Below are 144179 nucleotides of genomic sequence, written 5' to 3'. Positions count from 1 at the left end.
AAGGAAATAGGTGCAATTAAATTAGCTTAAAGGAAAATATCATTACAATGAAAATTATAGTATCACACAAGGCTTTTACGGCTTAGCCGGTGGCAGATTTCAACCAGTACTGGTTTTAACAATGTCCCAGTAAAAAAGAGAATGCGGGCAGCCTCTGAGTGACCATTCTATGGACAACTCATACTTTTTTTTCTAAATCCCAGGGGAATTGGGGGGGGGTGGGAGTTGCCCAATAGCTACCTGTAATAAACAGCAAATACGTATTTTTTGTTCTTCTATAAGTGACTTCAACTCTGATGTTTACAAGAAAAAGAATATTAAAATCACTTGTATTTCACTTTACATACCCAAGTAGACTAATGACAAATGACTTTTCTTACAAGAGATGTGCCTTCCCGTCAATCTAGCCCTTGGAAATAGCAACATCCTGACTCTTCAGGTTAAGAACAAACACAAGTCGAAATAAAATGACCATTAGTGTGAATGACTGGTCTCTCTCATGCCCTCTGGGATAAATCTCTTTTTCCTCTTTTCATTGTTGACCAGGAGAAGAAGTACCGCTTCCAAAACCAAGTAGACAAGATGAAGGAAAAGGTCAAGAATGTAGAGGAAAGATCAAAGGAATTTGTCAACAGAGTGGAAGAAAAGAGTCATGATCTAATTCAGAAGTGGGAAGAGAAGTCAAGGGAATTCATTGGCAACTTCCTAGAGCTGTTTGGGCCTGACGGCGCATGGGTATGTAATTACTTCACTTGGCCCTGCGGTGACGGGCATTTTTGGTTTATCTTCATCTTCAGGGATCTACTCAAGGGTGTCCCTTATCTCAGTCCAATATGCGCATCTGCTCGAGTAGCTTCAAGTGTGTGTCATTTATTTAGTTTTGGCTTTATCCCTCAATGTGGCACCACTAGCACCCAAAGCCAGTTCTGGTCTCTGTTTCTATTTCTTGTCCAGACCTTGAAGCCATTCGGTAATTGTTGAAGGTCTGTTACTACAGAGGTTGGTTCTGTAGCTCACTGTAGTCTTTCAGCTGGACATGAGGCAAATCTGGGGGATGAGATTCAAGTGGGTCAGTGGTGTCATGGCATTTGTGTTGTGAGATAAGCTAATGGGCTCTTGGATCCACGAAGGGAGAAGGGGGCAAAAGAAACCCAGCTGTGTTGGTCAGCTTTTTTTGTCAGGAAACAACTTCTTCCATTGCATGTGAGAGAGAGAGAAGAGGCATGATTTTGCCCTGCATCTATGCCTGTCATGCCCTCAATTACCTGTTTTCCATGGCATAAATGTGTTGGGATAAAGTATACAAGTCTTAGGGGACTGAGACCATGATCTAAGTCTTAGAGAAAGTACAGAGGGTCTCATCTAAATTCTACAAACAATTCTGAGTGGAAGCTATGGAAAGAGAAAATTCTGGAAACCACCCTGTACTCCACTGGTATTTCTACTGTGCATGTACTTAAAGAGTAAAGAACCAGTATTGTCAGCAGCACTGAGGGTCTATGAAAGAGATCTTTTAAAGCTAGCCTTCCTTTTTAAAACCAAACGAAATGATGCCATTTGATTTCCTTGTTTTTAAGTAGCCTAGACTTCCTATTATGACATGAGAAGTCTCTAACAAAATCCACTTTGGCTTAATTATTTTATTGATGGGTTGTCACTGCTGCCTCTGCTCATTTGAGCTGGTTCATTATAGGATTATCTAAAAGTAAAACACTCAATTAGTAATAGAAAAAGAACAATGTTTGAGAAGTTGGAAGAGATGCTTTGCTTCAAGTCTAGTGGCCTCTAAATGATTATAGAGGTGGATGTTATAGGCTAATCAGGTCCTATTGCCTGAGTCTGAGAGGTGTAGAGGGTTTGCAAGCTGCTGCTCGAGCTTTCAATGACTTCTAGAAAGAGCTAGTGATACTGGAGGAGCCAAGGGCTGGGTTCCTTTTCACTCTCCATGGGCCTGTTCAAGTTCTTGGCTCAAATCAGTTTAATTCATGGGCCATTTAGTCATGTGCTTATATATGCACGGTGCTAGCAAGAACATGCAGACAAGGTGCAGAACCTAGTCTCTGGGATTCCATGACATCTATAACAAAGTGTAGAATTTCCCGTTAGTTTAAGGTGTACTTTAATAGTTCACATTTTCACAACCTATGTTCAGGGGATGGACAAACAGCTAGTGGTTTTTTAAATGGAACCATGTGGGTATTCACTTCCTTATAGGAATTCAGAAATGTGTCTCTGCGGAGAAATATGTCTCTGGTGTTGTAACTAGAGAGGATGGATGCTTTCTCCACTTGGAGCGAGCATAGGCAGGGAAGGAATAGAATTTCATAGTAACGTTATAGATTTTAGTTGTTTCAGGCTCCCAGTGAAGGTGAAATAGTAGCTGGAATTGTTCTAGAGGAGTCTGGTGACAGCTAGCTGCAGTGATTTTTAAGAAATGAAACCCAGCTTCGAGTCTGGAGGTTTTTCTTTTTAAAACTTGCTATTAGTGTCAAAACTGTTATTAACATTAATTTACCATATCAGCCAGACTTAGACATTGCTTTTTTTCTGTTGACATTAAAAGTACAGGAATAGTTACAAGGATGTTAAACGCCAAGATAAGTAATTTGCTTTTCATGAATATGCTATTATTATAATAATTCTTTATTTGTGGATTTGGGACTAGAACTCATTTCTTAAAATAGAGGATCTGCATTACCTGCAAATACAGTACTGTTACAAATAACCCCAACTTGGAGAAGTACAAAATAGAAGGATTTAAAGTACAGAACTTGGTATGACAGAACTGGTATGCGGCTCTGTACATAGCTTTTTATAGTAGGTATTCCATAAATGTGTCTGGATTGAATAGATGCATGGGTGCTTGACAGAGACCTATTCCCAGAACCTTCTGGCATCTGCAATGATGAGATTTAATCCTCTGTATTTAGATCTATACAGAGATCACTCTCATATATACGGGTTGCTAGAGATATATACCCTTAGCCTTTTATTGTTTTGGTGCTTGGTACAGGAGTTGGTACAACGTGGGGTTTAGATCAAATTCAGTTGGCGGAAGGGGTTTGCTGGGCCTTCATTTCCTTCCGGAAAAGCATGACCTCTAGTTAGCCATGTGCACACCACTACCCACTGTTGCTCCCTGCCACCTCCTCCAACCTGACCTTTCTGCTGCCCACCTGGATGTGGCAGTATTTGTGTTTGCTCCGTTCAGGAGAGTCTTAGCTTCTCCCTGAGGGACCTGATGCTTGATATGAAGAACTATGATCAAAAATCCACATCCTTCCATTCCAGCAGAGTGTGAAGTGGTGGTGAGGACCATGTTGTTACAGTTTAGAAGTTGTATAGCAGCTTAAACCTTTTTTAAGGCCTTTTAATATCTACTCTACCCATTTTAACCACACAATAGAAGGAGTGTTGTAGCTTTGTTCTAGATAAAGTAACAAAGGCCTAGGAAAACTGATGCTTTTCTATGGTCTCCCAGGTGTTTGGAGGTACTGGGATGGAGCCTGGGGCCAAGCCTCTTTTTCCTGACCAGCACTGTATCATCCCCCATAGAACTGTCCCCCAGAGGCAGTCACTTTCCTTCCCCCTCCCGCCTTGGGTTAGGGTATGGCATCTGGAGAAACACATGTGCCAAAAGTGCTCTAAGGCTCTGTGACAAAGCCCGTTGCCACAATGCCACTTCGGGCCAGCTCGGCTAGATTCAGGAGAGGTAGTGTCAGCCTTCCTCTTAAGCAAGCAGAAATCTTGGTGTCCCTGGTGATATTATCTCTTGGTAACAAATTACCCCCAAATTAGTGACTTAAAAACAACAAATATTATTTCACCCAGTTTCTGCAAGTCAGGGAGCAGCTTAGCTGGGTGGTTATCATTCAGGGTCTGCCATGATGTTGCAGTCGAGAGGCCAGCTGGGGCTGGAAGATCCTCTTCCGCATCTTGTGACCCGGAACAAGGTACCTCAGTTTCTCCCCATGTGGACCTTTGCACAGGCTGTTCAAGTGTCTTCATGACAGAGAAGCTGGCTTCCCCTTGAATGAGTGATAGAGTATTCAAGAGAAAACCTAGTCTTTTAAGACTAATCTCTGAAGTGACAATCACTTTATGCCATATTGCAGTGGTCACACAGACAATCGGGGTACATTATGGGAGGATACCACACAAGGATGTGGGACCTTGGGGGGCCATCATTGCTATGATAGAGGATGTATTCCCATTTATTCAGTCCGATGGGAGGATTATCAGAGCTCAAAAGGTTGTTTTTCAATCTTCCCATGTACAGCTCTTTAACTACTTGATCCATTTTTTCTTTGCTTGATTCTTATAACTAGTCTTGACTCACACTCAGAAGACAGTGGCCAAGGGACCCCTTCCCCACAGAGACTTGGTATTACCTCTGTCTCTCAGAGACATACCCTCCAGACTATCCTCAAAGGAGCTGAATTCTGAAGCTTTGTTGCCATGTTGGAGGCAATGCTATTCTTTTCCAAGGGATTCAGGTTCATGGAGCCAGGATCAGCGGATGCTGAATCAGCTTTTGGGGTAGGGCCTTTCTAGTGAAACTTGATTTTTTTTTTTAAAGTGTCAGACACATTCCATTTAAACACTGTGCCTTAGCTACATAGGCTACATTTTAAAAACATTTAGTATCATTTTGAATGATCTGCCACCATAGTCCTTAATTGACTTTGAACCATGGACTCACTTCCTGTTTGAAATGAAAATGCATCTATTCTGTTTTATAACATGAACATAGACCTTTTCCTGGAGCACCAAGAGAGAATAACCTTAGGTCAGGTCCAAGTTTTTAGTTCATCCTGGACCACAAACACCCTTGGCCCCAATGCAATCAGTCAGGTGGATCCATATATGAACCAAACAGGCATTTGCATCTAATATAAGAGATATTTTTTTAAAAACCTTGATGATGTGTTAGTTTTTCAGAAAGAACAAATTTACATGATGTGCACTCCTGATTTTTTCAAACTGTGATAAAATGTACCTAACAAAATTAGCATTTTAACCATTTTTACCATTCAGTGGCGTTAAACATTCATAGCTGTGCAACCAACACCATTTCCAGAACTTTTGCATCCTCCCGTATTGCAACTCTGTACTTATCATATAATCTGTCTTCACCCCACCCAATCCCTGGGAATCCCCCCTCTTAATGTCTCTATGAGCTTGACTAGTCTAGTGGGGTCATACAGTGTTTGTCCTTGTATCTGGCTAATTTCATTTAACATAATGTCTTCAAGGTTGAACCAATGTTGAGCATGTGTCAGAATTTCCTTCCTCTTGAAAGCTAAATAATTTCCCTTTGTGAAAGAACTTTATTTGCTTATGTTAAATCATTGGCCTGAGAGGCAGGAATCTAAATTAACACACAGCTTAGGAGCCTGCTTGGGTTAGTCTCGAGGGACAGGGGCTGGTAGATGCCATCTTTGAGTTTCCCTTTACCTCACTCCAGCTTACTGGCATGTCCCAGAAAGGACCTTGTATCCTCCTTTGGTACCCCCATCTTGTAGCCACCGAGGGGACACCTCGAGAACTCTTGGATCTGGTGGCCAGTGCAACTTGCACTCCAGAGTCCCAGAATACTAACTGAGCAACCATCTACCACCCCCAGGGCCATAGCAAGAGGTTAGAGACCCCTGCTTCTGTTAAATAAACCTTTTAGCTTATCTTCATAGCTGTGGCCAGAGTGGCAGGCTTCTAATTAAACATCCATCTAAGGGCTGACCATAATCCTCTCCAGAGACCTTGGAGGCCAGGTGCTAACTTCACATTCTTTCTTCCACCCTCCGGAGCACCAGTAGCTCCTGGAGAGGAGATTGTACATGTGCCTGGGTCCTGGTCTTTGGGGGCTGCCACCCCAGGGATGCTCCTTGATCTCTACCTCTGGTGGCTAGCCAACCCCAGGGCACTGCCCAGACAGTAGGCTGAAATAAACCCCTAGTCTTTCTATCAAAGAGGTTATTCATTTACCCGGGAGCTGGGGCCTAAGCAAGGTGTTTGGTTTGGCACAGTTCTAGGGACATAATGAGGTGCATGCTAAGGACCGGGGCCATTGGACATCAACTTTGTATTCACCCTCTGTGTTGTATCTCCTAGAAAGGAACTTGCACACTGGTCAAGTGTCCTGAGTTTTAATAACTGCCATGGACAAGCACCTCTAGATGACCAACCTCTGGTGCTCAACAAGACTTAGCTCGCAGTCCTACAGGAGGGTATACAGAGGGGTGCCTCATACTATGGTGCTTTACTTTGTATTATTTGCAGATATACTGTTTTCTACAAACTGAAGGATTGTGGTAACCATGCACTGAATTCGTTTACTGGCACCCATTTTCCAACACCATTTGCTTATTTTGGGTCTGTGTCATTTGTTGGTAATTCATGCAATATTTCAAACATGTTCATTATTCTTATATTTGTTACAGTGACCAGTGGTCTTTGATGTTACTATTGTAAATGTGTTGGGACACCATGAATCATGCCCGGATAATATGGTGAACTTAAATGTCTGTGTTCTGACTGCTTCAGTGACCAATTTTTTCCTCATCTCTCTCCCCTTCCTTGGGCTACTTATTCTCTGAGACAACAACAATACTAAAATGAGGCCAGCTGATATAACCTTACAGTGGCCTCTAAGTTTTCTAGTGAAAGGAAGAGTCAGAGGTCTCTCACTTTAAATCTAAGGCTAGAAATGCTTAAGTTTAGTGAGGAAGGTGTGTTGAAATCTCAGGCTCTTGTACCAGTTTTCCAACTTGTGAATACAAAAATTCTTGAAGGAAATTTAAAGTGCTACTCAAGTGAACACAGAAACAATAAGGAAGCAGAACAGCTTTCTTGTGGACACGGAGAAAGTTTAGCCATCTGAATAGGAGATCAGACCAGCCACCACATCCCCTTAAGCCAAAGCTTAATCCAGAGCCAGGTCCTAACTGTCTTCACTTCTGTGAGGGCTGAGAGAGGTGAGGAGCTGCATAAGAGAAAACTGAGGCCGTCACAGTTTGGTTCATGAGGCTTAAGGAAAGAAACGATCATAAAAGTCTAAGGCGAGGAACCAAGTGCTGAGGTAGAAGCTGCAGCCTGTTCTCTTAAAGCTCTAGCTATGGAAACGCATGAGGGCAGCTGCACTCAGCAGATACTCAGGCGAAACAGCCAGCTATTATTATTAACTAAAGTCTCTGGGGACTTTAAGTTAAAACCACTGCTCATTTTCTATTTCAAAAATCCTAGAACCCTTAAGAATTATGCTACATCGACTCTGCCTATGCTCTATAAAGGGAACAAAGCATGGATGACAGCCCATCTGTTTACTACATAGTTTACTGAATATTGTAAGCCCACACAAAAAAAGATCACTTAAAATACCACTGCACATTGACACTGTACCTGGTCACCCAAGGGCTCTGGTGGAGATATGGAATAAGATTAATGTTCCTGTCATGCCTTCTCACACAACATCCCTTCTTCAGCCCATGGATCAAGAAATTACTTTGACTTTTGAGCCTTAGGATTTAAGAAACACTTTCTGTAAGGCTATAGCTGCCAGAGCTAGTGATTCTCCTGCTGGAGCCAGGAAAAGTCAAACGAAAACCTTCTGGAAAGGATTTACCATCTCAGTTGCCATTAGGGACATTTGTGATTCATTAGAAGAAGTAAAAATATCAATGGTCCCAGGAGTTTGGAAAAAGTGGATTCTAACCATCACAGATGATATTGAAGGGTGGAAGGGGAGGAAGAGACTGCAGATGTGGTGGGAAGAAGAAGAGGAGAATTAGAAATAGAGCCTAGAGATGGGAATGAACTGCTACAATCTCCTGACAAAACTTTAAGAAGCAGCTCCTCATCTTTTATGGATGAACAAAGCAGTTTCTTGAGATGGAATCTACTCCTGGTGAAAATGCTGTGAAGACTGTTGCAGTGATGACAAACCATTGAGAATATTACATAAACTTAGTCAAGACAACAGTAGCGGGGTTTGAGAGGATTGGCTCCAATTTGGGAAGAAATTCTACTGTGGATAAAATGCTGTCAGACAGCACTGCGTGCTATAGAAAAATGGTTGCTGAAAGGACAGTCAAGAGATGGGACATCATTGTTGTCTTAAGAAATCACCCCAGCCCTCCACCACCACCCTGATCCGTCAGCAGCCATCCACACTGAGGCAAGACCCTCCACCAAGAAGATGACTCCCTGAAAGCTGAGAAAATGAATAGCCTGTTTTTACAACAAAGTATTTTTAAATTAAGATTTCTATAGTTTTTTTTAGACAGCATGTAATTTTAAATTTAATAAACTACAGTATAGTGTAAACATAACTTTTTTATATGTACAAGGAAACCAAAAAATTATTTTGGCTTGCTTCATTGTTCACTTTAGTATGGTGATCTGGAACCAAACCCACAGTATTTCTGAAATACGCCTATATTTGCATATTTTAAATGCTGTGCCTGAGGGTCTGGCTTCCAATCAGCTGAATCTAGGCGCTCACTGAGATCCTCCCTTTGGGGACACTGATAGGCCTTGCTACACCCTCCAGTACTGGGATCCACTAAAAATAGCATACACTGCTTGGACAATCACAAAGGTTTGAGAGACAACCCAAGAGCTGTGAGAGGGTTGAATGGTAAGTTTCATCTCTGCCGTGAGGTTATTCCTTCTGCACGGGAGGAGGTGGCTGTTGTATCTAATACACAGAAAGCAACACAGTATCAAGGAAAATCGGCAAATATGCTCAAAACTGGAAAAGAAAAGAAAACTTTAGAGAAAGTCCTTAATGAGATAGATATAACTGATTTACTTAATAAAGATACTCACTGAACTTGGGAGAAGAATGGATGAACACAGTAAGAACTTGAACAAAGAGAAAATATAATCTAGTATCCAATGTCCTGGACAAACTGGACAGCGACATGCAAAAGAATGAAATGGGAGCACCTTGTAATACATCATACATAAAAATGAACGCAAAATGGATGAAAGACTTCAGTGTGAGACTTGAAACCATACAAATCCTTGAAGAGAACATAAGCTGTCACTTCTTTGACATCAGCCATAACATCATGAGACAATATCAAAATTAAAAGCTTTTGCATGGAAAAGGAGACCATCAACAAAACAAAAGGGCAACTTACTGAATTAGATATTTGGAAAGGATATGTAAAAAATGTATACAACTTACTACCAAAACAACCCAATCTAATAAAAAAAAAATGAGCAGAGGACCTGAACATTTTTCCAAAGAAAAATGCACGTGGCCAACAGACACGTGAAAAAATATTCAACCTCACTCATCATCAAGAAACTGCAAATCAGAGCTACAATGACCTATCATCACCTCACAGCCAGAATGGCAGTTATCAAAACCACAAAAAATAACAAATGTTGACTAGGATGTGGAGAAAAGGAAACACTCGTACATTGTTGCTGGGAATGTAAATGGTAGAGCTACTATGGAAAACAGTGTAGAGGTTCCTCAAAAAATTAAAAACAGCAGTACTACTATACAACCCAATAACTGCACATCTGAGTATTTAACCAAAGAAAACAAATACATTCATGTAATATGTTATGCACTCCTATGTTTATTGCAGCATTATTTATAGTCAAGAAATGGATCCAACCTAAGTGCCCATTGATACACGAATGGATAACTATATGGTGTGTGTAAAGTACACACACACAATGGAATATTACTCAGCCATAAAGAATGGAATCTTGCCTTTTACATCAACATGGATGGGCCTAGAGGGTATTACATTAAGTGAAATAAGTCAGACAAATAAAAAAAGACAAATACCATATGATTTCCCTTTTATATGGAATCAAAAAATCAAAATTAAAAAAAAAACTTGTAAATACAGAGAAGAAACTGGTGGTTCCTGGGAGTGGAGTGGATGAATTATGTGAAGGAGATAAAGAGGTACAAACTTCCAGTTATGAATTAGGTGACAGGGATAAAAAGTACAGTATAGAGAATATAGTCAATAATATTGGAATAACTTTGCATGGTGACAGATGGTGACTATACTTATGATGGTGAGCATTTCCTAATGTATGTAACTGGTGAATCACTGGGTTGTCATGTCAACTAAAGATATTAAGTATAAATATTGTATGTCAACTATATTTAAGAAACTGAAGACAAATAAATGGAAATACTTCTTGCTCACGGATCAGAGGAATATTGCTAAAATATCCATACTTCCCAAAGCAATCTATAGATTCAGTACTATCCTTATCAAAATTCAATGGCATTTATTTTTACAGAAAGAGAACCAATAATGCTAAAACTTGTTTTGAACCACAAAAGAACCCAAATGACCAAAACTATCTTGAGAAAGAAGAACAAGGCAGAAGGCATCATTCTCCCTGACTTCAACTGTATTACGAAGCTATAGTAACCAAAAGAGTATGGCATTGTTATTTAATACAGAAAAAAATCAACGGAACAGAGTAGAGTCCAGAAATAAACCCACACATACATGGTTAATTCAATTACTACAAAGGAGCCGAGAATATACAATGGGCAATGGGGAAAGTACAGTCTGTTTAATAAATGGTGCTGGGAAAACTGGGTAGCCACATGCAGAAGGAATGAAACTGGACCACTACCTTACTTGAATATAAGACTCAAAACCATAAAACTCCTAGGAGAAAACAAAACTCCAAGGAGCTCCTAGAAGTTCCTTGACATCTCTTACAGGTTGGGTTTTTTAGTTTGACACCTAAAGAAAAGCATCAAATGCAAAATAAGTGGGACCACATCAAACTACAAAGCTTCCACACATAGGAAACCATTAACAAAATGAAAAGATATGCTACTGAATGGGAGCAAATATTTGCAAAGCATATGTGATAAGGGGTTAATAAATCAAAATAAGATGTCATACAAAAAAAAAAAGATGTCATACAACTCAATAGTACAAAAAATACCAATCTGATTTAAAAATGGGCACAGGATCTGAATAAACATATTTCCAAAGACGACATATAGATGGCTAGCAGGACCTGAAAATCTGTTCAACATCACTAATTATAGGGAAATGCTAATTAAGACCATAAGCAGCTAGCACCTCACACCTGTTAGAATGGCTATCATCAAAGCAACAAATTAGCAAGTGTTGATCAGGATATGGAGAAAAGGGAACACTTGTACATTGCTGGTGGGAATGTAAATTGGTACAGCCACTATGGAGACTCCTCTGAAAGTTAAAAATAGAACTACCATATGGTCCAGCAATTCTACTTCTGGATATTTATCTGAAGGATATGAAAATAATAGTTTGAAAAGATCTATATACCACCATATTTACTGCAGCATTATTTACAATATCCGAACCATGGAGGCAACCTAACTATCCATCAATGTATAAATGTACATATACACCATGGAATATTATTCAGAAAAGAAGGAAAGCTTGCCATTTGCAACAAATTTTTGGACCATGAGGGCATTATGCTAATTAGTTACAGAAAGACAAATACTGTGTGATCTCATTTATTTGTGGAATCTAAAACAAGCAAAAAAAAAATCTGTGCTTGTCAGTACAGAGAACAGATTGGTGGTTGTCAGAGGCAGGGGTTGGGTGCAGGCAAAATAGGTGAAGAGGGTCAAAAGGTACAAACTTGGGTAACCATCTTGGGTCCCCTCTCTGTTTGGGAGCTTTGTATTACCACTCAACAAACCTTTCTTTGCTGTCCGCCAAAAAAAAAAAAAAGGTACAAACTTATAATTACACAATACAGCATGGGGATGTAATGTGCAGCATGGTGACTATGGTTAATAATCCTCTATTGAGTACTGGAAAGTTGCTAAGGGAGTAGCTCTTAAAAGTTCTCATCACAAGAAAAAAAATGTAACTCTATATGGTGATGGATGCTAACTAGACAAATTGTGGTGATCATCTCACAATATGTACAAATAGTGAATAATCCTGTTGTACCCCTGAAACTAATGTTATATGTCTGTTATACCTCAATAAAAAAATAACTATGAGCATAGACACTCCCTCCCCACTTATTTACTGCTATATCCTCAGGGCTTAGATTTATGCCTGAACCATAAATAGTGTGCGGTCAGTAAATGTTGAAGGAATGAGTGGTTAACTTTCAGATTCTTCATGCCAAGAAAACCCTCCATAATATTTTATGATATACAAAATGGGTTTTTTTTAAACATCCATCTTGGAAATACTCTACTCCATCCAAGTTGAAAAAAATCTACATATTGTGTGTATACATAAACATATACATATATACATGTATACACACATATGTGTGTATATATAATGGGATATTTATATATACCACATTTTATTGATTCATGCATTAATGAACATTTGGATTGTTCCCATCTTTTGGCTGTTATGAGTAATGCTGCTATGAACACCACTATACAAATATGCTTAATTTCCTGCTTTCATTTCTTTTGGTTATATACCCAGAAGTAGAATTTCTAAATAATATGGTAATTCTTTATTTTTATTAATATAGAATGTATTATTTGCCCCAGGGGTACACGTCTGTGAATCATCAGTCTTACACATTTCATAGCACTCACCATAGCACATAGCCTCCCCAGTGTCCATAACCCAGCACCCCCCATCCCTCCCCCCTTCCTCCCCCCCAGCAACCCTCAGTTTGCTTCCTGAGATTAAGAGTCTCTTATGGTTTGTCTCCCTCCCGGTCCCATCTTGTTTCATTCCCCCTCCCCAACCCCCGTGACCCCCGCCCTGCCTCTCAAATTTTTCATATCAGAGAGATCATATGATAATTGCCTTTCTCTGATTGACTTATTTCACTCAGCATAATATTTTAAATGTTTTTAGAGACTTGCATACTGTTTTCCACACTGACTACACCATTTTATATTCCAGCGCAGTGCACAAGGCTCAAGACTTCTCTATATCCTCCCCAGCGCTTATTACACCATGCATATGTGTGTGTGTAAAGAGAATATTTATATATTATATATATAATATATATAATCATTCTAATAGCATGCTGATGTTTAAGATTGTTTTGATTTTATAAAACATAAAATTCAGTTTGTGGATCTGAATTTCCTACTTGCAGCTTTTTAACAGTTGGTTCCAAAAATTTGTTTTCCAACAAATGCACAAGTAAATGGGTCAACAGAAAAGCTTCTTACTCTTAAAGCAGCTAATTACAGAGAGATGGTCAGGAACAGGGCTCACCTCCTAGCTGGGTGTCTTGGCCAAGTTCCTCTGCCTCAGCTAGCTTGTAGGGTTGTTGGATGAAATTGTCACACTCTAAAGCCCTTTAACAGTACCTGGGCATATGTCGGGCATTGTTTGTTAAGGGTTAGTTTTTGTTGTTTATTGATTTGGCTGAACCACATGCTCTCTTTGAATTCCACAGTGCTTACCAGAAGTCCAAACCAGATATAACTAGGATATTTTTCATTTCTTTTTGTGGCAGTTGAGCTGGAATCTCTCTGAAATCCTGAAGCCTTGGAAAGCATTTGTCAGGACATTTACTGTCTCAGTAGATGTGAAGAACTTCTTAAAAAGGAGAAGTTTGTAGGAAGAGAAATAGAAAATTAGTTTTACTGGGACAAGAGAAATGGGATTATTTTCTTGGGAGAAAACGTTATAAATGGAAGTATCTTAATACAGTTACAGGTATAATTTAAATACCTTTTCTATATGAAAATGCCATGCCATGGTCTTATTTTTGTATTCCTAAAGTGCTTTTCTTACCAGGAAGCTCATTACAAACTGTCTGCTGACCTGATCCAATTTAACTCCTTTGCAGAAGAATCATGCTTCATAATGCAGCAGAAACAGATCACAGAGCTTCCAAGCTGAGACCTAGAGTTGTTTTGCAGGGATATCACACTGTATGAAGTGTGACACCATTGTTTATCATTAAGGATTCAAGTTATTGCATTATGTTAGGCATAATATTCTCAGTTATGAGCTTGAGTCAAACTATGGGAGACAAGCTATAGATTACTTGCAAAATGAGCTTCTAATGGAAATGCTGACAATCCATTAACAGCAAGAGAACTAGTGGCTGCTACTATAAATATACTTAAAGATTATAGTAATAAAAATACTTATTTTCAAATGACTTCTAGAAGTTCAAGGATTCTTTTAATGTTGCTATTAATAATAGGCTACCCTATCCTTTTGGCATTTGATTTTGTCTCGTAAATGGGCTTCCTCTAAGGTAATGATGTTGTACTACTGCACTTTTTTTTCCGTTTGATTTTGAGGGGGTTGGATGTCTTTTGGCAGAATTATCAATGCCTTTAATGGAAGGTGAATAATTGGTAGGTTCTTAGAATTATGGAGTTTTAAGTCTACAAATGTTCTTAGTGATCAGCAAGTCATCTCAATTATATTTGCTAGAGAAAACTTGAGATCCTAAAAAGTACTGGGCTAGGGCTTATAAAAGTGGGGGGAGGGACTGATGAAGTGCCTGAGGCTCTACCATTTTGTGTTATTAACTCACCGCCCCATGGCCTCCTCTCCTTGCCTCAGTCATTGGTCTTCCTTATGGTGATAAAAGTAACGTGTGTTCATTACAGAATTGTTCGGAAGTAAGGAAAACAGGATGCCTGGGTGGCTCCATCGGTTAAGCATCTGCCTTTGGCTCAAGTCATGATCCCGGGGTCCTGGGACTGAGCCCCATATCAGGCTCCTTGCTCTGCGGGGAGCCTGCTTCTCCCTCTGCCTGCCATTCCCCCCTGCTTGTGCATGCGCTCTCCCTTTCTCTGACAAATAAATAAATCTTTTTTTTAAAGATTTTATTTATTTATCTGACAGAGATTACAAGTAGGCAGAGAGGCAGGCAGAGAGAGGAGGAAGCAGGCTCCCTGCTGAGCAGAGAGCCCGATGTGGGGCTCGATCCCAGGATCCTGGGATCATGACCTGAGCTGAAGGCAGAGGCCCCAACCCACTGAGCCACCCAGGCGCCCCAATAAATAAATCTTTTAAGGAAAGAAAGAAAAGAAAAAACGAGAAGAGACTAAAAATCACCTGCAGTCCAGCTGCGTAGACAGCTGGGATCTGGCCCCATCTTTTCTCCATCTGCATGTGTATGTTTCCTTTTACAAAATGGGATCATGCAGAACATATGGCTCCCAAATCATTTTTACTATGCAGTAGCTCATGAACATTCTCACGCTATTAAGTATTCTTTAAGGACTGGATTTTCATCAGCCACCTTTCACTTCAGAGTTGTGCAACATTTCTCTCCCCTATTTCAGGGGTTTGCAGTTTTGTCTGTGATGACCCTGCAATGACCATCCATTTACCCAATAAGTATTTAATTGCAGCTCAGGTTATCTCCTCAGGAAACAAAAGTTTTTACACCTATTGCCCAGTTACTCCTCAGAAAGATACCAGCAGTAACAGGAGTGTGGTCTTTTTCCTGAGCCCTCACCAGCACTGGCCATTACAAATAAAAAAAAGTCTTGGGAGATTAAGCTTATAAAGATGGTGACGTAAGTCATTGCTGACTTTGCTCCCTCTCACAAGAAGGAACAACTATTAATAGACAAGACACCGCTGAGAGAATCCTAGAACATGGGGGTGAGGCTGTGTGCCACCCATATTGCCTCTAACCCAGGCCAGCCTAGTGTTACACAAAGTGATCTCCGCTGAGCCTCCAGTGTTTATCGTGGGAAAAGAGAGTCCAGTGTGGACATCCAGTTCCTCCAGATCACTGCTTGAGAGCCCCCATTCTGGTCTCATCCTATACGTATTGCAAGGCAATCTGTGGGCATCGGCCACTGAGAATCTGAGGGGCGGGGGCTTCCAACAACCAGTGTGGATACTGGCAGACTGAGTTCCTACCTGCAGCGACCTAAGTGGTGGTCGTCTGGGCTAGTGGTTTTGTCTATCTGCAGAGCCAAGACAGTAGCACAATTGGCCCAGGGAACTCAGCAGGGCACAAGTGTACCCGATTCTGGCGCTCAGAGAGTCTTCTGACCCTGGAGCCCGGTCTGCCTCTGGAAGGGGGAAGGGGCGCCGAGTCGTAGCCCTCCGTCCCCTGGTGCCGAGTGAAGCTGCCAACGCTGCCTGACCGGAGAGGCCGGCAAGAACACGTGGGAAGTGGCATAGTCCAGCAGCACTTGAGCCAAAAGTATGGCAGCAAGAGCTGACTGCCTCAAAGCCACGGCTAGGCTGTGAGGGTTCACTGACTACCCAGACCCTGGAACTAATTGACAGCCTACCCACTACTGAGTGCAGCTTCTGACCACCACCACCCCCAACCCGACCGGAAGGCCTGATCTGGAAAAACTGGGAGCCTATTTGGAGCTGGCCCTCCTGTCCCACCCAGGCAAGGGAGCTGAGTCACAGCCCCATCCACTGCTGAGTGAAGCTCCCAGCACCACCCAGACAGAAAGCTTGCCTGTAAGACCGGGAAAGCTGCAAAGCCCAGCAACAGTCAAGCACAGAGTCCAACAGAGAGTCCGCAGAGCAAAGCCAGTGGCTCCATTTGCGCAGGGAACTTATGACATAGGTCAGCTTGAGTCAACACCATAAAATGAAAGCCTTTCTGGCCTTGGAGCTACTTCTCTTGCTATGCCTGGATACATAAACTAATTCATAGCCCTGCCTACTGAATATAATTTTCAGCCTGCCTGACCAAGGAACCTAACTAGAACACACAGGAAACTATGTATCCCAACCAACAGACATACTTATAGTGTCCCTTGGACAGAGATCACTGCCCATGATGCTCTTTATCTGCAGAACAAAATAAGTTGACCCATTCTAGCCAGGGAATTTAGTACAAGCTTCTCCTGATTTAGGTCCTGAAATGATGAGCCTTGTAGGCTCATTGTCCTGCCCCAAGAAGGCAGAGAAGCTAATTCATAGCTCTACCTGCTGCTTAGTATAGAGTCCCGCCAGTCCAGTAAGCCTGAACAGAAAACCCAGGCAACTTGTACAATCTCGCTTGTTCAGGAACCAAACCAGGAGTCTTACCCAACCATTCTTAGAAAGTGACAACCTTAACCCCAACCTCAGAGTTCAATGAGGGGTCTCACCCAGAAATTGACCCTGATAGCAAAACTTCACCTGCCCAAGGGCATTACCAACTGAAACATCCAGAAACCCTCACTGAGAGGACCAGCAAAGAGCTATCTCTGCCAAAGCAAACCCATAAATTCTGGAAGAGGAGAATGCTTACTCAAATGTACAGAGACCAATGTAAAGAATCAAGGATCATGAAAAAAAAATCTAGTAAACATGACACCAAAAAAGGAAACTACCAAAGCTTTAATAACTGACCTTAAAGAAATGGCTATCTATGAACAGATTTCAGAATAAACCTTTAAAATTTAGAGAACTGCAATAACACATAGAAAACTAAAAATTAGGAAAATGATGTATAAACAAAACAAGAAGTTCAACAAAGATATATAGAAACCATCAAAAAAATTATAGAGCTGAAAAATACAATAATTGAACTAAAAAATTCTACCGAGCTTCAAAATGAGACTCAAGGCTCCTGGCTGGCTTGTCAGTAGAGGGTGCAACTCTTGATCATGGGGTTGTGAGTCTGAGCCCCATGTTGGGTATAGAGATTACTTAGAAATATCTTAAAAGACTCAGCTATGCAGAAAAAAACAGTGACCTAGACAAGAGGACATTTGAAATAATCCAGTTAGAGGAACAAAAAAAAAGAATTAAAAAAGTGAACAAAACATACAAGATGTAAAGACACAATAAAGACAAACAATATTTGCATTAAGGAAATTCCAGAAGGAAAAGAGAAGGAGAAGAGAATGGGTACAGAAAGTAAATTTAAAGCAGTAAGGGCCTAAAACATCCCAATCCATGAGGTACAAAGGATCTGAAATAAGATGAACCCCAAAACGGCTACACTGATACAGACTATAATTAAATTGTCAAAAGTCAAAGAAAAAAAATCTGGAAAACAACAAGAGAGGTAAATTACATATGAGGGAAAAATCATGAGACTATCAGTGAATTTCTCAACAAATCTGGTTTGGGCCAAGAGAGAATGGGATGGCATGTCCAAAATATTTAAAGGAAAAAAATGTCAACCAAGAATTCTGTACCTGGAAAAGCTGTCTTTCAGAAATGTAGAAGTAAAGACTTCCCCAAAAAACAAAGCTGAATTCACCACCACCAGACCTGCCTTCTAAGAAATGCTAAAGGGAGGTCTTTGAGTAAAAGGACACTAATGAACATCATAAAACATAAGGTACCAGTGAAACTTACTGGTAATGTTAAATATATAGTCAAAATTAGAATCTGTAATGTGGTAATGGTGGTGGGTAATTCACTTACAACTCTATTTTAGAAGTTAGAAAACATTGGGGCACTGGGGTGGCTGTCAGTTGAGTGTCTGCCTTCAGCTTAGGTCATGATCCCAGGGTCCTGGGATCAAGCCCCATGTCGGGTTCCCTGTTCTGTGGGGAGACTACTTCTCCCTCTCCCTCTGCAGTTCCCCCTGCTTGTGCTCTGTAAAATAAAATCTTTTAAAAATGTTAGAAAATATTGTAGAAATAACTACAACAACAATAATCTGTTACTGGTTATGCAATATAAAAAGTATGTTAACTGGGGGCACCTGGGTGGCTCAGTGGGTTGAGCCTCTGCCTTAGGCTCAGGTCATGATCTCAGGGTCCTGGGATCGAGCACTTCATCAGGCTCTCTGCTCAGCAGGGAGCCTGCTCCCCCCTCCCCACCTGCCTACTTATGATCTGTCTCTCTCTCTGTCAAATAAATAAATAAAATCTTTTTAAAAAATATGTTAACTAGGGGCGCCTGGGTGGCTCAGTGGGTTAAAGCCTCTGCCTTCAGCTCAGGTCATGACCCCAGGGTCCTGGGATCAAGTTCCACATCGGGCTCTCTGCTCAGCAGGGAGCCTGCTTTCTCCTCTCTCTGCCTGCTTCTCTGCCTACTTGTGATCTCTGTCAAATAAATAAATAAAATCTTAAAAAATATATGTTAACTATAATATCAATAAATGTGAATGGGGAGGGGGAGATGAAAGCATAAAGTTTAGAAGTTCTGTTGAAGTTGTTACCAGTTTAAAATAAGGCATTATAATTTTAAAATATTTTATGTAAACCTTGTAACCACAAGGATAAAACCTGTAGTAATTACACAAAAGTACATGATAAAGAAGTCAAACTATATAGATATCGGAAGACATTGAAACACAAAAAAAGAAAGCAGGACACAGAACAAAGAATAATGGTTCTATTAAAATAGTAATAAAAACAGTTAATAAAATTACTAAGTTCTTACCTATTAATGATTACTTTAAATCATATTTAATTGGATTAAATTCTCCAATCAATACACCTAGAATGGCTGAGTGGATAACATTTGAAAAACATCTAATGATATGTGCCCATAAGAGACTCACTTTAGTCTTAAAGACACACACAGACTGACAGTGAAAGGATTGAAAAAGTTGTTGTAAGCAAATGTATTCCAAAAACCAAACAACCCAAAAAGTGGGGGTAGCTATACTTGTATCATACTACAGAGACTTAAATATAAAAACGGTAAAATGAGACAAAGAAGGTCTTTTATGATTATGATTATGTTGCAGTGGTAAAGAGTTCAACCCACAGAACAAGTCTTAGCAAATTCAAGGAGACTGGAATCATACCAAGTACCTTGTCTGGCCATGATGGTCTCAAAGTAGAAATCATTAAAAGAAGGAAAACTGAAAAATTCATGAATACATGGAAACTAAACAATAGTCTGAGGGCGCCTGGGTGGCTCAGTTGGTTAAGCATCTGCCTTTGTCTCAGGTCATGATCACAGGGTCGTGGGATGGAGGCCTGCATCAGGGTCTCTGCTCAGTGGGGAGCCTGCTTCTCCTCCCTCTGCCTACCACTCCCCATTTGTGCTCTCTATTAAAATAAATAAGTAAAATCTTTAAAAAAAAATAGTCTCAATAGCCAAGAGTCAAAGAAGAAATTAAAGGGGAAATAAAAATGTATCTTGACACAAACAAAAATAGAAACACAATGTACCAAAACTTACGGTATGCCGACAGAACAGTTCTAAAAGGGAAGTTCATAGCAATAAATGCCTGTCTCGGGTAACAAGAAAGATCTCAGACAACTTAATGCTATGCTTTAGGAACTTAAAAAAAAGTGAACCCAAAGTTAGCAGAAGAAAGGAAATAATAGAAATTGGGGCAGAAACAAAAAGAATGGAGACGAAGAATACAATAGAAAAGACTAGCTAAACTAAGAGATGGTTTTTTGAAAAGATAAAATTGACAGATGTTTAGCTAAACCAAGAAAAAAAAATAGAGAGGACCCAAATCAACAAAATCACAAATGAAAATGCAGAAGTAAATATTACAACTGATAGCACAGAGAATCTTAAGAAGCTACTGTGAACAACTATATGCCAACAAACTGGAGAACCTAAAAGAAATGGGAAATTCATACTCAAGAATGAATCAGAGTAAAGTAGAAAATGTGGCAGACCAGTTATTAGTAAGGAGATTGAATTAGTGATCAAAAATATCCAAAAGAAGAAAGGCCCAGGAACAGATGGTTTCACTGGTGAATTTTACTAAACATTTAAAGAAGAATTAATGTAAATCCTTCTCAGACTCCTCAATGTTTGGGAGAAGGGAACACTCCCAAATGTATTTTGTAAGGCCAGCATTACCAAAGCCAGAAAAGAACACTAAAAGAAAACTACAGGCCACTATCTCTGATGAATATAGAGGCAAAAATTCTCAATAAAATACTAGTAAACAGGCGGTGTCTGGGTGGCTTAGTCTGCTGAGTGTCCAACTCTTGGTTTTGGCTGGGGTCATGATCTCAGGGCTGTGGGATCAAGCCCCACGCAGCAGAATCTGCTTCCCTTCTTCCTCTACCCCTCCCCCGTCTCTAGAATAAATAAATCTTTTTTTAAAATGCTAGTAAACAGAATTCAGCAGCACATTAAAAAGATCTTTCACTATATCAAATGGTATTTATTTTTGAGATACAAGCATGGTTAAACAGATGTAAATCTATCACTATAATACATCACATTGATAGAAGAAAAAAATCTTCTGATCATCTCAGTGGACACAGAAAAGTCATTGGGCAAAATACAATAACCATTCATGATAAAACCTTTTAACAAATTAGGTATAGAACAAACATACCTCACCATAATAAAAGCTGTAGATGACAAACCCACAGCTAACACGGTACTTAATGACAAAAGGTCGAAAGCCTTTCCTTTAAAATCGGGAATAAGACAAGGGTGCCCATTCTCACTCCTCCCATTTAAGATATTACTGAAATCCTAGCCAGAGCAATCAGATAAGAAAATATGAAAGCGCATCAGAATTGGAAAGAAGAAGTGAGATCGTCTATTTACCGATAACATGATTTTATATACAGGAAATCTGACAGACTCCCACCAAAGACCTGTTATATCTAATCTACAAATTCAGAGAAGTTTCAGGATACAAAATTAATATACCAAATAAGTAGCATCTTTATATACTAACAATGAATTATCTGAAGGAGAAATAAACTGATCCCATGTAGAATAGGATTGAAAGCAATAAAATACTTATGAATAAATTTAACCAAGGAGGTGAGAAATCTGTACACTGAAAAATATAAAATAGTGATGAAAAAAATTTTAGACAGAAATAAATGGAAATAAAAAATCCTAAAATTTATATGGAACCTTAAAAGACCACAAATACCCAAAGCAATCCTGAGAAAGAACAAAGCAGGAGGCATCACACTTCTGATTTCAAGCTATATTAGAAAAGTATAGTAATCCAAACAGTATAGTACTGGCATTAAAAAAGACATATAGACCAATGGGACAGAACTGAGAGCTCAGAAATAAACCCATGCAAGGGAGCCAGGAATACTCAGTGGAGTAAGGACTGTCTCTTCAACTCATGGTGCTGGGAAAAACTGTATATCCACACATGAAAGAATAAAACTAGATCCCTACATTACACCATTCACCAAAGTTACCTTGAAAAGGATTAAAGATGTCCATGTAAGACCATAAACCATAAAAATCCCAGAAGAAAACATAAGAAAAAAGCTCCTTTACGTGGGTCGTGGCAGAGATTTTTTTGGGTAGGACACCGAAAGCACAAGTCACAAAATCAAAAACAAGTGGGACTACATTAAACTAAAAACGTCTGCACAGCCAAAGGAACCATCAGCAAAAGACAGTCTACAGAATGGGAAATACATGTGCTAACCGTGTATCAGAGTTAAGTGTATATTCAAAATATATAAAGAACTCCCACAACTCAGTAGCAAAAACCTCAAAATAACCCAATCAAAAAATGGGTGATTACCTGAACAGACATTTTTCCATGGAAGATATACAAAGGACCAACAGGTATATGAGAAGATGCTCAACATCACTAATCAGGAGAAAAATGCAAATCAAAACCACAAGGACTCTCAACTCTATGGTCAACTAATCTTCGACAAAGCAGGAAAGAATGTCCAATGAAAAAAAGACAGCCTCTTCAACAAATGGTGTTGGGAAAATTGGACAGCCACATGCAGAAAAATGAAATTGGACCATTTCCTTACACATGAAAATAGACTCAAAATGGATGAAGGACCTCAATGTGAGAAAGGAACACAGGCAGCCACCTCTTCGACTTCAGCTGCAGCAGCTTCTTCCTAGGAACATCGCCAAAGGCAAGGGAAGCAAGGGCAGAAATGAATTATTGGGATTTCATCAAGATCAAAAGCTTTTGCACAGCAAAGGAAACAGTTAACAAAACCAAAAGACAACTGACAGAATGGGAGAAGATATTTGCAAACGACATATCAGATAAAGGGCTAGTATCCAAAATCTATAAAGAGCTTAGCAAACTCAACACCCAAAGAACAAATAATACAATCAAGAGACGGGCAGAGGACATGAACAGACTTTTCTGCAAAGAAGACATCCAGATGGCCAACAGGCACATGAAAAAATGCTCCACATCACTCGGCATCAGGGAAATACAAATCAAAACCACAATGAGATACCACCTCACACCAGTCAGAATGGCTAAAATTAACAAGTCAGGAAATGACAGATGCTGGCGAGGATGTGGAGAAAGGGGAACCCTCCTACACTGTTGGTGGGAATGCAAGGTGGTGCAGCCACTCTGGAAAACAGCATGGAGGTTACTCAAAAAGTTGAAAATAGAGCTACCCTATGACCCAGCAATTGCACTACTGGCTATTTACTCTAAAGATAAAAACATAGTGATCCGAAGGGGCACGTGCACCTGATTGTTTAGAGCAGCAATGTCCACAATAGCCAAACTATGGAAAGAACCTAGATGTCCATCAACAGATGAATGGATAAAGAAGATGTGGTGTATATATACAATGGAATACTATGCAGCCATCAAAAGAAATGAAATCCTGCCATTTGTGACGACGTGGATGGAACTAGAGGGTATTATGCTTAGCAAAATAAGTCAATCGGAGAAAGACAACTATCATATGATCTCCCTGATATGAGGAAGTGGAGATGCAACGTGGGGGGTTTGGGGGTAGGTAAAGAATAAATGAAACAAGACAGGATCAGGAGGGAGACAAAGCATAAGAGACTCTTAATCTCACAAAACAAACTGAGGGCTGCTGGGGGGAGGGGGGGAGGGAGAGGGTGGTGGGGTTATAGACATTGGGGAGGGTATGTGCTATGGTGAGTGCTGTGAAGTGTGTAAACCTGGCGATTCACAGACCTGTACCCCTGGGGCTAATACATTATATGTTTATAAAAAAATAAAAAATTTAAAAAAAACCACAAGGACTTTTCATCTCACGCCAATTAGACTGGCTGCCATCAAAAAGACCAGAAATAACAAATCCTGATGAGGGCATGGATTAAAAGGAACACTTGTGTGTTGGTGGTGGAATTTTAAATTGGTGTGGCCAAGGTGGAAAACAGTATGGAGGTTCCTCAAAAAAATTTGAAACTGAAACCACCGTATATATGATCCAGCAATTTCACTTCAGGGAATACATCCAAAGGAAACAAAAACACTAGGTCAAAATGCTATCTGCATCTCCACATTCACAGCAGCATTATTTGCAATGGTGAAGACATGGAAGCAACCTAAGTGTCTATCAGAGGATGAATGGATGTGTCAACAATGGAATATTAGTCAACCATTAAAAGGAGGAAATCCTGTCATTTGTGATAACATTGTTGGACCTTGAGGACATTATGCTAAGTGAAACAAGTAAGAGAAAAACAAATACATGAACTCACAGGTCGTTGGGGGCGGGGGGGTCAACAACTCAGGGAAAAAGCAATCAGATTTGTGGTTACCAGGGCAGAGAAAGGAGTGAAAGAGGGAAAATCAGATGCAGGTGGTCAAAAAGTACAAACTTCCATTTATAATATAAATAAGTACCAGGGATATAATGCACAGCATGAAGACATTGTTAACAATGTTAACATTGCTATGTGGTATACATGAAAGTTAAGAGAGTAGATCGCAAGAGTTCTCATCACAAGGGAAAATATAAATTTCTTTTATTTATGACAGATGTTAATTTACTGTGGTTAATGTCTAAGTAACATCATTACGCTCTACACCTTAAACTCTGCTGTGTGTCGATTACATCTCAATAAAACTGGAAATCTTTTTTTTTAACATGCTGGGAAGATCAAACAAACAAACACAGCCTGTAACAATCTGATATATCAAAAAGGTGTCTCACTTCAGTCATTTTGCATTTGTTTACTAGTGATGCTGAACATTTTTATAGGTCCTTTGTCAGTCTTTTGTGCTTTGTCTTAACAAGTCATATGCTCATTTTTCTAGAACATTTTTACATTCTTCTTAATTTGTAGGCTCCGTTTATATACTAAGATCCATTATTTATAGTTAAATATTGCAAGAACTTCCCCCTTGTGTTTCCTTTGCCTTTTACCTTATCTCATGGTGGGTTTTTTGGCGGGGGGATACATAAGTTTTACACTTTTGTATAGTTGAACACCAAACTTCTCCTTTATGGTTTCTCTCTTTGCTTTTATGCTCCTACCCAAAGGTAGTTCTAAAACACAAATCTGATCATAGCCCTCCCTTAATTAAAATCTTCCAGGGGCTCTTGGGGAAAAAACAATCCAGCTCCTCCTGGTGCTCCAGCCCCAGCCTATGGGCAGCCCCATAGGCACTCAGCTTACAGTCATGCCAAGAATTGTACGCAGAACTCTCTCCTTAGCGCCCTCTGCTTGGAAAGTCACCCCTCCACTAGCTGCACATGCTCCTTCCCTCCTCATCCCCTCTTCCTGATGCATCACTGAAGCCCCAGCTGGAGTATGAGCATTTCCTGTGTAGCACCTGGTCTTCAGGGGGCTCTGTGTTGCTTTGTAAAGTGAGTAACTCAAATGACGCGAAGTCTAAAATGGCCAACAAATGGAGAAGTGGCCCCCAGGGCCAGTTTAGGATCCCAAGATTGGACTGAGGTGCTGGGGGCGGAGGTTCTGTGACAAGCAAGGGAGAGAACTGAGGGCACAGAGCCCAGGCAGCAGGGGCAGGGTAGGGGAGTAGAACGGGACATGGGCACAGGTAGGAGCTGAGCTGCCACAGAGAGCAGAAGGGCAGATCAGCGGGCACCACTGCTAGGCCAGGATGGATGTCCCCATAAAGCTGAAGGACAGTGCCAAGGAAGAGCTCAGTTCTGAAAACACAGGGCAGGAGTCACTGGAGATCTCCAGTGGGAAAGCATGTCTGACAACTGTAATCCCTTTTACCCCCCCGAGTCTCCCACCCCAGCACATGACACTGCGGTCTTTCCAGCTTCATAGGCCAGAAACTGGAGTCACTTGTCTCCTCTTCCCCCCACACCCCACATCCCATCTGTCAGCTGTTCCTGTGGGCTCCACCTTCCACATGTAGCGGGACCATGACATTGCACGATTCCATTTAGAGGACATTCTGGAAAAGGCAAAACTGGAGGGACAGAAAAAGATCTGTTCCCAGAGGCTAGGGGAGGGAGTGACAAAAGATCTCGTGGAGACTGGGTGGCTGATGGAACTCTCCTAATACTCTGACCATGGTGGCAGTCACACAGCTGCAGGCATTTGTCAAAACTCATGGAACCGAGACTAAAAAGGCTGACTTTCACTTTAAGACCATCACACCTTACTAAAACTATGGGAAAAAACATTGACCAGGCCTCCAGCCATTTCTTTTTTTTTTTTAATATTTTATTTATTTATTTGACAGAGAGAGATCACAAGTAGATGGAGAGGCAGGCAGAGAGAGAGAGAGAGAGAGAGAGAGAGAAGCAGGCTCCCTGCCAAGCAGAGAGCCCAATGGGGGACTCGATCCCAGGACCCTGAGATCATGACCTGAGCCGAAGGCAGCAGCTTAACCCACTGAGCCAGCCAGGCGCCCCCTCCAGCCATTTGTCACCTCATCTCATCCGCATGACAACGGGTGTGGTCCAGACCAGCACGATTCTAATTACTTGGCTTCTCACTACAGTGGGCTCTTCACCATTACCCCAGCTCCTGCTCTGGCTTCCCTGCGGCCGGGGTGGGTCCTTTTAAAACCAAAGTCAGAATTCCTCAGTCTGGGACCCAGAACTTCAGAGGTAAAGGAACTCTCCCAAGGTTTCTCTTCTCACAGTAAAGCCTAAAGTTCTCACATGGCCACCAAGACCCTATGTGACAGTTTTCTGTCAACCCTCTGGTGACTTCCTCTTAACCCCTTCCCCCATCTCACCCCCCCCCCGCCTGTGACTCCACTCCTGCCACCATGGATGGCCTTCTTGCTCCTCCTCCGACATGCACTGCCTGCTCTCTTTTTGAGGTGCTCTGTCTGGAATGTGTTTGCCCCCGATTTCCATTCACACGGGCCCCTCCCTCATCTTTCAGGTCTTCTTGAGGCCTTCCCTGAGCAGCCACGTTACAACCGCTGTCCAGGTGCCCAGCCACCTCACAGCCCCATTTGCTATTGTTTTGTGTTTATTTTTGCTCACAGATTGTACTTCCCTCTGACATCCACTTATTTTGTTCATTTTGTTTATTGTGTGACTCGTCCTCATGTCGAGGAGGACAGGGATTTCTGTTTTATCTCCCACTGCCCTTCTGTACCTTGCACATGACTGTTTGCCTGAGAGAGAATGGACACTCAAATTTTGTAGCTGTGGGAAAGGCAGGCAAGAAGGCAAGCGTCCTAAGAACCAGCAGAGATGGTCCTCTCCATGGCCACATCTCACTGCCCCCGAATTTCCCTCAGCTGCTCCCCATATATAGTCCTGGACGACATCAGCTGTAGGACCAGTCTGTGGGGACCGGTGTTGTGGGGTGGTGGCTCTCCTTCCTGCTTTTCCTTTTTGTTCCCCTGCCACATCAGGTGACTAACTTAACAGATGCCTTCTCTCAAATTTCCCTCTAGAAGCAGATGTTCCAGGAGAGGAGTAGCCGGATGCTGCAGGCCTTGTCCCCGAAGCAGAGCCCTGTGAGCAGCCCCACCAGGAGCCGGTCCCCCTCCCGCTCCCCGTCGCCCACCTTCTCGTGGCTCCCAAACAAAACATCACCCCCCTCCTCACCCAAAGCAGCCTCAGCCTCCATCAGCAGCATGAGCGAGGGGGATGAGGATGAGAAGTAAAGGCTTCCGGCAGACAGCAAGGGCCGCACCGCACAGGCTGGGGCGAGGTGGGGTCACCGGGTGTGCCTGGGTGGGGTTGGAAGGGTGACGGTTGCAGGAGCTGCAGCTCAGCTAAGCAAAGGCCTGGGGACCAGCTTTCCCTCAGTCTCCACTCAGCATAAGACTTGGGCTCTGCATGGAGGTTTCAAGCCGGACGACCTTTACAAACCTTCTTAGCAGCATCTAGAATCACTACTTCAACCTTGCTAAAGAAAGATGCCGAGCACCCCCAGGAGACTTGCACTGAGTCGGGTGTCTTCTGCTTTGGTCCTTACATCCACCCCTAACAAGTCCACCACCCATGGAAGCGGCTGTTCCCTCAATCTGCTACTTCCAGCTCATAAGGGCCCTGCACGTTGCCTCCTACCACCCAAGCTCTGCCAGAATAAAGTTGTTTCCGATAGAGGTGGCAAAGTGCTTCTGAAATAGTCAAGTGAAAGACCAATTCCAATCTTCTCAGATTAGCTACTGAGACCTAATATTGCAACACATCGATTCTTTGCAGTTCTGGGAATGTGGTGCATAGACAAAGACATGCTTTAGATCAGATATATAGAAGGTCATCTAGCATGAACCTTAACTTCTTATTCAAGGACAGTTCTGTTGAGGAGAACGCCACAGAAGGCCTAATATGGTCCTGGTTCTACTTTTCATCCTTGGTTTGACTTCATGGTTTCCAGAAATTACCTTAACCTGTGGAAAATGCAACAAAGAAAAACACTGTGTGTGTGTGTGTGTGTGTGTGTGTGTGTGTGTGTATGAATGAAGAGGAGCTGCTTTGCTTTGGCTCCAAGTTTAGCAGATGGTTAATGTCTCCTGGAGCTTCTCCTTAAAGGATGCTAACTCTGGAATGGCTTTTCCCATTTCTGACCAGTTAACAATTTCATAGGCCTCAAGTAACAGTTTGATGTACCAAACCACATAGTATACCAATAGGGGGTGCTACCTGCACGTATCTGTTCTCCGTATGCTCCACATATGCTATCCGGGGTGTATACCATATGCAATAGGAATGTATGGTGGTAGCCTTCTACAATATATGCTCCTGCTCTCACCCGAATCCCCCGCTGAAATCCTTGGTCTAAAGGACTACCTAGTTCCCTTGTGACTTGGGCACTTTGTCAAAAAATCATCCTGGATTCCTGTAGAAATGTCTTGTCCCAACCAGGAAACGAGTATGTTGTTCTCATGGCCTCCCATTGTGTTTTTGGCTGGAGGGAGGCTCTGAAGAGCTTCCCAGAGCACTACGGGAACCTCAGTGTGATCTCAGCATTGAAACGGACTACGTGGTTATATGGTTATTCCCAGCCCTATGTTTGCCAAATGGGACGAAGAGCGTAAGCATTGCTGAGTCGTTTGAAGTTACTGTCTGCTAATGACAGGGAGGAAAGGAGCCGGCAGAGTCAGGGGGAAGAATCGCGCCCCTAGGTAGACGAAACATTGCCTGTCTGTGCTAGCAAAGCCAAAGGGAGAGCTGGGGCCTAACTGAGCAGAGGCCCAAACCAGCAACTTGTGGGCAGAGCTCAGCATCTCCTGTGACAGAAACTTCCCTTTTCAGAGGCCTTGGGAACCAGCCTTTCTGGGTGACACATGGGGAAACCAATGAAGGAAGGTGGCATGTCTTTCCCCTTTTCTCGGGGTTGAACTACCTCCCTGCCCACCTGGAGATAAGTAGTGTTTGCTGGGAAGCAAAACCATGCAGCTGAGCTGGCTTGGAACCCCCTTGTCCTGGCTCGCTCCCCAGGGTTCTGTTGAGCACTTACATGGGACAAAAAGCTGGCGGGAACGTGGCATGTGAGAAGGAAGCTCTCTGTAGCCAGGCCCTAGAGCACTGATCTGCAGAAGGAGCGAGGCCCCAGTTTTCCACCGTGCCTCTCTGCTCATTCCAGCTGGTTGACACTTGGGATAGTGCAAGGATGAGCACAGCCAGGCAGGGCGAGGTGGGGAGAACAAGGGCAGAAAAAGGGAGCAAAGAGGGACCTGGAGAGAGGGAAGGCCATTATAGAAAATCTGTGCTCTCAACCCATTTCTGGACCTCACTATGTGGGGGCAACTATTTTGGGAAGGCCTTTTATGTGCTTATTCCATCACCCAGGACAGACAGACCCACTCTTACTTGAATTGTGCTCTGAAGCAAATCATGTGGGGCTCCACCAGGCCGATGCTGCGTTTGCAGGCCTTCCACACCATGCTGACAGGTGCCCCTTATGTGACTCAGACTCAGTGCCATCACAGCTGCCAACGATGGGACATCAGCAACACCTGGCTTATTCCAGAGATGGGCTGAAACCACCCACAGACAGTTCTAAATCTCGCCTCATGTCTCCATGCTGTCCTCTAGTAATCCCTCCCCGCTGTCCTCAGGCCATGAGGCTCAGAAGGAATGGGGGCGGGGATTCTACAACCCAACCTGTAACACTCCTGGCCGTTCTTCCCAGGAGAAGATGTGGGTGCCCTTCTTTTGGGTCAACGGTCATGGCCGAAAGTGAGTCAGGGCTGGAGTGAGAGATGTACAAACCATGTGCAGGCTTGAAGAGGCAAGCAGAAATGACAGAAAGCAAGGAAATGTCCCTTCTGCCCTAGAAAGGGAAGGAAGCTTTAGACTGAGGACTGCAGAACTGTACAGAGTGTTGTAGGAGGGAGCAGGTTAGAAGAAGGGTGGGCAAAATCCGGCTGGAAGCGGGGGAGTGGAGGAGCAGGGACTTTCTGCTCCCTTTCAAAGTGTCACTCACGCCTCAACAGGTGAAGAAGGGAGGCTTCCTTTCACAGACACCCAAGGTTAGTGACTATCCATGCAGGGTGGGGTGCCATGTCCCCGAGCTCCCCCGTCCCACTACTTCTTCATTTGCTGCCACATCCTCTTCCCAGGGCCCTGAAATCAAACGTTCACCCTTCTACCAGCTAAAACACACAGGGGAAACTCTAATAGCCTAGCCACACTGAATGGCCCATTTCTGGCAAGCCAGCTCCCGTGTGCCAGGACCTCAGAAAAGTAAAGGAAACCAACCTCAAGAGGAGCGACCCTGAGACCCAAGACTGCCTTCTGACCTGCTCTGTGGGCTTGCAGTCTTGCTCCAGGCCTCGGGCTGTAGTCACTGTGAGTCCATCCCTTGAGGGGGGACAGGAAGACTGTGCATTTGTTTTCTCTCCATCTTCAGGACTTATTTTAGCACCCAAGCATACCCCAGAGAGAGAGACGGGATGGCGTAACAGACGCAGGTGAATCAGATGAGCCGGTTTTGGAGCAGAGATGTTCCTGCTCCTCAGGCATCCATTCGGCACTAGTCTAGGCCACCAGACCTCCCCCCACCCCCTTTTTAAAGAATCAGCTCATGTGGCATTTGCAGACTTTTTTGTTTTGTCACTGCGATGTGTCCTGGGACAAAGCCATAAGAAGAGCATACCTACTTAAGACTCTGCTGTACATACAAGAAGACGAAGACTCGTCTGGGTTCAAGTACGACCTTATGCCCAAGCATTTGCTCTGGTGCTGAATTACGCCAACTACTGGAATCAGGCCTCCACCCCCAGCCCCTCGTCCCTCCCCCACCGCTCCCGCTCCCCAACAGAACACAGCATTCCCACCTTGTTTATAAATAAAGGGACGCATCATTGCACTTGGGCTTGGCGTGCTTCTTAAAAGCGTGCTACGGTGTTCCCGTTCCCGTACTGTAGCTCGCTGGGAACAGACCCACCGGCAAGGGAGGTCACACTGGGGAGCCCAGGCGGGACCTGGAGCTGGAGGTTCCACGGCTGACTGGCTCCCTGACCCCGGCCAAACCACTTCACTTCCGTGGCCTCGGGCTCGGCTTTTGTCAAGTGAGGGGGTTCATGGAAATGACCGCCGAGGTCTTTGCCTGGAAAGGCCTCTGAACTTCGGACGCAGCCTGCGCCGTCCCTACACTTCTCCCGCTAGACCGCGCCGCTACGCGACCGTGAGAACGGGCTTACCTCTCACCTCTCACGCGGCGGAAAATTGGGGACGCAGCCCGCCAGGCGCCTGGGACCTCCCCGGCCGCCGGCATCCGCGTCCCCGCCTCAGCCTCCGCGGGCGCGCGGGCTCCGCCCCCTCCCTGATGGGTCCACCTGCGGGCAGCTTCGCACCTGTACCTGAGTGGTGGGGCGGGGCCGTTTCCACCACGTGCCGGTCTTCAAAAGCGCCTTTGATTAGAGGGAAGCAGAGAGATGGGGGTAGAGGTGCTTAATCAGGATCCCAAATGCGGGCAATGAGGGCCCATGTTACGGTGCCGGGAACTGGGAGCGGCCCTCCGCCGGCCGGACTGGGGGGGATTTCTATGAACTCCAGCTGGTGAGCTCGAGCCGTGACGCGGCAACAGTTCTAACAGCTGGGACCCTAGAAGAAACAGCCAGGCCTGTATCCAGCTAGGGAAACCATTTAAAAAACAGAATACCTATTATTCATAGACCATATTACTCGGCTTTGCCACCCAGATCAGACACGTTCTTGACAGGTCGTAAATACAGTAACAGCCACAGGTTTCTTCTTTACTTCGTGATACCTCAGAAAGGTTCTCAAGGGAAAAATCCGTTCTAAAGCATAATAAAATTCATATTGAAGAACTCTAACAAGTGCCCAGAAAAGAATTAGCTTTTGTTAATAAACAGAACCCCTGGGATAAAAAGGTACACTACCAAAAATGTTTACATACAAACCACACACACACACACACACACACACACACACACACACAATCCTCTGGTACGGAGCCTCATTGGTTATTGGTGGTGAATGTTTAAGTAACTTCCTCAGGTATTCAGCAGGAGCAGTTAGACTCCCACGGAGGTGCCATTCGGATAAACCGTGACAGGTCATCAGCCCCGAAATACATACCCAGTGACGGAATCCTTTAAGAAATCCTCAAGTAAAAACCGATACACCACCAGTAAAATCTGAAAAAACCATTAAGAGCATAAATACGTGTCAGCACTAATTATCTTTGTTAGGCCCAGCTGCACTGCCGTGACTTATATTTAAAAAAATACCTTATTAGCTGAATCTCAGCAGCTGCTGACCAAATGTGGGAAACTTGAGAGAGCTTTAGTGCAGGGTCAGCTTGTCTCCTACAAGCAATTCTTGCTCTCCTTACCTTCATGTCTCTCTTGGGGGGCAGGGAAAGGAACTGATGTGCCAGGTTACTGTACTGTATTCACAAAAGCGGAGTTCTGATGGAGGGATTAGACATAACTAAAATATTTGATATGTAACCTTCCATTTTAAAAGAATTAATGAATCTATACCTGAAAGAGTTGGGATACTTTACCCTTTCCACAGGGACCTTTTCAGCTAATTATACTTGCAAAGGAACTTGTCACTCGAAAATTTCCAAGTTCGAAGAAAACCTGTCATCTTCTGCCATGTACGTGGCAGGACATGACTGATTACATAGCTTGAGGAGGGAACCTGTCTTTCTCGCCTGGTTGTCACGTTCCACTGGACAGATGTTGATAAGATGCCATTCACTAGTCTGTCCACAAATCAACACAAACACACCTGAGTCAGTGATTCTTTTTTTTTTTTTCATAACTGGTACCCAGGAATTAACATGAGTAGAAAGAAGTTGGAGAGGCGTATATTAATTTCCTACTTCTGTCACCAACTCGGTGGCTTAAAACAACACAGGTTTACTATTTTTCAGCTCTGGAGGTCAGAAGTCCAAAGTGGGTCTTACCAAGTTAAATTAAGGTGTCGGCAGGGCTGGATGCTCTAGGGAAGAATGTTTCTTACATTTTCCAGCTTCTAGAAGCTGCCTGCTTTCCTCGGCTCATGGCCCCCTTCCATCTTCAAAGCCAACAATGGCCAGTGCCGTCTTGCTCACAAAACACAACTTCAACATGACTTCCGCCTTTCTCTTCTACTTAGAAGGGCTCTTGTGTTTATATTTGTCCAATGGGGATAACGCAAGAAAATCTCTCTACCTTAAGTTCATCAACAACTTTAATTCTTCTTGCCATGTAATATAACATATTCCCAAATTCTGGGGATTATGACGTGGACAGCTTTGGGGAGCCATTATGCTCTCTACCACAAGGTGACTGAAGATAATCATCAGAAACCCTTGAACGTTTTCCCAGTTCCTGAGTTGAGAAACTGTAACCCTCATGCAGATATTCTTTTTAACATTCCTGTGTCTACTCATGATGAACCTGCTTAAAATATTTCTCCCAAGTCTTGACGTCTATAAGAGAAGCACAGAATAAGTATAATGGAAGATGTCTGACTCAAACGCACATGCTAATTGGTCCACGAGGAGAGAAGTGTTGGATCCTCAACTCACAAACACAGAGCCATGGCTGGTAGAGAAGGAAGTTTAAGAGTCCCCCTGCTCTGTTCTCTGTACCCATCCTCCAATTTCTACTTGGCTATCTCAAGAAGACAAGAAGCAAAAGGGCAGCTAACCAAAGCCTCTGATCATCAGATACATTCCTGCTGAAACAAGCCCAGGAATACAGTTTTTGACTATCAGGCAGAATCTGTTTCCTGCCTATGCTCTGCCTGGTTTTTGGTTGTTCTGGTCCTTGGACGTTGACCTCAGCCCCTTGAATCTAGAGCTCACTTCCAGCCATCCAGTATCACAGTACCCCATGCTCCTTTCTAGAGTCACTTGTTTTCCTCTTGTAGCCTTTTGACTTAAAGCCTACCCTACATTCCTGTCTGGAGCATTCAGTACACGGTCCCGGGAATGCAGGGATTTAAGAGGGCACAATCCTGTCCCCCACCGCAATTTCAGCACAGTAGCTTGATTCTCAACCCTGGCCTCTCCTGACTGGCCCTACTTCTGACTTTTCCGAGCTCTTGATAAACAGTCCAAGTTTCGGATTCTGCCAAATAGAGTTCTATAATGATTTTACTAACAAGTGATTTCGCATTATTTTACTCATCTCTTTGGGTGCGGATGCTCAAACTTTCACCAAGAGCAAGGACTACCAACTCTTACTCAGAGTAGGGGAAAATAAGATTTTAAGTAGATTTTCAGCTTCTTAGAAACCAGTCTTGGAGGATGCTGAATGAAGGAGGCTGATGATGTCCATCCCTTAGCTAGACCCATCAACAGTAAGGCTCTAGGTGAGCTGCCAAAGTCCCAAGGCATCAGCACGCACTTTCCTTCAAGGCCTTCACAACATGTGTGGAGCCTGGGCCAGAACTCTATGTGGGCAGAGTTGTTTGATGAATGACACGACCATCCGCGGTCTCACCCTAAATTCCTTGATTGCTGCGTGATTGACGGGCCTCTCTCACCTGGATAATGGGGCAATATCTGTCCTCATAAACTTGCTATTTTGTTACCAGTCGAAGACCTAGGAAAAGAGCAGCTTTCATATAGGAAGTTCTGTTCCAATTACTGTGCAAGGTGACAATAATTATCTCTAACTTTAGAAATAATTACACTATTATATGAAGCTGTTACTAAGAAACTGTGGAAGCTTCTGCATCCATCACTGTTATTAAAAATCATTAACATGTTTATTTTGTTTGAGGACTGACAAATTCTGTTTGGACAAGAATATCAGAGGACAGTAAGAGTACCATTAGCTTAGAGTTTCTTGTACAGTAAAAAAAACAGCAAGGCTGCTCAGCTGCCCCAAATTCAAATCAACAAGGCTGATCTCTTCTAAGTATTTTTCAGTTACCTGTGAAACAGGACATCAGTAAAGCTGCAAGGACCCTGGGCCCCACTCTGTGTGAGGGAGACAGGATTTGCTGCTGCCAGCATTCTACTATCTCAAAGGTGGCTCTGTAGTTAGGACCTCATTGGTGGTTTTCAACCCGATCACATGTTGGAATCTCCTAGGGACTCCCGAGGGAACTCTTAAAAAAGTATTTCCCAGAGACCATCTGATGGAATGGCTCTGAAGTAGGGTCCAGAACTTACAGATTCCAGTAAGACCAAGTTGAGATCCTCTGGGCTGTACTTAATACTTCAACTCGGGGAACAAAGGGAGTCTCAGAGAGTAACTGGATTTAGAGGTTGGCTTGTACGACAAAGACGGGAACTGATCCACCATACAGAAATGACAGGAAAAGGTCTAAGTATCATTTGCTTATCCGAAGAGAGACTACTAAGGTGATAAAAGTGTCAGAAATGGGCAATGGGCAAAGGATTCATTTTAAGACCAACATTTAGAAATGCCAAAGGTACTGTTAAGCACCCAGCCCAATGACTGGTGAAAATGGGTGCCCAATGTTAACCCCCAAATTCAACAGCATGTAATGGCTATTTATAGCTGCACTGTCCAACACAGTAGCCACTAGCTAGCTACATGTGGCTTTTTAAATTTAGGTTAATACAGGGTGCCTGGGTGGCTCAGTCGGTTGAGCATCTAACACTTGATTTCAGCTCAGGTTCTGATCTCAGGATCCTGGGATCCAGCCCTACCTCGGGCTCTGCGCTCAATGCTGAGTCGGTTATTTATTCTCTCTCTCCCTCTTCCTCTGCCCCTCCCCCCACTCACACACATGCTCTCTCTGAATAAGTAAAATCTTAAAAAAAATAAAAATTTAGAACACAATTTAACTTGAAAATTCAGTTCCTCAGTGGAACCAACCACATTTTTAGTGCTCAGGTGGCTAGTGGCAACCGTATCGAACAGCACAGATAAAGAACAGTCCCATTATCGCAGCGTTCTCATGGTGTACAGTGGTCTACAGGAAACCTTCCCAGAGGCAACCCCTCCTACATGATGCCTTATGATTTATTCATGTTATCAAGAGTCCATTGATGTGTTAGCATGAAGGGAACATCTGAAAATAGCAGATAATCATTTGCAAACATGCATTAAGTCATTGGAAAACCTCGAAGAGAGAGAGAGAAGGAAGTCAAAACATCCACTGGGGGCAGTGCACTGTAGTGGCTTCCCAGAACCACAGCTATTTCAGTTGGAGAGTCTCTTGGTAAGTCTAATCCATACGGGCCGTATGATTTCAAAACAGGGCCAGAGTGGCTATGACAAGAACGCTATTTCCTAGTTGTGAAGGATGTGTTAGTACAGTGGCTGACTTTTGGTAAAATTCAGAGAGATTCTTGAAAAATACAAAAGCTATGGTTACTTTCAAGAGCCACTGCTGTTGTGTGCTTTGGGCAAAATAGATCACAACATGAAAGCCGGTGATCAGTACCTGCTTCCTATTTTAGGTTTTAAAGAGTGCCATAAAACAGCAGACCTGGAAGGAACTTTGGAACCATAGGGTCCAACTCCCTAATTTTATAGACACGGAAACCAAGCCACAGCAGAGTCAGGGCCGATGTGCTGATTTCCTGAAATTGGCATGCCCCAGGAACCATTCACACCCAAGCTTCTTGCATCGAATTTTCTAGGTCTGTTTTTTAGCAATAAATACACAAGATAGCAGGTATGTTGCTCTCAAATTTTAAAAAGACCATTCACCATTGAATGTTGCTTAAGGGAATGACGCACTGGTAAGTAACACAAACACCACACCTCTTAGTTCTTCAGCAAGTCCAGAAGTGCAGTCACGTGTCTTTGTGGAGGCCCTGGGTCCTGGTGTCTGTGCTCCCCCAGTTCCTCAAAAGACACCATGGAACCAACAGCCCTTTAGTTCCAAATTTCAAGTTGTTTATCTTCTGTGTATTCCATATGGCAACCGTTCCCAACTTAGACTTCTTGAAGAATTCTCCCATGGCATTTGTTAAAATATAGATTCTGAAGCCCCCAGCCCAGAGGATCTGAATGGAGTGGAGGGAGAGCCCAGGAATCTGCATTTAACCAGCACCGGTCATTCTGGTGTAGGCAGTCAATGGCTAGTGAGGCCCCATTTGCCCAGCACAGCCCTGGTTTACACCTGTTTCCATGCTTCGCAGTATAACTAGTAACAATCCTCTTTTCATGTCAAAACTTCCCGGCGTGGACAATATATGGTCCCCTTCCTCTGATCCATGGATCATATTTTGAAAAATATCATTAAAACTATTTACTGTTAAACAGCGCCTTTGTTTTGCCAACTGCATGTTCCCCGCTACCGAGAATCCAAATAACCTACAACTCCAATGGATCGTAAGATCTTAGTATCCTTGTCCATGCCCAGCAACTTAGAAAGGTGCCTGGTGCTGCTCACTTAATAAATTTCAGGAAGTGAGTAGAAGACGAGGCTCAGAGCGCAGGAAAGGACCACGAGGACACACAGTGAATCGCAACTACCGTTTTATTGTTCGATGATGTTGGTACAGAATTGTCCACGTGCTCCGGAACTAGCGTGGCTATGACACACACCATGCACGGCTCTGCAATTCACGGGGAACATCTGCCGAGCCATACGCTTCTCTGGCTGTGTTTTTCCAACAAGCGCAACAGAACACGTTTCTCCCCAGAATGTGAGGCTGCAAATGACCTCAAACCAAAGGCATCCCTCATTCACGGCAGGGTGTACTAGCCAGGCCACAAAACAGCACAGAACACGAGGGGGCTGGATTTCACTCTATGAATCACAAGGCAGCTCGTGAACACTGGACACACGTGTACATTTACCACTGTGATGAAGGGGGACAGATGCACAAAGTGAACCAGGTCAGGTTTGGACTTACAAGTACAAAAACTGTAATGAACTTTTATTTCATTTAATATTCTTCTTTTGTCACATCAGCTATGATTCCCAGCGTAGACACCACTTTTGTGCGTCAGAGTTATGATGAAAAACCGGCCAAGCGAGTAACTTTACATTTAAATGCAGCATTAGGTATATTCATGATGCTATACTGGACCCTGCAATGACTTCTTTTATTTGGTTCAAGCGTATCTTAAGTAGTTGCAACTTGGGTGCTAAATCTGGAAATATTTAGGTTACAAGCACCTGTGTACTTCTGTGCGGACGTGAACTTAGAGCGACAGATGAAGCAGCCGTTACCACCTCAAATGACTTGACCTCCAGAGAACCCGGCAGAGACACCGATGTCGGTTGGCCAGAATGCTCAAGCCGGGGGCTCCGCTCTGTTAAGCGCAGGTCGCGCTGCCAGGGACAGGCTGAAGCGCAAGGCCGGGTCTGGGTCCGAGGGTGGCTTTCGCCTCTAGCGCACGGCAGTATAACAGTATAAGAGACTGATCGCTCTAACGAGGAGCATCACGGAAGCCGAGGGGGCACTAGAAAGCGATGCCCCCAACCCTGAAGTCCACTTCAATTTTTAAAATACTCGCTACTTTCTATTTTCTAGGTCGACCTTGCCCTGGCTGTCTACTCAGAGTCAAGACACATTTAGGTTTGGTTTAGGAATCATCTGAAGCATATGCACAATTACTGGGTCACAGTCACATGGTAGCACTAGAAGGAACTTTGAAAAGTGAAAGGCAAGATACCAAGGGACTTGAGGCGCTGCTCTCCCCGATAACAGTTCTAGAGGTGGCGAGGTAAAAGGGAGCAGATACGCGATCCTGGCCCAGCCCCTTCTATTTTCCGTTGTGTCGTGGCTATGCCAGCCGGGCCAACTCTGGGTCCTGACAGTGCTCAGCGAGCAAGGCGGTGAGGCCCCTCCTTCAGCCCGATGCCTCTTCAGCAGCAGGCCGTCTCCAGCGTTTTCAGATCCCCACGGTTACAGGCTTTAGCTGTAATTATTCTCAAGCATTTCTTCTAATGAAACACATCGGAGAGTAACCTCAACAATTTTTGAGATAAAGGCATATACACCAGTTCTTCATATAAATATAGTGCCCTTTAAAATACTGATTGAGGTTTCCCATGGTTTTAACAGTTCAAAGGACAGTAATAAAATGGAATTTAGAAGAAAGGGGGTACCAGGATGTTACTATAAACAATAGTATGAAATCTACTCATCCTACTTGTTTTCACAAACGCTTCTGGGGACACTACGTTAGCACAGCTAAATGGTGAATGCCTTTGACTTCCAATCAGGCTGAACGTTCGTAATTGTCTTTTTAACGTCTGGCATATAGGAAGAGCCAAAAGAGAGTCAGAATTGAATGCTAGGATTCTTTTTCCTTTCTCTCCAAAAGAAACTCAAGGTAACAGTATCTTAAAACATTAAGTAGTTCTGTCAGTAATAGGCATTCCATGCTCAGCTTGCTATTTTTGACCTGATTGGAAGGCAAAGAGGAACTGGAGAGCTCGGGAAACAGCCCCAAGCAGGAGCTGGATGTTCCTTAATACTTTGCTAACCGTGGGGCAACACACTGCTTGCAGTATATATGCTCCATGACATTTGTGCGATTTTGGCCCATTCGGAAAAGGTATGCACAGAATTCACATTGGCAGGCCACTTTTAAGCTGGCGAAAGTTAGAAATATTTAATGGAATGTTCTTTTAAATAATACTTTATTATCTCCAAAGGATTTGATGCCGATAGAAAACAGAATCCAGTAGAAAACTGGAAAGTCAAGAAGCAAACTTAGCAAGCAAAATCAAACTGCAGGGGTTTTCTATGAACACCTCAGATAAGCAGAATGGACACCTCCGTATAGCCACGAACCAAAGGACATTTAGGTGTCATTTACTCTGAAAAGGCCTAAAGCACATAGAATCTGAGAGGTGATAAGGGTGAGGTTCCAGTTTCTAGGGTAATCTTGTGTTCCTGAGATGACAATACTTTTGAAATTCTATTTCTAGAAATTTAGACGAGAACAATCAAATCAGAATACATCGTGATACAGTTTCAGAGATTTGCATGGGGATTCTTATGAAAGGCTATTCCCTGAGACATGCAAGCATAGTGAAAATGTAATTCTCAGAGTACAAAAACATATAACATTTAAAGTCATTTTGGTTTCTCTACTTCTTCCCTTTAAAGAAATTATTAAAATAAAAAGATTTATCTTAATAGTCTAAGCTCTTTATGTTTTACCTTTCTAAAAAAATTCCTTTTCACTTATTGAAAGGCCAGACACAGCAGGGTGCTTTCACCACCATTCTGTCCCCTCAGACTTCCCTTCAAAAGATCACTTCTTTAAAGGTACAGAAATAAAAACACCTTCTTGCGGCTGAAACAAACTTCGTGGAATACTGAAATCATTAACTGCATTTTAAAGAATGTGGCTCCAATTCTTCCCTTTTGGAAACCCTAACACGAAAAAGTTAGGCAAACATAATGGAAACCTAAAGTGATTAGAACTTTTAAATAATGCAACTGCAATTCTGTACTTTTGGAAAGTATGAAAAACACATCCAAAATACCTCTCTATGTAAATTAAAGCTCAAGCCACGGTATTCAAAATCAAAATGATTTACATAAACTACTATACTTTCTGTTTTTGTAGTAATTAACCTTCCTGAGACTGATTTTGTTCTCCTTAGTGTTTGCTTAACTAAAGTGCTTAATAAAATTTCTACAGAATATATTACCCTCTCCATAGATGAGTATTATTTTGAACTACAATCTGACAAAAATCTAACTACATTTAATTATGCTTGATTAACCCAAATGTCACTGAGAGATTTATAGAACAGAGAAATATTTTGCAGGTTAAGCTCACACTCTTCTCACTGTGAGCTTCCTGGACCCAGTGTCACCGCCAGGGTACTCCTCGGTTCTCTAACATTTCCCAACACCCCCCAAAAACCATGCCCAAGAGGCTAAACTGGGCTACGGGACTCCAGGCACGAAGCTCCGGTGCTCTGGAGAGCTACGCAGGCTCCAGCAAGGGCGGGTGTCACTTGCAGCTGGGAGGCGGGAGGCATACTGCCCCTCAGAGGTGACAGGAGAGCCAGGGAGTCGCCGCGTGGCATGGGCTTCTGGCTTACAGAGCTGCGAGGACACCCATGCTGCCGTGCAGGCCAGAAACCACAGCAGACATTCGTTGGGTGCTTTTGGCAGTGAGGCCCTAAGCTGCTTTTATTTACATGTAAATAAGACAGTTTAGAGGGTGACAAATTGGCCAGGCCCAGGGGAACAATGAAGTGCACCTCAGTTCCTGCTCCTGTCCCAGTCCCTCGGCTCTACACTCCCTCCACTGTGGGGCTACGGGCCACAGTGGATACCAACAACTGAAAGTACCCGGTGCGGCTCTGCTGTTCCCTCTCAAACCGCAGAAGGCCACTGTGTCATGACACAAAGAGCAGCCCTTGTCCGGGCCACATGGACGCCACATGGACCCCATCATCGGCATCGGGCAACGCGGGTCCCTGTTTTAGAGACCAACGAGAAACTGGAATAGGTTTCTAAGGTGTCCGTGACCACGATACTGCTGTCATTTTTCTTCTCTGCATTTTTGGGGGTGACCACGGCTAATGCTAACCTGAGGGCTTGAGAGGGAAGCCTTCATGGGCAATCCCTTCCTCCTCCTCTAAAACCAGTGTCCAAGTGCTAAAGAGGGTCTCTCCTCTTGACAAGTTGCTATTTTAACTCCAGCAGCCTCATCCCTCTGTTGTAAGTGTATCTAAGTAATTATTTCTTAGGTCCTAAAAAGACCCCTGGAACCTGCTGTCCCTGCACTTTGGTTATGAGGCACAGCAGCGCCCACCATTACATGAAAGTGGACAGTGAGAGCGGGCTCCTTTCACCTGACCAGGGTCCCCCCCATGAGAGGCAACAGGCCTTGGGGGTCCGCGTACCTAGAGGCACGCTGGCCCCCCCCCACCCCCCGGCAGGGTCCCCTGCAGAGCCGCGCACAGAGCCAAGCGCAAGAGAGGGACTCTCCCGATGCCCAGGGGTAAATACAAAAATGGAAAGAACTCCGGAATCGCCAACACTTCCTCATCTAAGAAACACATCTATCCACAATGAAAACAACATTTATGGCCTGGGGCCCCCCAGCTCGCCCCAGGTATCCCCTTCCTGGCTTTATTTTCTCCATTGTACTGATCTGCTTCACTTTACTTCTCTCTCCACTGCACCGGAAACATTCGTCGTTTCGTGTCTTGTCAGTTTCCCCTACAAGAACGGGTCGCGAGGCAGGGATTTCCGTTTGCTTGATCCCTGCCACACGCCCAGCATTCCACACAGTTGCTAGTGCACCAGAGACACTCGTTATTTAAATGGAGGAACGAGCACAGCTTCCTATTCCATGACTCCTCCGTCTACCGCTTTCATTTCATTCATCCCTGACACGTGGACGCGCACGCAGTTCTCCATTTCACACCCTGACTTCTGGGGAAGGAAGGCGCTGCGAGGTGGAGTGTGGTACCTAGAGTGAGGCTGTCACTCATGCTCCCTGACCGTTACGCTGGCCTCTGAAGGTGAGGAAAGTCTGCCTGGTGGAATATGCTGGCTGCTGAGGAAAGGACACTTCAGCCCTACAAACGGCCCCACAAAACCCCCACCCCAACGTCCACCTGTAAATGCACTTCGGGAATATTAATTCGTGTGCCTCTAGAGTAGGCCCCAGACCTATGCACCATCTCACAGTATATTCGGGAATAACGAAAATAATCCTGATGAGGACTGCATTCCTCTCTTTCTCAATGAACCAAATTTTCAAATGGGCTGAAATGAAAAGACTGGTAAGAAAACCTGCGTCACAACCAAGCTCTCACCAGGGTCAATGCCCTCCGTAAGACAGCTGGACTAGCAACCTGTTAATTGAAAATAGCTTCTACTTCTGTTGATAACTCTGATTAGGTACTAGTTTGAAATACTCTATCATATTTAATTAACTAATTAATAATTGTCAGTGGCTGATAACTTCTTAAGTTCATTACGACGTCCTCTATTTTCAAAGCAGAAGGTACTGATACCGCTAATCAATGGAACAGGAACCTGAGTTAAAAGTTATCTTTCCACACAGAACAACAAACAAAAATCCTGTATTGATTAAGTTATTAATGGTTCTTTCCTGCTAGCGACACTGGTTTCTTCTGTTTACTTTCATACAGATTATGACCATGAAGGACATTATCTTCAAAGTCAATGTTTATGCACCTGGACCCCTGGGAAAGATGGCAGAATAAATGCATGTTTATATAAGTGCTCCTGCCCCTCAACACACACATCCAAAAACTGAAAAAGAAGCTGTCCATTATGAAACTAACAAAAGCCACCACCCCATACCAAGGACTCCAGGGGGAGTGTCTGACAGATACAACGAAGTGGGAGACTAATCAGAGGAGCATTCTCGCATTTGACCACAGTTGCTGGGCAGTTCAGGAGAGGTTGCCAAAGAACTGGACCAATCATCTGTTAACCTGGAGAAACAAGGACCAGCGGCAGTCCGGAGAAGCCCCGCGCACGCTGTGCGGGCTCATTTCCACAACCACACCTGGGAGGGGAGGGTGAGACATTGGGTGCTGCATCTGTGCGTGCAGGAGATAAAGAGAACCTGGGGGTGGGGTGGGGGGCAACCACACAAATCCAGATACAAAGCCTCCAGACTCCTGCTAGGGCGACACCTAGTGGAAGTGGGGAAAGTCAAGCAGGATCCCCCCCCCTCCGCCCCCGCAATGAGACCCGGCCTGCCGCCCCAGGGCAGAGAACCCGGCAGCACCCACGGAAGGCACTCGGAAGACAAAATACCCCAAGGAAGCTTTGTTTCACTCCTCATGCCCCTATACCCAGGTACCCAACTGAAACACAACAGCCTTCACCCTTACAATCCAGCAGTACCGCTTAAGTGCTAAGGCGACCATTCAAATGCTTCTCGCTTGAGAAAAGAGGAGTCGAGGAGTTTCCCCGCACTCTTCTTGGGCAGCTAGGACTGGTTCCATGCAAAGACAAATGATAAGCAGAAAAACCCATCATGATACTTGTACAACAATAGAAGAGCAAAACCACCAAGAGGAAAGGAAGGAAGGAAGCCTAAGACAAACTAAGTAAGCCCTAGAAACAATGATTTCAGAAACCGGAAAAATTGTAGACAACACAGTTCAGCCTTCCAAGAAATGAAACAAAGAGTCAGACAGGACAACATAATGAAAGAAAAAAGCTGGCAGAGCTAAGAAAAGAAAGAGATCAAAAATAAAACTGTAACAGAAGTGAAACTCACACTATGAACAGCTAGGCCTACCATCCACACTTCGGAGCACTGAGTTAGTGACAAGGGAGTGTCAGACCCGATGGAAAAAAATTCACAGCAACAAGAAAGACAAGGGGATGAAAGCAACCAAAGGGAAGAGACTGTGAAGGCCAGCTGACACAGAACCAAGACAGGGACAAAGTTCTGAAGAAGAGAACAAACTGATAGGACCCGCAGTGAGGCCCGAACGCAATACGCACCACTCATCGTGGACCAGAAAAAGCCAACAGACAACTGTCAGTCCTGACACAGACTTGAACAAAGTCATGAACTTTGAGGGTAAACAAGAGGCCCCAAGTATGCAGTACGAATAAGCAGGTCATCTATAAATGGTGAAGAACAATCTGTCCGGACTGAGGCTTCTCAGGACCACCAGACGCTAGAAGATAATAAAGCGAGGGGTCCACGGGATCGAGGGGAAAAGGATGTGAGACAAGAACCTTGAGAAGCAGCCCAGTTGCTGTTCATAAGGAATGGCAAGAGTAGCGTGTTTGTAAATATGGAAGAAAGTCCAACCAGAGCTGTAATCCAGGCCACTGAAGGATAAAAGCAAAGACTGAAAGTGGAGTCTTTGTAGGAAAGGGCTGGCAGTGAACATGGAGTTAAATGAAACGTAGAATTAAGTCTAAATAACTCTAGTAATTACCTGCAGCTATACCCTCTAAGTTGCCTGTCTGTCTAGGTAAAAGCTGCCCAATCCATTTGATTATCTCCTCTAACTAACTATGCCAAAATGAAAACACACGAAAGAAAACCTCTCCTGAATGCAATTCTCTTGCCCTATAGACACATTTTGGCTTATGTCTTACTCTTGAGGGTTAATATACCCAAGAAATTCCTCAAAAGCAATGATGCTGGTTGCCCGCTGCACCACTGAGAGCACAGGTCTAGGAACAAGACGACCCAACTAGTCCCTTGGGTCCTTCCATTCACCCCAGCAAAGCGAAGAACTGCTCTGGAACGCGTGTGAGCGTCGGAGGCCACACTCGCATGGCCCACCTCACAGCACACGGAGGATCAGACGGGAGGCTTTCTGTGAACGCTCTTTGGAACTTCTAAGCGAGGCTGTAAAATCATCTCACTTGATTGGATGGAAAGAACCCAGTGTACTCAAGAACCAAAATCAGATACTCAGAGACCCAAAAAACAAAAACAAAAAACAAAAAAACCAGACGGTTCCTGTGGGTCCATCCTTACTTCTTTCCTTTCCCTTCTCTGCATCTTGAAGTCATTTTTCAGCCCTGTTAACAGGAGATTCAGTATTTCCACAGCTCCTGACTTGAAATGTTTCTACTTTGGAAAGAAAAATACTTGAAGAACGTGAAAACATGGCCCCCCCCGCCCCGCCCAAGGTAAATGTCAGTTTTCATTTCTTGATTCAACTACTATTTATTAAGCCTCTACTATGTGCCAGGAACTAGTTCAAACAGTTGCCGCAGTCCCCTAATACTAAAAATTGAGTAAATGAGAGGGAAACACAGAGGAAATGGGAGAACTGACTGAATTTAGCTGAAAAAGGGTCGATGTCTATTTACTTTACCAACTCTACGTAGTAATTTGACCATTTGTTTCCACAACCCGAGTAAACAGCCAGAGGGATGCACCTGGGTTCGGAGAAGCACATACAGGCAACAAGAGAAGAAACAAATGCGTGGGCCACTAAGTTGTGAGAACACAACATGTTCCCGCAACTCTTCTTACGGTTGCTCTGGGAGCAGAGTTCAACTCTTAATGCAGAAAGCAGACAGGAACGCCAAGACTACTGGGGCCAGCTGGGTAGGAGTGAGCCGCAGAGTCCATTAGTGAAAGGACTACTAATGTAGTCCTGAAAACACGGAAAGAAGCCTTTACTTTTGAAAAAGACCTGTGAAGGGAAGAATGTGATAGGATTTTTCCACCCCTTCCTTCCTTTCTTCAAGCCTTACACGGAGCTTGGGGGGCGGGGGGCGGCTAACAATCTCCTCAACCACATGGCAAAACATTGCCAGAACAAGGCAGGAGGGAGCAGGCCTGAATTTGTGGCCTCCCTCTCGCTACGCTGTTTCCTACTGAAAGTATAAAGGTGTGTGCTTAGGAATGGAAGCCTAGTAAGATAATGACATACTATCCAACGTTGGTAAGAAAGCCAGCGACTTCAAATGGAAAGGGTCATTACTTTCACATCTTTTACACAAGGAATCAATCCTATGAGACAGCCCCATCCCCAAGACACTGACTCAGTCCTCCAGCCCGCAGGCTTCCATGTGGACATCCCGTCCCCTCTCTCTCAGAGTCCATCTGTCTTTCTCTTCTTTGATGGATTAGATGAGTTCTATTACTGGATCCTTCTGAGGATGGAAGAGATGGGACCCTTCTAAAGATGAAGGCAATGACCATGAGCTCAGGTAACATAATGAAATGAAACAAAATCAGACTCAGGGGAATGAGGAGAAAGAGCTGCCACTGGCCCACGTGCAGCTGGTCAGAGCACAACTTCTCCCGGGAAGGCCCCCCGCGGGGACCCCAGGTGGGGCGACTGCCCCGACCCGCCAGGCACTGAAGGAGGGGAGTACTTTACAAAGCACAACTTTCCCAACAGCGTGCTCCACACTTAAAAAATTGGATGGATGCATTTATATGGGCGTCAAGAGAAGGCAGAAACCAAAGTCGATGATATGAAAAATGACAGTGAAGGGAAACACATCCTGTGGAGCAGTATAAATTGTGCCTTTAATCCAGAGTCTTGGATGGCTTCTGTTGCTGAGGGGTCAACACAACTTCGCTTCTCTTTCCTCACCCCAAGGCCTCTGCCCAGCCTGACTTTCAGCAAAAAAGCAAAGGAGTATGAAAATCAGATCGACCGTTCTAAAACTGGCCAAGAACTCACACAAATGAAAATTATCTTTCAAAATCGACAAGGAAGACCTTTTCCCTTCAATAGCCGATTTTACGATGACTAACGTGCATCACACAGAGACTTGCAATTCCTCAGAAAACGACAAAGGAACAGAATGAAATAAGTAGACTGGCAACATTTTTACATAGCATAAAAACTCCACGTCCCACTTTCACAAACTCAATAATGACTGGAAGGTAGTTTTTCACTTAAGATCTCTGAAACCAAGTGGTTAAGTGAAAAATCCCAAGACAACTTTTGGAACGCTTTAATTGACAGAATGGAAGTACACAAATGAATTTTAAAATAAAATCAATGCATCAGAGAGTAAGAGCTATGGTGAAAGGAGCCGCACCTCACTCAGATCGGATGGAAGAAGGCAAAAGCTGAAATCACAGAGTGAGAAAGGACGCATATGGGAGAGGAAGGGCCCCAGGACGGAATTACCAAGACACACTCCGCTGGCGTCTTCAGCTTCCAGATCACCCAGGCCTTAGTTGGTGGTTTGGAAAACCATGGTGTTTGGTCACAAAGAGCAACAGCAGAAACTGGCTGTATCTGGAATGAGGAAGAAGCTTAGAATCCTGGGGAGAATGTAGACATTCGACTCTATGACAAGGAGGAGGAAGGTATGAGGGCACCAGAGCGCTAACGAGGCCCTGAGCTCTCTTACGACAGGCGCCAGCCAAACCACAACAATGTACTAGGAAAAATTGTTCAGGTTACTACTTTAGTGCGGATCTGGAGCAGCTACAGGAAGGTTTTTGTGGAAAAGGTCCAGATCATATAGAGAAATTACACATTCAAGCACTGGAGTAACTATAGTGCCTTGCTCAGAGTTGGTGGAGGAAAGGAGTTCTCTCTGGTTGACTTGCAGAAGGTAATCTTTCTTCTCAGAGAGGATATGAGCATTCAGTTCTCTAGAAAGTTCTATTAGTCTTGATCTTGTCCCTAAAAAGAAAATAACAGGAATAGCCAGTGAGTTGGAGTACAACCTTCTCTATTTAACCAAGATTTACTCAGAGCATTTAGTTATAGTGATAGTTCAAAAAGCTTTGCCTTGGGCGCCTGGGTGGTTCAGTGGGTTGAGTCTCTGCCTTTGGCTCAGGTCATGATCCCAGGGTCCTGGGATTGAGCTCCGCATTGGGCTCTCTGCTCAGCGGGGAGCCTGCTTTCCCCTCTCTCTACCTACTTGTGATCTCTCTCTCTGTCAAATAAATAAATAAAATCTTAAAAAAAAAGCTTTGTCTTCTCAGAATTATTCTCTGTGGTTATTACAGAAAAAGAAATACCATTTATTACTTATATGTACTTTTTAAAAAATTTTTATTTATTTAAGAGAGAGAGACAGCAAGAGAGAGCACAAGTAAGGGGGAGGAGCAGGGGGAGAGGGATGCGGGGCTCGATCCCAGGACCCTGGGATCATGATCTGAGCCGGAGGCAGACACTTCACGCTTCACTGACTGAGCCACCCAGGCGCCCCCCCATACATACCTCAAAACAGTTCTTTACTCTCAGTTAAAAACCTGATTAGAAATGAGGAATGAGGGACGCCTGGGTGGCTCAGTTGGTTAAGCAGCTGCCTTCGGCTCAGGTCATGATCCCAGCGTCCTGGGATCGAGTCCCGCATCGGGCTCCTTGCTTGGCGGGGAGCCTGCTTCTCCCTCTGCCTCTGCCTGCCATTCTGTCTGCCTGTGCTCGCTCTCTCTCTCTCTCTGACAAATAAATAAATAAAATCTTTAAAAAAAAAAAAAGAAATGAGGAATGAGTGCTAATGGGTATAAGATTTCTTTCTGAGATGGTACAAACGTTCTAAAATTAGATAGTGGTGAGGGTCCCACACTCTGTGAAGACACTAAAAGTGTACATTTTAAGGGGGTGAATTTATGGGGTATGTGAATTATATCTCAATAAAGCTGTTATTAAAAATATCATTAGATTATGATGAGCACCAGGCGATGTGTGGAAGTGCTGAATCACTATGTTGTACTCTTGAAACTAATATCACACAGCACATTAACTAAATGGAATTAAAATAAAAAGAAAAAAGAAAAAAGAAAAATCTGATTAGAAAATACATTTTTGTAGCATTTCTCATTCACCTCGTGAGTTTACCATAGCTAAATATTTGCCCAAGATCACCACCAGTTACCCTATTTGTATAATTTAACAATTTTAATCATCAGGCTAACCGTTTTCCAATTTTAAATATTGCTTTCTGCTAAAACTTGTTTACCTAATACTATATTAGAAATCGACTCGTAATTAGTATACAACCCGCTAAACTATTTAGAGTTTTAAAATGGCATTTAAAACAAGACTCAAGGGCACCTGGGTGGCTCAGTGGGTTAAGCCTCTGCCTTCGGCTCAGGTCATGATCTCAGGGTCCTGGGATCGAGTCCCGCATCGGGCTCTCTGCTTGGCAGGGAGCCTGCTTCCCCCTCTCTCTCTCGCTCTCTCTGCCTGCCTCTCTGCCTACTTGTGATCTCTCTCTGTCAAATGAATAAATAAATTCTTAAACAAAATTTTTTTTAAATAAAAATAAAACAAGACTCAATTAAAGCCAGCTTTTTACAGTCCAAATGAACCATATTATTTATAAAGACTGCTTCTGTACTACCCAAACTCCCTGTAGCAGAGCAATAGCTTGCATTCGTCGGTCACAGTGATGCCCAATGTGTCACCTGCCGGACACAGAGACTGAAAATGAAATCAAGGGAAATGGATCTAATTGTTTCAAGCTGGTTTAGCTCAATCTTGGCCAGAGATGGTGTGTGTATGTCTGCATGCACAGCCACGTGTCCGCCTGCACTCACGTGCACAAACCAAACTCCTCTATGTTTCACGTTTGAGATGAATGACTGCTCCAGCAATACTGTACAGAGGTCCACCCCAATACTTCCATAGAGACAAAAATCAGTAGGGATACCCTTTATGGCATTCATCAGAAAAGACCAATGCTACCATAATGGGGCAAAATCGAAAGCTATATCAAATGCATTTGCATACAAAACCTTTCTGTTGCGTTATGTTAAGAATCAAGATTAAGAAGAGGTGTGCTCAATTACAGTACATTGGGCTGGGATATTGCAATGTTAAAGTCAAATTGAAAATATCAACACAAACTTATGGTTTAAAAATATGCATTGTACAGTTCTGTCCAGAAAAGCAGACTAGACAAGGTATAATGTTCACCGCCAACTTCCAGATTAAGGTCTCTAACACCTGTTAGAGGCAAACAGGACTCCTTGAGGGAAATGGTGGATTCTAGGATGGAGGCAGGGAAGGTAGAAGATGAGATTGTAGTATCATCTTGGGCCAGAAAAAGCTTTCAAAGTTTTAGCAAAGGAACACCGAGGATCTGACTCAAAATAGTCACCAGTGGCCAAAGGTGTGCCAATTTAATCATCAGAAAGATAGCGGCTACATGCAGTAGCACGGATGGACCTCACAGAGATCTGGACACAAAAACAAGTACATGCCACATGTTCCTTTTAAGTTTAACAAGTGATAGAGTCAGTTATAAGAATGGGTGACCGAGTCAGAATAATGGCTACATGGTGGGGATGGTAAAGGGGGAAGTGTCTGATTACAAAGGTGCTAGAAATATAGATGTAAAAATGTGTCAGGCTATAAACTTAAGACTTGAGCACTTTATGTGTGTGTGTGTGTGTGTGTGTGTGTAGTTCTAACTGAAACGTATTGAAGGAAATTCTACACTATCCATAATAATGCTCGAAAAAGTGAAAGCCAAAAACTCATTTGTTACCATTTAAGATGGATTTTACCTCTACTTCTTACCTTCAAAATTGCTAGTTAAAGGGAAAGATTTAAACTCTTATCCTGCTTTGTCAGGAGGAGCTGTACTTCAAAAGGGACCTAAATGGGGGTGCCTGGGTGGCTCAGTCAGTTGAGCATCCAACTCCTGGTTTTGGCTCAGGTCACAATCTCAGGGTCCTGGGATTCAGCCCTACATCGGGCTCCCCACTCAGTGTGGAGTCAGCCTGGGATTCTGTCTCTCCCTCTGCCCCTCCCTCTGCTTGCACTCTCTCTCTCTCTCTCTCTAAAACAAATAAATAAAATCTAAAAAAAAAAAAAAGTACTTAAATGGCCTGTGTTGATGAGGAAGAACTTCACGGGAGAATGTCAGCTAATAAACATCAAAGGAATGGTATTAAAAGTAACTCACAAAAATAACTCATAAACATTAATAAAATTGTTGATTCAGGCCATAATTACATTTTCCTTTTTTAAAAAAGATTTATTTATTTGAAAGGGAGAGTGTATATGCATGAGCTGGGGGGAGGGGTAGAGGGAGTGGGGAATCCTCAAGCAGACTGTCCACTGAGTAGGGAGCCCACCGTGGGGTTCAATCCCAGAACCCTGAGACCATGACCTGAACCAAAATCAAGAGTTGGCCACTTAACCGAATGAGCCACCCAGGAGTCCCCAGATGACTTTCTAGTTGAGAAAGGAAAAAACAACTATACTATGGAGGGATCAATCAGATATCATGGGTCTCACAGTGTAATTGTGAAATAGTGCTTATGAGGTACTCTGAACAACAACAACAAAAAATGCTCCCTTGAATCTTTAGATGAACTTGCAGTTTATAGGAAATACAAAAAATAGGGGAAAGGCTAAATGACACGTCGAAGAAGAAGCCAAAAATATCCAGGTTGGATACTTTTGCAGGACAACTATGATGGTCTCTCGTCACCAACAAAAATATTGTTCTAGATTTAAAACAACTTGAAATCTACTCAGATTGTTATACAATCTAAGAACTGATCCAGGTTTGGGCAATTCAGGGAAATTCTCAAGATGAAAATTTACTGACCTGGAAAGGTGAAAATGGTTAAATGAAATAAAGCCAGGTTGTAGAAGATTATAAATAATTAGATCTCATTTGGGAGAAAAAAATATATATATATGGCAAAGTATCTGTGTACATAGCAAATACAGAAAGTCATAAGAGTGGTAATCTCTGGGTTGTGGGAATACGGTGCTTTCTCTTTCCTTTTTTTGCTTACATTTTCTAATTTTTTACAACGCACGTATAGCGCTGTTCTGTTAACAAAAGGTTATTTTAAATAAACAGAGCCGTTACTGTTGCCAGCAGAGCTGGAGCCTAATAACAGTCAGGAGAAAAAATAATTGGAAACCGAAGGTGGGATTGTTGCCCTTACTACCATAAAGCAGTGAAACCTGTTGTTCTGTGATTAGTTTTCTTTTTTCTGTTTTCCTTTATTTACTGTGGGAAACCACACATAACATTTGCTATCTGGTAAGAAGGTAAGGAATGGCTGTTTTTAAGTGAACAGTTCAGTAGCATTAAGTACATTCAGAGTGTTGGGCAACCCCCGCCCCCCACCTCCAGAACCTTGTCATCTTCCCAACGGAAACTCTGCACCCATTAAACACTAACGCCTCATTCTCCCTGCTCTTGGCAACCATTCTACCTTCTGTCCCTACACATATAACTTTGCCAGGTACCTCACGTAAGTGGAATCATAGAGTACGTGTCCTTTTCCGTTGCATGGATAAACCACACCTTGTTTATCTGGACTGATCATTTTAACTTCTTTATTTTCAGATTCAACCCACCCACAGACCTTCCCTAAATGCCCTCCTGTCAAATGTCCTTCTGTCATCATAGGTGATGACAAATCCCAAAACTTACTTTGAAAATCCAATCCACGGCAGGATAAACCTTGCTCCCTGCTGTTCATACCTCCAGTGGAAGGGCTACTCTGGCTACCCGGTTCTCGCCGTCCTTCCTTCCTTTAGAGATCACTTTTCTCTTCCAGTGAAAAAGCCACAGAGAAGATCTGGCTAAAGGGATCATCTGGCTGGTACATTCTAGGGAATCATCAGATACTTTATAATAGAAAGCAAAGTGGGAAATTACTGTTTCGCCTTGTATTTCGAGGCGTCCCTTGGTTCTCTGCTGGGATTGCTCCAGTCATCAGCTTCGGGAGTGGTCTTGTAATGACGCCACGCGGACTTATTGAAAACCGGAAGTCTCTCAAATGATTCACTGGAAAGTGCCTAAGAGACAAACAAAAACATACACCAGAGGACCACGTGTCACTTTTCTCACGTGAAACACTAACCCAAATTTTACTATTAAAACACGAGAAACCTTAATGTAGACTTTTGGAATTATATTGAAATTACATTTTCATAGTTTACTTAGACTGGCTGGGATGAAATTAAAGCTCCTTTAAAGGAATAAAAGCCTTCACTCATTCAAAACCAGTAGTAAAGTACACAAAGCAACCAGAAGAAAAAGCATCTTAATTCAGTTAATAATGCTTTGAGATACTCAAGCACCTTGACTCTATGGTCTTAGGCCAAGCACTAGTCACTGACCAATCGCTTTCCCAGGGGGCCCATACGGAAGGCCCCTACGTATATAAAGTTTCATACATATGAAGTTTATAAACATACGCCCATAGGTGGTATCAAATAGCACATCATTTAGATGTACTAAGTAATGGTATAACACGTCACATACAACATGTATCACACTACACGGCTGTTGAAGAGAATGAGCAGCTCTGTATGAATGGATATAACAAGATTTCCAAGCTACACAGGAAAGCTAAAAAAAAAAAAGGAAAAATGCTGAAATAATCATTATACGGGAAAAAAATTATTTTCCCCCATCTGTGTATCAATGCAGAATCAACTCCAAGACGCTCCATGAGAAACTGGTACTGTGGTAGCCTCAGGGAAAGAGAAGCAAGTGGCTTAGAGACAGAGGCGGGAAAGCCTTAAGTTCTCCCCTTTGTAGCTTCTCAATTCTGTACTACGTGCCTGTATTAACTACTTAAAAAATCTTCCAAATATTCCAGAGTTTAGAAATAAATAAAAGTCTGATGCCACCAATGCACGAGAAAACTTGTGTTACAGAAGCTTTCTTATTACATCAGCCTGTTTATATCACCATACTATGATTACTGAATTCTAGGAAAGCCAGTGAGTTCTAAAGTAAAAGACTAAAACACTTCAGTTTATGAAAATCTGTCTCTTTTTAGATTAGCCCTTTCAATGCTTATGCAATTTAAAAGAAATCGCAAGTAAGAATCATGGCTTTAAAAATCAGTATTTTAGCTTTTCCTTCTCTATGTTCCATATTTTACTATATCTGAGCATAAAATCAAGGGCAGGACACACCCCGGTTTTCCCATAAAACTGAAGTATATCTGAAATGAATGTAAGAGATGATGTAGTGTTATTTTCCATTGGATATTAGAACCTAAAGCTTTCAAAAGTAAAGATGCCTTCATATTACTAATAAAGTGCAGTACCTTTAAATAAATGACAGCGTCAGTGCCAACTCCTTCCATTGAATAGAGTTTTAGATCTCCTTGGAAATATCTAGCATATAGACGAGAAATTGGCAAGCCATAACCAAATCCAGCCTATAGAGAAAAGAAAAATAATACAGTGAGACGTGCACAAATGCTAACATACTTGGTATGAGGACTACTCAGAAGAGTAAAAGAAATTCTCTTTAAAGAATTTATTTATTGGGGCGCCTGGGTGGCTCAGTGGGTTAACGCCTCTGCCTTCGGCTCAGGTCATGATCCCAGGGTCCTGGGATCGAGCCCCACATCGGGCTCTCTGCTCAGCAGGGAGCCTACTTCCTCCTCTCTCTCTCTGCCTGCCTCTGCCTACTTGTGACCTCTGTCTGTCAAATAAATAAATAAAATCTTAAAAAAATATATTTAAAAAAATTATTTATTTAGGGAATGAGAGCAAGAGAGAGCATGAACAGGAGAGGGGGACAGAGAATCCTTCAGCAGACTCTCCTGGGTGGGGAGCCTGATACAGGGCCTGATCCCAGGACCCTGAGATCATGACCTGAGCCAAAAATCAAGAGTTGGATGCCCAACTGCCTAAGCCACCCAGGCGCCCCGATTAAAAGGAATTCTTAAGTCAGGTTTAAAGCAAGGAAATTACTGATCCAACCTTTACAATGATGCGTATACTCATTTTATGGCAAACAGTCATTTTCAACCTGCAAAAACACTTCTCTTATGTTTGGAAAATATTAGAAATACTCCAAGTTTTGACTAATTTTTTTTTAGCATTTTTAAGTAAACTGTTAGCATTTTGAAAGCAAATTCCAAATCAAGTGGAATTTGAACCGTTAACAAAACTAAACCACATCATCGCAAAGTTCCATTATCAGATCTTCTTGCTCTCTGAAGTGAAAATTAAATGAGTAGCACAAGAGTTCCAATCTACTGGTACCCAGGCTAATACACTGAAAAGAAAATTTCCTGAGACTCTACTTCCTAAAGTTCTGGGAATGCTGAAATATTTTGCCATACGTTAGGACATAGGTATCTCGTTTTGAGAAAACAATTCCAGTGCCCTCTTCCATTTTCATGTCATAGAACCCTGAATGTAACAGGTTGTTGCAAACAGAAAAGTCTCAGACACTGACAAGAACAATAAGAACAAAGGATACTATCTCAGCAAGTCTAGACTGGAGGGGCAGGTTCAACACCACAAGCTTTGGCCCCTCTGATGAAATCCCCCGACAAGGAGGCAGTGGGGTAATGCGCTTGTTAGAGCAGAGGTTACATGGGCTTTAGGCTCGGAGAGACATAAGGAGAAATCCACTCTGAGCAGTTTACCTAACCTCTCTGAGATTGCTCTGTCATCTGAAAATGTAATGAAAAGCTTCCCTCGGAGCTGCTCTGAGGATTACATAACCTAACAAGTGTCAAGTCTTGACACAGTGCCTGAGACCTAGTAAAAGTAAATAAACGGAAGCTGCCATTATGGCTACCGCAGAGCCACGATTTTACCAGCTTACATGGATTTCTACTGTTTGCGAACATCTTTCCTACATTCCTCCCTCAGGGCAGGGCCTAACTCAAAGGGTCGGGTATGACGGTGCGCACTGTCATTCCAGGGCTTCTGCACTGACAGGATATGGCTGGTGGTGAGGACAAGATATCCATGACGATGAATGTGGTCACCACAGCAAAGAAACCAGAACATTCCAGGAAGAGGCCAAGGAAATCTGTCTCCTACATGGCAGCAAGGCCCAGAACCTGCCCTCAGGTCTACCAGGGAACAGCCGAGAATGCCTGAGCCCAATCCTGTCGTGGGTGTGAGGAGCCAGGTAAGCCATGAGAACACAGAAGAGGGGTCTCTAACCTAGACTGAGTGAGGTTCATCCAGGTTCTCCCTGGGTGTCAAAGAATCTGACAGGATTTGGGGAGGTATACAGTTGATAACTGGGACAGAAGCTAGTGGAAACCTTTCTTCAAAAGGAGAGGCTGTATGGGACACGGGAAAGAATGCTGACACAGCCAGTGCCAGCTGTGCCCTCATGAGTACAACGACCTTGGGCAAGGCACTGGCCTTATTTTCTCGTCTATAAGATGGGAGGTTGGATACATAATATTTTAAGGTCTCTTACGTCAATTCAGTTCCATTTTTTAAAAAAGATGACAGAACAGCTGTCCTCAAGCTGCTCTCTTGAGACCTGGAATAGAGGATCCATATTCCTTCTAAACAATTGGGGATTTGCTTATAGTGCTTTTTCTTTTGACATTTACTTAAGTAGGTACCAGAGCCTGGTAAAGGCAACCCCTTTCAAAATTGATCTTTCGAGAATTTTCTTGACTCCTGTAAGCAGGACTTCCTCTCTGTTTTCAACATGCCAAGTTAACAAACTCTGTCTCGAATAAATGATGCAAAGTGCTGGATTTTATTCATACAATAAAATATAACCTCACATGCTTATCAGTCAGGTAGAACTTGAAAAATGAAACTTAATTTGTACCCTCAACTGTTCTGCAGACTGATAGCTATGTTGCTGTGTTTAATGACAAAGGGTTCAATTGTTGTTTGTCAATTAGAAACACTCAGCAGGGGAACAAAGTGTGGCCCTAGCAGGATCTAAATGCTGCCATGGTAACCTGAGGCTTTTCTCACTGCCTCATAAAGCCTAGACAGAAAGGGCTCCGAAAATGCATACGCCACCTATATGTTTCCTACTTATGCTGTTTACTATACAAAATTTATTGTATTCATACTTGAACATTCTAATTATATAAACAGATTTGGTGAGGGAAGTTAAAGGCCCCGGGTGATTTGGGGCTCCCACAGCACGCAGTGCCCATGGGCCCAGGACCACGCGGCAGCCCTGTGAGGCTCCTTTGCTCCGGGCGGGCGGCTCATAACCTTCCATTCCCTCCGATAGAGCACCCGGCGGGGAGTGGTGCCCCCGCAGCAGTCCTTAACCAAAGGGAGGTGCCTTTTCTCTACAATAGGAAGTGAGGTACTCAGCTCTGAGTGTTTCTTAGACAAAATTAGAAAAGAAATCTAAGTCCAAAGGATTGACAAAGAAAGTAGCAGTGGGATAAAATCTCCCTTCCTCCAAATCATGCCGGAAACATTCAGATTCAGAGAGGCTAGGGTAAGGAGCCAGGAGAAAGGCCGCTCTGCTGGAGTCCCTTCTCAGGTTAATGGTCTTCCCCTAAGCAGCACTTTAAGATGCTTACCAGAGGGGCAGCTCTCGTAGGCTCCAGGCTGGGTCTAGGAGCAGTTGAATACATGTAGTTAAAAAGGCGGTCTATTTTTCGAAGTGGGACACCACCACCTAGGTCACTTATCTGTAATGTACAAAATGGTTTTTTAAAAACAGTCAATCTATACTTAGTACGAGGAAGAAGTTCATTACAGTACATACCAGGTAACTAACTCTAAAAGATACGAGGGCTTTGAATCCCCAGGGAAATACAGCTCCACTACGAACAAACTAGAACAAAGGAGGCAGGGACGGCCGCTAGGATCCCATAGACTTGGGCCGGGGTCTGGTCCAGCTCCCTGAAAAATGGGCTTCTGCTAAGTTTAAATGAGGCAACAAGCTAAAGATCTAACGTGGTACATAAAAATAAGACATTCAGGGTCCATCTTCTTCTCTTCCCTCAGATTCCTCAGGGTCTGGGTACTATTAAATCAACCGATAACATGTGCAAACAAAGCAGGTAGTTACCTTAATGGACAAGTCTTCTTTACCCAGAGTAACGAGGGTTTTAACAGAGGGGTAGGCTTCTTTTCTGTCTTCATATAGTTCAACTGTCGCTCTCATTGAGTTCTGAAATAATAAGGCTTTTTTTGTAGCATACCGCTGACTCACAAACCACAATTTAAAAAAAGAAACTAGCACAGGATTACTTATTACACAATAACGCTTTTGTGGAGCAAATATTAGTTGGGTTTATACACCCTTTATTTCCCCCTCTAAAGAACTTAACTAAATGTGTGTTTGGAGCAAGGAAAAATTGCCCGATGCTTTATTTTGATTTCATCGAGTTTTATTTCCATCCATCATACTAAGTATTTTTTTTTCTTTCTTTTCTCTTTTTGTTTTTGCCTTAGCGTATTTAAGTCATTCAACTCTTAACCAAGAGGAATGTTTTTTTCCACACGTAACGAGGCTGCATTTACTTATCAGTCTGCATTTACAGAGCACCTTTCCTCTAAAGAAGGCGGAAAACCTGAGAGTATTCATGCTTCCCACAAAAATTAATCATTTGGCTGAAAAAAAAAAGTAGAAGCAACGTCAGTTAAAAAGAAATTCTCAAAAAGCCACAGCTGTTGAAGAGAAAGTTCACAATTGAATGCCCATCTCAACCTTAAAGTGTTACATCAGTAACATTATAATTTTGGGAAGCAAATCAGCATAACTGATTTTTCAGGTGTTCAATTTAGGGTTTTACACATCGGAAGAAATGAAATTTTAGCTTAAATGCCTTGTGCCTATAATACTGCTCTTATAGATGCCATGAGCTGGTGATTAACAAAAGCAACGTAAGCTGTGGAGTCTAAAGAGATTTTATTCTTTTTCTTCATGGGGCGGCTAAGGGAGGGCGGCTCCTCTTTTTGGTCCAGCCCCTCCCTATCTTTCCTCTCGGCTTCCGTCAGATCTTCTCAATGGACTCAAATACATCAAAGAGTTACGGGATCTCTCAGAACTAAAATAACTGCTGAGGCACCAAAGTGCTTAACGTTCAGAAACCTAAACACGCAAAAACATGTATTTATTTTGATCTGGCTACCACCAGTAAAGCCTTCGCCAGGTTGGGAAAGTAAAAAGCATCTCTAATCTCAAAACTGAAGAAAAAACAGTATGGATTTTTACATAAAATCACTGAAGTACAATTAAGCTCCCAAATCAATATGTACTAATATTCATGAAAACTGTACCGTACACAGCAATTTTTCATCTCACAGTGTACAAATTATAAAACCCACAGGGTATCAGAAATAGAATTTTTAAAATGGTTATGCAAAACCTTTTTCTTATGCTAATCTAATGAATCCATTATGCTCTGAATCAAAGTAATTTAAAATGAAGACTTCTTTCCGTGTTTTTAAATTCCACTTACCTTGAACAACTCAAATAGCATGTGAAACAGGTGTGAGGGCACATAAACTACCTGAATAGGTTTGTCTGGAGCTTTGGCTGAAAAAAGACACAAAAACCATCAATGAATAAGGACAAAAACTATAAGAAAGTCAAGAATGTGGCTGGCGTTCTATCTCCCAAGTACATAAAAAAGAACTCTACACGAATGGCTAATTTAGGTTTCCACCTTTAAAGTCAGGGCTGAGCAAAAGCATGTGCTTGGAAGTCCAACAAACCCGGGGAGAAATCCCGCTCCTTCACTTACAAGCCATGTGACCTTGGGCGGGTTACTCAATCTCTGTGAACCTTAGCTGAGCAAAACTGGAATATTATTATGTATATCATAATATTCTAAGCATTACATAAGTCATCTAAATATCGCTCAGTGTTTTTCAAATTCTGGGACACCACCCCCAGTGGTGACCCCAGAGGTCATCATGGGGAATGTGAAGCCACAGAGGAAAAGCGGCACATCTTCTTGCAGATTAGACTAAGGAGCAATGTTAATCTCTGTTCAATTTCCACAAACAAGGCATATTAGAGTAGAATTTAAGGTTCACATAACTTTTCTACTAGTAGCAGGCAGACAACCCCTCCCCCACCCCCAGAGACCCATAGTCCTTTCTCCTTGTATCAGGGATCTCCGGAGGAAAACACAAGAAACACTGAATCCCATGTCAGGAACTAAGAACAACGTGGGCTATAGAGAGTAGATGGTGGAAAACTTGGTCCTTCCTCCTCGTGGCCCATAATCATGTAAAAGACTGAAAATACCTGAACATTCTCAAGTAGAACACAGACATAGTCACCCATGTTATAATTTCGACTTAACTACTTCCTCTAATATAAGTAACAGGGATATAAAGTAGAGAAAACATTTGTTAGGTTCTTAGAAGGTGATGAGAAGCTTGAGCATGCACAATCCAAGTGAGCCCTCATGACACTACAGTGGGGTTCACAGGGACAGTGGCATTATTATGGGCGAGGACACGGGCTCTGTGGAGGCTATGTGACTCGCCTACTGAAACAGAAGAAGCCTGAATTTGGACAAATGAACCAAGAGCTTCTGAGTCTGAATCCCGAACTCTCTGATGATCAGTTACTTTTGAAATTATTCAATAAAATAAAATAAATGAAATTTCTAAAAACAAAAAGAAGAAAAGCAAAAATCCTTCTACCGTTCCCCCCCCCCCCGTCTGCACCCAGAGGTAGCCACTTGCTACTACTTCTGCTTTAGTCTTTCGGTTGATAGTATTTCCATTCTGGTCTGTAATCCTAATGAACTCTTCTGTACTTTATCTATAGGTTCTTTTTTTTAAAAAGCTGAAAATTGGGGCGCCTGGGTGGCTCGTGGGTTAAAGCCTCTGCCTTCGGCTCTGGTCCTGGGATCCAGTCCCACATCCGGCTCTCTGCTCAGCGGGGAGCCTGCTTCCCCCCCCACCTCTTTGCCTGCCTCTCTGCCCAATTGTGATCTCTCTCTCTCTCTCTCTCTCTGTCAAATAAATAAATAAATAAATAATCTTTTAAAAAAAACAATAAAAGCTGAAAATTGAGGGGCGCCTGGATGGCTCAGTCGGTTAAGTGTCTGCCTTTGGCTCAGATCCTGATCTCAGGGTCCTGGGATTGAGTATCAGGCTCTGTGCTTAGTGGGGAGTTGGCTTCTCCCTCTGCCATCTCTTCCCCCACTCAAGCTCTTTCTCTCTCAAATAAATATATAAAATCTTTTTTAAAAAAGCTGAAAATTGACAGTGTTGGGAACATCAAACTAGGTAAATACGGATCACTGCAGAGCGGCCACGAGAGTGTAGAAGAACAATATTTCCTTTTCCGTGATTCCAATGACATGTTTCACTGGTCACATGAAGAAGAATGTTCTCAGCCTTAAGGTGAAATGATTGCCTTAATCCTCCACCAATTCCTTAAATTCCCGCTACCCTTTTTTTAGATTACTGAGTATTTGGACTGTGTCCTTCTTACACAGTTTTGTTTCCTGGAGCTTCTGATTACCCTTCTTCTTGGGTAACTGGACAAGGAAACATGCTTTCCTCACCACATCACCAAGATCCTCTAGCTTCCTATTCTAGTGCATGGTATCCATTTCATTCTTTAAGATTTTTCAAATTAGAATTGATTGCCTTCCGGGGCGCCTGGGTGGCTCAGTGGGTTGGGCCTCTGCCTTCGGCTCGGGTCGTGATCTCAGGGTCCTGGGATCGAGTCCCACATCGGGCTCTCTGCTCAGCGGAGAGCCTGCTTCCTCCTCTATCTCTCTCTCTGCCTGCCTCTCTGCCTACTTGTGATCTCTCTCCGTGAAATAAATAGATAAAATCTTTAAAAAAAAAAAAAAGAATTGATTGCCTTCCAAACATGCCATATAACCATCACCTTCAAAATGTTTTTGATTAAAGTTCTAGTATGTTCTTCACTATTTATGTCCATATGACATAAACCATCAAGTCAGTCAAGTAGCCTACCTCAGAAAGGTGCCCTTAGGAAATACATTTCTCAATCTTTACACCTCTGACTCACTTGAAGGTCTGGCTTAGTACAAAATTCTGCATTCAAAATCATTTTCTCTCAGAATTTAGAAGGAGGGGGTAGTCTCCTGGCCATGGTAGTGCAGCTGGTAAGTTTAATGCTAGTCAGATTTTCCTCACGCTCCTGGGTGTCGCCTGAGGTGTGATAAACCTTGGCAGTAATATTCTTGTTGAATGAGGAATTGGACAAATCATTTGAGGGAGCTGGTCTTCATTTCCCCTCAACTAAACAAGAAGGCTGACTTGGGGCCCCACGGATCTGGTCAAGACTTCTCAAGTGACTTTAGGGTATGCAGACAGTAAGCTGACTTCTGACCAGAGGGTGCCCCAAATTCTCAGTGAAGAGAGCTTTATTTTGGGCCAACAACAGGTAGGTGAACAGCCCCACTTTTTCCAAGGTTATTCTTGAAAAAAGTACTCTGATTTTAATTTCTGCCCTAGGAAGAATGCTTGTGACTGACTGTAGGCAGAGCACAGCCCAAGACCAGTGTTCCCTATCACCCCTCCGTGCTCTTCCTTAGACCAGCTTTCAACTGACCCCTCCTTTTGGCTTCACTTTCCCATGCTTTGCCCCTACTGGCTCTGCTCCCAGGGTCCCTCCATCTTTGCTGTAACCTCTTCTTTGTGGCTTCTTCTGCTTGGTCTGTAATCAGCAGACCTCCACCAGTTTACCCTCTGGCAGGAGGTGGGACCAGTGGTCCACTGATGACAGCCCCCTGATTTCTTTGCTGTTTTTCTTTGTATTCCTTTATTGTCGTTTTAATGGATCCCCAGGAACAAGCTGAACACTTAGGCTATCTTGTACCAAAAGGCATGATTAGTCATATAAACAGCCTTCTGAATTCAACCTTTTCACTCCAGATCTTTTTCCAAATCTAATCTCTGATATATTTTTTTCTTTTCACTTGAACCAACATTCTCTAGGAGTCATCTGTAGGCTTGCTCAATTTACTTGTATTTTCTTGCAGAACATTATAGGTTAGATGTCTTTCCTTCCCTTTAAAATCAAGTCCAATGCTTTCGTCCATAACTTTTAACCTAATCCTGGGTCCAATGGCTTTTATGTAGTGGACCCTTAATAGACATTTATTAACTTTCTAAAATAGAACATAAATGCAATATGAATTTTCCATCTAAAGTATATTTTTTAAAGTAAATGGGAAAAAATGGCCCAGGTTTCTCATGCTCAAGACTCAAGAAATAATCAAGTCTCTCTTACAGAGTCATTGCTCCAAAAACCATTAGTTGAAACAACATGTAATAAATACCAACAGAACTCCACATGGGATACAGAGAATTTTATTTTCAGACAGCTCTCCTATAAGAATGAAAAAAGTAGAGGCTAAGCAGAAAAGAAATGCATTTAAGAGAAAAGGTAGCTGGGCACTTAGAGATGATTGTTTAAGTCCCAAAGTCAATGGACGAGACTATGAGAAACAGTGTAGTTCAAAGTTATCCTGGGATTAAGTCCTGATTCTGGCATTTAACAGTCACATTAATAGGTATTTAAAACATCTGGGCCTCAGTGTGCCATATCTGAAATGGGCACAGTACGTACCTCACTGGGTTACTATAAGGATTAAACGGGTTAACAGGGATAAACTAGCTTACAAAGAGCCTGCCGCTATGTAAGGAGTCAATAAATGCTGGCTAGTATCACTACTAAAAAGTTAACTTTATGGTCTTAACAGGGCTATCAGCAATGGCTTTTCAACTACTGTATAGAACCCCCTGACCGAAAAAAAACACAAAAGTGTCCAATATAGGGAAGCTGGAAATCAAAGATCCCAGGATAGATACACACCTTTTTCCTGGGAACCTTCTTTTTCAAAAAAGATTTTATATATTTATTTATTTGAGAGAGAGAGACAGAGAGTGCAAGTGGGGGCGAGAGTAGACGGAGGGAGACAAGCAGACTCTTCGCTGAGCACGGACCTGGACACAGGGCTCGATCGCAGGACCCTGAGATCATGACCTGAGCTGAAATCCGGTGTCAGCCACTTAACTGACTCAGCCATCCCGGCACCCCCTGGGAACCCTCTTATAACAACGTATATATAATGTGACTTGAAATTTTCTTTTTAACTTTTAAAGATTTTATTTACTCATTTGACACAGAGAGAGAGAGAGAGAGAGCACGAGCAAGGGGAATGGCAGGCAGAGGGAGAGAGAGAAGCAGCCTCCTGCTGAGCAGGGAACCCAATGTGGGGCTTGATCCCAGGACCCCAGGATGATAACCTGAGCTGAAGGCAGACACTTAACCGACTGAGCCACTCAGGCGCCCCTGACTTGAAGTTTTCATGTTGCCCATGAAACGCAGAGGTATGAATGAACCTCTCGACAGGAAAGACTACTCTAGAAATGGTGAAGAAATGCAAGTAGTAACCATAAGTTTTATCTTTCCCAAGTCAACTCTGACTTCCAGTAGCCACCCTTTTATTAAAAAAATAAAATAAATAACCCAGTTTGTGTCTGGTGCTGTATTTAAGGCCCTAGAAACAGTATCCTTTTATCACCAGGCAAGGTGATCTTACAGACAAGGAAGTTGTTCCATGTGTCCCCTCCCACCACCTGGAGAACTACAAAGCTCACGTCATTCCTCTGAGCCGTGCTGCCTCACCACAAGGATCCAAAACAGGTAAGAAAAGAGGTGTGTTTGCTTAACGTTTTGGCAAGTGATTTCTCAGGAGAATAAAAAGCTAAAATGAGAACAAGTGTGACAAAATGGATGCTTGTCTGGAGAAACCAACATGGGTTGCCACCGGGGGCAAGTCAGAAAAATCTGAAACCTGATAGAAGATAAACATCTGTTATTTTTTTGAAGATTTTATTTATTTATTCGACAGAGACAGAGAGAGCACAAGCAAGGGGAGCAGCAGGCTTGCCCGGAGCAGAGAGCCCCATGTAGGGCTGGATCCCAGGACCCGGGGATCATGACCTGAGCCAAAGGCAGACACTTAACGACTGAGCCACCCAGACGCTCCAACACATCTGTTATTTTTAATGCTCCTGTTAAGTGTTATCAGATGGAGAAAAAAGAAAGTTTATTTTAGCTGGCTCCCAATATCCCGAATTCTAGGGATGACTGGTAAATAGTGACAGTGTTCACAAAGTATGCTCTCCGTAGTCCTATTCACTACTTTCTCAGGGGTCTACAATGGCAAAGAAAAAAAGCCCAGAGGTTCAGAACGAAAGATGATATGTCAACTAATGGAACGATTCTCGGGAAGCAACAGCGGTTCCTTCGGGTCAGCGGCGGCCACACTGCTGTCAAGCACACAGCGGAGGGCAGTGCTATTCCTCACTACTGTTCGAGGCGCCTGTGGGGGTAATGGAAGCAATGAGAAAGAAGCAGACTCTGAAACTGAATCTGTGGGAATCTGGATCTGATGGATTTTTCCTTTCAGGAAAACTGAGATAGGCAACATGCTGTGGGAAACATCCACTCTTTACAAAGTGACGCCTACTTAAGGTGTTCAGAACTGACCTCTGACCTGCATCTCTACCACAGAACTTGTTAGCGCGAAGGCACCGCCCTTAGCCATATCCACAAAGAGCTCTGACATTCAGAAAATCGTAAAGACAAATCATAAACACATTACCCAGAGCCACAGGGAACTAGAGGTCGCCTATAACCAGCAGCATTCATTTATCTTAGTGATGGGAAAGGGGACTTGAAAAATCATGCACAAGACAGTGCCAAATATAGTTGTTAATCTCTTCTCCTAGTGAGGCGCGCTGCCCAGCGTGACAGTTTCACTGAGAAGAAATGTGTGACACAGCTGGCTCCTGGGACTCAGCAAGAGCGGGCTAGCTGCTCTGGCCTTTACAGTGAGTCAGACTGCCATTCATGCGAAAGAGCAATCGGTTATCACCTGCGATTCTAAGTTCTGCGTTTGACAAAGAGAAACGTGCACAGTGAGGTCAGGCCTCACCTCGCCGGTATGAAAAAGTAGAGAGAAGACTTAGATGTTTCTACTTGGGAATACTCAAGTGAAGTCCTTTTGGTTCTGGCAGTGTATTGATCCAAAATATGGGCACAACTCTTCTCAGAGAACCCAACAGACTTGGAAAGCAGCTTGGCTACCTTCTGGCAGAATGTAGGGGCAACTGTCGTACAACAACAGCCTAACATCTTTTCACATGTTGACCTCATTATAAGCAAAATACATTTTTAACATATTTTTGAGAGGGAATTTGGTTTAACTGTAAACATCCACACCCTAAGATTCAGTCATTCCACTTCTAGGGACCCAACCTACAGAAATGCTTCCACGTGTTCACAAATTTTCCCACCCTGCAGACACAGACACACCCTTCACTGTTCGTTATAAAGAAATATGGGAAAATTAGAAATCCTAAATGTCCACTCAATGGTAAATGACTCCATAATGGCAATCTACACTGTGGCTAATCTCTAAATGACATTAATACATGCAAAGATCTTCAAGGCAAAGTGAAGAATGCCGGTTATGGAACATGCATAGTTTCAACCCCATTTATGTCAAAAACAAAGCTCTGCCCGGTCCTCAGAGAACAAGGCAACTTTCACTTCTTACTCTACATTCTGTATTGTTTCTATTTTCCCAACAAGCATGTCTCTCTTGTAACTTACAAATAAAGGTAACATGCAAATACATATAGAATCATATGACTAAGGTAACAATCAGCTACACACCTATAGCCTAGAAAGCTGTTGTTTTGGTGCTATAAATCCTTCAAAATATTTCCCATTGAACTCGTGACACTAAGGAACTTTTATAGCCTGTGTTTAAAAAACTCAACTTTTTCAATACATTCAATATTCTTTTAAAGCGTTATTTTGTTTTATTTTTGTTTTTTTTAAGATTTTATTTATTTATTTGACAGACAGACATCACAAGCAGGCAGAGAGGCAGGCAGAGAGAGAGGAGGAAGCAGGCTCCCCGCTGAGCAGAGAGCCTGACATGGGGCTTGATCCCAGGACCCTGGGATCATGACCTGAGCCGAAGGCAGAGGCTTTAACCCACTGAGCCACCCAGGTACCCCTTAAAGCATTATTTTGAATGGCTGCTTAGTATTCTATCTTATGGATGTACCATAACTTAATTAAATATCTTCTATCGTGGACAACTGGGGTTGTTTTCTAATTTTTCTGTTTAAGAAAACCACTGTGGTTGTTACTCTTGTACATACATCTGTGTACACCTTTACGTTCACATAATAAACTTTCTGAAGTTTAATTTACGGGACCAAAGAATATGACCATTACTGAATTTTAATTTCCTGGGCCAACAGGAAAGACATTGCTAGCATTTTTTGAGAAAGGCTGTACTAATTTAAACTTATACCAGAAATGTGTAAGTGTTGTCAAGAGTATTTTTCTGGGCACCAATTCAAAGTATTACAACATTATAATCACTGCCAATTTAAAAGACAAATATGGCATTTCTCCATTTTTGTTTGTACTTCTCTGATTAGTCTAGTTACACATGTTTCCATATATTTACTGACTGCCTGGCATTTGTTGTTTTGAGAACTGCCTATTCATCTGTTTGTGCAATTTCTACCTTGATGACTTCTGTTCCAAGAACTCTGAGTTCGAGGAGATTACAAACTCGTACGAAAACTCCTTACCATAATATGCTTAGGAGACCGAAGAGATAGAAAAGCTTGAAAAAGAAAAGAAAGATGAGAAAGCGGTGTAATGTGAGGAAATCTCACTGAAATATAGCTCAGGTATCATCAGATTTTTAGTCACCTTCCTTGTATGTACAGTAAAAATGATTTTTCTTTTACCATTGAATTCTTCCACTTCCAACTCTGGAGCTACCAGGTAATACTGCTCACACAGCATCTTGGCGGTTTCATAGGCATCTGCAAAGCAATAAAGAAGTTTAGCTTTAGATAAAAGCATATGGGCAGACAGGCATATAGACAGATAAAATAAACAAAACTAGGACAGCTACTAAACTGATGGATTCAGAATTAATTACTGCTTTTGAAAAACAAGTCTTTTTTTGGCTATAATAGAATTATTGGGACTGAACCAGAATTTCTCCTCCTTTAAAATTGTAATGATGACAACAATATCAAAATGTCGCACTAATGACAACATGGCTAGTTCTATACTAGGCGTACATTTGTTTAGCTTTTAAATGTTCCTAAAAGGCACTTTCCATGAAAATCTATGAACTCAAGACTACTTTTGAACACCACGGAAGCTGACTAAATTGCAGCAAAAGGTATCTGTTGTTACAATATTATTGACTATATTCTGTATGCTGTACCTCTCTGACTTAATTATCTTATAAATGGAAAGCTGTATCTTATAATCCCTTTCACCAAGTTCAGCTCTCCCCTACCCGCCCCTCTAGCAGCCACCAGTTTGTTCCCTATATTTATGAGTCTGTTTGTTTTTCAAATTTCATATGTAAGTGAAATCATATAGTATTTGTCTTTCTCTGACTTATCTCACTTAGTGTAACACCCTCTAGGACCATCCATGTTGCCATCAATGGCAAAACTTCATTCTTTTTCATGGCTGAGTAATATTCCATTGTATGTATATACTGCTCCTTTATCCCTTCATCTATGGATGGAACTTAGGATGCCTCTACATCTTGACTAATGCAAATAATGCTGCAGTAAAAGCAGGGGCGCATATATCTGCAAATCAGTGTCTTTGTTTTCCTGGGGTAAATACCCAGAAGTGGAATTACTGGATCATATGGTATTTCTATTTTTAGTTTTTTGAGGACCTTCCATACTCTTTTCCATAGTATCTAGACCAAATACACTCCCCCAAAGAGTGCACGAGGGTTCCCTTTTCTCCACATCTGCACCAACCTTTGTTATTTCTTGTCATTTGATATTAGCTGTTCTGACTGCTGTCAAGTGCTATTTCTTTACAGTTATGATTTGCATGGCGACAGATGGTGACTACCCTTATTATGGTGAACACAGAGTAATGTACAGAACTGTTGAATTACTATGTTGTACACCTGACAGTAACATTGCAGGCCAACTATATACTTCAATAATAAAAAAAACTTTTTAAGTTAAAAACTATAGGACATTCTAGAAAAGGCAAAACCATAAAGACAGTAAAATGATCAGGGGTTCAGGGGGAGGTAGGAGGGGCAGGGGTGAACAGGTAGAGCATGGGGCATTCTGAGGGCAGTGAACCCACTCTGTAGGGTGCTGCAATGGTGGGTACACATCATTATGCACTTGTTAAAGCAAGGAGAACTGGACAATGCAAAGAGTGAACCTTGATGTAATCCAGAGATTTTAGTTAATAAAATATACCAATGTTGGGGTGCCAAGGCAGCACAGTTGGTTAACTCTTGGTTTCAGCTCGGGTCATGATCTCAGGGTCATGAGACCAAGCTCTGAGTCGGGCTCTGCACTCAGCAGGGAATCTGCTTCCAATTCTCTCTCCCTCTCCCTCTGTACCTCCTGCTTGTGTTCTCTCGCTAAAATAAACAAATAAATCTTTTTTAAAAAGGTAATATATCAATGTTTGTTCATCAGTTGAAATAAAAAGAATTTAAAAATCTTCTTAGGGACGCCTGGGTGGCTCAGTTGGTTAAGCGGCTGCCTTCGGCTCAGGTCATGATCCCAGTGTCCTGGGATCGAGTCCTGCATCGGGCTCCTTGCTCGGCGGGAAGTCTGCTTCTCCCTCTGCCTCTGCCTGCCACTCTGCCTGCCTGTGCTCACACGCACCCTCTCTCTCTCGCTAACAAATAAATAAATAAAATCTTTAAAAAAAATCTTTTTAAAAAATAATAATGCCAAAAGTTTTAAGATTTGCCAATTACTTGTAATGAAATATCAGTATTTGCTCAACGAATGGGTTTCCGTGAACCACACACTCTAAGTTACTGGGAACACTGCCGTAGCTTAAAAATGTCCTTTAAGTTAGCTAAAGCTCATAGGATTGGGCCGGTATTTATCAAAGTCTGAGTAGCAACAGTTTGCTTTTGAAAGGAAAAAAAAAGACATAGGGTAAGAAGATCAGGGCTATTTAAGAAACAGCTGGAAGAGAATTCAGGCGGTTACGTCCGGAAAGACGGGAAACATTCAGAAAGCAAAAGTGTATTCTTATAGACTGCACGGGTGCCTCTTTTGAACTGGAAGCAGTTTGTCTTACTGGGTTTGTCTTACACTGGGTTTGTAACTCCTACAGAACTTAGTATATACCGATTAGATGGTCAGTACATAGTCCTTCCTGGGATAAACGTTAAGCCTCTTGATAGTTTATTTTTAAACCAGGCTTACTGAGATTGAATTCTCATATCCCTGCAAGTCACCCATTTAAAGTGTACACACAACTCAGTGGTCTTTAGCACAGGTGCACAGTAGTGCCCCCATCACCACCATCAACGTCACAACGTCATCCCCAGGAAAGAGACTCCGTGACCACTGGCCGTGGCTTCCCCCCACCCAGCCCTCGGCAACCATGGGTCTCCTTTCTCTCTCTAGGTTTGCTTTCTAGACACAGTGGAATCACACAATATGTGGCCTTTTGTGTCTGGCTGCGTTCACTTAGCAGAGTGTCTCCAAGGGTCACCCGTGTCTCAACGTGGGTCAGTACTTCATTCCTCCTCATGGCTGAATGGTACCATGCTGCACACGTGCCATGTTTTGTTTATCCGTTCATCTGGTGAGGGCCATTTGGGTTGTTTCCACTTTGTGGCTATTATGAATAATGCTGCTATGAACATTCTTGTCCCAGGTTTTTTGGTGAACATATGTTTTCATTTCCCTTGAATGTATACCTAGGAGAGGAAAATTGCTGGATCATAAGGTATCACAGTGTTTAAACATTTGAGGAACAGCCAGAATCTTTTCCAAAGTGAGATTGTTTTTTAAAGTTCCACCTTCACAGTTTCTAAAGATCAGATACTCAGATTACTTTAAAATCCTCTGTAGGTGTGTTTGCAATGTTCTCAACTGGACACCAGCTCTTCGGAAACAGGCTTGTACTTTTTAAAAATCCCCCACATCAATAGTGTGCATAGACACTTAAGATTCAAGAGGAACAGAAGAAAGAAAGAGGGAAAAAGTGACCCCTACTGAATTTAAATATATAAAAATTAGACCCTGGCAGCCTAAACTAATATAAAAATAAGATTCAGGTATGTTCAGACTACAAATTTTGGTTCATTTACCTCATACTGCTGCCAAATTAAAATTTCATATAATATTTGACCCCAGAATAAAAATTCTAGTTATAGGGGCGCCTGGGTGGCTCAGTGGGTTAAGCCGCTGCCTTCGGCTCAGGTCATGATCTCGGGGTCCTGGGATCGAGTCCCGTGTCGGGCTCTCTGCTCGGCGGGGAGCCTGCTTCCCTCTCTCTCTCTCTGCCTGCCTCTCTGCCTACTTGTGATCTCTCTCTGTCAAATAAATAAAATAAAATCTTTAAAAAAAAAAAAATTCTAGTTATATTACTAGACTTTTAGAATTAAACCACTATAAACAGTCACAGAGACATTAGAATAACGATGACAAGGTGAAACAACGAGGGATAGACAAAGGACACGTCATTAAGGGGAAAAACTATCTTTTAAAACAGAGCTGATCGGTGTGAAAACAGACATTAAAGCAGGATTGATTTTAAACTCTTAATAAAAAAACAAAAATTCAGAATCATACCAAATTTACAAGTTTTTCCCTAGAGTAGAAGAAACCTCATCAAATATGTGCAAAGCAGTCTTGTAAAGAGACAAGAACTCAAGCCTCACTCTTCACTTTGGCTACACCACTGAACAGCGCTACATCTCCACCTAGTGACACGATAGCACAAAGCGGACTGAGAACCTCCAAGGCCACTTTCTTTCAACCAACAAATACTGAAACATGATGCTTCGTTAACCACAAAGCCAACACACCTCCACAAAACAACGCCCCCAAGTATGTGACACCTTTAAGGACGTTTAAGCATCATTCTTCCATTCACTATAAAAGGAAAAGAACCTAGTCCCGCTAAATGTACTGGTTCCTCATGGCACTGGCTTGGCCAGGAGCACGAGATTTTAACAGCGTCGTGCAGGAAAAAGTGTTACATAAATATAACATGGGCAAGATGACCAAGTCCAGAAAGCAGGCAACTTGAAACACAAAGACACAGTACGGTTCCTAAAACCACATGTGAATAAGAATTTTTAAACCTACTCCTAATTATAGTGTATCAATGCTGTAATTAAGAACTGCATTATGGGGGCACCTGGCTGCTCAGTCGGTAGAGCCTGGCTGGCTGGAGCCCATGCTAGAGCACCGTCACATGGAACAATCCTTCTTTTTTTAAATTTTTTTTTAGCTTTATTTTTTCAGTGTTCCAAGATTCATTGTTTATGCACCACATCCAGTGCTCTATGCAGTCTGTGCCCTCCATAATACCCACGACCAGGCTCACTCATCCCCTCACCCGCCTCCCCTCCAAAACCCTCGGTTTGTTTCTCAAAGTCCGCAGTCTCTCGTGGTTCCTCTCTCCCTCCGATTTCCCCCAACTCCCTTCTCCTCTCCATGTCCCCATGTCCTCTGTGTTATTTCTTATGCTCCACAAGTAAGTGAAGCCGTATGATAATTGACTCTTTCTGCTTGACTTATTTCACTCAGCATAATCTCCTCCAGTCCCATCCACGTCGATACAAAAATTGGGTATTCATCCTTTCTGATGGAGAGGTAATATGGAACAATCCTGCTATCCATGATAAGGTTATCAAGGTGCAGTCAGTTATATGGATGACAGATACTCTTTTTGGTCAGACTGGGAACTAAGGCCTAGAGTGATTTCCAAAACAGGCTGTATGGTAAATTCATTACCAAGTTAAAAAAAAAAAACCTGGAGAGATTCTAAAATGAACCCCTGGAGAGTATGATGTGGTAGGTCTATATTGAGGCCTAGGAATCCATATTTTAAAGAACTAAGGGGCACCTGGGTGGGTCCGTTGGTTAGGCGTCCAACTCCTGCTTTTGGCTCAGGTTTTGATCTCAGGGCTGTGAGACTGAGCCCTGCGTTCCATGCTCAGTGCAGACTCTGCTTAACATACTCTCCCTCCCTCTCTCCCTCTGCCCTTCCCTTTGCTTGCACACTCTCTCTCTAAAATGAATAAATAAATCTTAAAAAAAAAACACTTAGCAAGTAATTCTGAAGAGAAGCTAGATTTGGGGCCCACTTGCCTAGAAAGCCAAGGCCAGGTCATGCTAATTCTGTCACTGTCTCTCCCAGGACATGAATGGTCATGGGGCACCAGGGTGTATGACATACACATGAAAAACTTTAAAACAATATACCCAAAATTCAACTACTGGCTTATTAATTCATTTCCTTTATTCTAGAGTAAAATGCAAGTTCTACTTACAATAAACATTCTAATAACACTTCTACTTTTTAATTAGACGCCAAAATTGTAAAATATGATAATTTACTGAGTTATTTTTGTCTGCAATATATTTGGGCCAGTATTTACCACCAACCTTTAAAAGCAAGTATCAGGAAATGACTATTATTGTCACTGAATATAAATGCTATTATTTTAAAAATCTGTTTTCAAGGAAAATAATGATCATAAAGTAACAAAACTGTGGGTATGGCACATATGTACTTCCCCAGGCTACTCAAACTGTAAACACACAAGACAAAATATATTTTATTTAAGGGTAGGGTGAAGGTTCACACAGCAAGTAGCCCAAAAGATTCAACTTAGCCAGGAATTAGGGGTTTTAAAATTTATTTTTTATTTATTTACCTGAGAGAGAGAGAAAAAGAGCGAGGTGGGGAGGGGCAGAGGGAGAGGGAGAGAATCTCAAGCAGGCTCCCCACTGAGCATGGAGCCCAACGCAGGGCTCAATCCTGGGACCCTGAGATCATGACCTGAGCTGAAATCAAGAGTCAGCCGCTCAATCGACTGAGCCACTCAGGTGCCCCAGGAATTTTTTTTTTAAGTGCATAGGAATGTTTACTAGATTATGGAAATTATTTTATTAGACTTTTCTATTAGAAGATCTTCCTGGGGCACCTGGGTGGCTCAGTGGGTTAAGCCTCTGCCTTCAGCTCAGGTCATGGTCCCAGGGTCCTGGGATCGAGCCTCGCATAGGGCTCTCTGCTCAGCAGGGAGCCTGCTCCCCCAGCCCCCCCGCGCCTGCCTCTCTGCCTACTTGTGATCTCTTTCTCTGTCAAATAAATAAATAAAATCTTTTAAAAAAGATCTTCCTATTCAAAACTCACCACAGAATTCTGCTATCAAATATTAGCCCCTAGCATGAAGACACGTAATCATTTGTTTACAAATATCTTTTAAGAGGCTAGACAAGGATAAATTTGAGTATTGAAAAAACAAACATGAAGGTGCCAAGGTCCCTAACTTGTATCTAACAGGATATAAAAAACTGTCCAGCTCAAGTTTAAAAAGCCACTGTCAGAAGAGGTGACATGAACAACCATAAAGCATCACAAAGTCAGAGATACGCTGCTTTAGAACCCTTTTAAGCTACAAAGCAATTCTGGTAAGGTATGTTTATCATCCTACCCAGAACCCATTCCGAGTAGGAACCAGAGTTTCTTTTTTAGGCACTGGACCTTCTCCTACTCTCCAAACCCCAGCCAACCAGATGAGTGAGGGTAGAACATCTAATGCAGGTAAACCAATCTACAGTTTGACCAGAATCCTAAAACCTGGGGTCAGGGGCAAAAGGACGGGCTGAGCCAACCAAATTCATTTGTTGAGAATTTAGGTTCGAGACACTCAGGCAGGGCAGAAGAGAAAAAGGACCCACTGGAAGTTATAATCTAGAGGGCCTGGAGTGCCCACCACTGCCCTAAACAAGTCAGTCAGCCTACAAGAGAAAGATGGAGGGACTGTGACTCAGCAACCCCAGTTGCAAAGAAACACAGAAAACCACCTTGTTCTCTGTTTCCCAGTTCCAATATCTATAGCTCCAACAGTGAGGTGCTTCTTGCCTTTGGATTACCATGGAACCTACTAGATTCTTTAGTAAGTTTATTTCTTGGGCTAACACAAGTTGATCTCTGTACCTTACAACCTGAAGAGCCCTAAGTAAGAGCAGAAGACATTATTTCTGAGCCAGAGTAATGACAGGCTCTCAGGATAGCATTTGGATGCTGTCATGTAACAGCATGGAGGAACAACACGGCCAAGCTAGCATCACTGTGAGAGCTGACTCCTGGGCCAAGCATCTAAGTCTGTACCTTTAAAATGATCTTACCACAGGATTTTCCATTTCCCGGTTTCTTACAGACAGGAGGGAAAAGGGTCACAATGGAAGGATATCTCAAAGGATAATAGGAACAGCTTTACAACACTAATTCTAGCATTCGCTACTGTGAGTCTATAATTTGCAGATGTATAAAGGTAGATATTATGTGCTAAGTAAGCAGGAAGAGGGCACGCTTCAGTGTTCTGCACATTTAATTAGTGTTATGCAAGATGCACCCCATTTTTACACGTTTATACAACTGTCTAGTCCAAAATAAAAATATTGTCCCTACCCTTCCACATAAAAGTGTTCTGTAGTCTGTCTCAAGAGATCTAAGTATGGCATCGTTGTGCGTTCAAGAAGGTTCTGTATGGCTGCAAGACACATAGATATGCATACGCAGGCATGTGTGCGTGACGCAGGGCATGTGGGCTAGAGATGTGACTGTGCTTAACGCACGCAGGATCGCCACAGCTGCAAAAATCAACAGTAGAGCTGTCAGCGAAAGCCAGAACCCCTACTCCCTCCACATCAAGCTTCTGAAAACCAAACGAAAGGAAAACAGTATCTAAGATAGAGATACACCAAGCAAAATAATGGGGAAATCTAGTAGGATATGAGAAGACAAAAAGTCAACAAAAAAATACCAACTGCTTGAAAAAGAGGAAGGGAGCAGTATGCCTTCACCAAGAGTCAAAAGACACCAACACGCATTTCTTCCTCTTCTTGCCAGCACTTGGGAGTACTGGGGATAACTGTGAGGCATGGGCCCTTTGAGACCTTTGGATTGTTGCTCCTGGGGCATCTGGGGGTAATAGACTCAGTGCCTTTTTGCTCTGAGACAGGGATGAATTTGAGGCCTTTTGACCACTGGTGCTCTCCGCTTTGTTTCTTCTCTCGGTCTTATCTTGAACCAGAAACAGCATCTGCTCAGGTATCCTGACACGCAGAAAATTAGGAGTGGGCCCAGAGGCAATGAAACAGAGAGGACTGTTAAAATGTGCTTTAGTCTACAGGGAGAAGAGATCTTCTGGTTTCCTGCTAGGTTGCCCGGCCCATTTTGCCAGGGTAGGAAAGGGACCTGATTTAAGGCCAGTACTCTGCTGAAGAATAAAGATTATACACACGCAGCTGGAAAACCCATTCGCATACAGAGATTATGAGTATAGCAGATGAGACACAGGAAGGACTCCAACTATAATGATAGAGAGGACGGAAAATGGGCCACACTGTCAGGTGCTGAATTCATCCAGGAAGGTCATGTGTGATGGGCATTAGTGCTGGAGAAGGGGAAACAGACAAATACTATGGATTTTGTAGAGACAAGGATTACTCACATTATTTGCTGTTGCATAATCATCCGTCGTTATGGTATGAACTCAAATGTATAAAACAACATTCTCACTTAGTTATGAAAACAGGTGTTTTTATTCTCTTTTCTTTTTCTCTACATTTTCTAAACTTTCTTCAGTGAGCATTTTTTAGTGTTTTGGTGCCATGGCATTAGTCCCCTCAATGGACCCAACTGGGGACAGGGTTGGGTGACTGACAAAAATGCTGGATAAAGTAGGAAGCCCCGAAGTATGACTATTATTGTAAACACTAACTTCAAAATGCACATTTGAATACACAATTATCTTCTGTCAACCTTTTCTGATATGGCCAAAGCCTTTTCCTTCAATACGGATTGGTTTGGAGTTCTAGGTCCTCTTTCTTAGATTAACAATGCTACATGTATCTGTGAATTCTGATCCTTATTCCTTTCAAGAGTAATAAACTTCAAGACACTTGTGAAGCAACATGAGCTCAGGTTCATTCTGAGAGTTTTACTCAGTGCTGCCCCTGTTCACTGTCATTTCTTACATTTTTTAGGAGACTGTTCTTTATCAAGTCTTTCCAAAGCATTCAACTTGATTTTAATGGAGGTAAGTCTCTTTTCCGTACTCGCATTTCTTCAGTTTACATAATACTGAAGTAAATCATGGAGTCACAACAGGTGGAAAACTTACACCAATGGTTTGAGGACAAGTAAGTGGCCCTTAGTAAGCATCCACCTCACCAGGTGGAAGAAGCAAAAGAGCATTCTAGAAAGTATCCACAAGCATACTGAGTGTGCTGTGCGTTATCAGTAGGGACGATTTGTGAAGGGGGTGAAGGTTGGCAGAAGAGCGGATTGTGTGAACGTGGCTTAATGTGTTTATGCACTTTCCGAAACTGAAACCACCCTCCACTGCTCAGCTCCTTATGGGAATGGGATGTCGAGAAATGAACAACCTGGTTTGAAAAACACGGTGAGGAACAGGGAACATACAAGCCCCTCCTCTTTACCAGAGGAGCGTGGGGCAAGAGTGTGTGTGTGTGCAAGAGTGGATGTGAGGGGAAGTGGTGATCTAAGTGGCCAAAGAGCACAGGGGGTGACTGTCACAGGACCCGGCATCGCCAGAAATCCAGGCTCTACGTTATATGCCACAAGTGGCAGGAATGATTACATGAGGACACACCCGAAGCTTCATTCATAGTTACAACTGTAGTGCCCCTGGGTAGAAAGTTGAAACTGGCTGGAGAAAGAGTGGAGTCAGAGCTGTAAGTACGGGGCGGGGGGGCACGAATCAAACCGCTTTACCCATCACCTTCAGCTAGTTTTCACTACAAAACTGGCATCCCGAGGAGAGATGCAGAAGTGGTAAGAGCAATTCCGGCCCTTGAGAAATCTACAGCGCAGGCACAGAGACCACCGGAAGTACAAGTAAGGCCACGACCGGAAGTGCAGAACAAAGCCCGGAAGAGCAGCACCGACAGGAAGTGCCGCAAAACGGCAGATTCTTTGCACCTGAAGAGTCAAGGGCAGCTGGCTCCTCCTCCTTGTCTCCCCCGACCTGACTTCCTGACTCCCCACCTGACTTCCTGACCCACGTGAGCGCCTCTTCATCTCTCTGCGCCACGGAAGTGCTACCAGGTGCTTAGAACTCTCTTATTTATCTAGCTGCAGCCTCATGGTTTAAATCTCTCTGAAAAGGAATGAAAGACTGTGAAGAAACGATGAGATGATAAACACGGGTCTGTTTTTACAACGTGATTACGAGTAATTGCAAGCATATGCAAAGGTACAGAGCGCAGTGTAAGGACGCCTCACGTACCCATTACCAACCTCAACAGTTTTCAACACGAGCCCACTCTTTTCTGTTATGTGTCATTTTGAGGCAAAACCCACATGTCATTCTATATCATGCCTAACATTAAAAAAAATAGCTTTCTAGAAGCTAGGACTCCTTCAAAAAACCTAATCACAATATCGGTATCACATCTAAAAAATTAACATTTCTTAAATGTCAAACATCCAATTGTCTTATAAATGTCCTGAATGACTTTTAAAAATATTTCATAGTTTACGCCAGAAACAAAAGTAAAGGCAACAATCTATTATGTAAGCAATGGCATAAATGAGAAGCCAAATGACTTCTGTGACGCCCAAGGACCACAGCTAGTAAACCTGCCTGCAGTCCTTACTGGGTGCGAGCCCTGCTTCAGGAGCTCTATTAACTCATTTAACCCTATGATAAAGATGACTTACCAAAAGCACCATTTTACAGGTGAAGAAACTGAGGCCCAAAGAAGTTAACATAACATGTTCAAGGTTACCCAGCTAACCCAATGTCCACAGGCTGATGAATCAACAAAATGCAATATATCCATACAAAGGAATGTTACTCAGTGGTGGGGAATGAAGTACTAACCCACATTGCAATGCAGATGACCCTTGAAGACACTCTGGTAAGTGAAAGAAGCCAGACACAGAAGGCCACGTATTGTGTGATTCCACTTACAGTAAAGTGTTCAGAATAGCAAATCTAGAGAAAGGAAGGAGACCTGCGGTTGCCTAGGGCTGGGTGGGGGGAAAACATGGCCAGTGGTCACAGAGTCTCTTTCCCTGGGGATGACGGTGTGACACTGATGGTGGTGATGAGGGCACAGCTGTGCACCTGTGCTAAAAACCACTGAGTTGTGTGTACCCTTGTGTGTGACTTGCAGTGATGTGAGAATTTGATCTCAGTAAGGCTGATTTAAAAAATTATCAAAAGGCTTAACATTTATCAAACCAAGGAATATTTATTGACCATCTTAAAGGCATATACTACATTTTATATGCATTATAAAAACAAATGTAAAACATAAAAGCTGACCTCAAATTGCTTATAGTTCAAAAGAAAAGGCATATAGGCAGGACATAATAATGCCCTTTTGCTTTCTGAATTTGTGCCTTTTTCTCTAAGGGCAGTCAACTACCTGAACCAGGCTTTCTGATTCATAAAAGCTACTGGGCTAGTGTCTGATGAACACACGCTAGGACAAGACTGATCCTACTCCCCTTTACGCTGGGGCCTGCAGAGGTCATAATCAACCACTAGGTTACCTTGTGAGTGAGCAACCTATAGGATTCTTAGGGAGCTGAGGCTAGGCCTAGTCATCTTAAAATTGAGATAACTTGAGTAGATGTATCCTACCTAAACCGAGGCCGAACAGCCGATCCTTGGGTGAGCTAAGGCCACCATGCCTGGGTCCTTCTCCCTGGGTTTAGCAATGCCCAGAGTAAACAAACAGTACAGGTTTTCTTTACCAATAGCCGCTGAAGGTCTGGTCTACTCCTCCACTGGGGAGGCTGCATCTACTAGGCCACCTCCCTCGGCCCTCTGAGTTCAAACAGTAAAGGTCACTCTGCTTGAACTGAGCTTGAGACACTCACCAAGAAGACAAGGTCCTCGTCTGCTTCTTACTGAACTTCCTACTGAGTTCAGAAAAAGTAGGAACAACTAAGATCTGTGATGAAAACCGGGATAGCTGTGGTCATGAAAACTTGTGTGTGTTCAGAGGAGAGAGGGGAGGGCCGTAGTAGGAGAGCCAATCTTGGGAAGGGGTAGTTTAGGAATCTGAAGCTGCACAGAGTAACTAATACCAGGAAAAAAGTAAAAACCTGAAAAGGTCCAGGCACCTGGTAGGTCACTTATAATTAGGAAGGCTTTCTGGAGGTGACACTTACCTTAAATGAATAATGAGGAAACTGCTGTTCAAATTCGAAGTGCCTGGGTACCAGGGACGTATGGCTGTGGGGCTCTGTTCTATCCTAAGGTTACTAGAACAGTGTCCATCCAGCCCGATGGCCAGTGAACTGGTAAAGCTCAATTACCACATAGATCCCCAGACCTGGGATGCACACCAGAAAAATGCTGGGATTTTACAACCATGTGAATTTTAGCCAAACTTTAGAACCTGGACTTACATTTTCTGGAAGTTTCAGATCATGGGAGCAATCAAAACTTAGAATGTTCCTGAAGCTAACAACCAGTTAGTGTTCAAGACAAAACTAGCCAATGAGGTAGAAACTCCCATGTCGAATGCTGCTAATTATGCATCTTTTCCTGAACTGCCTAGAAAGAACATCTATATGGCACAAGTGGCTTGGGCCCAGAGAGACCTGATGAATCAGCAAAGAAGTCAGCATCATAACCCCATGGCCAAGTTGCCTCGATTAAACCACAGTCCTATCTGGACTACAATCACTAACATTGTAGTGGCCTCCTTACCTTTCACGACATCAGCCACATTGCAGTTGGGGTCAATACTTCCGATGTGTTTAGGATGAGCCGGGTTAGTGTCACCACCAAACAGAAGTGCTAAACAAACATAAAAGGGAAGCAAGAGGTTAAAAACAAAGCAGGCAATGTAGCCTACCAGGTTTTGAAATGACTGTCTTATTTGTAAGAATCATTTTAGCATCCAGAGGGACTTAAAGCTAGAGAACACATACACTGAGGGGTGATCAGCTCTACTGGATAGCAAAGGAGGAAGGACATGTTCTAAGACCTTCTGGTTGCGTTAGCAGGTCAGAAAGCAATAACCAATGCCAGGGGTCCAGCCCTTTTCTCTCTTACCCCATGTGACTTAGATGAAAAAGTTATTCTCATCCTCAGCCAAATTTACTCACCTTCTCAGTACTACTCCAGACATTGATTCCAACACTCACCACTTACTTAGAAAATGCAGTCTGTACTGTTAGTGCAGGCTTGTGAAGTGAATTCACCGTGAACATTTCAAATGCCTCCACCACGGGGAGTACTTTTCAATGTAGTATACACAAATAATATGTGTTCAGATATTTCTTTTTGTTCAAGTATCTTTAAAACCGCATTCAAATACTTCCATGCTATACAAGATTTACAAAATATTACTTCTGAATAAAAGCCAAAAGGAGCCTCAAAGAAAAAAGTAATCTGAATCCAAATTTTTATAGATGTACTTATTTTCAAATCAAACAAAAATTGGGGAGAGCTTAGATTCCACAAAAGGAGAATTTAAGTTAGGGGATAAAATAGGGAAGATCTGAGGGGCTCCTGGGTGGCTCAGTGGGTTAAAGCCTCTGCCTTCGGCTCAGGTCATGATCCCAGGATCCTGGGATCAAGCCCCACATCAGGCTCTGTGCTCAGCAGGGAGCCTGCTTCCCCCTCTCTCTCTGCCTGCCTCTCTGCCTACTTGTGATCTCCATCAAATAAGTAAATAAAATCTTAAAAAAAAATAGGGAAGATCTGGCACGCTGGGGTGGCTCAGTTGGTTGGGTGTCTGCCTTCGCCTCAGGTCATGAGCCTAGGTCCTGGGATCGAGTCCCCTGTCGGGCTCCTTGCTCCACAGGGAGCCTGCTTTTCCCTCTGCCTACCACTCCTCATGCTTGTGCGCACTCTCTCTCCCTCTCTCTCTCTCTTTGTCTTTCTGACAAATAAATAAATAAGATCTTTGAGAAACAATAGGGGATATTTTAAATTATGAAAAATGACAAATAAGGGCATTAAGCCAATACATACACTTCCAAATGATTAAGTGGAAGAAAAACAGAGGTGTACAAGCTTAATCAGTGATCTAAAAACATGTACATATATATGTAGACAGACACATTTAGGTAAAAAAAAAACCCCCTGTAGTTATGTAAGTAGTTTAATTGAATAGTGATTAGGTTCTTTTTTCATTTAAATTTCCTATAAACTGTCAGACACTTCTATTTTTAAAATATACATTTGGGACCAACCCACATGTAATAATTGTATGACACTCACTAATCCAAATAAATCAAGTTAGCAGAGATGTTCTGCCCATTTTTTGCTTCAGCAAAGAGGACGATTTAGGCTATAGACATGTAGGTGCTTTTTCTTGAGAATTATGAAATCAGGCAAAGAGACAATACTGAAAATGAGCCAAAAAGTTTTTTTGTGGCCAGAATTTTAGTTGTTTTTTCCTATCTGCCTATCATCCTGGTGAGTGGTCTAAAACTCTCCAAAGGAGACTATGGTTTGACAGTTTGCTTAATCTGATTTCCGTGATCACGGTGAAATTAAAGATCAATTGCTCGGATTGTCAAAATGCCAATTCAATATTCCCAGTATTGATGTTTTTAAAACCAAAAAGGAAAACACATAACCCCTGAATAAAGACTAGACCCCACTCTCAGAGACACATCAAAGTACTATCACGCCCTCACCAGGAACGTAAAGGTAGAGGCTTAAAAGGCAGGCAGAGTTCCCGCCTCTAATGTGAACATCAACATTTCAAGGATTTCCATTAAGAATACTAATGAAGAGGGGCGCCTGGGTGGCTCAGTGGGTTAAAGCCTCTGCCTTCGGCTCAGGTCATGATCCCAGCGTCCTGGGATCGAGCCCCGCATCAGGCTCTCTGCTCTGCGGGGAGCCTGCTTCCTCCTCTCTCTGCCTGCCTCCCTGCCTGCTTGTGATCTCTGTCTGTCAAATAAATAAATAAAATCTTTAAAAAAAAAAGAATACTAATGAAGAGCTTTTTAATGGATAGGATTTACTTAGGAAAAATTAAACTAGAAATGAAATTTCTACAGACCAAACTTCAGATCAGTGAAGCAACAGGAAAACATCTGGAAGAAATCACTCTGGGTGCCCTTTCACAAGTGGACCAAAACCCCAACTTACTGTGCTGGTTAATAAGCATGCGGAAAGAGATGCGGTTGGTATAGAACCGATCCAGAAAATATTGGATGTTACTGCTAATGAATGGATCAAACCCAAATTTCTCCTTGTATTCAATCACTCCTTGTGCCATTGTAGGAACCACATCGTTGTGTCTGTTTCGCACTTTGATCAGAACTTGCAGAAAGCTGTGTGGGAAGGAAACAAAAAGTGGTTAGTCTTTTGATCTCACGCACTGATGCATAAACTTCCCAGCTCTGTCTCTGGACTATTTATATGCTGGTATTTTTATTTTTTAAGGTTATTTATCTATTTATTTATTTTGACAGATCACAAGTAGGCAGAGAGGCAGGCAGAGAGAAAGAAACAGAAGCAGGCTCCCCACTGAGCAGAGAGCCCGATGTGGGGCTCGATCCCAGGACCCTGGGTTTAACCCACTGAGCCACCCAGGCGCCCCATAAGCAGAGATATTATCATTATGGGCTACAAGGAGAAACTGAAGTATTACCCAAGGTTTTGCTTGAAACTTTCTATCAAAATTCTTTCGAAGACATAAAAAGTAAAAGGTTCTAGTAAAGAAAAAATGCTTAAACGCCTTCTTAGGAATCCATGGACTTTATGGAAAAGTGATCACATAGAATACTGGTTCCATAAATGTTTGCTGAATAATTGCAGAACACATTAATATTTATTCTGACAACACGAGGGCACTCCCCCCAAATCTCCAGGGATTTATTAGAAAATCTCAAAGCAACAGCTTTCATGAATAAATAATGTGAAACTTTTTAAGAGTCAAATTTTGAAATGAATTTCACATAGCAGTAAAATAGAGTGATGAAATGTAGACAGAGCAAAGGCAATTAAAACAAACCGAGTTAAGAATTATGGTATGTTATAACAATGCATCATAAAACCTTTAGAAGGAAAGGAGGATGTCTTGTGGACCACCTGTGTGTGTGTGTGTGTGTGTGTGTGTGGCAGTTTTAAGTTGTTAGTTTTTTAAAATCAGTAGTTTTTTTTAAAAGATTTTATTTATTTATTTGACAGAGACCACAAGTAGGCAGAGAGGCAGGCAGAGAGAGAGGGGGGAAGCAGGTTCCCTGCTGAGCAGAGAGCCCAATGCGGGGCTTGATCCCAGGACCCTGGGATCATGACCTGAGCCGAAGGCAGAGGCTTTAACCCACTGAGCCACCCAGGCGCCCCTAAAATCAGTACTTTTTAATGGAAACAACTTGACCAAAAATCTGTCACAGAATTTTAAGACCCATTAAGACAAAAGCTTAATCAGAAAAAAAAAAAGAATTATGGTATATTACTATAAAGATACAGAGGAAAAAATATACTAAGAATGGCAACTAAGAACAAAGAGCCTCGTCAATGGGACCAAATAAAAAGCCTGGAAGAAGGACCAAGGGCAAGTTAAGCAAGCATAAAAATTTAGCACATTGATAAAGTGCCATTCCGAGTCAGTAGGGAAACGACCAAATTAGTTGGGACAGGTGGCTACCAGTTAAAGTCACATCCCAGTTTCAAGCCTTAACCCAATAACTTGGTTAAAAGATTTAAACGTAAAAGAATGAAATCACAGAAAAAAATAAAAGAAAATCAGGTAAATAAGTATGTAGTATAGTATGCCTTGGGGTAAGGAAGGCTGTTCTAAGCTTAATACTACAGGTAGAAGCCTGAAGAAACAAACAAAAGGAGTATGCAGAATTTGGGCAATTCTATAGGGATACAGATTACAAAGTCAAAAAAACAAAGTGGAAACTGGGAAAAAGACGTTTGCCAGAGCTACTATCTTTTATAAAGGAAAAGATGAGCACCCTAACAGAAAATGAGGCAAGGGATTTGGCATGAATAGGAAATTTACCAGAGAGGCAATGGAAATACCAATAACTTAACCTTCAAAAATAGTAACAGAAAAGTAAAACAACGCAGTACCATTCTCCACTCATCACACTGGCAAAGAAAAAGCCAGTGTCCTCTAGAGTGTGGAGGCATGACTGATCCATTTCTAGGGGCAATTTAGCAACATGTATCAAAAGACCACAGAGTCTCATTCCACTCCCAGGAATTGATCCTAAGAAAATAACAAGACCGAGCTATTCTTAAGAGCCCTGTTTAGAGTAGCAAGAAAAATACAAACCATTCTACAACTCAATGACAGGAGGTCAAATCACATGACTTACCTGTAGATGGACCATTTGGAAACCATTAGTAATGGTATAGAAATCTATAATGTCCACAGTTATTTTTGTAAAACATATTATATACAAAAAAATATGAATGCCTAGGAAAAAGTATGGAATGGAAGGAAAATGTTAACAGTAGTTGTCCCCTGGTAATGGAAATTTGGAGTGACTTTCTTTTCACTTATCTGAACAGTCTTAATATTTCTCGGTGATGACAATCTCCTGGAACACATACACACACATAAAGACAGCAGAATTGAATAAATCAACTCCGAAACTGGAAGGTCATAATTATTCACGAGAAATTTGATAATGGACAATCTGTCCTCTACATAATGTTCTTTCTAATGTACTTATAAATCCACTATCACTAAAATGAAAGATTTCATTACAGTAGAGAAGCACCTCAACTTATCAGAAGCAAGGAGACTTGCCTCAAGGGCTCAATTCTCAGAAAGCTTCCCCAGTCTTCTGGGGTCTTCTTAATTTTATCATCAAGAGAAACAAGCCTGTTCTCTAAGCTGCTTTCTCACTTAAATGATCTCCCTGCCCAGGACTCCTGTACAGCCTCTCCCGGACTGGAAAAAGCTACTACTACGAGTACCACGATTAGCTCACCTTCCTTTCCTTCCTTCGCCAGGGGCAGTGGGCTTCTGAAACCCCAGTTATACTATACCAACTAGCTGTGTGAACCTGGGCAAGTCACCAAAACTCACTGAGGGGGAGCAATTATCATTATGATCTCATATGCACTGGATCCAGCACTTGGCAGTTTCCAAAGTGGGCTCCCGTCCATAAATTGCATCTGACCAATAACCTGTTCCAGAAACTGAGACGGGATTCTGGGAAACATACAGTAGCAATTTAATATTATTTACTTCCACAAAACTATACCCTAAAATTTGAAGCTAGAGAAGTCAGTCCTAATTTCTAGGATGTCAGCAAAACAAACTGTTAGTAGCTAATGACTTTTGAGAAAACAAAGCTTCCGAATTCGAGTCCTTTAATTTCGATATGCTAAGTGAGAGCAATGGCCTATAGCAAGGAGAACACTGCATCTGGGGCTCTACTGCAATGCCTCCCTTTCACAAGTAACAAATCCATTTCCGAAACACCTAGCAAAGACGACAGGTGTATACAATCTTATATTTTAATTTACAACTAAGCTGGAGCGAGCTACTCGAGGCTCACACAGTCAGTTCTGGCAGGTGGTACATTGTATAGAAGATGCCCAAAGGAAACGAACAAGGATTTACAGATCCCCTCTGCTACCAATGAATGTTACAACTTTAGACAAGTCATTCCCCCTTCTTTGACCTCAGTTTCCTTATCTGTGACCAGAAAGGGTTGGGTTGAATGCCTCGAGTTTTACGGTTGCTTTTGTAACACAGTGTTTCTTTGTTCTTTTTCTGGAATGTCTGTGTGTAAGGCGTTTGGTGTAACAATTACGTGGACCAGGCTTCTCTGTAGAAAGAAAATTCTTCAGCACAACAGGCCTGCCATGGGCAGTCCCTCATGTGTATGAGAAATGGGAGGAGAGTAATGTGAAGGGGATACTTAATTTCTCTTGGGGTTAAAAAAAAGCGCGCGCGCGCACACACACACACACACACACACACACACATACTCGGAGCTAGGGTGAGTGTTTTCCAGTTAAACGAAGGTGGAAAAACAGCACCATTTTCCATCAGGATGAGAAGTTAGCAGTCTTCGTGCCGAACAGCAGCAGAGAACTCAGGTTGTTATATTAAAAGCACACTCTTGTATGCTGCTCCAAAACAAAAGCATTACAGGTTTTCTGAGCTCAACGGTTACACTGCCTTGAAAAGTTCTAAAAAATTGAACAAAAAATCGTAAAGGACTAAAGTAGATAAATCAGGTCTATCCAGAGGCCACTGCACTCTTAAAACGACCACTAGGTGGTACACTCACCGCAATATTTACGGCGAGTGGCCAGCACCAGTTCCCCAGGAGGGAAAATATAAAGACCTAGATCATGAAACATAATTTGAAGGGTCATTATTCCTTTTGTGCTATGTTAAATTACCTCAAATTATTTAGAAATGTGATACTGAGTTGTTACCCATTAACAAACGTAATGCTTTCATCCAAATTACACTTCTCGGTTCTTAATGACATGAGTTCCATTATACTTCTTGGTTCTTAATGACATGAGTTCCATCTACCAACACATTTTTTAGCCCGGATGTTTCTACTGTCAGGTAAGTTTGGTACCATACTTACTTATCCAAGACCTGTGGATCTTCAGGGCTCTTATTCTCATATTCCAAAAGTTCCAGAAAGCTCTGCATATACCTAAAAAAGAGGAGTTACTCTGTTAATTGCCTACCCAGCTTCCATTCCTCCTTTCCTTCTTCCTAAGAGTAGCCTAAAACTTCACTCAGGTATTCACCTAACCGCCCCGCGAACCACCCCGCACTGTAGCCCAAGGGCTGCAGGGGAAGCAGACGCCATGCAAAGCTCCTGGGTGGCCTGACTTTTCTCCGGGTAATGGTATTTTTCTTGTCACTGACTACTAACTAGCCCAACAGTCGAGGCCTAGGCCTGGCATTGCATTGCATTCCCCTGAACAAAGAGACTGGCTCAGGAATGGGCACACCGCCCCAATTCAAGCCAGTAAAATAAGAGGGAAGCCTCAGTGGGGGTCTTTGGAAGAGAAATTAACTTGCTCTGCTTCTTGCACAGTGGGCTACGTGGACTTTGTAAACCCTGGAAATGTTGTGGCCATTCTGCTGCCGGGAGCAAACACAGCCTGAAAATAAAGCCGACACCATGGAAAGCAGGGTCTCCATAATCTCATGAATCTCTAAATTGAACCAACACGAAAAGTTCCTCCTATGGTAACACGAGCCAATGTGTGGTTTCGTTTGCTTGTCTGCTACTCACGAACATATTTTAGCCCATACACCAAATCCATAGTTGGATTAGCCAAGACAAGCATATGAATTGTAGGGAACACATGTGTGACACTAACATGCATGCTAAGAACTCAGAAACTAGAAATAAACGTTCCTTCTCAAAGTTAAACTAATCTTATCAACACTGCAAAGGAGGAGAAGGAATGCCTCTCAGGTCCTCAGAAACCACTTCTAGATTAAAAATAGCTACGTATCAATCAGAGCCTGTATAGGAAATAATGCGTCCAAAATAACTCTCTGGAGAACACAGAAAAAATGGGATCGAGAGAGGCACACTACTGACGCAGCTCCACGCAGGTAGAACCTGCCGGGTCTGGAGGGGACTCAGAGATACCCGTTACTCAGGGGTGCGTCATCTCTGCTTTGGATCTGAACATGCCCGGAAAGAATTAATCCTTAACAGAATTATTTCTAACAATTAATTATGACTAATCCTACTAGCCAGGCTTTGGAGGGAAGATGAGGGTACTCCAGTAACAAAAAATGACTGTGAAGCATATAAATGCACAAGCAGGAATGATGTTTTAGTCGTCAGCCTCACTTGGGCTTTGTAACAATGCGTGACAATGAAGTACGTTCATCTCTGGGTATACTGTTTAAAAGCCTCCGGGCAAATCAGGCTATGGATTGGGCACTGCTGAAATCATCAGGTCAGACCTCCCACAGAGGGCAAAGTCAGCCGGAGGCAACAAGGCCCTCTATCCTGTCACACACCAGCAGAATGCTGGGAAGGTGACCCCTCCTTTCCAAAAAGGGTAGTTCACTTAAAGACCTAAGTCATGAGTGGAGAGGAGCCAAGTACGCTGCCCAGCTTCCCAGCCTGAAAGTCCAGTGAACAAGGAGAACATACTCTAGCTGAGGTGGGCTTCACGGCCTGTTATGAGTATGAGTCACTTTTTAAGATTTTATTTATTTATTTGACAGAGAGAAATCACAAGTTGGCGGGGGGTGGGGTGGGGTGGGGAAGCAGGCTCCCCGCTGAGCAGAGAGCCCAATGCACGACTCGATCCCAGGACCCCGAGATCATGACCTGAGCTGAAGGCAGAGGCTTTAACCCACTGAGCCACCCAGGCGCCCCATAAGAGTCACTTTTAAGAGGAAAAGGAAATGACAGCTAAGTACAATGTGTGACCCTAACTGAACTCCTACATTGGGGAGGCAGGGATTGCTGGGGGAAAAAAAAGAGCACTACTGGGGTGCCTGGGTGGCTCAGCAGGTTAAGCATCTGTCTTTGGCTCAGGTCACGATCCCAGAGTCCTGGGATCAAGCCCCACATCCAGCTCCCCACTCAGGAGGGAGTCTGCCTCTCCCTCTCCCCACCGCCCCACCTCGTGCTCTCTCTCAAATAAATAAATAAAATCTTCTTAAAAAAAAAAAAAGAGCACTGGGGCACCTGGGTGGCTCAGTGGGTTAAAGCCTCTGCCTTCAGCTCAGATCATGATTTCAGGGTCCTGGGATTGAGCCCCGCATTGGGCTCTCTGCTCAGCGGGGAGCCTGCTTCCCCTTCTCTCTCTGCCTTCCTCTCTGCCTACTTGTGATCTCTGTCTGTTAAATAAATAAAATCTTTTTTAAAAAGAGCACTATTAGGACAATTAATGAAATGAGAAAAAGTTCTCCCACATTAAAAAATATTACTGGATAAATGTTAAATTTCCAAATTTGATAATCATACTGTATTTTTCTAAGAGCTGTTCTAAGGAGATAGATACCAAAGTCGTTAGGGGTACAGGGGCATGTCCACCATTAACCCAAATGGTTTAGGAAAAAAAATGTGTATCATATATGTATGTAAGTACCACATGTTTGATATAACCTAAGCATACACACACACCCAGAGAGAGAGAATATGAATGAGAACAACAGGACAAATGTTAGCTGAATGTTAACAGGTAGTGAATTTGAGTGAAGGCATATGGCAATTCTCACTACTAGTCTCGCACATCTTTCTGTTATATAGGAAATTATTTCAAAATTGAATTTAAAAAAAAAAGGAAGAAGTGACAGGCATATGTTTAAGTAGGCTACGGACGAGAAATGTGAGACAAAAAAGAGCTGACCCCATCATCTGAGTCTATGTTTTGCCAGCAAATTCACTTCGAAGCTTCAAAGTAACTTTTACGTAAGCAACAGACGTAGGACTGTCAGTCACTGCCATCAGGTCAGCTAGTCAACCTCCAATCCCCACCACAATGACCCCAATAGTGAGTATACACTTTCTGCTGGAAAATTTCTGATGATGCTCTTGAAGCAATAAAGAAATCTCATGTAAACAAGCACTTGCTGCTCCTGCTGGAACAAAGTATGCATGGGGGTGGACAGCAAGGGATGGTGACAGCGGAGTACCGAAGTCCCAACCCCTCCATGGGGGGGAGGTGGGGGCAGCCGCTCTCTGACCTCCCTCCCCTGGATCCCCGGGCCCTTAAGCCTGCCACAGGGAGGAGTTGCAGCTTATCTGGGACTGGGACTGGGTGCCCGATCGCCCAGGCCAGCCCATCTACTGTTTCTCAGACAATTCATGCTTCGCCCTAAGCACGGATTCAATTACTATTACTAAGGAATAACTGCTGAATGTCCATTCCCTTTGGACAGCCCAGCTGCCATTAACCCTTTAAAAAGCCAACTAATTAAAGCTCCATTCTCCTTCAATCTGTCCACATCGTTCCCTTCCCCTAAAATGTTCTCCCTGTTCCTATCCACTCCATCCATTTGGCCAGAAACAGTGCAAAGCTCAAAGCCGCGGGGGCCCTTTCTCCCCGCTCCGCTGCACGCCCACAGCACTTCCTCTCTGCACTGGCTCGGGAGTGCTGTTTGCATCTGGCCTCTCAAACTCCTCCAGCTTTCTCCACCGTGACTTCTGCTTGCTTCTATAATACACAGGAGACAAGCAAGTGTTTCTCGAGTATGCGCTCACTGACCTCACCCTACTTACCTAGGGGGTAGTCTGGTCACAAATTCGACTTCCTCAATTAAATAACACACGCTTGCACCATCAGAGCTGTACCTGATCGAACTTTATGTCATTCTCTGTTGAGATTTTTTTTTTAAATTTTTGATTAAGGCAAATGAAGCACATTAGGCACTGGTATTTTTACAATCGGAGGTTCCCCTTTAAATGACATAATTTTCTCTAACAGAAATACGGCTGCCGAGAAACTCCTTCAACAGGAAAACAGAAGGAGCAAGGCTGAGACTCAATCAAAAGTAGCAACATCCCCTTATCCAACGGACTGCAGACCGGTTTGCGTGGGGCACTGTGTTCCTATTCCTTTACATTTTTCTCTACTTTCTAATTTTTGTTTCAGTGAGCAATTACATTTATAACCAGAAAAATAAATAAAATCTGCAAAGTCAAGAAAGCTGTCTCACACAGTTTAGAAGTCTTTTCATTAAGACAATTTGAAATTGTCAGTTTTAAAAAAAAAAACTTTCAATTGCTTGGAAAATTGCAGCTATCCCAAATGACTCATCCCCACACATGCGGTTCCTGTACTTTTAGGGAAAACGGGCTCCATGCCAGGTGCTCAGAGCATTATGGGAAGACCCATGTAAAGCCACATTATTTACTTACCAACTCTGAACCAACCCCACCGAAGGGCGGTTAAGCAAGTTATCCGGCAGAAGATTAACTTCTCTCATCGTGTTGGCCAGTCTTACGGGAAGCTCCTTCCGTAGAAACATATATGAAGTTTTCTCACAAGCATTATCTCTCCCTATTAAGAGACAATAAATGTTCCATGATTTTATAATCTAACAGATGTAACAATAAAGTACTCTCATGATAGCATGGTTACTGGTTAGGAGGGAAAAAAAAAAAAGGAACAATCCTGCAGTCTCTAGTTAAATTTTTATCCTCTGAAATTGCAAGTTTAAGAAAATAATTTAATTAGAATAGAAAAAAGAACATTTTTTTTCCTAAGAGGCAACCTTGAAAGCAGTTTGGTTTTTTTTTTTCTTAACACAAATATATTTCTAGTGTTGCCAGTGGTGATATAAAAATGACCTGGAATATAATCTGAATTTGTTTTCAAATAAACACTGTGGGAAAACTGCCAAGTACAAAAGTAGGAGAACATGCAAATCCACTCCTGTTCACCGGGGTTTCCAGAAGGCAACAGACCCATTCATTCCACATATATTCACCTCTTGTGCATCAACTGTTTCCTAAGGCGTTCTTCAAATGTGTTTCTCCAGGAATCAGAGCTTTGTCACTCTGGGAAGCAGCCACTGACCTGCTCTGATTGACTCAAGATGTGCCAGAGAAACCCATTCACAGGTGCACTCAGAAGCCAAGTGATCTACTCTGACATGTCCAAAAAGGTAAGACCCAGTGTTGACCATAAAGACAGAGGTCATGGAGTTGACTGGTTGCCCTGAGCTGGTTGTGTCTAAAACTTCTGTAAGTAGGACAGAGGGAGAGAAAACATAGCCACCTGAAGGAGGAAACCCGAGCCCCTTCCCCAGCTGCTTTGACCAGAGTAGCATAAACTTAGAGTCCTGCTGTAAACCTGATGATGGCTGGGTGATGGGGGACATGAGAGAAAAGACATGGGCTTTGGGGACAGAAATGTGCTTCAGCCCCAACTCCTCCAATTTGGGGGTAAGAAACCTTTGGTAAGCTTCTTAACTGCTCTAAATTGCAGCTGCCTTAACCTAAAAAAAAGGGGATGAAATTTCAGTTTTTGTAAAAACTAAGTGGGATAACATGTGCGGAGCCTGGCACATAGCAGGCAGTCAATAAACATCCATGGGTCCACCCCAACTCCCTCAGACGCCACAGGCCTTCCTGATGCTCTGTGCTGCCAGGAAGCTGTTTGGAGATGGGCAACCTTGGGGCCAGGCCCCGAGACAAACAAGCAAGGCTCAGGGAACACTTTCTCCTCCAAACTCTCCTCAGTCTTCCAAATGTGATATAGGCCGCAAACCAGAGATCCAGAAGTAAATCTAATTTGCCAACACTTGCAGCCAAGTTCTGGTTTATTCCTTTCCTCTCCCCCACTGAATAAGACTAGAAATAAAAGAACCCACTCATGAAAGTCATCTGCAGAACCTTTCTTTCCACCACTGACTCCTGATCCCTCTGTTTTAAAAAAAAAAAAAAAAAGCTAGAGGGGTGCCTGGGTGGCTCAGTGGGTTAAGCATCTGCCTTTGGGTCAGGTCATGATCTTAGGGTCCTGGGATCGAGCCCCACTTCAGGCTCTCTGCTCAGCAGGGAGCCTGCTTCCCCCTCTGTCTGTCTGCCTCTCTGCCTACTTGTGATATCTCTCTGTCAAATAGATAAATAAAATCCTAAAAAAAAAAAAAGCTAGAATAAAAGATCAGTCTTCAACAATCTAGCCGTTACTTCCCTCATTTTAGATGAATATACTTAAGGCCTTCAGGGAGTCTTTAACTCATCAAAGATTCTGTTCTCCACTTTTCCCCTGAGTGAGGAGGAAGGGGTGTGATATCCTAGCAATGACCTTCCATCATCTATTCTGAACACATTTATTTGGCTTCAGATGATTAACATTTAAAAGGACTCTGGCTACTTTGCTTTAGATAATATGTATTATTCCTAAAACGTTCTGTATGATTCCCAGAGATGTATCATCTTAAGTGCACTAAAAGTGCTGACACTTAAACCACAGTGAATCGTAGCACAAAACGAAGGACCTGTTATTATCTAAAGTAAAATGTACATCTAACTGTTCACATACCGGGATAAACGCTTCGCATCCTAGTTAAATAGAAAGGGCCCCTTGCTTTCCAAACATAGAAGTGTCACCATTCTCCTTGCAGGAGAAGGAAGTGAGGGAATGTGGGAAGAAAGGAAAGGGCCCGTGGGGGCTGGACTGGAACCACGAGTAGCGGTATGAACTCAGGAGTTGAAAAAAACTGAGTTTTTCAGACATTAAAGCTTACACATTTCAACTGTCATATCCACAGGGTAGTAGGAGCGGCAAACTGGAAGCCTAGTGTCGGGGGGAAGGGGAGGACGGGAAGAAGTAGGAGCTGGCTGGCAGGTGGCACGGGGCCATCAGGGCATGTCCGTGGTGGAAACGCACGGGGTTCGAGGGTTTCAGAATGTCAAGGTTTTCCGACTTTCAGAAGGTAAAAGGAGTACGTACATCTACTGTCTATTACACAGACATGACAGAGCCGCGGTGAAGTCTGGGAACATTTACAGCGAGCAGAAAAGAGACCATGGCCTGAAGTAAGTTCGGGTCGTGTTTTGCCAGCAAAGGTATGAAAAAAAACCACTGCAAGTTTTAGAGCTTTGTGAACTTCAGAATTCGCATAAAAGACGGGAGACCTCCGGACCAATATTATTAGGCCAAGATCACATGCCAGAGTTAGACTTGGGTTTAGAATCCGGACTTGAACCTCCCAAGCATCATGGACACAGCAAGTGTCCTTATACTTGTAAGCCGCGGTGTAACCCTCTGCAGGACCGGTGCCTACCTCGCAGAGGTGTGGTAAGGCTTAGCGCTTCAGAGTTAACACTGACAACTTCTGAAAATTTAAAAGAGGGAGCTCATTAAAGAGGCAGCACTAATGATCTCAAATGATGATAAAGCAGAACAGCCAGAGGCCGTGGGGCACCAGATCGAAGAACCTGACGCTTGCTGGGCCCCAGAGCTCTGGTACATTCTGGTCGAGTGCGGCAGCCTCTGCTCCTTTGAGGATTCCACATAATTAAAAAGGGATTAAAAAGGATTAAAGTATGTTATGTCCCTATCATCCACTTTTATTTATTTTTAAAATAAAAGGCCTTGATGCATACATTGGTCACCTCTGCACTAACTAGAAATTTCAACGACTAGGGATGGTCTAAACTCACCAAATACCAGGAGGCATTGATGCTGGCCGTCTCGGATTATCGGCTTGTTAGGAACGAGCTGACAAAGAACCTTGTTTTGTCTCTGGATCCCTCATGGCACCGATGAGAGTACCCGACCTATGGTAGTTTCTCAGTGATTTACTGGGAAGATAGAGAACACTTCCAGAAGTTTTTTTTAAAAAGAGTATCTGAAAAGTCTCAGGTTTTGCCTCCTACATTCTCATTTAGCTTTAGAGCTGAATTCGTTGTACTCAGATACCTTAATTACACCTCAGTTTAAACAAGGGGGTAAGCCTTTTTGAGTTAATTAGTGAACCTAAAAATAAATATGAAAGATCCAAGTTTTTTTTAAACCTTTCTGTGGTTTTCATGGAAATTGAAAGTATTTTATTCTATGTACTAATGCTGGATACTCAGTTTAAATCAAAAGGTTCCAACAATCTTCTTTGGGGTTTTGTTTACTCAACTTAAACTTTTTGGTTTTAATTGAACATCCTCTAAAAAGCTTCAGGTTTTATAAGTCTTCCGGCAGACTGAGTATTTTCCAGTGATTCTTTCCAGTTATTCACCTTCATTTTTTCCCCACTTACTTGGCTTCTCTACGTTCCTTAATTTTAATTTTCTATTTTTATTCTGCATTTCTCTGTATGCTTCACCTTATTCAGTTTTACCAGTTACATTTTTCCCCAGCATCAGTTCAGAGGATGATGAAGGAGGGGGTGAAGGGCAGGGAACATTTTGACTTGGTGAATGCAAAGAAGTCACTGGTTTAACGACATTCGTTCATATTTCTTCAGGTTTTCATGCTCATGTGATGACCCTTCAATTCTCTTCTGTTCTCTGTTTTTCTTTTTTTTTTTAAAGATGTATTTATTTATCTCAGTGGGGGCAGAGCCAGAGCTACTGAAACTCTGAAGCCGACTCCATGCCCAGCACAGAGTCAGACACAAGGCTCGATTCTAGAACCCTGGGATCATGACCTGAGCCGAAACCAAGAGTCAGACACTCAACTGACTGTGCCACCCAGGCGCCCCATTCTGTCCTTGGTTTCTCATACTTTGCCCTTTCATTGAGAAGCTGGAGACAATTACTACATTTGCAAAAGGTATGATCTGCTTTGTGTAGAGAAGTTCCAAATGACTTTCCATTCACCCAGACATAGGATGAGTAGACAGAGAAACACAAACGACTTTCAAGCAAGTGCAGGGAGCCGTCTCAGTGACAGTTATGGTCAGAAAGGAATGTCTGACCAGCCTTCTGAGAACAAGAGTTCAGACTTACTCTATATACCTGGTTTCCCTAGTGGCCTGTATGTCTGGTAAATTTTTAATCCTCTTTCTGATTCCTTTACAGGATGCAGAATATTTCTGCAGTTGATCAAATGACCTGATAATGTATCTTAAAATTAAAGCAGAGGGTTGAGTACATGCCCCCCAAAATGGAGAGTCCCCTGTCTGAATTACTCGAGGGCTCTCTCTGTCCACGTTTTTCAGTTTTAACACTTGGTGGAGGATGGTTTGGAAGAGGCAGTAAGGGAACCAGGGAGTGAAAAAGGAGAGCAAGGAAAGAAAAAAAACTTAGAGCAAGACCTCAAAGACCAACAGAATGATCAGCTCATTCTAGTTATGCTGGTTTTTTCCCCTAAATACTGCCAACTAAATATTTGCATCTGCAATGTATTTCGACTATTAACCATGCTAAAACGGGTAAAATATAAGTGAGAAAATACTTTAGGGACAGCTCTGACTTTTCTCCAGTTCCATCTTTTATGAGATTGCGATCTTTTGAAAACACTGAATTTTAGGATCCTAGGTAATTAATTTTTGGACTTACCAGCGCTAAGCAAAGATTAATTGAATTGTCTTTCAAAAGAAGAGCTTTGCATACTTTAAAAATGTTTACTCTGTGTCTAGAAATACTACTTCACTGCTTGAGAAGTTTCAGTTTTCCTTTATTGGGAAAAACTTATTCCTGAATATAAATAGAGATCAACAGAGGTAACTTGGGGTTCTACCAAACTTGAGGCTGCCTCCACTCTAGGCCAGACTGTTTTGGTTATTATTTCTAATGGTGAGCCAGAAACTTCAGCGCCAAAGAGCCAAAGACCGCAGATTTCACACACACTTCATCCCCTATCAAATTCCATGTCCCAACAACATCCAGGCATCACACTACTTCTTTCAGTCCAATGTCTATTTTGCTAACATAACCGACACTGTGGGTTAGAAATTCAGACAGGACACAGGAGGGATGGCTTGTCTGGGACCTCACCTGGAAAACACTAAGGCTAGGCCTGGAGGCGGGTGGGCAGCGACTAGACAGTCCAGAACTGGAAGAGTCAGAAGGCTTCTCATTCACAAGCCTGAACCTCGGGCCAATTACCTGCCAGCCAGGCTCGCCTACCAGAGCACTAACTGATGGCCTCTCCATAAGCTTCCACACAGCATGGCCGCCTTGGGTTAGCCAGACTCTTGCCTGGGTTCGGCAAACAAGGTGACTCTGCATGGCCTTTTACGACTCGGGCTCAGTAAGTCACACAGCTAGTCACAAAAGCCTGTCCAGACTCCAGGGGACAGACTCCCCCTCCTCTTGAGCAAGGGTTGGCAAGGGCACATGGTAGAAAAGCATCATCGTGGCCAACTTTACAAAGTGCAACCTGCCCTAAGATGTTCGGGAAGAGGTGGAGATGATTTATTTCTTGAGTTACATTTTAAAGCACTCTTTCATTGCCTGAACTTGTTTCTTCTGGGGTCATTTATGTGGGGGCATTTATCTATCTTACTCTCTCTTCCTCACCGTGGGCTTCCCTCAGACATCTGGTGGTCTACACTTGTTCAGTAACGCTTCAGTGAAGCAGCCTTCAAAGACCAACTAAGTGAGGACCCCAAATATCTGGTTACTTAGGGCTTTTTGATGGGGTCCCAACACCACAGCAGGATCCCTAATCCTCCTTGAGTAGTTCACTTAGTGTCAGTAGAGAAGAGCCTCCTTTTGCCCTTTACTTGACCTACAGATAACTGCCTGCCTACTCATGTTCCTATGGCCAGGGTGCAGGGTAACCCTATGGTTTGCAGACTTCTGGGGCATTCTGTGGTTTACAGCCAGCCAGCCGTACCTGTCACCCCCACCTCTATCTGTGGGACCCTCCTGGGCTCTGCTGCATCTAGCTCAGCAGCCTGCTCAGCCACAGTACCTTTGGAGTATGTTCTAGACCTGAGCTGTCCAATACTGAAGACAAGAGCCATGAGGGGAGATTTGAATATTCAGATGTCAATGAGAAATTCCCCAAGTGTGGTAAGCGTATCATGGTGATAAGCAGTCATCAGCAGAATACTCTTACGCTTAGGATATGCATACTTACTATCTAGGTGTCGTGGTGACTGACACCTACAGCTTACTCTCCAGTGGTTCAGCCAGAAAAGCACGTGTAGAGAAAGGGGGAGGAAAGGAGACAGGAAGAGGGATGGATGGGGAGGGGAGAGATAAAAAGCAAATATGGCAAAGTAACTGCTGGATTTAGGTGCCAGACGTGGGTGTTGACTTTCTTATTCTTACAACTTTTCCTAAGGTCTAAAATTTTCTCAAATAAAGATATGGGAGGGACACTGTAAACAACCTAAATCTCACGACCCTGAGATCAAGACCAAAGCCAAAACCAAGAGTCAGACGCTCAATGGACTGAGTCACCCAGGGGCCCCTTAAAAGTAGTCTTTAAAAAAAAAAAAAGGTCTTCCAATAACTAGAGCCATTTGATTTTTCTACAAATATAAAAATCTCATACAGAATGTGCTACCATATGTAGTGGAGGTGGGAAGCTCATGGTCATGTAATGAATTCTGCTGTTCTTTTCTTTTTAAGGATTTTATTTATTCATTCAACAGGACAAGAGAGGGCGCCTGGCTGGCTCAGTTGGTTAAGCGTCTGCCTTCAGCTCAGGTCATGATCCCGGCGCTCCTGGGATCGAGCTGCGCATTAGGCTCCCTGCTCAGCGGATAGTCTGTTTCTCCCTCTCCCTCTATTGCTCCCCCTGTTTGGACTCTCTCTCTCTCTCTCAGTCAAATAAATAAATAAAATCTTAAAAAAAAAGAACAACAACAAGAGAGAGCGAGCACGCAGGCCCAAGAGCACAAACGGGGCGGGGAAGGGGGTGGTAGAGAGGGAGAAGCAGGATCCCAGGGACGTCAGGCTCCATCCCAGGACCCTGAGATCATGACCTAAGCTGAAGGCAGACGCTTCTTAGCTGACTGAACCACACAGGTGCCCTGATTTTTGTTGTTCTTGTAGGAAAAAGGGATACAGGGTGATCATGATGGGGTTCTTAATTAAGGCAAGTGAGGGTTACTGGACCCTCCCTGTGGGGCCTCTACCTCTGTACTGAGGGAAAGTGAGTGAGTAACACCCACTGGTGCCCTGATCTTCTCTCTTTAGAATCCCATTTACTCTTTGAAGGTAGGTATGTGTCCATGAAGAGATTAGTGAGAAACCTGCCCTTCTGCATGCCAGGTGTGAACAGATTTCACTGTGAGACCACAGTCTGTGTCCTCTGCCTGGGCAACCCCTCCGCCTCACCCCCCACCCACTGATTTCTATGTCCTGTGGGTCCCAGAATGCCTCAGACACTGCAGAGTCTACTAGCACAATATGCAACACACCGTAGGTATTTAATACATATTTCCTGATTAGAACTGAAAATCAAAATACTAAGTTTCCATATAAACTTACTGTAGCAAATACAATTCAGGGATGCAAGGTCGTATTTGCTGGTAATGGTAAATTCCTCATAGATGGCCGGCTCTGTTCTGTATGTTTGGTCAAAGGTATCAAATTCTTCAAGTTAAGGGTAGAGGAGCCAAAGGTAGGAAGGGAGGTGGTAACAAAGTGGTAGTAACTGTCAGTATAGTCTGTCAGGCCAGAGAGTGGTGGCGGGGGGCGGGGGGGGGGAGGCGTGGACGTGTTCAGAACTGATTATCACAAACACAGCTTCGACCTGCTAGAGTGTGTAACAACTGTAGCCAAAGCCAGCACAGAGACTCCTATCAGCCCAATTCCAGAAGGGGCTTTAGGATCTAGTCCTAATGGTGGACTGGTAAGTTACAGGATGCCTTGCTGTCTCGGAAGCAGGAACATTTAAGTAAAGGTCACCGTGTACTCATTTTCGAGGTGAACCAAAGCAAAATGTTAAGCTGACCGTTACAGGGAATGAAGAGGATCCGACCGAAGCCAGGAGCGCTCAAAAGCACTAATGAACTGAAAGCACTACATTTCTTGGAAAATGATCAGTTTTTAGAGCTGGGACCTTCAGCCAACAAACTTTAAGGTAATTAACGTTCAAGGTTAAGAACTCCCTATGCAGCTTTTATTCTTTGCAGGAAGCTGATTTCATCCAGGAAATGCTGTGTCACTGGCTTCCCATAATAAAAGCAGAGCCAACATCTACCGAGCACTGACCATGTGCCACACACTGTGCTACACGTTCTCCATCTCACCAGGACAGGAAGCCTGTGATTAGACACTATCGCTTCTATTCTGTAGCTAAAGACACTGCAATGTAGTGGGATTGAGGGATTTGCCCGCACGTGCTACTGGGCGGGGGGGGGCGGGGGGGGCGCACCAGAAATTAAAAGATTGGAGTACAAGTCCACACAGACTGCTGCTCGTATTCCCAGAGACGATAAGCAGGTGAACAAGGTTAAGAACCGTTTCAGTGCAAGTAAATGAAGCAGGTAACAGCCTGAGAGTTTGGTAAGACTAGAGGAGCGGTAGAGTACGCGACTTCCGGATCGTCTAGCAGAACAAATTTAGACAAACCCTTCACATTACTAACAGAGACTATGCTCGCTGGAAAGAAGTGCACTGGGGTAGTGGCATATTATGTTAAACGAAATGGTATACTATGTTGAACTGAAAAAAGCACAGGCTTAAAAGCTCCATCCCCTTGAGGGCACCTGGGTGGCCCAGTCAGTTCTGTGCCTGACTCTTGATTTCAGCTCAGGTTGTGATCTCAGGGTTGTGAGATCAAGCCCCATGTCCAGCCCCATGCTAGGTGTGGAGTCTGCTAGAGATTTCTCTTTCTCCCTGTCCCTCTTCCCCTACGGCTCCCCCTCCCCTTTCTAAAGAAAAAGAAAGAAAGAAAAACTCCATCTACTTGAATTTTAAGTGTGGTCTTGCCCCTAACTTTGCTTAGGCAGGATATTTAAATCATCTAAGCTTCGGCATCTCCATCCAGGAAATGCAAGTATCTACTGCACCTGGATGTGGGGAGAATTACAGCCACATCTGCCTGCTGTTGTGCTTGGCAGGGAATGGTACACAAATGTAAGTTCCCCTTGCCTCCTAGAGAGAATAATTTCTGGGTTACCCTGGAAAAGGTGGCAAAGGTGTCAAGTCAACAACCAGCCAATGATTCAGATAGGCTCTTCCTTACCTGGGACTTTGACTTTGCCACATACAAAATTGGGGAGGTTGGAGAGATGATCTCTAAGCTCAAGCTCCCATTGGGTGAACCTGAGAGGGTTAGATTTTGGTTTGTATCTCTATATAGTTATTTATCCTACACCAACCTTGCCTAATAATGTCAATTCTGGAACAAGTCTGGAGAGAGCACTGCTACAAGTAGGCAGCCAAGGGAAGGAGCCAAAAATCAAGAAAAATAATACACACTTTTCTCTGTGTTCTTCTAATTGTGTTCTCCACCCAGAAAGCCTCCAAGGGCACTTTGGATGCAGGACAAGAGGGTAAACATCACACATTCCCAGAAACCACCCCTATTACACAAACCTTCGAGGGAGAGGGACAGACAGCAGGAAAGCATGCCACAAAGCCACAGGGTTCATAAATTTTGGCTAGCACATATAAATCTATGTATTTCCCCCTGCTTCTCATTTACCCGTAAGTTTCCCAAAGGTAGTGACTATGCCTTGACAATTTCCCAAAACTTCTCAATTTCCACTTCACCCCAAATCCAGCTGTACAAGTAATGCTGATGGACTCCTAAACTACTTAAGGGTCAACCTTTAGCATCTCACACATGCCCTTCCCTGGTTCACAGCCCTTAGGCTTAGGCAGAGTCTACTGGACATAATGAAGTCGTTCTTTTTTTTTTAAGATTTTATTTATTTATTTGACACACAGAGATCACAAGTAGGCAGAGAGAGGAGGAAGCAGGCTCCCCGCCGAGCAGAGAGCCCGATGAGGAGCTCGATCCCAGGACCCTGGGATCATGACCTGAGCCGAAGGCAGAGGCCCTAACCCACTGAGCCACTCAGGCGCCCCTAATGCAGTGGTTCTTAACACATGACAATCACCTGGGTACCTCCAGCGTACCAACACTGCGGCCCCTGCCTCCAGAGAATGATTTAATGGGCCTCAATGGGGGCAGGTGTCACTAGTTTTAGGCATGCGTATGTGCATAAGTGTGCATGGTATGTGCACGGTGAGTGTGCACGCACGTGCACATACGCGCACGCACACACACACCCACCACCACCAAACGCCACTCTAGATTATTCTCACCAGCAGCAGGCTAAAGACCACTGACTAATGTGATTCACAAAAAATCCAACCAGCGAAAACAAATCAAAACCTCCTTTAGGTGGGGCGCCTAGGTGGCTCAGTGGGTTAAAGCCTCTGCCTCTGGCTCAGGTCGTGATCCCAGAGTTCTGGGATCGAGCCCCACCTCGGACTCTCTGCTCCGCGGGTCCTCCTCTCTCTCTCTCTCTCTCTGCCTGCCTCTCCTCTCTGCCTACTTGTGATCTCTGTCTGTCAAATAAATAAAATCTTTAAAAAAAAAACGCAAAAACCCTCCTTAGGCTCCGACAGGGGATATTTACCCATCTATTCTTAGTCTCTATTTTCATGTTTGAGATTTGTTTCAGCCTCTTAGGAAACTGACCAAGAACGTCCTCAAAGTCTTAAGAGATTTTTCAGCGTTACCAACTCTCCTGTTTCTCCTTCTCTAGATGATCCTACATGGGAAAGATCAAGACTGCTGAACACATTCACGAAGGAAGTGGCTGCCCTTCAGGATGCCGTGACCCTTGACATGCGGCGACAGGGCACTTGGTGCTCCTTCACCTGGGGTGTGTTTTGTTCCCACTGCGCCCGATCCTTAGCTACTTCCTCACTACAGAGGGGCGGTTAGATGAGCATGTCCTGGGTCCCCTGGATCTACTGTACATGTGGGTATTTTTCTTGCCTGCCCTGAACCTCGGTTTCCCCATTTGTAACACACACACTGGCGTGAGAAGTCTACGATACTGTATTTTACACCAGTGCTGGTAAGTACTCCGAAAATGCTAGCTGAATCTACTCGTTGTTTTTCAGTTTCCAAAGAGTCCATTTTCATTTCCTCCTTGAACAGCTTTACTGAAGTCAAGCTGAGGTTACAGAAGCAGGAATAGGAGAATGTAGGCCTGAGAGGCCATGGCAGAGAATCTGGGAAAAAGGCTAACCAAAGAAGTGGTCTTCCTCTATATAAAAGGCAGTTTCTAGAGATAGGGACACTCACTGTGATCAGGTAGCTGAAGGGATGATCAGAAAGAAAGTACTCACTTGAGCTCATTACCTGACCAGTATAGGAAGAACACAATGCTGATTACCATTTTGCTTTCTATTTAACATGGGAAGCAGAGGAATTAACCAAATTTATACACGGAATTTCTGCTACCAAGTTTAAGAAAACATTGTACTTCACTAGAACAGAGCCAAGGAAAGGTTCAGATAAAACCTGGAGTATGCTCTGGTCTGTGAAAACCTAACAATTTGTTGGGAAAGGATAGGTATGTTACCAATCTCAAAGGACCCTACTGTTTTCTGGCCAAGGAGACACTGGGGAATATTTAACTTTCTGCTCCAGGAAAATGTTAGAGATACTTAGTAATTTATTCCCCACTGTGAAACTATTATATACTGACCTCCATGCCCTAATAAGAAAGCAAGCTCGACTGGTACAACTCAAATGATCCAGTGGAATCACATACCAAGTCTCAGAATGAAAATGAAATCACGACAGCTTGCGTGATGCTTCAGGAAATAATCTACAATTTGGTTAGAACCCCAACTATTCAATGAGAGGGAGTATAAATATAGAGCTTTGTAAATGTAATAGTTTGCTGTGATTTTTGTGCCATTCATTATGGCAGAAAGCATCATCTCTGCGAAGATGAGACACTGACCAGGACTAGGTTTCTCCTTGAGGGATATGAAGGATACCACCAGGGGTCTCCACCAAACCCAGCTCTGTCCCCAGGGGAAGTATGGAGGTAAACTGACTGGCCCACCCCCACAGAAGTGAAATGGGCTAGCTGAATGCTTCCGGGTTAGTTTCTATTCATGCCAGGCAAGCCACCCACAGTCCCCTTAGCACACTTTCCTGTAAGTTCACTAATTTACCAGGAATAGGTGGGCAAGAACAGCTAGAATTTCTAAAAACTTATGGTAATAAATAAGGAACTACTGTCACCAAATTTCAAGACAAATTATAAGGCAAAAGTTAACATATATTTAGTGAAAATCACTAAAGTTGTCTCACTGACTAGAATTCGTAAATAGAAACTACTCTGTGAACTTAGCATGTGATAAAACAGAAACAACAAAGAAAGATTTGAGGTCTTAATAACTGTTGCTATGCAACTAGATAACAGAACAGAGCAAAAGTCAGTTAGCTACGAGAGTCCCATCAGAAAGGGCAAGGAATTCCAGAGGGGTTTAGGAACAATCTGCAAAACGCTACAGGTGCTAAATGTGACCATGATAAAAGCACTGTAAATGGCCGAGTACATAAAAACTCAGACTGTGCTCTAAATAAGAAGGAAGCCAACATTCAGCATGAACATACATAAACAAATGGGCAAAAGCTCCAAGGCTATCACAAAAAAAATGGATGGAAGAATGAATGGTGATATTCCTTCCAAATGCCTTTAATTGTATACTTGGATAATTCCTTTACCAAAAAAGAGAACACAGTTGCAAACAATATTTTGCACAGCACAACAGGTTACTATGCCAAAGTACTTGGCACAAGTGTCACACACTGGTGCAGGATGCTGGTGGTGAGGAAGGCTGTATTTGGGCAGGGGCTGTATGTGGGAGCTAGCTCCCTGTACTTCCTGCTCAATTTTGTGGTGAACCTAGAACTATTCAAAATAAAGTCTACCAATTAAAAAACAGAACAAAACAGGGGCTGGCTCTCGGGCTACAGAGTTGGACTACCTATCTTCCACTATGGTATTCCTAAAACAAAAGTATGTGCCCAACTCCGACTTCAGTTTATCATGGAAGTCAAGTGCTTAAATGCCCATGTGACAGAAAGGAAAAGGAAAAGCAAAAGCAGTGATATTTTCTGATTCCATCCAGTAATAAATCCAAGGTTTCTCAAATCGTGCCAAGAGCCTAGCGAATTTCCTAAGCTCAGGTGGGAGGACACCACCCATCGGGAGGTCAGCGAGTGTGGCCAACTCTCCCCTTCAAGACTACAGACTCCCACACAAAACTGCAAGATAGGCAAGCCAGAGCCACAGCTGAAGCACCCTGAGCCTGATGAACCAGATTACGTTGAAATCCAACCCTATCTGATCATGAAGGCCCCAAAGGGCCAATTCTGACTTTAAGCTTAAATACTGATCAAGATGCATGAAGTCAAGTTAGACATCTTTACCCTAACTGAAATCACTCTCTGGCCCTTTAATTATCAATAGCAGGCTTCTGTCTCCCAATAGGTTAGTCTAATTCTTCCCAACTCCTCCCAGTAGAAAAACCCTCCTGCTTAGAGAAATGGTGTATCGTGTAAATATCTGTTAAGGTACAAAGTAAACATACTCGGGAACAAAATGCAATTGTTTTTCCTCTTTCCTAACATGATAATTAAAAAAAAATATTTTCATCTCCTCTGGAAACAGAATCACTCTTCTCCCCAGTGGTAATCAGGCTTGGCGGAGAAAAATGACCTTAAAAACCAAGACTTTCTGAAGAGCAGTCATTCGAAACCAAAGTCAACTTTTCAGTGGGTATTTCTATCTTAAAATACTTTCTAAAGGAAAATAGAAGGCGGCTGAGCCCTTAAACCTCAAGAACAGTAAAAATAAGGAAACTGTTGCCTTCTGATGGCTAAAGGCTCCTGGGTTCACAAGGAGTGTGATAGTGGTAGAAATCTTTTCTGTGAAAAAAGGGCAGAGTTGTCAGACAACCTGCCTTCTGGTGGTTTAATCTGGGAGATATTATATTTAAATGCACGGACATTATGGAAATTTAAACTTATATAACAACTAAGGTGTGTAGCGTTTAATGACCTTTACAGGGAGCCAGGAATCACCCGTCACAGAGCGCCCACTCTGCAGACAGCAAACAGCTGAAGAAGCTGGGAGAGGTTCCAAAGCAGGGGCGAGTGCTGCCCTCTGGGAAGAGACAGTTTTGGATAAAATAAAATAAAGGGAGGGCGGGCGCAAACACCTTTAAAATCAGTGCAGCTGTGCAAAAGACAAGAGCAAAGGAACTGGGAAATAGAACAAATGGGAAGTGTGCAGGGAGGGAATCAAAGTGATGAAAGAAGGAATCAGAAGTGGCCAGAGACTGAAAGATAGAGAGCAGCTCCAAATGAAAATGTGAATCATTTCCTATCAAGTCATTCAAGATTCAGCAGGTTCTGACTTTAATTTACATCTCAACAGTCCAAGTTCTCCTTCCCTTATACCAAGAGAAGTTTTCATTCAACAACTACTTAATGGAAAGACAGAACTCAGATTTTTGCAAATATAACAAGGAGCTACCATTTCTTTTCCATTGACAACACAAACAATGACAATTTTATTTGCTCACCCATTCATGGTTGATAATTGTCTCTGTCTCTGGTCTATTGTTGGTAGTTTGACACACAAAAACAAACAGCTGAGTAAAGTCGTTGTTATTTCTTTAGGATTTCTTCCCTGTGTATTCATTTCCTTTCAAAACAATCCTGTGTTTTGGATTTGAGGAAGCCCATACACTTGAGCAGGATAAAGAGAAATAATCTGAGAAGAAATAAACTAAGAAATTTCAAGACAGAGCTTTTTACTTGTCTCCGTTTGTGCTGGTAGGATAGTTCCCTTGAGACAAAGTTTACGAATAGCCACCATTAGCATGAACTGCCCTTTAATGAACAAAAATTAGTACAAAAATCCTGAGAGTGACAGGTTCACAAGGAAAAGACCATAAAAGTTATATTGAAAAATGAAGTAAATGTTTATTCTGAACATGGAAATGTGATACTTCTCTTACTCCTAGTAAGGAATTTATATATACTATCTGAAGCCTCGGTCCAATAGAAAAATAATGTGGGACACATGTAATTTGAAACTGCCTAGCAGCCACATTAACTCAAGAAGAAACAGGTGAAAGTTTTGACATTTCATTGAATCTAACATATCCAAAATATTATCATATTTATATAAAATATGATAATATAAAATATTATCAATTCAAAACCTAAAATTTCTATCAGAAGTAACTGACCTATAATTAGATTTCATCAAATTTACAGTTAAGGAAGAGTCACATATCCAAATGCTCTAAACACAGAAGTTTGCCAATCAATTGAATCAAGTATCAACTTTAAATTTAAATCTAAATCAGTTCAGTTTCTCAGTCACACTAGCCACATTTCAAGGGCTAAAGAAGGTCAAGTGGCTAGTGGTGACCTTACTAGACAAAGAAGGCCTAAGATAATCACAGGAACCAAAAATGCAAACCTAACTGTTAAAAAAAAAACTATAATAAAACAAAGCAAATGAGATATGGAATACAGTAGAAAAATAAAGGCATTAAAAATAGAAAGCAAGAGAGGGGCGCCTGGGTGGCTCAGTAGGTTAAGCCTTTGCCTTCAGCTCAGGTCTCAGAGTCCTGGGACTGAGCCCCTTGTTGGGCTCTCTGCTTGGCAGGGAGCCTGCTTCCCTGCCCCTCCCCCCTGCCCCTCCTGCCTCTATGCCTACTTGTGATCTCTCTGTCAAATAAATAAATAAAGATCTTTAAAAAAAAATAGAAAGCAAGAGAAAATTATAGATGTCTATCACTATAGATGACAGATCTTTCATATCAACAAATACATGTATTGGTTAAACTTAGCCACATGAAAGAGAAAGTTTGATTCACAAAGCAAAACCCAACTTTACACTACATTTCAAGATGATAATTAAGGCAAAGTAATTCAGGAAGACTGAGGAAAAAAAAAACCACAAAACAGCAATGCTCCACCAGAAAATCTAAACAAGAGGAAAATAAAGATGTAGATCTCAATGTCAAATAAGGTTGAATCCAGGCTAAAAAGCAATAATCCACCAAGAGGGCAGCACTCTGTATCGCTAAAGGGTACATCTCACAGTGAGGACATGACAGTTAAGAATGTTTCAGCAGCCAACAGGTATGAAGGAAATACCGTCAGAGAGATACAGAGAAAGAGAATCCTATTAGGAGACTTGAACTTCTCTCAGGTCCTGATGGGTCAAGTAGATTAAAAATAAAAGTAAAGGTATAGGAAACAAATAGCATAATTAATATGGTGTATCTGGTATATCAAATTCTGTAACCTGAGACGAAAACATCATCTTCTTTTTGCTGCCCAAGGAACAGTCACAGGAAATGACCATATACTGCGCTACAAAGTAAACATCTGCAAGTTAAAGAAATAGTCATCCAGATAACATTCTGGGATCACAATGCAACAAAACTAGACATAAGGAAAATTAAAATGCAGGATGTGCCTGCCCTGAAAATGTAAAAACTCCAACAACTCCTGGTTCCCAGAAGAAATGAAGTCTGAAAATGCAGGAGAGCTGGGAGGAGCGAGGACCAGATACTGACAGGTCAGCGGCTAGAGCTGTGAGGGGTAACTGTAGCCTTGTGTACTCAAAGAGCACAGAGAAAAGAAACCGAGTGTCCAACTCAGAAGGAAAAGAATAACAAACGTGAGGAGACTAGGGAGGTCAGAGGGAATTAACAAAGTCAAAGTGGACGTCGATGAACTAGAAAACAAAACTCATAAAACGAATAAAGGAATCCAATCATAAACTGCCGTATAATCTAATCAAGAAAGGGGAGGAGAGAACGAATACAAAAAAGAGGAAAAGCCACAGAGAAAATGAGGAGATTACTAACCCAGCTCTGCAAGTTGACTTAAAACCTCAATGACTAGGATAATTTTCTAAAGAAATAAAACAAAATATACTCCAGAAGAAACAGAAAATCTATACAGCTCAATACCACAGAATACAGAAAGTTGTCAAACAGCAACACTCCCCAAACACACTAGGTTTCAAAGGCATAGGGGGAATCTACCAAATCTGTTTTTGTAAAGACTTTATTATTTATTTATTTAAAATTTGTAAGGGGGAGGAGAGGGAGGGAGAAAATCTTAAGCAGGTTCCATGCCCAGGGCCACAGCCTGAGGTGGGGATCGATCTCAGGACCCTGGGACTGTGACTTGAGCCAAAAGCAAGAATCCGACTGTCAACCAACTGAGCCACCCACGCACCCCACTACCAAACCTCTAAAGAACACAGTATTTGAAAGATAAACTGGTGGTAATACAGAAAAAAAGAAGTCTTCTGAAACAAGCAATCGCACCTGACAAGAAAATCTGAGACTGCACACACACACGAGATCTATAGACAAACAGCATGTGGACATCCAGACAATGAACCCAAGCGTTCAACACTTGATTCTTGCTAGTTCTTTAAGGGTCAAAAGTTTCCATAATAAAAAACCAAAATAGAAACTCATTTACTCAAGGAGAAAAAATTCTAACTAGGTAACACTTTTTACTTATCAGAAGTTTGCCGACAATTTGGTAAAAGCACAGGAAAACAGGCACTCTCGGAAACTTCTAGGGAGAGGATAAACAGGCAGCCTCTAGGGAAAGCAATTTGACAATGTTTATGAAAGTTTCAAATGCACATACCTCTGAGGTAGTAATCCCACATTCAGGAAAATGTCCTGTATATACAGTCATACAGACACAGAACGAGGCACGTATGGGACAATTCATGCTAACACTGGTTGCCACGGCGTAGACGAGAAACAACCTACTAGCTTTGGCTAATGAGTTATAGAACAGTCATATAAACAAACTCTCAGAAGCCCTAAACGAAGAAAAGGAAGTACTGTAGATAAAGATATAGAAATCTCCCTAAGGTATAAATTTTTAAAAGCAAGGTATGGACAGAACTATAACAAGCTGCCATTTATACAAAAAAATGGGGAGGCTAGTGGACAAAAGTAGGAAGGTGACATTTCTATGTCCTTTGGCACTTTTTGAGTTTGAAACCATGTAACTCCCATCTCAAACCAAATAGAAAATCTCATTTAAAAAAAAACCCACCCTTTAGAATGAACTCCTAATCCAGTAAGAACACTTGTTACTCCTGCTACACTTGCTAACTGGGTGGAAGGCCTTACTTCAAGCAAAGATCGAGTTCAAGAAACTCTTATTATTTTAAAGGGCACAGTAAAATATGGCAAACATAGGAAAGGGCAACAGTACTCTAGAGCAGAAGATCATCTAATTAGTGGTTTTCAATGCTGGTTATGCTTAAGAACAACCTGGGAATCTTCTAAAAATACCAGTGCCCTGCACCCCACCCCCAGACCATCTACATAAGTTTGGGGGATGGGACCCAGGCATGAAAACCATGGATCTAAATGCTTTACAGCAGTGGTCTTCCACAAAGCCTGGTTTTGCCCCCCCAGAGGACATGGGGCTGTCTGGGGACACTGGGTTGTCCCAGCTGGTGCCGTCTCGTAGGTAGTGGCATCTAGTGGGTTGAGGCCGGTAATGCTGCCTTAGTAAACCTCCAACTGTGCTCAGGACACACCCCCAACCATGACCTGTCCCCAGATGTCAAGAGTGTTGAGAATGAGAAACCCTTCTTTAAAATAAAATCACTGGGGCGCCTGGGTGGCTCAATGGGTTAAAGCCTCTGCCTTCGGTTCAGGTCATGATCCCAGGGTCCTGGGATCGAGCCCCGAGTCGGGCTCTCTGCTCAGCGGGGAGCCTGCTTCCCTTCCTCTCTCTCTGCCTGCCTCTCTGCCTACTTGTGTCTACTACTACTGTCTGTCCAATGGATAAATAAAATCTTTAAAAAATAATAATAAATAATAAAATCACTGCTTCTGAAGTAACAACCAGTTTTCATCCTCACTTTAAACAGGAAGATAATCTCCTTATTTTACTAGTGTGGATAGATTAGTATAATAAAGCTATTTCAGTGGCCATAGAAACTACAATTTATTTGTTAACATTCTTATAAAGAATACTGAAACACCGAATTCCATGTACATGCTTTCTTTGGTCCCTGTCCAAAATATGGTCAGTCAAAAATTTATGTCCTGTTTGTAAGATAGTGAGGGAGAAAATCTGAAAGGTCACCAAGTGGCAGCCTAGGGGTCAATATGGTCCACATGTCCACTTTGTTTGAGCCTCAGGTCTTTTCAAATATACTGAATTGTTGCTGCTCACCTGCCCCTTCTAGAGCCAGCACATACCTTCTGCAGTCTGCCACGGTCCAACATGGCTGGCTTCACGTGGTCATCTGCTGCTCCCCAGCTGGTCCTTTAAGCATTTGAGGTGGCCTTCATCTGCCATTTTCAACAACCATGAAGGGGCATAATGCCTCTCACCTTAAAAATATTCCCACATCCATTCCAAATTCTCAAACTCCTACACTGCCTTCCACAAAAAAACTATCAAGAACTAGAAGAACTAAAAGAAAGGTAGAAGTCGAGATGTGTGACAACACTCTTCTTCCAGTTGTTGTCATTAAACACAGGTTGCCCGCCACCTGTCTCTGGATATTACAAACTAGGCTTGTAGTTTCTAGCAAATTCCACTACAATTATATATAGCTCTTCTGTGTGCTTCCTTATAAGGGAAAAAACTTCAATTATTAGGCTTCTTCCATTATCCTAGATTAGTATATCCCTCCACCTCTCCCAAAATAGGTCAGAAGCCTTTTATGGGAAATACCTATCAGGAGATTTGGTAATTTTCTTTTCAGAAGTTCATCCCTTTTCCTTTGAAACTACTATCACACAGTTCAGGAGTTGTGTTTTAGAGATTGCCTGATACAATCCACACGTTTTTTTAATGAGGAAAATGAACCCCAGTGAGGTTCACTCAGCCAAGGCCACACTCTTGAGTTAGTGGCAGAGCAAAAATTAGAACACATTTCCAGATACTGGTCCCATGGGTTTTCCATGATAACACTATCTCCCACTGTGGTTTTCCCACTCAAGTAACATTCTTGCCAAGACACCTATTAACATGGGTAGATACTAGCTTGCTGTAGACCTAAATCAACTGAAATTTCGCCAAGCTAGCAGAGCTATTATGTCAATTTTGAGGGTGGAAGAAATTAGGAATTTCTGGATTCCTTTTGCTCCTTTTACTGTGAATTAACCTAAGTTGTTTAGGTCATGAAGCTGATACCTTCAGAGTCTTCTCTAAACCATAAACTGGAGATGGAAAACATGCTATTTACAGCAACGGTGACATTTTCTTTCTAAACCCTGAAGTCAGGAGCTGCTTCAAACCTCTAAAATGTCAAAAGTGGCCAGCGATGGTTAACTGCTGAAAAGCTTCCAGGAGTGCAGTTTCAGATGCAAAGATCAACATTGAATTTTGACTCTTCCTCATCAATCCCCAGCAAAGCGGGTTCTTAAAATTTAATTTGGTCTCCACTGTAACCTAGTCCTCTCTTCCTATCCACACTTTGTCAGTATAGGCAACATCACATTTTGCATCTCTGATCTTCCTGGAGTGTCCTACCTCCTCTGCACTTTTAGTTTTTATTCCCAGCGGATACCGTCCCTTTACATTTACATAATATTCATTACAGGAAGGGACTCCCATTATGTTCCCTTGAGAGCTTAGAATATCTCTGATGCTCCATTGGATTCCCCTTCAAGGATGCTCAACTCCAGTCGGATACCTGGGTGCGCACTGGGCTTTCACTGTCAGGTGGTTCACAACCAGCTCCCTCGCCTTCAGCAACTCTAAGTATTCGCTCCGTGGCTGAAAAGGCGCCGCTCTGGGGAAACAGGATCCCATGAGCAGAAGGTGGTGGAATCTATTTCCATGTCAGCTAGGCCTCTCCGGGAAGGGGAGGGCCGGGTCTTCCGCGCTCCCACCTCAATCCGGGTCAGCTGCCGATCAGCCCACTGGACCGGGGAGAAGGTGGTGGGACACAAAAGGGGAGGCGCGACTAAAGGTGCTGGCCCCGAGACCGGGGGTGTATGAGACCCTGCCCTGACGCTAGGAGCCCACGCGTCCTCTCCTCCCCAGCATCTAAAGCGTTTGTAGTCCAGGCCTCTAACTGCTTTAACATTACACGAAAAGGACAACAGTTCGAGTCCTTCCGCTCCAGGCACACGGGAGCACCTTAGGGCAAAAAAGGAACAAAATGCCACTGCGTAATTTATTCGACTTCAAGGTGTTTCTAAACAGCTCTTACCCAACAACAACAAAATAATCTACAAATAAAAACATTAAAAAGCTACACCCACATTCCGCTACTAAGTTTTAAGGACGGTAAGGTCTGTGTCAAGTAGATTTGAAGCTACCGAAGCAGGTCTGGGGAGTCCCGCCCGGATGAGGGTCCTCGGACGCGGCTTCCGTGTTTCCAGGTAAAGCCCTGGCCGGTGTGCGGGTGCCAGGCCCTGCCCCCTCCGCTCCCCGAAATTCGAGTCCCCGGAAGAGTCCCCGGGCATCCTGGAGCCCCGCCTGCGGTTCCCACGGACTTTGCCCCGAGCTACGGAGACCCGCGGCGGCGGCCCCGGAAGGCAGCGGCCCCGCGTCCCAGGGCTGTGGGGACCGTACCGACCGCAGGGGCCCGCGGCCCCGCACTCACCGAAGTCTAGGAACTGCTTGATGGAGAGTGGCGATGGCGAGAAACGCGAGTAGCGTTCGATCTGCTTAGGCACCGGCTGCTTCAGCAGCCACCGGAAAAGCCGCATCCTCGCCGAGGCCGCGCACAGACCAGCCGAGACGCTCAGGCAGCCGCACGAGCCGTTGCAGCCGAGCCACGCGGATCCCGCACGTCAGCCGAGCTCGAACCTCGGCCTCCGCCTCGGCCTTGGCGCCGCGGGTGCAGCTGCCGCAACAGCAGCAGCAGCTCCCGGGCCGCGGCCGGCCGCCCGCGGCTTCCCCAGGCCCCGCCTACGGGGGCGGAGCCGGTCGCCGCACGTACGCGGCGCACGGAGGGCGCCGGGGATACGGGGGGCGCGCGGCCGCACGCGCCGGCCGCTGATTCGCCGTCGCCGCTCTCGCTTTCTTTTGCTTGAGTTCGCCCAGATGCCGCGCCTCCCTCCTCTGCTCCTGGGCCTGAGCCCCTCCCGGTAACTGCTGCAACCCTGCGTACCGCTCCCCCCCCGGCTAAGTCCTTCTCGGCCCAAAGGTAGCGAAGGTGCCGTCGGACCGCGAGGAGGTCCGAAGTGCACGCCCGGAATCCAGCCCTACGCCTTGTTTAAGGCGCCGCTCAACGGGAGGCACCTCTTCCCGGAGGCCTTCCCTGGATGGGCTGGCTACGGCCCTTCACGATCTCATTACATCTTGATACTTTGGTTTTCACGTCCCTTTTACCACTTAACTATAGTGGCCGTTTCATGCGTGCCACCACACGACCACCTTGGGCAGAATCAAATGTGGTTGTTTCACGCCTGCCTCCCACCCGCTGGACAGGCTTAATTGTCACGTCACTGTTGACTCTGTTACGTGGCCCACGGTACCGCCTCCACCCCCAGCCCACCTCCACCTCCCCACCCTTTAAGCCCTCACCCTTTTGAACACCTTTGGGCAGGAATGTTAGGTCACTCGCTCTGTTTCGCAGCCCCACCATCTTCCCACCTGAGGCCACCATCTTTGGACAAGATTAAGTCATTACCTCTGTTTCATGCCACCACAACCACCGTTGGACAGTATCAATTCTAACATCACTGACACTGGGTTTCGGGCCCCCTACCCCCATACTCCCTCTCACACCAACTGGCTGTTTCATACCACCACTACGATCGGAAAGGATCAGATTAAAGGTCATTGGCATTATCTTTCATACCCCCGCACTCACATCACCACCACCACCACCACCACCATAGGACAGCTCCCTGACTCTTTAACGCTTCACCAACCTCCAGCACCACAACATTTGGATAGGAGTCTATGCTTGCACTAGGTGTTGAGTATTTTTTCTCTGCATACCAGTGACCTTGAACTCAGGGCTCAGTATATGAAATCATGATTTCCTAATGGGGGTGGATGAAGTACTGCTGACTTCAACCATTTTCACGAAATCTTGCTTTATTTTTGGCAACGTATAAACATCAAGTAAAAGGAAAAGTGGAATGTTCTCTAAGGAAAGGTAAAAATGTAACTGGAGACCACTCTTGTGATCTGATTAGGCTGGTTTTCTCACTGAATAAAATCATCAGTGTGTAGCTATTGAACTTTTGTGCCTTTATTGCGTATTTGTGCACCCAATTCTTTGCTTACTAGTTGTATCTTTATTCTGAATTTAAAGAAAAGTAATACATAACACTCAAATGCATCCAGGGGCATGCCTACACTTCTAGATTTTCAAATACATCTTGGTCATCGTGGTGGTGGTATGATACATACATTACCACGTCCTCTCCATTCAAACCAAAACCTAAAAGAGATGTACCGACAACGTCTTTAGCTGGGTATTTTGCCAGCAATAAGCAATCCTGTTAGTGCAGATGGGCAGACAAAAAGAAGACCTGTAGCCTGTGATTCTTCCAGTGACTTTTGCAGGTGCGACTCGGATGTTAGAGTGTACTTGGTGACAGTGGTGGTAGTCAGGAAAAAGGAAGGTTCCCCCAACCTAAGCTGCTGGTCTGTCTGAGCCAGCACATCACTTGTTTCATTCCTTTCTCTGCCAGTGAACACAATCTGTGTATTCTATTGATTTGATCACTTCACCTGTCATGTGATTAGTTCTACTGATGCTTCTCCAAAAGGTGGCAAAGTCCTAGAAGTGGGACACAATACGAGAGAGTCTGGTGTGATGTAAATTGCACTGGTCCAGGGCTCAAAAGGCCCAGTCCTAAGCTCTGTTCTATCATTAACTGGCTGTGTGGTCTTAGACAAGTCACTTAGACTTTCTCTGTCCCAGTTACTTCGTATGTCGGATGGAGATACCTGATCGCTCTCCCTGGCATCTGTGACAATCAAATGAAATCAATCCCATCTAATATAAACTTAAAATATTGTTCTACCTCTTTCATACAGCAATAAACATTTTTAAGCTAATAGTCTTATGCAAACTGGCAAAATCCAGAGTTAAACCAGTGAGTTGATTTCAGTACTGCTTATAGCTGTAAGAGAAGGATCTTGAAAGAAATAGATCTTGATGAACTTTTTTTCAATTCCTTGCACACACCAAAGTTTCCCCAGGCCCGCTCCCAGTGACTCTCGAAGCAAGATCCCTGGACCACCAGCAGAAACATCACCTGGGAACTTGCTAGAAATACAAACTCCTGGATTCCACCCCAGACCTACTGAATGAAAACCTACGGGGGTGGGTCCCGGCCATCTGTGGTTTAACACGCTTTGAGGGTTTTAAAGACCTGGCCACAAATTCTTTGATATTCCTTCCTCTAAGAGATGGAGTTTAATTCTTCTTCCTTTGAGTGTGGGCTTGATTTAGTCCTCACTTCCAACAGAGGATGACCAGAAGTGGTAAGATCTCACTTCAAAGATTAGGTTATAAAACAACTTCACTCTTACAAATACCTGACCAGTACTCCTCAAACTATCAAGGTCATTAAAAACAAGAACATCTGAGAAACCATGACAATCAAGAGGAGCCTAAGGAGGCGTGACAACGTGCTATCCTGGATGGGATTCTGGAACAGATAAAAGGACACTAAATAAAAACTACAGAATTTTTTTTTAAAGATTTTATTTATTTACGTGACACACAGGGAGAGTACAAGCAGGGGGAGCGGCACGCAGAGGCAGAGGGAGAGGAAGAAGCAGGCTTCCCGCTGAGCAGAGAGCCCAACGTGGGGTTCAATCCTGGGACCACAGATTCATGACCTGAACCAAAGGCAGCCGACTTAACCGACTGAGCCACCGAGGCACCCCAAAACTACAAGATTCTTAATAAAAGATAAACTTTGGACCAAACGTGTTTAATAATAATATATCAATGTTCACAAATTTAATATATCTATCATATAAGGCAAGATAATAATAGTAGGGGAAATGGAGCATAGGGCATATGGGAACATTGTGTACTATCTTCTCAGTTTTGCTGTAAATCTGAAACTGTTGAAAAAAATAAAGCCAATTATAACATACAGTATTACCTATGGTCATCATGTTGTACATTATATCCCCAGAACTTATTTTAACTTATAAGTAGGATTTCTGAAAGTTGTTAAGAGTTGTTAAAAGTTTTTATTGAAAGGGGGAAGAATTATAACTATGTGAGTTGATGGGTGTGAACTAAATATATTGTGGTAATCATCTGGCAATATATACATATACCAAACCATTATGTTGTACACCTTAAACTTATATGATGTTATATGTCAATTATATCTCAATAAAACAGGGGAGAAAGCAGTACCTTTTGGTTACAAGATGTAAAATGTAAAATTCAAAGATAATATATAAGATATTAAATAAAAATACTTTATAACCCTAGAATAACTCCTGAACACTTAAAGAACATGTATTATTAAAAAAATAATAATGTGAACATTAAAAAAACGACTTCCCTCTTGGGGTTTTTCTCTCTCTTCTTTCTTCTCTGCTGCGAGGTAGCCCTGTGGAAGCCCACGGGAGTGAGCCTGAAAGCAGGTTCCTCCTCAGGACTGTAACCTTGTGAAAGGCTCTGAGCCACTACCAGTCAGCTACGTGGCTCCTGGACTTCTGACCCACAGAAACTCTCATGGTTTGGTATAATAAATGTTCATTGTTTCCAGCTATTCTGTTTTTGGATACTTTGTCATGCTGTAATAGTGACTCCTCCGCATGCTTCAAGGGTGACTGACTCACATTCAAGTGCGAGAACTGCCATCCTACCCTATGCACTCTCACCCAGCTCCCTGTTCCAGAAGATCTCCACAGCCGCATCACTTCGAAAACAAGGGAGGCCTTCCCTGACCAGGAAGGCAATTTGTTCCTCTTGCTATATACTGTTTCTTGATGCTCTGAACTTCTCGCTGTAACACTCAAAACTGTTCGAATTTCGTAAAGATCTCTCTTCCGCCCTAGACACAATACCTGTGATGGCTGAGCCCAAGTCTAGCCTCTCCGCTGCTCCGCTGCCGTGTCCGGCATCAGTACCACTCACTAGGTCCACAACAGATACTCTTTATATAAAAGAAAACCAGGAATAGGAACAATAAAACTACCCCAAATCACATTCCTTCCTGTCAGCACCCAGTGAGGAACAAAGGCAAGGGTAGTATTCTGAGTAATTTGAGCAATAATGGGCATTTTATTGAATCATAATTTGATAAAGCCTAAAGCCCAAGTGAAGTGGAATAGATGAGGGGAAAAAATAACCCCTGATTGTCTCATCAATCACTAGCAGGTGGGTCTTGTTAGAAAACACCTCCACCGGCATTTGACTTGGCTATGAACTCCTGGTCTCCTTGTGTTTCCCTCCGCCTTTCTTTACTTCAACTGACATATTTTTAGAAGCGCCCACCATGTGCTCTGGAAAAGGACCTATGTTTGTCTATTCACGTAAATCTGATGGAGGAATCATATCCTCATTTTACAGGTAAGTAAACTAAGATGGAGACAGGTTAAAATAATTTTAAGATAACACAGCTTGTACAGGGCAGTCCAAATTTGAATCCAGGTCTCCTGACTCTCAATTCTACGTTCCTTGATACCAGTCTGCATTTTTAAAATAAACTTTATTTTTAATTTTTTAAAATATTTTTAAAATATTTATTTTAGAGAGAGAGTGCACACTTGCATGAGTGGGGGGGAGGGGCAGAAGGAAAGGGAGAGGAAGAGAATCTCAAACAGACATGAGGCTTGATCCCACGACCCTGAGATCATCACCTGAGCCAAAACCAAGAGTCAGATCCTTAACCGACTGAGCCACCCAGGTGCCCCAAAGCAGACTTTGCTTTTTAAAGCATTTTTTAGGCTCACAGCAAAATGGAGTAGAAACTGCAGGGAGTTCCCACATACCAGGTCTCCCCCCACCCTCACGGAGCTTCCCCCACCATTATCATCCTGCAGTGGACTGGCATATTTGCTAATATCAGTGAACCTACATCAACACATCATCATGAACCATTATGAACCCAAACCCACATTTTACTGTTCACTACTGGTGCCATACGTTCTGTAGCTTTGGACAAATGTACTGCCCTAAAAATTCTCTGTACTCTGCCTACACATCCCTCCATGCTAACCCCTGGCAAGCATTGATCTTTTTACTGTCTCCATAATTCTACCTTTCCCAGAATGTCGTACGGTTGGAATCATACAGCCTTTTCACATGGGTTTCTTTCACTTAGTAATATGCATTTAAGGTTCAATCACGTCTCTTCGTGACTTGATAGCTCATTTCTTTTTAGGTGTGAATAATATGCCATTGTTTGGAGGGAGCACAATTTATTTGCCCATTAACCTATTGAAGGAAATTTTGACTCTGTCCAACCCTCACCAACCCACCCTTTGATTTGAAGAGTGGTAAGTTAAGAGTGTGAAGATGAGTGTGATTTGAAGCAGTAGCTCTCTTTTTCCAAGTGCCCAGATTCACGATTTTTTGGACAAACTACTTTGGCTGGTACAACTCCTCTTCAAGTCCATTTACCCTGTTCCTTCTACCACTGGTAGTCTTTCTCTTCCCCCAAAAAGACATCAGAAAAGATTTTAAGCACAGGGAACGGTGTGGCAGGATAATTTATGAAGAAATTAAACCTGTGTTTTGTTCTTGTGCCTCGTGGAGAGGTAGCTAATCTTCCCCGGCCTGAAAGACAATGGAGACTTTAGGTCTGGGCTTTGGGCTGCTGTGCTGAGTTTGTATGGCAGGACTGAAAACGCACGTTGGAAGATTTGAGACATTTTGGTAATCTCTGTAAATTCATGCCCTCCTCTCTTGGTAACTACCCCACTTTTGTTTATTGCCCATGCAGTGAATTTGTGCTGGGGGCAGGGGAAGAGGGTAGAGCCTCCTTTGTTTGTAGTAATTTTTCAAAGATTTTATTTATTTGACAGAGAGAGAGAGAGAGAGCACAAACAGGGGGAGAGGCAGAGGGAGAAGCAGGTTCTCCGCTGAGCAAGGAGCAGGGCTTGATTCCAGGACCCCGGGATCATAACCTGAGCCAAAGGCAGACACTTAACCGACTGAGCCACACAGGTGCCCCTGTAGTAATGAAATATATGGCTCAATCTAAAAATTAATGAGCTTGATTTTGACCACTGGCCATAAGCTCGTCGTTCAGGGATGGGCACATGACCCAATTTAGGCCAATGAGAAAGGAGGAGAAATTTCCTGGAGGCTTCTGTGAAAGAAACTTGCTTGCTAAGGGAAGGAAGCTTCTGGAAGAAACTCTCTTATCTTTCTCTCTTCTCCCCATCTCTGAGTGAATGCAAGTAAGCATGTAGCAACAGCTGACAACCGTCTTGTGACCAGAGCAAAGCTGACTTTGTAGAGCACAGAGTGGAAATGAAAGGAAAGAGGGTCGTTGATAATGTCGTCAGGTGCCTAAATCAAACCAACCCTGAAGCTTCCTCTGAATGCCAGTCATACAGGCCAGTACCTCTCGTTTACAGTTTAGGCTGGGTTGGGTAGACTTGTGTTGCTTAGGGTCAAGAGTATCAGAGCCGTCCCACTAAGCGGTTCTCCAGATACCCTGCATATACACATGGGACTAGCTCCCCATTGATGGCTGCTGTCGGGTGTCTTGCCAGGCCCGTACATGGGAATTCAAACCCAGATTTAATCTTATTTAAAAAAATAAAGACAGGTACTTTTTCATGTGTACAAGTTATGGAACAAAATTACATCTTCTAATATCCAGAAGGAAAAGACAATAATGGAAAATGGTTAAGTAAATCATGGCACAAGCACTCAGTGGACCACTGAGTTGATTGAACACATTGAAACACACTGAAAAAAAAGTGTGTTGTGTGAAGTCTATATGAGAACATGGAAAATGCACATATTATCAGTGGGTAAAAGCAAGATACAAAATGATGTATTAAATTGGAGCTCAGCTACGAAGAGATCACCAAAACTTCAAGGAAACAGAGCAAAATGCCAATAATACAAGAACAACCAAAGACTGTTTTGAGTGATACCATGCTTAGGTTGACATTTAGGAAATCCTTGGAGTCTCTGGGTGGGAACACAATCCAAAAATATGAACCTAGAATAGGTAACATGAGTGGCCTTATTCAGTTCTCTTTACCCTAAAAGATGAAAGTTATTTATACAGCAACTTGTCAGAATCTACCGTTCTTTCGTTTCTATACAAATCATGATCTTATCAGTTTCTATTAATATTTACTTAGTGCCCATAATTAACTGAGCATGAACCCTTATTTGCAGTGGACTCTGACATCTAGAGTGCCACCTATTATCTGGAAAACTTGGCATTTCTCCTATCAGCAAGTTGAGCACAACCCTCGTCCATCCAAGCTGCTGACCAAGGTGCAGCCTCCCCCAACCCCAACCATCACGACCACCGAATGTGAACCTGGCAGCAAACCTGAGTCAGTTCCAAAGTTACTAAGATTTCCTTCCATCAAGGAGGCTTGTGTAGCCTTGTGTAGTCCAGGAAGGACTCTTCGCCAGGGAGCTGGAGTTTTACTGTCAGCCCCAACTCTTTTCACCTTGCCCTCCTTCCAATTATTCTAATTTTCCGGAGGTTGAAAGCTTTGAGGAAAAGAAAAACAGTCATTTCTCCCAAGGAGATTGGGGGCCGCTGCTCTAAGTTAACCTGACCCACATCCCCATCTATGAGGCAACCATAAATTAGGATATTAAAGGAAAAGGAAAGGGGTCAATCACCCCCCACTGTTTGAAATGTGCACTGGAATAGAATTGAAGAGGCCAGATTTCAAAATCTAAAGAGATTCAATGTCCTTAGAAATGCTAAAGTTGTGGTACCCAATACAACACCGCTAGTCACTAGTCGAGTGGGGCTCTTGGGTCCCTGAAATGTGCTGATCTGAATTGAGACGTGTTGTAAGTGTAAAATTCACACGGGATTTCAAAGGCTGAGTATGGCAAAAAATAATTTGTATACTGACTACATGCTAAAATGTCAACATGTTAGATACATCAGTTAAATTGGTTAAATCTGATATATTATTAAAATTAATTTCATTTGTTTTTTGTTCATTTTTAAGTGTGGCTTCTAGAAAATGTAAAATTACAGCTGTGCCTCGCATTTGGGGATCGCGCTAAATTTCGATGAGATAAGTGCTGTGCCAGGAATATTCCAGGGTGTCCCTTACACTCCTGTTTCTATAGAAAAGGGAACTAACATTTGCTGCTGGGCTCCTTTGTTCCGTAGCTGGTTGGGAGCAGTCCCCTCTTTGAATCCTTATAGCAGCCCCACAAGGGACACATGAATTTACCCACTTACAGAAACCTGAGGCTCAGACAAGTTCAGGAATTTGCCTACGGCCATCCACTCACATGTGGCAGAGCCAGGAAATCCAACACTGGATTATCAGGGTGTGATTCGGTTGCCAAGGCTTTTGTCTCTGCCATGACTTGAAGACCTATACGAGAAGAGGAAGCAATGACAAACACATGGAAGCAGAGGACTTCTCTAAAACTCAAATTGTGGGGTGCCTGGGGGGCTCAGTGGGTTAAGCCTCTGCCTTCGGCTCAGGTCATGATCTCAGGGTCCTGGGATCAAGCCCTCCATCAGGCTCTCTGCTCAGCGGGGAGCCTGCTTCCCCCTCTCTCTCTGCCTGCCTCTCTGCCTACTTGTGATCTCTCTCTCTCTCTGTCAAATAAATAAATAAAATCTCTTTAAAAAAATAAAATAAAACTCAAATTGCTTTTATTGGGACAAGCTTCAATAAAAAACAGGACCACACCTCCCTAGGTGGCAATTCAACAGACACATGACCGGTGACAAGTCAGACAGTATTGCCTTCCTTTTCGCCTAACCATAACTTGATAAAGGGTTGTGAGCGGGTGCTGTTGAAGAGCTAGACTTTCCCCACTCAAAAAAGAAAGATTCCTGTATTTGTCAATACTTTTCGATATAATGGGAAGAAAAATTTGCTACTCAGCCCCATGATTGACAAATAAACAGTGCTGTAGTGAATGTGATTTTTCGGATGGATTTATAGATTCCATGAGAATGTCTAATACTACAAAATAATGCAAATTTATTAAACTGATTTATACTCCTAGGGATGAATAAGAGGTTTGGTCCATCCATATCCTCCTCCTCAAAACTTGGTATTGTCGCACAGCTTCAGTGACTGCTCTGGTTTTTGGTTTGGATGTTGGATTCACAAGTGTTCACATTTGTTTATGTATTTATTTAAAGAGAGAGCAGAGCCATGCATGAACCTGTGTATCTTGAGCCCAGGATTACAATTAATTCAGTTCTAGGTAACGATGGACCCCCTTTGAAAACAGTACAGTCACAGCATACTGATCAGGTTCTAGAAATGTGTGCTATCGAATTCCATAAATGCCTCAGCCCAGGTGGGGACTCAAAGATCCAGCCTCATTCCAGATAACCTTCTCTGCTCTGCAGAGAACCCCTCCCCTCACCCTGTCTCCACTTCACAAGTATCATCCCACTCAGCCCAAAAAGTTCCCCTTTGCTCCACATAGTTTCGCTCCCCAAGAAACACAATTCTTCAGCATCCCATTCCCTCAAGACTTCTCTTTCCTAGCAGGGACTGCAAGTTCAAACTTTCGGCAGCATAGCCAAGGAGCTGGATCAATAATTTTGGTTGTGTGGGCCTCTGGGCCTTCCTTGTGACACCAGGCAGGCCATCACCTGTCCCCATAGAGGTGGAGCATCAGCCCTAGATACCAGTAATCCCTACTTGGTTATCCCGCAAGATTAGGCAGTTCTACTACAGACTGACAGTGTTGTCTTAGGTGAGTTAGCGAACCTCTCTGAGCTTTGGTTTTCTCACCTGGGAATGGGAGTGATAAAGCCTCCGTTATTAAAGATTTGTTGGGAGAGGTAGAGATGGTACCCTCCTGGCCCAGGGAAGCTTTCAATTACAGGCACTGTGGCGGGTTTGATACATTTGAGCAGGACAGCATAGCCTCATAGACACCGGACCCCGAAGTCCCAGGGCTACATCTGCCGCTAAGTAGCTCTGTGGGTTTGGGAAAATTGCTTCATCTTTCCATGCCCAGTTCCTCATATGTAAAGTGAGAGGGTTGGACTTCAGCTGGTCTCTAGAAAAAAAGATCATGAGTTTCTAAGAAGAACTCTAACTACAGTGCTCAATTATTTATCAATGCCGATGTAGTCACCTGCTGCTATCTTTCATGAGCTACTAACTTATTCAACAGATCCTGAGGGAATAGCAGCACAAGCACTTTCCCAGAAGACAAGAGAAAAATGATGATGTTTTACCGGAGGGAATAATTTCCTAACCTGAAGGGCGAAGGAAATAGCGAGGAGGGGGAATAACTACCCCCGATTGCACAAGTAAAAGCTATGTTCGTGGTCAAAGCCAGTTCAGAACTCTGATATTATTCTCCAATTATTTTTTCACCACTCAAGCCTATTGCGTGAGTCAGAGCTGTATTTTGTGTCTCTTTGTATAACCCTTTTCTTCTTTTATTCCTTTCCCGCAAAATGGCTTCATTCTTTCACTGTGTGGGTGTATGCGCCTTCCTTCTCAGGATTCCTGTTGTTGCTATGCTTTCAGTGAGAAAAGTCACTTTGGTCTTGAGTAAGTTTTATTTGGCAGCATAACCTGAGGAACACCTGTTCCCATTCTTATGCTCGGTCACCTCATAAAAGTAGAGGAAGTTGGACTCTTAGAAGAACCACAAGTCAAGGTCAGGGAATTCCATCTGAATTATACATAAGCTGGATTTTAGCAGACAATTAAAAGTAGAGGAACATTTTGTCTTCCCATTATTTGAACCTTCAACCCAGAGCAACTCTTCAGCTCTTCCAATAGCCTTCCTGGCTTCTCACAAGGGAGGAGACTTCTATGCTCCCCTCACACTTCTCCATGAAGTCACTCACCTAATATGCTATTTTTGTTTGTCTGCTCCCAGGACTGGCCATGTTCCACAAAGAACCACTGCACAGACACTGGATAAGGAACAATTGCTCTGAAATGTCAATTCACTCAGACGCCCTGGAGACACAAAATCTCTCCACTACCAGGAGAACAAAAAAGAAAGAGAATGAGAGGGTGAGTTCGTGGGTCCAGCCTCAGAATAACCAAGAATGGAGACAGAGATGGCTGCGAGCAAGGACCAGAGGGCTAAGGGAAAGAAGGAGTGATGGAGTGATTCTGGCTAAAGTTGACAAGTGAACAAGGAGATACGGTTAGGGCCCGGGCAGTCTGGAGTCCTGTCCACCACCTACAGCTGTCTTTCCGGGAGGGCAAAGTACTGGTGCGCATGCGCAGTGGTGGTGGCGGCGGCGGGGCATGTGATAATTCAACCGCTGGGACTTCTCGCTAGTTCCTAGCTTTTCCTGAAAACCCTGCTCTGACTAGCGTCTGCCAGAAACACTTAGACGAGATGACCATTCCTAGGTTCCGTCCCCTTTCCTCCACCACACCAAATTCATGCTGAGGTCACCAATGATCTTCATGTCCAAGGACTACTTTTTAGTCCGTATTTTTCTTGACCTGATGGCTACTCCCTCCTTTTTGAGAAACACTCTTTTCCTTTCAGTTCGGTGGCTCCACACCCTCCTTGTTTTTCTCCTTGTTTTCTAGTCACTTCCCAGTCATTTCTCTGCCCTCTACTTTCTTTGAGATTCCTAGGCCCTCCTCTTACCAGCTTCTCCCTCCCCAGGCAACTTCCACTATCCCAGGCCTTCACTTACCATTGACATTCTGACTCCCAAGTTTAAATCTCCTGCTCCTGAGTACACAAATGCCTACTTGACATTCAGGGACCCCTTCAAGGTATACATGCCTGAAGTCGTACTCCCTCTTCCCACCCAAATTCTTCTCTTCCAGTATTGTTCCCTTCCTTAGAAAATCAAAGTTCTGCTGACTGGGTTGCTTCGTCTATGAACCTAGCTGTCATCCTTAACACCTCCCTCTCTGTCACCTCTCACACTCCATTGATCATCAAATCTTTTGATTCTCTGTCCTATATATCTATCCATTGAACCCTTCTGCTTCTCTCCACCCCGACCGCCACCACTCTGGCCAAGGCTACCTTACTTCTCACCTGGGCTGTTGCTGTGTCCTTATAACTGGTCTCTTGGTGTCTTCTCTTGCCCCTCAATCCATTCTTTCATCTACTATAGCCTAAGTGATCTTTAAAAATATAAATATGGACATACCACTGTCCTTCGGTGGCCTAGAAGGCCCTGTCTAGCCTAGCCCCTAGTCACCCCTCCATCTCTTCTTGCACAGCACTAGCCCTTATTCTGTTGGCTCCAACAATACTGGACTTAGTTTAACTTCTTAAAACACAACACTTGGACTGCCTACAGCTTTTGGAAAAGCTCTTCCGTCTTTCTGCAGGGTTACTTCCAGCCCCGCTGACCTGAGGCATCTAACCCCTGCTCCTTCTTAGAGTCTGCCTTAAACAACACATCCTCAGGGAAAACTTCCCTGACCATCCAGAAGGAGTAGATCTCCTTTTAGGCATTCTCAGAGAGCCATGAAGTACTTCAGAGCACACTGCATACCTGAGTTAATTAATAGCCATCTTTGATTAATGCCAGACTTCCTCTTGTGGTTCTAGGTTCCATATTGGCAGAGCCCATGTCTGTTTGTCCACCACTGAGGTCTCAGTTCCTAGCTGACAGCAGGATCCCCAGAAAACCCTGCGTAGTAACTGAGTCTCTGAATATTCCCAGCCGCCATTACCCCAACACTCTCACCAAAGCACTCTCGCTGAATTGAAAACACCCTGTTGAGTCCTCCTCCATTAGTTCCCTACTGCTTCTGTGACAAATGGCCACAAACTCTGTGGCTTAAAACAGCACAAATTTATTCTCGTACAGTTCTAGAGGTCAGAAGTACTAATATCAAGCAATCAGCAGGGCCGCATTCTTTCTGAAAGCTCTGAAGGAGAATCTACATGCCTTTTCTGCTTTCGAGAAGCTTCCCTTCTGTAAGAACCTTTGTAATGACACTGGGCCCATCCAGATAATTCAGAATCATCTCCATCTCAAGACCCTTAGCTTAATCATACCTGCAAAGTCCCTTTAGCCATGTGAAATAACACAGTCACAGGTTCTGGGGATAAACAGGTGGACATCTTGGGCGGGGGGCGTTCTCCAGCCTACCCACACGTCCTATGCCTCAGAGGGTAAAATTTTTGCCAAGTTTTCTGGAACAAATCCTGAACTTTGCTATGAAAGTTCACGCACCATACACACTTTGTATGTGTCACGATACTGACCACATCACAACTCTCTTTCTCCTAGACCCCTGTCTAAGTCATCTTTGATTAGTCAGTCCTCGAGTTTGCACATATACTCCATAGTGTCCACACAGACACAGTCCTCAGGGGCGCTTAGAATATCTTTCCAGGTTTCTGTCCCCTTGGAGAGGAAAGCAGAGTCATGGCGAAGGGAAGGAAAGACGCTGGCAAAGCAGTTGAAGTGACCTTACCTTTGTTTGATGCCCGAGTCTGCCCTCCCAGCTGCAACTCTCCCTTCCAAGCTGTCGCTTTCTTGAGAAGCTGGCTGATGGGATGGTCCCAAGCTGTGTCGTGTGGAAGAGTCTTAGCAGGAAGCTGTGGCCGAACATTTTTAGATATGTTTCTAATTTGTACAACAACGTTCAGAAAGTGCACAAATATTTGGCAGTGGGCATGGAAGCAAAAAGAGTTTCATGATCCAAATAATTTGCATCTTAAACACTTGACTTAATGAGTATGAACATTCTGGAGATGAGAGAGCCCGATCGTCAAGGTGTCATGTATAGACCGTTCACCGCAGAGCTGGGGTGGGTGGGAACACTCGGCGGCCCCGGGCACAGTCTCTTGTCTTGTGTCACAGTTGCCATTACATGCTGTTCCCGACTGTTATGGGAATCAAACAGCAGATATTGCTTCTGGCAGTACTCGATGCCCTAGTAAGGAGTGACTCTCTTGTTCCTAGCAAGCATAATCTGGTTTTTTGAGGAAGCAAAGACAGGTGTGTTTTTCTCTCGTGGCATCTATTCCCCCGTAGTAACTGTGTCTCAGTTCTTCGATTCTTGGTCTCTTCTAGACATTATCGCTTTATGGGTGTTCTGGTTTTCCCCCCAAGTTCTGATTCTTTACCCATGAAAGATTTCCGAGGGGACAAGAAGTAACTGAAAACACTTTGTCTATACTCTTACCTTTATTCTTTAAAATAATAAATATCCCTACCAAGGAAAGCTCTAGGTAAGTTGTGCTAAGTTACTGATTCCTGAGATGGACACACCTTTAGTGTGATCTAGTCATGATGTTTTAGAGCTTGGAGGCTAGAGATCATCTGGTCCACCTCCTCATTTTACAAATTTGGAAGTTAAGGCATAGACACCTAAGGAAACTGCCCAAGGACATACAGGTCAGGGTTACTGACAGCTTCATAAAGCCATAAAAAGTATCAACCAAGATTCTACATAACCAGTTGATAACAGTCATGAATAGAGCTTCCACATAATAAATCCAGTCTTCATTGTTTTAAAGATTTGTAATAATTTGACCTGAGCGAGGCCAAAGTTTACTTCAAACATTCTACGAAAGAAAAGCTTACTAAGCGATTAATGGTGTAAGAAGATCATAGAATATATAGTTTACCTATGTATATCAACAAACTGTTGAAAGGACATTCGCCTTTAATTCACGCAACTCTACTTCTGATGTAAAAACAAATCATTAAAAAGGGCCTTGCAAAACTTCAGCCTAGAGTCATCTTGTTATTTAATCCTTATTGTGTACTTGCAACTTAAAAAAATCATTTCTTCTCAACATTGAGCCTGAGAACTTCCATTGATCAAGCCTGATTATACCTATTGACTCAGAAGAAGGGTTTAACTGCAGGGCTTCAAAGTGAATCAGAAATTGTGTGACAAGGCCAACTCTTCCAGAATAAAAGCCTTCCTTCACCTTGAATGAATCTTGGATGCTTTTGCTTTAATGAATAGGGAAGGCGGAGTGTTCAGGAATTTGTTTTTCCCCCCAATAATGATGCAGTAGTTTTTTTTTTTAAAGGACTTTATTTATTTGACAGAGAGACAGTGAGAGAGGGAACACAAACAGGGGGAGTGCAAAAGGGAGAAGCAGGCTTCTTGCCAAGCAGGGAGCTCGACACAGGACTCGATCCCAGGACCCTGGGATCATGACTGGAGTGAAGGCAGACACTTAACAACTGAGCCACCCAGGTGCCCCCTGATAAAGCACTTTTAATGGCCACCCCTATTTATATGCATCAAAATCTGTTCAGATGAAAACTGACAAGATAAGTCATGACCAGGCACTGGGTCTTTGGAGGGAGTCCCTTGCCCTTCCTGCCTGCAGCCCCACACACCAGAGTCCTAGGCTATCCTGTTCTGTCACTCAGCCTTCTGGGAAGTAGCCAATGTGACAAGATTTGCATTAAACTCTGGACCCCCAAGCAAGACATTCAAGAAAAGTCTAAATTTTTCTTAATTACAAAATCAAACCAATTCCTAGTGGAAAATACCTTCCCTCATTTAGGACAGGGAATATTATCCGGTGCTAGGTACTTGTCAGAGAATCTAGCTTTGAGGTGGTTCCCTGCATATTTTTTGTGTTCCCTCTGATTTTATCTCCCTCTTCCTTCCCTTGCAGTTACGATTGCCAGGTAAAATACAGGACGCCCAGTAGAAGTTGAATTTCAGTAAACAACAAATGGGTTTTTAGTACAAGTATGTCCTATGCACTATTCAGAACATATTTCTACTTTAAAAACCTATTTGTATATACATCTAAATGTGTTACAGTTACCAATCATTATGTAAAAAGTTAGCATAAATTAACAATTCTACCAAATCTGTGATCTCCCTACAACTGCATGAATCTTGGTTATTATCAGAGTTCTGAAAGATTTGTCATGCTTGAGCACTAATGCATAGAATTCTTGAATCATTATAATGTACACCTGTAACTAATATAACACTGTATAGTAACTATACTGGAATTAAACTTTAAAAAAAAAGTAATAAAAATTGAACACAGGGTGCCTAGGTGGCTCAGTTGGTTAAGCAACTGCCTTTGGCTCAGGTCATGGTCCCAGAGCCCTGGGATCGAGTCCCACATCGGGCTCCCAGCTCCATGGGGAGTCTGCTTCTCCCTCTGACCTCCCCTCTCATGCTCTCTCTCACTCTGTCTCTCTCTCTCTCAAAATAAAAAAAATAAAAAATATTTTTAAAAAATTGAACACAGGTTTAAAAAAAAACAAAAATAAAAACCTACTTGTTGATTATCTGAAATTCAAGTTTCACTGGGTGTCCTGTATTGATGGTTTGTCTGTTTGGCTTTTTGTTTTTCTAAATGTGGCAACCTTACCGACTGTCCTCTTCTAACGGTTTTGTTCTTTCTCCTAAAATTTTCTTTCAGTGGGCTTTCTTCCCAACGTCATTCACCTCTTTAAGGACAGTTTTTCTCCCCTTTACCTTCTGTTCTTGTTTGGTCAGGGTATTAATTGGTCAGGGTATTAATTTTTAGTGATTTTGGATTGTGATGGGCAGTATCAGGCTTCCATATAAAAGGGCTCAGAGCCATACATCAGGTAAACTTGAATAGGGCCTGTGTGAAGCCATCTGTTCTTTTTTTAAAAGATTTTATTTATTTATTTGAGAGAAAGAGAGAGAAGGAGCATGAGCAGGGGTGGGGGGAAGGCGGCAGGGGCAGAGGGATAAGCAGACTTCCCACTGAGTGGGGAGCCCGATGTGGGGACTCGACCCCAGGACCCTGGGATCATGACCTGAGCAGAAGGCTGCCACTTCACAGACTGAGCCACCCAGGCACCCCAAGCTATCTCTTCTGAAGTTTTGCCCTCAGCAAGTACCCCTTTGAGTTGAGCACTGCCTTCTCTAACTGGTACTTCTAAAACACCTCTGGGAAACATTAACACAAGTCACTAAGAGCTTAGTAGAAACGGTAGTAATGATTTTTAAATTTTATCTCCACCTGATTTTTAAAGTCAAGTCCTTTTTGGAAGTAGAACATGCATACACAAGTATGTCCAGTTAATAAATGCTCAGCTGGGTGAATTTCCCCAAACTGAACGTCCAGCACCAGCACCCAGATTAAGAAATAGAAAATTAGGAGGGAAATCCTGTCACACGCCACAATATGGATGAACATCATAACTGCATGAAATAAACCAGTCACCAAAGGGTAAATGCTGTACGATTCCACCTGTATAAGGTATCTAGAAAAGTCAAATTTATAGAAATAGAAAGTAGAAGGGTGGTTACCAGGGGCTGCAGGTAGGAAAATGAGGAAAAGTGAGTTATGATTTAATAGGTACAGAGTTTCAGTTTTACAAGATGAAAAAGTTCTGGAGACCTACTTCGCAACAATGGGAATACATACACTTAACACTACTGAACTGGACACTTAGAAACCTTTAAGGTGGTAGATTTTATGATATGTATTCCTTACCACAATTTTAAAAAAGAAACACATAATATTACCAGCTCCCCGGAAACCCTCATGCCCCTTCCCAGTCAATTCTGCCTGACCAGGATAACCACTATTCTGATCGCCAGAAAGAGCCGGTCTTCTCTTAAAAAAATCCTAGAGTTAGTAGGAAAAAAGTTTATCTTCCCCCTTTCCTTCTGACAGGGAGAGTCCTTCAAATCAGACAAGGATTTGATCGTGGCTACCACACTGCCTGGCATACAGCAGAAGTAGCTCAAGGGGCGCCTGGGTGGCTCAGTGGGTTAAGCGTCTGCTTCAGGCTCAGGTCATGATCTCAGGGTCTTGGGATCGAGCCCCGCATTGGGATCGAGCCCCGTGTCAGGCTCAGCAGGAAGACTGCTTCTCCCTCTGCTTCTGCTTGCTGCTCCCCGCTTATGCACACGCAGGTGCGCACGCGCACACACACACAAATAAATAAAATCTCTAAAAAAAATTACCTCAAAAACACTTGCTGATTCCACATGGACTGAGAGCCTCAGGCTTGCCGGCACCAGAGGTGCTGAGGGAAAGGCAAGGGCACCTGAGAAAGGAGATACAAGCGCTGGAAACAAAAGACAGCTGCTCCGCAATCTTGCCAAAGGTGAGCCCCGCGTACTCATTACAGGTTTGTTCACTGATGGTGCCTTTTTTTTTTCCCTCTTCACTGTGTTGACAACATGACCTGTAGGTTCATATTTGAATCCAGCTCAAAGTATATATTTATTTTTTGTTACTGCGTGCACAGCACTAAGTGTTTATTTTCTTACCTGGGTGTTTAGTGCCACTGTGTAGGGCAGGAGACAAAACGGATGTGCTTGCTGATGCCTGCCTCCACATTTCTCAGGGGCGACTTCGAAACTCAAGGAAACGGAGGTTTGCCTCATTTGACAACTGCCGTAATATTTGATCCACTGACTTTCCGAGAACATCCTTTTCCAAGAGGGCAGTGGAATGACAATACTGTAAACACTGACTAAGAAAATGGATACAATCCAGCAAATGATGACTTTTTCTCATGATGGGCTGCAGACACCACTGTGCGCAGCGGTGATAACACCAACGGCTCAGCTGACGCCAGGAAGGAAAAAAGGAGGATAAAACTGTTCTTTTGGCCCACAGATGGCAGTGACTGGGGGAGAGTTCAACAGTCTGTGGGCAGGTATGCTGGGGACCTCGGAAACAAATGGTATTGTCCTATTATCCTAAGGATTAGTTATTTAGATTATTATTGGGTCTCAGACCCAGTGATTCCTTTAGTAACCCTCCTGTACTAAGCCGAAATGAAACCCAGAGGGGACACTACATACCGCTATGCATAATTGTAAAAAGTAATAAAAATGGGCGCCTGGGTGGCTCAGTGGGTTAAGCCTCTGCCTTCAGCTCAGGTCATGACCTCAGGGTCCTGGGATCGAGCCCCACATCGGGCTCTCTGCTCAGCAGGGAGCCTGCTCCCCCCCCGCCGCCTACTTGTGATCTCTCTCTCTCTGTGTCAAATAAATAAATAAATAAAATCTTTAAATAATAATAATACCCTGGCAGAAAGGACAAGTAGAAAGAAAGTCATGTATAATAAAATAACATGCACCTCAAAAGAGAAACTCACAGGCATGGCAATCCTAGAAGACAAAATAAAGTAGCCAAATGCTTACACTATCATAATATCACTCTGAGTGACGACTCAAGGCCAAGACTGACACGGGTGGGCCTTAGCAGCAACTCAAATGACGACATCAGTACCGCCCACAGTGCTATGACTCCCCAACATGGTGAGCAACTTTGGGAAAATTCTAAGGAAAACTAAAGGCAAGCAACCTTCACTTTATACTGTGCTTGCTGTCTTGGAAAATTAGGTCTTTATTTTCACCTACATGACAGGTCCACAGCAGAGCTAAAGGTCATTTAGAACGTGGGACGATTTCCGGTTCTAGCTTCTCTGGCCCCGCCCTTTAAATGTCAACTGTGCTCCCCAATCATTGTGACAACAACAACAAAAATGCCACCATCGATTTCTTTTTTTTTTTAATGATTTTATTTATTTATTTGACAGACAGAGATCATAAGTAGGCAGAGAGGCAGGCAGAGAGAGCGAGAGGAAGAAGCAGGCTCCCTGCTAAGCAGAGAGCCCGATGCGGGGCTCGATTCCGGGACCCTGGGATCATGACCTGAGCTGAAGGCAGAGGCTTTAACCTACTGAGCCACCCAGGTGCCCCACCACCATCGATTTCTTAAATCCATCCCTACCCCAGGAAAACACCACCCCCCATTTAGTATCTCTGATTTAGAGTAAAACCTTTTATCTGCAGAAGCATTTTTTAAATCTTAAAATACATCACTCATAAAATGACCCATAGCCTCAGCAATTCCCCCAACTGTGATTCCCATTCCCTCACATTTAAAAAAAAAATGATGTTGAATTTTACAATCCCACCGAAAAGGAGTTTCCCAATATCTGAGCCAGGTAGATCATCAAGAGAGACAATACATAAAATTACACGGCACTTTTGGGAAGGAATACTTACTTAGTATTTTAGTCATTAAAATAACAGGTTGACCAAAGGACAAAAGAAGAGCAAAACCCTGCAGGTTGTCTCATCAAGGAAAGTAATTTAATGAGAAGGTGCATACGGATGTAGGATAATGATAGATACTGTAATTATTATTTTGTTCCACTTCTGCAGTTTTTCTGTTTAGTTGTGTTTTTCAAAAATACTCAGTAATTGTGGAAAGTCTTTATTAGCTACATAAATATAAATGAAAAATCCCACGTGTACACTCATTTCCAGTCTACAGAGCACTGCCCTCGGGGTGGGTTTCGTGTGTCCTGGGGCCAGCAGTGGGCCCACAGCATCTTGGTTCGAGCTCAGAAGAGCACCCTGCACTCACCTCTTCCCAACTGTGCATTCAGTGATGATAAGTTGCTAGTCTGAAATCAGCAGTGATGGGTGACGGAAATATTTGCATGGAAATTGGCCACCATCACCCACACAGACTTGCTTCCAGAAAGTCTGTTGTTAAACATTCACCAGACACGACGGCGTGGGGCTGGCTCCCAGGAAAGGACAACCTGTCAGAGAAGTACAAAACAAGACTTTGTTACAAACTCTTGGAAAAGAACAGTCCCAACTGGGCTCTTTAATGTTTCATCAAATTCTAGTTAAGTACCAAATGATGGCTCACAAATGATCAAGGAAACAAAACTAAACAGAAACATTATTCCCTAGTATCCAAATATTTATCTCATACCAACTATGTACCGAAGAGTCTACTTAAATTCTTTCTGCAACAAGACACAAATTCAATAAGTATGTAATGTTCAATGGACCGATGTGTATGCTGCCAATTTAAAAGAGATCATTAAACAATGACACTAGTATTTTTCACCTTTATCAAGGGGAATACTAACATCTAATAGGCATTGTGCCAGGCATTAAACAAATATTGTCTTGTTGGATCCTCACAACCACCCTGTAAGATAATCATTAGGTTGAGCCACATGAAATTGCTGACAGTTGACCAATTTTGACCTCCACAAAAGGCAATTTCCACCTAAATTATTTTCTTTGTCTTACAGACAAGGAAGCCAAGATCCCAATATACCAACTTGTCAAATGTCAAACAGCCGTAAGTGACAAAGCCAGGATTCCTTGTAGACCAGAAGGGCTCCAAAGGCCCCGGGCTTCCTGCCACACACAGTTCCCAAATGAAAGAATTGTTAGGCACATTTGATGTGTTATACACATTCAAAGAAATCTTACAATTAAACCATTTTGAAATAACTTGGGGTAAAAGAAATTAAATTAAGGACATGCATTTTGCCACATAACTAAACACTGGCTTCCTGGGTTTCTTAATCATAAATGATTAGAAATAATCATAACTGTTGATACATTTTAGAGACTAAAAAACATCTTAATAGAGATTGCAACCATTGTTTAACTTGCTCTTAAAAACTCAAATTAATGTTTATACTTAAGAAATTCCATTAATGTTCAATTTATACTTGAGAAATTAATGTTTAATTTGTACTTAACAAATGACTTTTTAAAAATGCTATGCTATTACTAGTACAAACCACCAAAGGTCTTACATTCACAGTCTGTGATTCTCAATCTACTAGAACAATGAGTGCTTCAGAAAAGAATTACAGTCATGCATGTTTGAACCACAGGGTATGGTATAGGAGTGTCTCAATTTTTAAAAACTGAAATACAGTAGAATCATGACATAAAACACACATGTGTACATGCATGTATGTCTCTGTGTATATATATGTACACATATATATTGTTGAAATATATGTATATATGATATATATATATGTACAACTATATATTATTGAAGCAAAAGTTTCATGAAAATTTTGGTATGTGCTATATTCTTTGATAGTTTCTTTTTTCTTCATTTTCTTTTAGAGAGAGAGGGGGTCGGGGTGGGGAGTGGGCGAAGGGGCAGCAGGAGAGGGAGAGAGAGAATCTTAAGCAGGCTCCACACTCGGCGCGAGGCGGGGCTCTGTCTCATGACCCTGAGATCATGACAGGAGCTGAAATCAAGAGTCAGACTGAGTGACCCAGGCACCCCTCCAATATTTTCTTTTTTTTTGTTGTTTAAAGATTTTATTTATTTACTTGAGAGAGAGAGAGAGAATGAGAAAGAGAGAGCATGAGAGGAGAGAGGTCAGCAGAAGTAGACTCCCTTGCCAAGCAGGGAGCCTGATACAGGACCTGATCCCGGGACTCTAGGATCATGACCTGAGCAGAAGGCAGTCGCTTAACCGAGCCACCCAGGCGCCCCGCCTCCAATATTTTCTATCCTACCTTATTCCATTTCATTAAAAAATTCTGGCCACAACTTAGTATACCATTTTCACAATTCACTTGTGTGTTGCGACCCTCAGTTTGAAAACCAGTGTCTTAGTGACCTCTATTTTAGAGACGTCATCCACATCCCCCATTTTATTCATTTCCTTCTAGGCTACTCTGTTCTTTGCATCTACAACTTTGAACCCCCACTTACCAGTGTCTTTCCTTCCTTCCTTGAACAGATACTTACAAATAACCTGCTGTGTGCCATCAACAGCACGCTAAGTGCTGGAAATGCCGTGAATTCTTAGTCTTACCCTGAGACCGTAATGTCCATCCAATCATCATGCAAATAAACCTAAACTTCCAACTGTGCTATTAGTGCTATCAAGGACAGGTTCCAAGAGAGGGGGGATTTGACCTAGTTGGGGAAGACTCCTTGAGGAAATGATACTTGAGCTGGGATATAAAGATCTGATCTAGTCTAATCTAATCAAGCCTATTCTATTTCATTAAGAAAATGCTTATCTCCATTCCCTAATCTACTTTGAGCGACTACTCACTTAAAGTAGTAACTGTCTCCATTCACTTACAACATTTTCAAGGGTCATCTGAGTTGCTGCATTGTGGTTTTTTTTTTAAGATTTTATTTATTTATTTGAAGAAGAGAGACAGTGAGAGAAAGAGAGAGAGCACAAGTGGGAGGGAGGAACAGACTCCCTGCTGAGCAGAGAGCCCGACACGGGGCTCGATCCCAGGACGCTGGGATCATGACCTGAGCAGAAGGCAGATGCTTTACCGACTGAGCCCCCTGAGTTGCTGCATTATCTGGATATACCACATTTTGCTTTTTCATTTATCAATTGATGGACATTTGGGTGTTGCCCTTTTTGGCTATGGAGGAATGCTGCTATGAATTTTGGGGTAGGAGTTTTTGTATGGGCATATGCTTTTGTTTCTCTTGGGTATATACCTAGGAGTGAAATTGTTGGGTCATATGGTAACTCTAATTTTAACATTTTAAGAAACTGCCAAGGTACTTTCTAAAGCAGCGGCATCATTTTACATTCTCACTCGCAGGATAGGAGGGTTCCCATTGCTCCATATCCTTGCCAACACCTGTTTATTATCTGATTACTTGATTATAACCATTCTGGTACTAGGTATGAAGCGATTTCTTACTGCAGTTGTGGTTTGCATTTCCTTGGCTAACGATGTTGAGCGTCTTTTCATGTGCTTATTGACTGTATGTTATCTTTGGAGAAATACCTATTCAGATTCTTTACCTATTTTTAAATGGGCTACTTATCCTTTTATCATTAAGTAAGATTTATTTATACACACTTTCGGTACCAGACCCTCATCACATAAATCATTAGCAAATATTTTCTCCCTTTCAGTCAGTCGTTTTTTCACTTCCTCTTATTTTAAAGATTTTATCTTTAAGTAATCTCTACACCCAACATGGGCCTCGAACTCATGACCCCACGATCAAGAATCACATGCTCCCCTGACTGAGCCAGCCAGGTGCCCCATGACTCTTCACTTTCTTGATGGTGTCCTTTGATGCACAAATGTTCTGATTTGATGAAATCAAGTAACACCCTAGCTTGCACATACTTCCTGATCATGGGTTCAACCATCACCTCCATTTTACTTCAGCAAGGGACCTTGACATCACCCATAGCTGTCTGAACTCTACCTTCTTTCTTTCTTTCTTTTTTTTTTTTTTAAGATTTACTTGACAGAGAGAGACACAGTGAGAGAGGGAATACAAGCAGGGGGGGGTGGGAAAGGGAGAAGCAGGCCTCCCACTGAGCGGGGAGCTCGATGTGGGGCTCAATCCCAGGACCCTGGGATCAAGACCTGAGCCGAAGGCAGACGCTTAACGACTGAGCCATCCAGGCACCCATCTACCTGCTTTCTTAAACCCCAGTGTTCTATTCTCAGAGTAAAGTCCTTTGTCCTTCCAGCTTTCTCTTTACCTTGTTTCCATCTCATAGGCTCTGTAAACCCTCTGAGACCTCCAATCTCCCAGCCTTCTGTTTTCTCCCTGTTTGTCACACCTGTGTCTTCCAACCTTATTTTCCATTCTTTTCTTATCCAGCCTGGCCTTCAGAGCACAACACCACAAACTCCACTCCCAGTACCTTCCACTCCGTTATTCCACTATCAATTTGCTACACTTGTTCTTGTTTTATTTTTTTTTCGTTTTTTTAAAATTTATTTATTTATTTTTTAAATTTTTGCTCCACGTGTTCTGCAACCTCCAACCATGTATCAGCCAGGCCATCTGCCTTCTCTGCTTCCAGTACTACTCAGAAATGTTGACAAAGTCCAGCAACCTTACGCGTTGGGACCACTCCTGACGCAGATTCTCCAACAGCAGCCGAGCTCTCAAAGCTGCCCTGCTAGCCTTTCACTTGACCTGCCGCACTTTGCTCTCCCATTCCCTGAGACCCACTCTACTCCTCTCCCTTTCGTTCATGTCACTCCCACCACGCTCTTCCTTAAACAAGCCAAGATCACTCCCACCTCCTTGGTACTTGCTGATCCTTTGCCTTAAACACTTTTCCTCCGGGTCCTTGAGTGGCTGAAACCTTCTTGTCGTTTAGGTCTTAGTTTAAATGTCACCTCTTCAGAGCGGCCTCTCCCATCTGCTCTGTCTCCTGGGCCTGCCCTCCTCCCCTTGCTATCACACACCCCTGATTTGTTTTCTTATTTTCTTTATCTGCACTGTCTGGTAAAATCCTACGCTTCTAAAACCTTTCACTAGGGACAGAGACTTGCTCTTCTGTGCTCTCCTAATAGCCGGTGTAGAACTTTCTTATCAGGTTGCTATTATTTATGGGATTTCAGGTCTGTGCTCCTCTTCCAGAGGCTGAGCTGGCCGCAGACGGATGCTGTGTTTTATTCACCTTTGGGTCCTTCAAGGTCTCCCACATGGAGCAGGTACTCGGGAGAGGTCCAGAAACTCATGATCTCCTTATCCGCATCACGAATTAACACTAACAAGGATTAACAAGTGCTGGGGGAATATCCAGGGGAACATACTGTCGTGTAAATTAATCGTGCTGGGCATGATTTCTTATGGCAAAAATAGGGAGAAAGTAGCTGGACATAGGGAACTGCATAAGTAGACTAAGGTGAATGTACTCCCTGGAATTCGATGTTGCTATTAAGATGATGTCTGATCCCACGACGATAATAAGAACACAAAAACTGTACATAGAAAGGTAGGAAGAAAATAAACTCAAATGTGATGCTGAGTTTCTTTATGCAGAAGAAATACAGATGCTTTTCCTCCCCTTTTCTGAATTCTAGTTTTCTCTGTATATGTACTACTTTTATACCGAAATGAGCCCTAATATTTTGTGTGTAAGGAAGGGCTATAGTCCCATTCTTTCTTTAGTTCACATACCTCCAAATATTTATTTATTGCTTAATACGCTGGAGAAATGGAAGAATGCAGAGTCAGTGACTTATTCAGCATCTCCCGCACCAATTAGTCACAGAAGAAAACATACTATGGTAGTTCTAAAGTGATGCTGGAAAACAAAACGAATTTCCTGTAGGCTCTGTGCCATCGATACTGTATTGCAGATAGTTCTGTATTAGATCCTTAGAAACAGGCTAATAACGCTGGGAGAAGCAGCGTTAAAATAAGCGAGACCAGAGGCACCTGGCTGGCTCAGTTGTAGAGCATGTGACTCGTGATCTCAGGGTTTTAAGTTCCAGCCCCATGTTGGGCGTAGAGATTACTTAAAAATTTTAAAGACTGGTTGGTGGGGGGGTCTGGGTGGCTCAATCGTTAAGTGTCTGCCTTCAGGTCGGGCCATGATCTCAGGGTCATGGGATCGAGCTCCACATCGGGCTTCCTGCCCAGTGGGGAGTCCGCTTGTCCCTCTGCCCACCCCTGCCCCTGTTCCTCCTCTGTCACTCTGTTCTCTTCAATAAATAAATAAAATCTTTTTTAAGAATCACAAAAGGGCTTTTAAAACTTGGCTACCCCTTGTATCAAACAAGTTGTATGGGCAAAGGAGCCACTCCAACCTGGTGGTGAGTTCGAGGATGAGAAGCTTCGAGCATAGCTAAACCTACTTAACAAGGGAAGGGAGCCGATTTGAACAAAATGGATAAAAGTAGGAGGATGTTTTAGCTTGGGTTCTCCAGAACGGGGTGCTGATAGGATTCCAGTGCAAGCAGGTGATCTGGGAGAGTTCAGGAAACATCAGTAGGGCAGTGGGGAAGTTAGGCAGGGAAGGGAAGGAATGGGAGCCACTTAAGGGTGTGCTGGCAAACAATTCGCCACAGCGGGCCGCGGAGCATAATCCTGCTGGGGAACACCCTCGGTGACCAGAGGCACACATCTGAGTCACCCTGCCTGAGAAGCAAGGTCGCTGCGTCTAGAGAGAGTCTCAGGTGTGAGCAGGCACTGCAGACCGTTGGAAGCTGGGCAAGGGCCCACAAAAATCGTAAACGCCGGGGACTGTGCGTTGGAGAGCAGAGCACCTGCTGCAGATGGAGTGAACAGACTTGCACACCGCATTTTCCTTTGCTTTGGTGCTTTTGAAAAAGTGGTTTTAGTGATTGACATTTCTGGTTGGAACCCCTTAAAGCGGACTTGCTCCCTACCATACTCTCTGCCCTTTCCTTTTTCTGGCCCACGGCACACACAGGCTGCTGTGATCATGCTGCTGCTGACACATCCTTCTCCTCCGTCCGCTCTGCCCCACTCCCTACAGAGGTTCTGCCCAGCTAACAGCTGGCTGAGGGCCCTGGTGCCCAAGCAGCTCATTCTGGTCAGACCTGTTGTGTGTCTTGGGCGGATGTGGTACCAGGCAGCCGAAGACCCAGCCTGCACTGCTATTACAGCAGAAAGCCCAGCATCTTCAAAGCCTTGCTATAAACAACCTGATTGAGTTTTATACTTGTTGAACATGTTCCCCAGGCAAGGAACAAAAGACCAAATGCAGTTAGTCACTCTAGAAGGGAAACTGGCAGTTTGCAATCCAAAAGGACTTTGTCTCTCCTCGTCTTCCTCCCCACACCCTCTTCTTTCCTAAGCAATTTTTGAAGTCCAAAGAATGATTGTGGAGTTCGTACTCTGCAGTTTTGTAGCACGAAAACACTTGGCAGAGGAAACAATGACAGCCAATGCCACCTTGCCCATTACATGTGCTTACATAATAGAAGGGCAAACCGCTGGCTCAGAGCTGGAGGAGGGCCGGGAAGAGAGCTCTGCACACGGGTGTCCGTGCCTCGGGGCAGGGAGAGGACACATGTCCCAGTGCCAGAAGCCTTCGACATGGACAGTGTGGGGGCCTCTCCCTATCCCACCACCTGGAACTACAGCTGCCCCCACAACACTTCAGTGTGGATTTTAAAAGGCACCTCCCCCTTCCTTGTGCAGTGCACAGCCCCACGCTGGGGCCCTCCACTGGGCAAGCGAGGCATGGGCCGGATTTCAGTTCCTGCTCGGTGCCCTTGGCCAGGGGTCTGAGTGCAGAGCACACCCCACACTGTGTACCTGGGGACTGTCTCTAGGACTGGTGGAAACAGGTCACCCGCTCCAGGTCACTCCTACAGTTTACTCACTACACTTCTCTTTAAGTGCTTTCTTCAAGGTCCTGAAAGGTCATTCTTTGCACTTCAGAGGACAGCTCCTTACTTCTGTCTCAACTTGCTTCCTTTATAAATTACCTGGAAGCTCCTGCCTGTCCATTTCAGTTAGTTTACCTAGATCATTGAGCCTGCTGTATCAGCACGACCCCCCAAGGCTATATCACTCTTCCCCCACACAGTGGCGTTACTTTGCAGCAAGGTATCTGGGGAGGTGAGGGAAAGAAATGGTCAGATTTGGATAAAGGGGGTATGGGGGAAATTTGCCTAAGGAGCCCAGGTACTTTCTGGTAGAAAGTAACCTAGACCCAGGGCAGAGATTCCTTTCCCAAACCTGTGGTAGAGACCATGACTTTATTACTTGAATGAAGGGCTACAAGCAGGGGAAAGGAGACACAGAGATGGGGCTGACCCTGGACTGGCCAAAGGTAGAAAGAAAGCAGGATCTGGGTCTGGGATACAGCCAGCACCAGGCATGTGCTGACTCGGTTCTCCTGATGTCAAACCAGCACCCGCAGGAAGAGAGCTGTAAGAGGAAATCGGCAAGCTGCCCCTTTCAACAGCTGCCCCCAGGGTTGCCAAACTCAGATGTAATCTGGGGATTCAGGAAGCCACTATTGGAACCATCAGCTTCAGAGGGACATCAGACCTCTTGAAAGATACACCTGCAACACAGAAGCTTCCCACCATGCCTCTTTCCCTACGTAAAGGTGGTCTGGATTTCTCTCACATGACCACATCTGATTGGTGGAACTGAAACTGCCTAGCTTCTAGCAACTCTGGGAAATGTAGTTTTTTGGTTTCTTAGAGTCAGCTACACATAAAGGCACAGTGAAAGGAGGCTCGCTGAAATAGACGTGAAATAAACATTTCCATCATGGTTCCCCTGTTTGAAAACTCAGTGGCTCTCCATCTGGACAGTTCTGTTGAAGGAAAGCAGGGCCTGGGTCCAGGATACAATAGACTCCAGCAATGATTTCCAAACTGTAGACTACAGACCCTGGGGGGCGTGGAGACATCACAAGAGGTTCTTGGACCCCCGTGCTCTCCAGTCATTTTCACTGGACTGGAGAAAACCACTGTGACTTCCATACATGTGTCCAACTATTTGTCAAATATAGCAGCAAAAGTGATTAAAAAAATATAAATCGCATAAAAACCTTCCTTACAGATGCACTATTTCTCAGCCACAGACCCCACTCTGCCTGGAATGGGGCTAAGATCTCCCCCCTCTCTTGCCAACTCCTACTGATCGTCAGAGACTCAGCCCAGCCCACCACCTCTACTGCCTGGCAGCTGATTCTCTCTGACCTCCTCAGGCTAGAGTAAATGATTCTCATCTGTTCTCCCTTAATATCCTGGGGAGTTATACTAGTGATAATAAAATAAAAGCAAACTTTTATTGGCTTACTTTG

At 43.2% G+C, this 144179-nt stretch overlaps 2 protein-coding genes and 1 non-coding gene across 5 annotated transcripts in view; 2 read left to right on the top strand and 1 right to left on the bottom strand.

Annotated features, from left to right (window-relative positions):
- The window catches only part of PCYT1B (phosphate cytidylyltransferase 1, choline, beta), a 120178-nt gene extending 92117 nt beyond the window's left edge, over window positions 1–28061 (top strand). For all 3 annotated transcript variants that reach the window (XM_032842301.1, XM_032842300.1, XM_032842302.1), the window contains exons 7-8: window positions 547–735; window positions 27394–28061. In XM_032842301.1, coding sequence (XP_032698192.1) covers window positions 547–735; window positions 27394–27606 — 402 coding nt within the window. In that variant the 3' untranslated portion in view covers window positions 27607–28061. The remainder of the gene's footprint in view (window positions 1–546; window positions 736–27393) is intronic.
- A 19638-nt stretch (window positions 28062–47699) lies between these two features.
- Window positions 47700–114702, bottom strand: PDK3 (pyruvate dehydrogenase kinase 3). The gene is made up of 12 exons (XM_032842294.1): window positions 114425–114702; window positions 92304–92445; window positions 88041–88112; window positions 83608–83792; window positions 81208–81297; window positions 68204–68281; window positions 59872–59948; window positions 58476–58577; window positions 57982–58092; window positions 54763–54876; window positions 53358–53497; window positions 47700–48397 (listed from the first exon to the last, which is right to left on the bottom strand). Exons 1-12 carry the CDS (start codon window positions 114528–114530, stop codon window positions 48367–48369), a joined length of 1248 nt encoding a protein of 415 aa, XP_032698185.1. The 5' UTR covers window positions 114531–114702; the 3' UTR covers window positions 47700–48366.
- Window positions 114703–133337: 18635 nt separating this feature from the next.
- On the top strand, window positions 133338–133424 carry LOC116857880. The gene has a single exon (XR_004380819.1). It is a non-coding gene; the product is annotated as a small nucleolar RNA SNORD35 (small nucleolar RNA).
- The last annotated feature ends 10755 nt before the right edge of the window (window positions 133425–144179 follow it).

This window comes from Lontra canadensis, unplaced genomic scaffold, assembly GCF_010015895.1.
Source record: "Lontra canadensis isolate GAN:19392208 unplaced genomic scaffold, GSC_riverotter_1.0 scaffold127, whole genome shotgun sequence".
NCBI classification, from domain to species: Eukaryota; Metazoa; Chordata; class Mammalia; order Carnivora; family Mustelidae; genus Lontra; species Lontra canadensis.
This window is presented reverse-complemented; position numbering and strand designations above follow the sequence as displayed.

Coding starts and splice junctions, on each gene's coding strand:
- PDK3 (XM_032842294.1), bottom strand. CDS start 114,530: ATGCGGCTTTTCCGGTGGCTGCTGAAGCAGCCGGTGCCTAAGCAGATC. Junction 92,446..114,424: donor CAAGCAGTTCCTAGACTTCG/GTGAGTGCGGGG, acceptor GTCTCTTAATAG/GGAGAGATAATGCTTGTGAG. Junction 68,282..81,207: donor TGTGGCTGATGTCGTGAAAG/GTAAGGAGGCCA, acceptor ATTGCTTTGCAG/ATGCCTATGAAACCGCCAAG.